The sequence below is a fragment of the Xenopus laevis genome, chromosome 9_10L (assembly GCF_017654675.1).
Source record: "Xenopus laevis strain J_2021 chromosome 9_10L, Xenopus_laevis_v10.1, whole genome shotgun sequence".
In the NCBI taxonomy this organism is placed as follows: domain Eukaryota; kingdom Metazoa; phylum Chordata; class Amphibia; order Anura; family Pipidae; genus Xenopus; species Xenopus laevis.
Window position 1 is genome coordinate 128768839 of NC_054387.1, and position 144179 is coordinate 128913017.

General features: G+C 40.7%; 4 protein-coding genes across 15 annotated transcripts in view; 2 read left to right on the forward strand and 2 right to left on the reverse strand.

The window, feature by feature from the left end:
• The window catches only part of LOC121398308, a 216732-nt gene extending 174014 nt beyond the window's left edge, over positions 1-42718 (forward strand). For 6 of the 12 annotated variants that reach the window (XM_041577389.1, XM_041577392.1, XM_041577390.1 and 3 more), the window contains 14 exons: positions 27937-28005; positions 29743-29835; positions 31258-31326; positions 32297-32359; positions 32751-32843; positions 34083-34184; positions 34596-34869; positions 35412-35603; positions 38262-38290; positions 39066-39140; positions 40351-40422; positions 41014-41103; positions 42150-42227; positions 42448-42717. In XM_041577389.1, the coding sequence (XP_041433323.1) occupies positions 27937-28005; positions 29743-29835; positions 31258-31326; positions 32297-32359; positions 32751-32843; positions 34083-34184; positions 34596-34869; positions 35412-35603; positions 38262-38290; positions 39066-39140; positions 40351-40422; positions 41014-41103; positions 42150-42227; positions 42448-42471 (1323 nt within the window). In that variant the 3' untranslated portion in view covers positions 42472-42717. Of the gene's footprint in view, positions 1-27936; positions 28006-29742; positions 29836-31257; positions 31327-32296; positions 32360-32750; positions 32844-34082; positions 34185-34595; positions 34870-35411; positions 35604-35929; positions 36197-38261; positions 38291-39065; positions 39141-40350; positions 40423-41013; positions 41104-42149; positions 42228-42447 lie in introns of those variants that run through there. The other 6 variants (XM_041577398.1, XM_041577397.1, XM_041577391.1 and 3 more) reach the window with 5 other exon arrangements.
• A 2183-nt stretch (positions 42719-44901) lies between these two features.
• Positions 44902-99184, forward strand: LOC121398310. Its single transcript, XM_041577404.1, has 18 exons — positions 44902-45317; positions 45868-46144; positions 48763-48954; positions 49037-49059; positions 51461-51544; positions 51728-51805; positions 52120-52206; positions 53409-53492; positions 58766-58849; positions 64583-64666; positions 67614-67679; positions 68937-69020; positions 84766-84849; positions 87733-87798; positions 96954-97037; positions 97221-97298; positions 97608-97696; positions 98887-99184. Exons 2-18 carry the CDS (start codon positions 45874-45876, stop codon positions 98927-98929), a joined length of 1581 nt encoding a protein of 526 aa, XP_041433338.1. The 5' UTR covers positions 44902-45317; positions 45868-45873; the 3' UTR covers positions 98930-99184.
• A 2161-nt stretch (positions 99185-101345) lies between these two features.
• Positions 101346-106410, reverse strand: LOC121398159. Its single transcript, XM_041576890.1, has 4 exons — positions 106066-106410; positions 104322-104448; positions 103397-103470; positions 101346-101781 (listed from the first exon to the last, which is right to left on the reverse strand). The coding sequence occupies exons 1-4, from the start codon at positions 106394-106396 to the stop codon at positions 101411-101413; spliced, it is 903 nt and encodes a 300-aa protein (XP_041432824.1). The 5' UTR covers positions 106397-106410; the 3' UTR covers positions 101346-101410.
• An 8231-nt stretch (positions 106411-114641) lies between these two features.
• Positions 114642-120651, reverse strand: LOC121398002. Its single transcript, XM_041576326.1, has 4 exons — positions 120321-120651; positions 118849-118975; positions 117613-117686; positions 114642-115740 (listed from the first exon to the last, which is right to left on the reverse strand). Exons 1-4 carry the CDS (start codon positions 120649-120651, stop codon positions 115328-115330), a joined length of 945 nt encoding a protein of 314 aa, XP_041432260.1. The 3' UTR covers positions 114642-115327.
• Between the last annotated feature and the right edge of the window lie 23528 nt (positions 120652-144179).

Here is a 144179-nt window from a genome sequence, read left to right on the forward strand (position 1 = left end):
GAATAAATTCCCGAATTTGCCGCGATAAAAGTTTCATCGAAGTCGGCAACAATTTAGACACCGGTGACAAGTAATGGACGCCCATTGACTTTAATGGGCGTCGCCGTCAACTTTGAATTGTCGCAGGCGTCAAAATCAGTTTTGCAAAACTCATGGCGAAGCAAAATGGGACAAATTAGCCCATCACTAGTCAGAATGAAGGATGAACAGGAAAGAGACTTGGGAGAAAGGTAAAGCAATAGGAAATAATATTATATAGTGAATAAAGTACCCCCTATTGTAAAATATAAGGATATTTTAAGTCATCGAGGAGTTTCATGACCATATAAAAGTACGAGGCCGAAAGCCGAGTGCTTTTATAAAGGTCATGGAACTATGAGGTTACTTCTAATATCCTCATATTTTCCAACAAGGGCTACTTTATGGGGCAGATTAATCAAAGGTTGAGGTGAAGTTTCGAAGTGAAAAACTTCGAATTTCAAGCTATTTCTTGTGTACTTCGACTAGGGAATAATCATACTTAGATTCAAAGTGGAAAGAAAAACTTCGAAATTCGAAGGTCGAATTTTTTTGAAGTACTGTCTGTTTAAAACTTCGACTTCGACCATTCGCAACCTAAAAGCTGCAAAGTGCTGTTTTAGCCTATGGGGGACCTCCTAGAACCTGTATGGAGACAATTGGGGGAGTTTGGGAGATCGAAGGTCGAAGTAAAAAAAAAATTAGTATCAAAGTACGATCATACGATTGAAAGTAGGCCGAATTCGGCTCACTTCGACCCCCAAAAATTGGTCTTTTTGAATTTGAAGTTCGAAGTTTTTTTAACTATATATACAGTATATATATATATATATATATATATATATATATATATATATATAATATCAAAAATATATATATAAAGCTGGAAATGGAGATCGCACTCACAGGTCTTAGAAGTATTTCACGACACGACAGCCTTTCTTTCTTTGAGAAAAGCTGTCGTGTCAGCCGAAACGTCAGCGATTGTCCACTGAATAAAGACATTTAAACACTTCTAAGACCTGTGAGTGCGATCTCCATTTCCAGCTTTATATTCAAACTTCAACTAGGACTGCACCCAGGCATAATTGATGACATTTTCGTGAGTGCCGGTTTTTCCCTTCACTATATATATATATATATATATATATATATATATATATATATATAGAGGAAACAGACCATGCAGTCACAGAGGGGCCCAGACTGTGGGGTCTCCTTCCTCTATAGCTAATATAAAAACACCCTCCTGCCCAGCCACTATCTTACTTGCGGTGAGGAAGTGGGGCACAAGATGGCTGGGAGTGGGCGGGATTGGGCGGAGCAGATGCAGGATGGGAAGTGGGCGGGAGGATGGGGATCAGAGTGCACCTGGCCCCCCTGAAGATTTTTTTGGAGGGGGCCGGTGCACTCTAGTTATGCCACTGAAAGAAGATCAAAACATTGGTTCACGATAGGGTTATTAATGTAAAAGCTCATTATCCTCATTATCATTTACAATGCCTTTAATGCAATAGACATAGTGTATGCTTTGTGAATTTATGGTCTGTAGATACTTAAGAGAATGGACTGTGCATTTGATCAGAGGGCTACACTAAAGGTGGCCATACACTATAAGATCTAGGAGGTCACCTAATGAGCAGATCTTTTCCCAATATGCCCACTTAAGGTGGACAATATTGGCTTTATTCACAAGGGCCAAGCAATCAGAGTACAATGCTGGGAATGCAAGCCGTCGGAAAGAAGGACACATCAACGAGCCAATATGGTCCCAAATTTGAGGGAAAATTCAAACCTGCCCAATCGATAGCTGTCCTATTTTCAGACAGATATTTGTTGTGTGGTTCTCTTGGAGGTCCCCATACATGGTGTAAGGAGCACGAATCTGCAGATTAAATCTGCCTGTATATGGTCACTCTAACATGTGATACTGCACCTTCATTGCTCCCTTTACTAGTTCCCTGTTTACACTGTAAATCTTGAATTCCCAGAATGTACTTGCTGAGGTCAAAACACCTTTATGTTGGTCTTTTTTCAACCCAACTTAACTATGTAACTATTAAAATCTACAAAAAGTATATATATATATATATATATATATATATAGACACATACAAGAGTCCTCTGCACTCAACCCATTATCAATATATTTAAGACAGAGACATTTTGTGCATACTGCTACTAAAAAATGCCTTACCCTTTAAACAAAACAGGGATTGTTTGTCCATATATTGCAATATATTTAAGCTGAACAACTACGTCAAAGTCATCCCATATCTGGCCAGTCCTACGCTTAATTTTCATCTGATTCATTAAGAATTCTATTGCTTCATTATACATTTTACAAAGGGACTAGGTTTTACCTGCAACTTACTAGCTGCTTTCAAAGTAAACCTCCATACTTGGCTGCCCTTTTATTAGACACCAGTGGGATCACCTGACTATAGTTGGGAAGGGTGGGAGCTACAACATAGAGCTGGTCACTGCTCTTGTATAACTATAACAAACAAGGGAAAGTTGTGCTCACCACTATTTTTTAAAAACATTAGGTGGGGGTGCAATGAGGCTGTGACCACAAAATACATATAGACACATACAAGAGTCCTCTGCACTCAACCCATTCTCAATATATTTAAGACAGCGACATTTTGTGCTACTGCTACTAAAAAATGCCTTACCCTTTAAACAAAACAGGGATTGTTTGTCCATATATTGCAATATATTTAAGCTGGCCAACTACGTCAAAGTCATCCCATATCTGGCCAGTCCTACGCTTAATTTTCATCTGATTCATTAAGAATTCTATTGCTTCATTATACATTTTACAGCTATAGTCAGGTGATCCCACTGGTGTCTAATAAAAGGGCAGCCAAGTATGGAGGTTTACTTTGAAAGCAGCTAGTAAGTTGCAGGTAAAACCTAGTCCCTTTGTAAAATGTATAATGAAGCAATAGAATTCTTAATGAATCAGATGAAAATTAAGCGTAGGACTGGCCAGATATGGGATGACTTTGACGTAGTTGGCCAGCTTAAATATATTGCAATATATGGACAAACAATCCCTGTTTTGTTTAAAGGGTAAGGCATTTTTTAGTAGCAGTATGCACAAAATGTCGCTGTCTTAAATATATTGAGAATGGGTTGAGTGCAGAGGACTCTTGTATGTGTCTATATGTATTTTGTGGTCACAGCCTCATTGCACCCCCGCCTAATGTTTTTAAAAAATAGTGGTGAGCACAACTTTCCCTTGTTTGATATATATATATATATATATATATATAAAAGTTGAAAGTAGCGACACTCACAGGTTTTGTAGAAGGTTTGAAAACAAAAGTGTTGTTTATTGAAGCTCAACGTTTCGATCCCCCACAGGGATCTTCGTCAGGAGAACACAAACAAACGTTTGTTTGTGTTCTCCTGACGAAGATCCCTGTGGGGGATCGAAACGTTGAGCTTCAATAAACAACACTTTTGTTTTCAAACCTTCTACAAAACCTGTGAGTGTCGCTACTTTCAACTTCTGCATCTACTTAATGTTCAGCTGGCACCCAGGTACATGAACGTGGAAACGGTGTGCACCTTCAGACGACATATATATATATACATGCATGCAATGGGGTTCATTTGGAGGGGGTGAACTTGATGGACTTTTTTCAACCCAATTAACTATGTAATTGTGTAACCTTGGAATGCCCTGGGCCCCAGGAACACCCTTGTTTATGATGCCCTATCTGTGTTGGCACCAAGAGTATTGAAATCACCCTTTCTGCTTATTATAAAACCTATTGATGGTCTTGATGACCAGAAATATAAAAATACATGAGACATGGAGAGGCTTTTGGCTTCAAATAGACAACTTGGACAAAAAAAAAAAACTTGGACAACTACAGTTTCAAGATTACAGGTTGGCACAGGGTCAACCTTGTTGCAGACTGTGGCTCTCCAATATGTTGTGTAGAAGAGCCTTCCAGCATCTGAGGAACTTGTTCATCATTTAGTCATTAACTGACCACTGTAACTCTCTGTCCTGTCATTCTGGCAGGGAAAGACAAGGTGATGGTAATTGCTGATGACCCAGTTGACAGCAGTCATAATGCAAAGAACAGAATTCTTCATAGTCAACCAACCATCAAACTCAAAGCCCAGGATCTATTCCTGTTCAGCAGGGAGGACAAGACTAATAACAACATATTGATAAGCAAAATGGCACCCATAAAAGAAATAATTACTGCAGGTAAGTACTGAGTATATTTTATAATCAATTACAGAATTACACGTTATAAATGTAAAATAATAACTGTCTATTTCTTCCACAGCTTCCCACAAGAGTATAAACATGGTGGGTATCTATCTATTGACCTTAGGACCAATTTTCTGGTAAAAGTAAAGCTTTTAGAGCCCACATGGGCACTCAGCAGTGACTGGTAAGGTACCTGTTATCCAGAATGCTCGGGACCTGGGGTTTTCCACAATGGGGTTATGTAATTAAAGGCACTAAGTTTGCCCTGGAGCAGTAACCCATAGTAAGCAATCTGCAAGTAGAATTTACTGGTCACCTGTTTGCTAAGGGTTACTGCTCCTGGGCAAACTTAGTGCCTTTTATAACATATGGTGGTTAGTATACTAAAAAAATCATTTGAACATTAATTAAACCCAATAGGATTGTTTTGCCTCCAATAAGGATTAATCTGGTCTTAGTTGGGATCAAGTACAAGGTACTGTTTTATTATCACAGAGAAAATGGAAATGGAGACTATGGGAGATGGCCTTTCCGTAATTCAGAGCTTTCTGGATAACGGGTTTTGGGATAACAGATCCCATACCTGTATTTGGTATTGTCGTCCCTACATTGGTCAATTGCCCCCCCCCCCAGTCTCTGTTAGGGCCCTGGGTTGGAATCATGTGTATAATATACTGGTATCTATATATATGACCAGCCCCACATGACCTATGTAGGGGGTTTATAAGATGGCTATGGGTGGGGATAAGACATATTGGGCCAAATTCACAAAAAAAAGTGAGAAAAAGGTTTATCATGTGAAAACTCATGGTCGAGATTCAAATCTCACTGTTTTTTACGTAACTCTATTGAAGTCTATGGAAAAGAAACTGGAAGTGAATTTGGAGAAAAGTATTTTTCTCCTCGAATTGAGTCCCGTCCATGAGTTTTCACGTGATAAAACAGGAGATAACTTTTTCTTTCTGCTGTGTTATGCAATAAAGGCCCAGATTCAATTCAGTGAGAAAGAATTGTGTCATGGTTTATCAGGTGAAAAGTCATTGACAAAATTTAATTAGAGGAAAATAAACTTTTCTCCAAATTCAGTTCCAGTTTTTTTTCCCCATAGACTTCAATAGAGTTTTCAAGTGATAAACCCTGAGAAGTTTTTCTGAGATGAATTGCCTCTCAAATTGAATCTCATCCATGACTTTTCATGTGATAAACCTTTTTCTTATTGAATTGAATCTGATTCAAAGTGTGAAATGTTTGCTAGTCACCTATAGGATCTAGTCAACTGGTAGCATTTACTGGGCCAATGTTTGAAAACAAACATCTCAGGGGTTACTAGACTTGGGTTTACTTGTTACTATACAGAATATCCATTAGAGATGTATGATTGACTGTCAGTTCTTTCTTCTTCATATCTAATCAGTGGGATGAGGAGAAAGACTCACCTGATAAAGAGAAGGACTTGAAACCCAGAAAGGTAACATCCTACCATTACAGATCAACTGCCGGCTTGATGACATCAATCAGACAGATATTTTTCATTTGCATTTCTATATTTTCACCAATATATTTCCTCTTTAATAATGTTGCATTCAAACTGGCTCCTAGACAGTGTAAATGAACCACAGCCTTTTCTTGAGTGGTGCTTTACTCACCTGCTTTACTGTAGGTCCAAAATGTTCTACATACCACCCACACAGAAGACCACAGAGGTCCCATAGTTAACTATCCAACGTTAACTCATGGAAGAGATTCAATTTGAGATGCAAATCAATTCAGAAACACTTATCTCACTGTGTATCAGGAGAAAACGCTATTGAAGTCTATGGGAGAAAAAACTGGAACTGAAGTTGGAGAAAAGTTTTTTCTCCTCAAATTGAATCTCCTCCATGACTTGATCACATGATAAACCATGAGATAATTTGTTCTCACTGCACTCTTGTCCATGAATCTGATGTAATGTTTTTTTCCATAGTCCAGGATTTTGTTGGCAACTGGAAGTCTTACATTAATTACAGTTATGGTATCCGTTATCCAGAAACCCGTTATCCAGAAAGCTCCAAATTACAGGAAGGCCGTCACCCTTAGACTCCATTTTATCCAAATAATCAAAATTTTTAAAAATTATTTCCTTTTTCTCTGTAATAACAGTAGCTTGTACTTGATCCCAACTATTATATAATTAATCCTTATTGGACGAACTACCAGCCTATTGGGTTTATTTAATGTTTACATCATCTTCTAGTTGACTTAAAGTATGGAGATCCAAATTATAGAAGATCCATTATTCGGAAAACCCCAGGTTCTAAACATTCTGGATAACATGTCCCATACCTATGCCATATCCTACTCTTCTAATTTAACATTGAGGTGTGTCCAATTTATATTTCCTGCACAGAACTTTTTGATATATATATACATATTGATAGACTGTAGCTGTTAAAAAAACTGCCATTAGGAAACATTACACAAATGGACATTTTAGAAGAATACAATGATATTGCGGAAAAAAGGTCATTAATTGGGGCATACTATTTGAGAATAATTTTTGTGAATCTGAACTGCCCCGTTAATTTTCATCTGGAGATGAAAATGAACATAAAGGTGCATTTCGATTGGCTTTGTCTATTGTAATTATTTTTCCTGGAAACTGAGTGAACAATTTACTCTCTCTTAGAACTCCACCTTGGTGTCTCTCATATGCTATGCGGCTAACCTGGTCACCTTGAGATGTGCCTGCTCTGATCCAACTTTTAAGAACGTAAGTACTACTGGTTTTAAGCCAAAGTATAGAATACTGTATTTTTTGGGTAATGCTGTTATTAATAAGAAATCATTTTTATGCTATTTATATACAGAGCAAAAATTTTTAAATGATAAGTAAACCTTAAAAATAAGTGAATATAAAGTTAACGAGGGGATATTCTAAGCACTTTTGCAATGTATATTTATTATTTTTTTTTTTAGATTCCAAGATATTAAGGGATACATGTGCTGTTAATATGAATGAATTTTGTTCCAACAGCACCCCCTGCTGGTCATTTTCCCACCAGTCTGACCACCAGGTAGTCAAGGAAGTTGTCAGGAGAAAGAAAGAGGCTGCTCTGATGTTCTTATGATTAGGAAAGATGTGAGAAAGGTTTCTAATTTTTTTCCTAAGCAGAAGAACATCAGAGCAGCCTTTTTCTTTCTCCTGACAACTTCCTTGACTACTTGGTGGTCAGACTGGTGGGAAAATGACCAGCAGGTGGCGCTGTTGTGACAAAATTCATTCATATTAACAGTACATGTATCCCTTAATATCTTGGAAGAAACAAAAAACAAAATAAATAATGAACGTACATTGCAAAAGTGCTTAGAATAGTACCCTCACTCATTTTACATTCACTTATTTTTTTACTTAATAAGTAATAATAAGTTTTTACTTAACCTTTAAGATAAATCCTAATATCTTTATATGTTTCACAAGGGGCGAAATTGCCATTATTAACCAATACTATTCTTGTTTTTCTAAAACATGAATACAGTTCTTTGCAAAGAATTAAAGCTGGTCATACTTTTAAGATCATCTTGTTGGTAAGGTTCCCATATCGTATCAATTGAAACACATCACTGCACCTCGCATTTCCCTAACTCTTCCCAAAAGTCAGAGTTGAATGGTGCCCTCTTGCCCCGCATAATCTTCTATATAATATAGATATTAACCACACTGAGCATTAGAAGTTCAAGCCAGATCTAGAGCAGTTACAAAGGCACATGCTCAGTGTTGGTGATTGCTTGGAGGAGAAGATTATGTGGTGTAAGATGGCTGTTATAAATGATACATTCAAAGAAAGAAATTCCCAATGCAGGGCCAATGAATTTTAATCTCATCAGTAGTACATGGGGTCTGGGTGCACATGCCCCAGACCTACAGCTCAAGGTGAAGGTATCCAACTAAACAGAAAACGTCAGGCTTGTAAAAGAAAGGAGAACTTTATTTCAGGTCACAAAGTAAATGAATACATAGCCTTATGCGTTTCGTGCACATGGGCACTTAATCATAGCACCTTCTGTTTTCTGTTTGGGTGTAAGATGGCACCTGCCAATCAAATGTTCTAATGTTTTCAAACAGGTAGGGGAAACAGGCCAGTATGGGGGGGGGTGCAGTACTGTTGTTGAGAAAGTGGCAGTGAGGGCTCCTGGGATACTAATTTAGGGGAATGACTTTAATGGCCTGGAAGATAAAAAGTGATTTACATATGCAGATTTGCACATTTTTTGTGCTTTGCCACATCTCTTATAATGGGATTATAAAAGTCAATTTAGCAGAGAAGCAAAGGAAGTTGAGGTTGTGGTTGAGCCTGGAAAGAACAACTTGTATAAGACCTAAATTTCTAGCAGAGCAGATAAATATTTTCACAAAATCAAAATACTTATCCATTCTCCTCTTAATATTTCCATTTGACACAAAAACCATGGTGGAAGTTTAGAAAATGGTATTACAGTAAATAGTGAACTTTACTTGAAAAAAACCTATGGACATGGTGGGAGCAGAGGTCCCTATTTAAGGCAGGATAGAATATAACTAAAACATTCTCTTCTTTGTTTTTGGAACAGCTTTCTCTTCTCTTTGCTTGCACAACAATCTCCCCGTGGATCAGACGGTATATGCGCGTGCCAGATGTAAGTAGCTACAGCACATGTATTGTATTTAATGATGAACATCTTGATAGTCTTCCTTGCTGGGATCACAAACACCCTCATGTTCTGAGACATCCAGCCCCCCCATTGAACTATAAAGCTTGTTGGACAAGGGACAGATTTAATAGCTGCTGGTGACAGGGACATCCCTGGAGTTGCTCTCAAGTTCTACTTACATGGTTTCAGGCACTATAGAGCATTGTACTGTGACAATAGTATGTCTTTAAACATTTAAAGTGCTTCCCCCCCTTTCTTCTACAATTGTAATGAGATTTCCAGTGAACTGTACATTGAGTAAAGATATTAAGTGGGTTTAAATTTATGCCTAGTTCTTGGGCATCCTGAATGATTCTAGGTGTTTACCTGTAACCCCAGGCTTGGGTTCCTTTTCTTCAAAATATGCAGCAGCCTGGGAGCTTCTTCCAGTCTTTCATGCACCCCTATTGAGAGTGGGTCAGCACATGCTCAGTAAAGAACTTTTCCTGAGATTCCCTACTGTGCATGTGCCCTCCTAGATCTGGCGCTGGGGACACCTGAGAGAAGGGAAGGAGATGCCTACATGGCACTCAAGAACAAGTTCTCATGGCAAATGTGGTACAGGTTGTATTCTAGAAACCTGTTATCCAGAAAGTTCAATATTATAGGATGGCCATATCCCATTGACTCCTTTTTAATCAAATACCTTGTACTTGACCCAAACTAAGATATAATTAATATTAAAATCCACTATTTTGGAATCGACCGAACCCCCGAATCCTTCACGAAAGATTCGGCCGAATACTAAACCAAATCCTAATTTGCATATGCAAATTAGGGGTGAGCAGGGGAAAAAAATTCACTTCCTGGTTTTGTAACAAAAAGTCATGTGATTTCCCTCCCCATCCCTAATTTGCATATGCAAATTAGGATTCGGATTTGGTTCGACTGCTGAAAAAGCCCGAATCCTGGTTGAATCCCGAACCGAATCCTGGATTCGCTGCATCCCTATAATTAATCCTTACGGGAGGTAAAACAAGATAATTGGGTTCATTCAATGTTTAAACTATTTTTTAGTATGGAAATGATTTAAAGCATGGAAATCACGGAAAAATTCCTTATCAGGAAAACCCCTGGTCCCGAGCATTTTGGATAACAGAAAAGGATTGCCAGCTCAGGGAAGCAGGCATATGACTAGAATGATGAGTGACCTTGATGGTTTTAGGCATTGTGGGAAATACATATAATTATATATATATTGTCTCATACCTTAGTGATGTACCAGGCGGTGGTGTAACTAGATGTTCCTGGACCCCACAGCAAAATAATGTTAGGGTCCCCAATATATCCAGAGGTTGTCCTGTTTTACCAGTATGAAATTTTTCAATAATGAGGGTCTCATAAGTCTCATGGGCCCCCCCTGCAGCCGCAGGGTCTGCTTCCTCTGTAGTTACACCCTGGTACCTTGGAAAGTTGGGCACTGGTACTGACACAAACTCTCTCTTTTAGAGCTCTGTCTCTTTGTCCCTTGTAACATACGGAACTACAATAATCTGTGTGGGAAATGCACTGTGCAGACCCAGCCTATGGAACGTGAGTATAAAGAAATATATGTGTGTGCTATATGTATGGGAACCAATCAGTAGCCATTTTCAGTGTCACCTTTCACAGTAACTGAAATATCAGCAGAAAAGACAGTAATTCCACCATATTGTAGTGAATGTTTGATGTCAGACAATGACACTGATGAACTTGTCTTCTCTATGTTCTTCACAGTGGGCTCTTGCCTTTCCCTGGGTTGCAGCTTCCCTGGGACTTGTGAGAAATACATTCTATTTACCCTACATACCTGCTGTAAGTATTTATATTCTATCTAAGGGGCGTATGATGCCATAGAAAACCATATCAAGCTTCAGTAACCACTGGGATTTTCATACGTTCATGTATCTGCAAATATTCTGTATCCCTTTATGTGTAGGCATGTAAGACTTTAAGATGTAAGGTGCCTAAATTCTGATTATGATTTCATTGTAGTGTCGTTTATTTTATTTTAGGGAGATATTTGCAGACAATGCAAATCTTTAGCCTTTTATAGAAATGGATTCCTGAACATCTGCCTCTTGTTACTATTTTCTCTTCCTGAAACATTTCCTTTCTTTCTATTCCAGGGCCTGCGACTGAGTGAAACTTATATGGTGCCGGCTGGGGTAGTGACAATACTTTCTATCTCCCAGCCTGGTTGGCCTCACGTATTATCGTAATTATTCACATTCCATAAATATATTTTATTTCATGTTTAAAGGGGTGGTTTACATTTAAGTAAAATTTTAGTATGTTATGGAATGGCCAATGCTAAGCAACTTTTCATTTGGCCTTCATTAATTATTTTTTATAGTTTTTTAATTATTTGCCTTCTTCTTCTGACTTGTCACTAGACCCCATCTAAAAACAAATGCTCTGTAAGGCTAAAATGTATTGTTATTGCTACTTTTTAGTATTCATCTTTCTATTCAGGCCTCTCCTATTCGTATTCCAGTGTCTTAGTCATTGCATGGTTGCTAGGGCTCATGAATGTAGCACTCTACTATGCATTGCATTCTGTGCCCAGTGATGTACAACCTTGTACTAAAACTCTGGTGCAAAGAGCCAAGAGCAGCACGTTCGTGTGCTATAGAGTCCTATACGTAATGCCTGCTCAAGCTATGTCCAAGAGAATGTCCAAGTGCTAATAAACAGAAATGGTCCATCTGCCCTCTATGGAATCCACAAGGCAACATATATAGAAGTAAAAGCAATATGATTAAGTGCCTATTGGGCATGAAACGCATAGGGCCTAGGGAGATGTGTATTTTTTTACGTTATTAATTAATATTACTTTTACTTCTATATTTTTGGCCCCGTGGATTCCCTACAGTGCCGGGTTACCCATTTATGTTTATTTGTATAATATTGGTTTCCCACTACCTGAGCTGATGATTTGGGGATGATGCACCTGGACCACTGATTCCACTTACTGAGTTATCTACTCCGGTTAGATATTCTGTTGCTGCTTTTCCTTCTAAATTTCCGAAGTGCTACCCAACCATAAGGTTGCCACATGTCCATTTTTGGGGGGACTGTCCAAAACTGCATGTCCAGTTTTCCAAAAGAGGAAATCCAGAGAGGACTCCCTTTGATTGATGTGACAATCTTGGAATCACTGATCCCACATCATAGTCCCTCCTCCAACATAACTAGTCCTGCACCAGCATCACTAGTCCTGCACCAACATCACTAGTCTTGACCATGATGTCACTCCTCTCCCACCGTCTGGAGAACCAGTAAAGGAAAGGTGGCAACCCTACCCACTCACAGTTTCCCTGTACAGTAGTATGGGCTCTATCAACCCATGGAGAAGATTTATGCCTAGAACAGAGCATCCTTGCTCCCAATATAATAAATCGTTTCTGTTTTTATTTTCTTTATCAGATCATATTGCAACTCCATATTGCAGAAGCATAAGGGGAGATAAACCAAAATGAATATATTGGCCATGTCAAGTGAAAGGACGCCATTGTGGGCTTTTATAATAAAGATGATAAACATGTTTATTTGAGTGATTAGAAAATTCTGCAATGTCCCAAAGTGGAGGACGATGGACTTTCCAGATGTTTCCATTTATGGCAATAACATAATAAAAGAAATGCAGATGTAGACTTCTGGAGTTATTTTTGACTTGCCTTAATTATGAACTTAATGGAAATAAATCAACAACTGATTTGATAAATGGAGTGCGCACATTCTTGGGGTCAATGTGGGTAGCAATTCTGCTGTGGCAATGCTCTCTGCTTTGGAAATGGTTTTCAAATTTGCTCCTTATTCAGTAAAGGGGAATGTAAAGGCATGTATTAATGCAAGCATCGTTTGAAGCATCTGGATGTTACAGATTTGGGTGCTTTTTGTCATTTAATTTGTACTTACATTTGTAAATGAACCCTATGGTGCCTTTTGTTACTGGGGACACACCTACATACTGTAACTGAGACCCCTTATCTTGTGTTTTACTAGACAACAGTAAGATGTCCCAAGGTAGAATAACATCTCTGCCTATGTAAGAATACAGTACAGCCAGTGGAATCCACAGTAGCAGCAGCGCCTCCTCTGGCCCCTTACGATAATGCAGTTTCCTGTTTTTAGTCTATTTTAGTTTTCCCTCTGTCATTACTGCCTATGGCAAAGTGGAAAATGTTGTTGTTGTTTCTCAATGAAAACAGAAATGTAAAGGACAAAAATATGCAAACTGCTTATCGTAATGTCAATTTGCAAGATAACTCAAAAAAAGGAATATGTGGGGCTTTCATTTTGTGAAGCCTTGACAGTAGTGATGTGCGGGTCAGGGTTTTCCTGAACCGCACCCGACCCTAACCCGCCCTGCTCCAGCCCACGCCCGCCCGCACTTCCGGGGGTCACAATAAGGACGTCACAAAAGGGGCGGGGCGAGCAGATGCGAGACTATAAAACCGGGAAAGACGGACGTCGGCATTTGAAGGTGGCGGGGAGAGCAGGAGAAGGGCTCAATCCGCACCTGCCCACCACCCACGAGGAGCAGTGCGCGGTCGACTGGAACCCGCCTGACCCGCGGGTAAACCCGTGGGTACCGCGGGCATCGGGTCGGCCCGCACATCACTACTTGACAGTATTTTAATAGAATCGCTAGGCCAGAGTTTCAGCAAAAAACTTCACCAGTCCAGGGAAGTTTGAGTCACAGCATCCCAGACTAAACAATAGACCAGCCCAGGGAACAACCCTAACTTGGCCAGTCTTTCCTTCATAGCTAAGATTTCCCATACCTTTTACCAGCTTAGTTGTCCTTCTCTGTACCCTCTCTAATTCAATAATATCCTGTTTGAGCGCTGGAAGTACAAACAATCAGAAAGAAGCCACCATCTGATAACTACAAGGACAAGGAAAGCCTGCCCACATTTACATTAAGAACATTACTAACACAAATCTTTTTATTGTTTTAAAGGGATATTGTCATGGGAAAAATTTATTTTTCAAAACACATCAGTTAATAGCGCTGTTCCAGGAGTATTCTGCACTGAAATCCATTTCTCAAAAGAGCAAACAGATTTTTTTATATTTAATTTTGAAATCTGACCTATTGTCAGTTTCCCAGCTGCCCCCAGTCATGTGACCTGTGCTCTGATAAACTTCAGTCACTCTTTACTGCTGTACTGCAAGTTGGAGTGATAGCCTCCCCCCCAGCAGCCCATCAACAGAACAATTGGAAAGTAACCAGATAGCAGCTCCCTAACACAAGAAAACAGCTGCCTGGTAGATCTAAGAACAGCACTCAATAGTAAAATCCAGGTCCCACTGAGACACATTCAGTTACATTGAGTAGGAGAAAAAACAGCCTGCCAGAAAGTAATTCCATCCTTAAAGGAGAAGGAAATTTTAAAACTAAGTAAGCCTTATCAGCAAGGTCCATCAAAATATACCAGTAAACCCCCAAAGTAGTGCTGCTCTGAGTCCCCTATAAAAAAAACCCACAGCATTTCTTTCCTTCTATTGTGTATACATGGGCTTCTGTATCAGACTTCCTGTCTTCAGCTTAAACCTCATTGCCCTGGGCAAGAGCATGCTCAGTTTGCTCCTCTTCCCCCCTCCCTCCCTTCTCTGCTGTAATCTGAGCCCAGAGCAGGGAGAGACTCAGGCAGGAAGTGATGTCACACATGTTAAAGGACCAGTAACATCAAATTTTTTTTCTCAAAAATTCGTTAGTACACAACGAAAAAATAACACCAACACAAATTAAAATTTAAAATAACAAAGCCTTTATTAAGAAATAACTTACAGAAACTCCACTTCCTGTCCTCTGCAGAAACGGCGAAAGGGCGACCATTCTTCCTGCAGCGCTCGATTTGTCCTCCCTGGTTAGCTCCAACATTCTACTGACAGCGTGTGAAGCGAGGTGAAGCGAGTTGAAGCTGCGGATCAAGACCCTGCGGGACCAACACATGAAGCCCTTGCTGCTGTAGGAGTGCGGGAAACCAACTGGTGCAGGCAGCCTAAGATGCAGGCAGTTTCCTGGGAGCAAGCGGTTCTCCCTCCACAGGCAGCTGAGGCTCGGTATCTCCACAGCTCAGTGCGAGGCAAAGGACAGGGGAAGACTTACGGCCAGTCTGGAGCTGCCTCAGTGCAGCGAGACGCCATCCAATTTTAGATGTGCGGGTGGTTCTGCAAGAAATAATCGGCTGTCACGGTTTGCTTGTCCTCTATTTAGCGCCGCTTCCCACTTGACGAAATTTGTCCCAGCAGTGTCGGACAGGAGGGAGGTGCGGGACTGAGCTGCATGTGCCCTCCTCAACGGAGTCCGAATCACTCACTACTCATCAATGAGAGCCGCGCTCCTCCGGCCCTAAGGGTTATGCCTGCTGCAACACGTGACTGGATAGTAGCGCTCCTCCATGCCCGGCTCTCCCTTACTCTGGACTGAAGAGCTGAAGCCGGATAGAACTGCAAGTCCTGTGCGGGGTCCTCTTTTGGCTCCTTCTGCCCGGCTCCCTCTTGGCAGGTGAGTACATACGGACACACAGGCTAATAATGACCAGTGGGCTAAATAGAGGACAAGCAAACCGCGACAGCCGATTATTTCTTGCAGAACCACTCGCACATCTAAAATTGGATGGCGTCTCGCTGCACTGCTGCATTGAGGCAGCTCCAGACTGGCCGTAAGTCTTCCCCTGTCCTTTGCCTCGCACTGAGCTGTGGAGATACCGAGCCTCAGCTGCCTGTGGAGGGAGAACCGCTTGCTCCCAGGAAACTGCCTGCATCTTAGGCTGCCTGCACCAGTTGGTTTCCCGCACTCCTACAGCAGCAAGGGCTTCATGTGTTGGTCCCGCAGGGTCTTGATCCGCAGCTTCAACTCGCTTCACCTCGCTTCACACGCTGTCAGTAGAATGTTGGAGCTAACCAGGGAGGACAAATCGAGTGCTGAAGGAAGAATGGTCGCCCTTTCGCCGTTTCTGCAGAGGACAGGAAGTGGAGTTTCTGTAAGTTATTTCTTAATAAAGGCTTTGTTATTTTAAATTTTAATTTGTGTTGGTGTTATTTTTTCGATGTGTACTAACGAATTTTTGAGAAAAAAAAATTGATGTTACTGGTCCTTTAATGCACTCCTTTGTGATTTCTCTTTCAGGAGGAAAAGAAAAATGTAATAATCATTAAACTGTGTGTATATCTCATAGTGCCACCCAGTGCCTGACAAATTAAAGGGGAACATTCGGGTAAAAAAAATGCACTTATCATTTAGGGGATGTTTAATAAAATGTTTATATATATTTTTTATTAACATGTTCCCCACTTTATTATCTATCCATGGTCTGCTTTTTGAGCTGACTTCTGCTACATTGCATTTACAAATAACTTTAAATCAGTATAATGCCTACTTTAATGTATATATAATAGAAAGTGGCTTGTATCTGAAATTTCTTTTAGATATCTTTTGTGCTTTAGGCCTAAATTAATCCCATAGTAATCAGTGAGCGTCATATCATTAACCACCTTGCACTCACATAGAGTCATACTCACCTGTTTTGTTATTGTTGGAGATAGAATGGGCCATGCAGATGTTCTACTCTGGTGGGCACTCATTGACTCACTTACGCCCCTCTCTCAGAGTGTTACATCTCAGTGCCACCCCTGGAAGTGGGGGATAGAGAGAGGGAGAAAGGGAAGGAGAGGAACTGGGATGTTTGGATGAATAATTCAGCCCCAGGACCAGTAACACCAGTTGCAGCATTATGGGGGAATGGCCAACTGATCCCCAAGGGAAAGCCAATACCTGCAATTAACTACTAGCTCCTCTGTCAAATGAACTACAGGTATAGGATCCCTTATCTGGAAACCAGATATCCAGAAAGCTCCGAATTACGGAATGGCTGTCTCCCATAGACTCCATTTTATCCAAATAGTCCAAATTTTTAAAAATGATTTTCTTTTTCGCCGTAATTATAAAATAGTACCTTGTACTTGATCCCAACTAAGATACAATTAATCCTTATTGGAAGCACAACCAGCTTATTGGGTTTATTTAATGTTTAAATTAATTTCCAGTAGACTTAAGGCATGAAGACCGAAATTACAGAAAGATCTGTTATCTGGAAAACCCCAGATCCCGAGCATTCTGGATAACAGGTCCCATACCTGTACTACTCTGGTATTATTTAGGGTACTATGACACATCTAAATCTCAATCTATTCTCTATATAACACATATATATTAGCTTGTATTCCTCTTTATATATAATAGGGGATTTTTAATATTGTATAAGAAGCAGAATAACATGATATGTTCTTCTCTTGATATTACACTGCACTGTTCCACTCTCTCTGCCTTTCTATAGCCTACCGTCCCTCAGTCTCTTACCTCTCGCTGTATGTTCAGTTACGTTCGCTACACTCATTATCTCCAGAGAGACGTCTGCTGAGGCCTTATTTACAGTATGATAATACATTGCAGGATCTCTGCGTTTGCTCCTCCAGAATTTAAGTAGAAGTCTATCTTAACCACATATAATTAGTTAGGGTAATCACCTCAAGGAACTCGTGTTCTGAGGTGGAGCAACCCTGCCTTGAAACCAGACTCTTAATTCGGAGTGGACATACAGTTTGGTTGTACAGTGTATGGGGTAAACCTCACTGGTGAAAAATCCCTCAATACATCAGGTCTTCCAAGCAACCAATGTACCGCAGGATGCATAGCGACCAACTATAATTTCATTGGCCAACAAAATAGTCAAAAACACAGATATCTGCAGTCTGGGCCATCATTTGAGAGGTCAAAGTGGTCCCTGGATATACCAACCTTTGTCCATGTTCAGTCCAAAAACTAAACAGGAATGATGCACACTCTAATGTGAAAATTATTGTATTCCTTTTGGAGATATTTCTCACCTGGTTAGAACAGAGATAAAAGCAGCCTTATGCTTAGTGAGATGAAGTCCACTAAAACAATTCTGTTACCTTCTGGATGTCAGAGACATGGTCCTTCCTTTCCTGCCCCTTTGCAAAGAGGGGGATGATGAGTTTATGGGGCTGCTGGCTACTATACAGCTCCTTGAGAACTCTGTTCTGAGGCCTCCTACTACAGGTTCTGGACCTGCATCTTTTCTCCTCAAAATGGAGCTTGAAAAATATGACGACTCCACCTGCATGTCTATTATTACAATAAAGCTATTAACTGGAGATGCAGCAGGGCTACCATAGGAACCTGGTGTCCTAGCCCCAGGAATCTCTACCTCTTGCCTAAGGTTCCATCCTCTTTTTGTCTCCCTCTGATAACTGGATTACTAACCAAGATGTGTGTTTTTACTAGCACATTGGGGTGAATCACATCAGTCTGGAATCAAAACAACTTCACAAAATGTGCATCATTGTGTGAATGATTAATTATTGAAATTATTAACTGGTCAGAATCAGTTCTTCATAAAGCCTTTTGGGGCAATAAAACAACCTGGACTTCACTGATCGACAATTCTAGATTCTTGTGAATCATGGCAGTAAGATGTAGTGATGTTTCTTGGGCGATTTATATTTAAGTCTACGTAGAGGTGCATTTTTGGGCTACTAAAAAACTGCAGCATCCCATGTAGCCCCTCTGTCCTCTTGTGCTATTATAAGTGCTGTAGAATATTTTTGAATTAATAAGTGTAGCCCTCAAATTCTGCCTCTTTCTAGTAGGTGCCCCCAAGACTGGGTGTCACTGGCAAGGAGGCCACTGGAGGCTGGCAAGTGGTTGGCAAGATGGCATATACATTCCTTTGACATGGTTGGCAAGATGGGGATGTAAGCAGAATGACTAGTAACCTCATATGCATTCTATCAAGTGATGTTGGGCATGAAGGCCACTTCAGGGGAGATGGAGACTGTTGGGTATTGAACACTAATGGGTTGTACTTGCATCTTTGTACTATATCACTAATGAAGGGGGCGTAAGGCCCCTAAAAACGTTTGATTTTTTGTACTCCACACAAATAAATGATTGGAGGTACTTTGGGTACACCGAGTGCATCTTCTATCTTCTCCAAAACTGGGGCTCCAGGACTCCTCTTCCTCTCTTCTTCTGACTGCTGCTAACTGCCATTGTAACTCAGCCCTTCCCCTATCTTTTGATTGGCCGGTGTTCTACAATGCAGAACGCTGCTGACTCTTCTGCATAGCCAGCATTTGCCAAACCATTTTTAATACTGCCTCACATAATTATGCCATGAACTGCCCATTTAAGTCCTCACCCACTTCAACTATGTTCACCTCTCAGTCTCCACCCCAATCTGTCCAAACCTCGCCCACATGTCCTCACCATCCCTCCCACATGAAATCGCCACCCACCGAGCAGCAAAAGTTGGCAACTCTAAATACTTGTTCTTGATACTATATGTCCCATAAGCCATCTCCCATTGAGCTACATGGTCTACCCTATCTACATATCACCAAAAATTGCTGTCACTTATCCTTAAAGGAGAAGTAAAGGTTAAAAGTAAGTAAGCTTTATCAGAAAGGCCTATATAAATACACCAGTAAACCCTCAAAGTAATGCTGCTCTGAGTCCTTTGTCAAAACAAACACAGCATTTGTACACATGGGCTTCTGTATCAGACTTCCTGTTTTCAGCTTAAACCTCCAGGGCTAGGGCTTGAGCATGCTCAGTTTGTTCCTCTCCGCCTCCCTCCTCCCTTCCCTGCTGTAATCTGAGCTCAGAGCTGTAAGTGAGCAGGGAGAGACTCAGCCAGGAAGTGATGTCACACCAAGTTTAAATGGCAGCTTCTATCCTAAACAAACAGAGACAGTGTCTAGAGCTGTTTACGCAGGTATGGTAAAGCATTCTGCAGAATGTGGCTAATCTATTGTGGCTAATCCGTTGGCAATAAACTGGCTTGGACCTTTCCTTCTCCTTTAAATGTCAAATCTGTCATCTGTTTCATCTACTTACAAAGAAAATGCTGGACAAACGTGAGTGATGATCATACACTGATATATTTAATGGTAAATGAAGCATTTTTTCCCAATCAACAAGGCAATTGGATCATAATTCAACAAAAGTATTGATGTATCAATTCTACAGGTTAAGGGGTCTTTATTGATGAGCAGAGAGCAAACTGGTTTCATAAAGGAGAAATACTCAGCCTTCTATGGGGCCTGGGATTTCTAGCTAGAGGTCAATAGGTCTCAGTAAGCTCTTCCAAAATCTTCTTATTTCCTCCTGCTTGGTCAAACGGAACCATCCCCTTCTTTATATACCATCATCTATTACAGCTAAATAATCTACTGCTAAGAAGCTGGACAGTGAACCTCTGGGGGAACAGCCATATCTGAGGCTGAATATACAATGCAACTGACCAAAGAGAAGAGAAGAAGAAAGACTGGAAAGAGGAGACTTGCGCCCTCTAGAGGCACCTGTAGGAATTGATTAGATGTTCTACAGGCTGGTGTCTAATTGCACAGATCTATGTTACAGCAGTGAATCTCTTCACTTTCATAGAGGAAGACGTCCCGCCTGGTGCATCTGCCAAACGTGGTGCAACCCTTGGTGATGTCTGTTTTAGGAGGAAAAAGAAAAATGGGTTTAACGTAAGTATAAGAACCAGCAAGAAAGGGGTTACAATGGTGCAATTAATAAGGTGATTGGGTTCTCTATTTCAGTCTGTTGCTCCTGTGTCAGAAGACTATGCAGATTTCAGCCTCTCTTTGAGCTTTTGCACTTACAGTGCCACCCAGTGGATGTCTTATAAATTAAAAGGGATCAGAGTAATACAATTGCACTTATCACTTTAATATTAAATAATATTTACATATAGGTTTTATTAAAGGGCTAGTAAACCCTGCTACACTGCACAACCAAACTTTACTCAGTTGTTGTTGGACTACAAATCCCAGAATAATGTAATATATAATGAAGGTTGAGGCATGCCGAGAGCTGTAGTGAAGCAACATCAGGGTTATATTCTTAAAGCAAAATTGCACAATAAAACTTATCCCAAAATCTCCACAGCCAGCGACCGATTTAAAATGCAAAAAATCCTCCAATGAGAATCCCAGCTGATCTGTATCAATCTGGCTCCATGTTCTTTGTTCCTGCAACTGGAGTTGGAAGCTTTAAGCCCAGTTTCCCAGCACTGAACAAGTCTGTCTTTTATCCCCATGTCTGATTCCAGTGTCATATAATGAAGAATAAAATGATATAATAATTATCTCTATATGTAAGATAACAGCAAGATGTCTGACATAGTGCTGGGAATCAGCGTTCTCATTGGTCACTTCTTTTGCATTTATAATGAAGTTTTTGATCAGTAGAATTTTCACTGTTGAATTTTCTTGCATCTATAAATACTTTTTTCTGCAACATCTATAGAAAACTAAGGGGAGCTTTTCCTTTAAAATTTCTCCCCACTTTTTTTGTCTATCCCTGATCTGCTTATGAACTGGTTTCTGCTACATAGCTTTAGGAGACAAATCCTGTTTTAAAAAACTGCACAAAGTTCTCCTTTAACCTCACAAATCAACCCACACCACCTCCCACAGAGTTGCAAGCCAACAGCCTAAACATGGACAAGGCTACTGTGGAATTTGAGCTGCTGCTATTTAACTCTACAGGAAGCAACAGAAGTCTTTCACCTCCCCAAAAAATTCTAAAGGGTAAAATGTGTGAAATCCACCCTATGTGCCTAAGAATTAAAGAATGTTGCACATGGAATTTCATTGTATTTTCCATATGCCTGAGTGTGATCTCATGAATCACCTTGTACTCACATAAAGTCATACTCACCTGTTCTGTTATTGTTGGAGATAGAATGGGTCATGCAGATCTTCTGCCCTGGTGGACACTCAGTGACCTCCTTACGCCCCTCTATCAGAGTGTTACATTTCAATGCCATCCCTAGGAGTGGGGATAGATAGAGAGGAAAATAAGAGGGAGAGAGTTGGGAAGAAAGAGAAAGAGAGGAACTGGGATATTTGGATGGAGAATTCCTCACCCCAGTCTGCAAACAGTCCCAGGACCAGTAACACCAGTGGAAGCATCATGCAAGAACGGCCAACTGATCCCCAATGGAAAACCGATAGCTGCAATCAGTAACAGGTAGAGATTAACTACTCGATCCTCTTTCTAATGATCTCCCACTCTATATATTACACATGCAATAGTTTGATATTACACTGTACTGTTCCACTCTCCCTGCCTTTCTATAGCCCACCGTCCCTCAGTCTCTTACCTCTCGCTGTATGTTTAGATACGTTCCCTACACTCGTTATCTCTAGAGAGTCATCTGCTGAGCCCTTATTTACAATATGGTAATACACAGCAGGATGTAACCAGGAGCTTCTGTGAGTCTCTCTGTGTTTTCTGGAATTCCAACATTAAAGGGGAAGTCTATCTAAACTATATATAGTTTGTGAATAATCAGTAATAGACTGCGCAAGGAACTTGAGTTTTGGAGTTGAGCAGCCCTGCCTTAAAACAGGACACTTCATTCTTATTGGAGATTATTTAGCACAGGGGTCCCCAAACTTTTTTACCCATGAGCAACATTCAGAGCTGGGAGCACAAAAACATTAAAAATGTTGCTGGTAGGTGCAAAATAAGGGCTGTGATTGGCCATTCAGTAGCCCCTATGAGGACTGGCAGCCTACAGGAGGCTTTGTTTGGCAGTGCATCTGGTTTTTATGCAACCAAAACTTTCCTCCAAGCCTGGAATTCAAAAATAAGCACCTGCTTTGAGGCTTCTGAAAGCAACATCCAAGGGTTGGGGAGCAACATGTTGCTCTCTGATTTAGCAGTTTGGTTGTACAGTGTGTGGGTTACTCATCACAGGCCAAATAAAATCCATCAATGCACCAGATCTTAATCCAGTCAATCATTGTAGCATTTGTGTATTCTGCATTGCATGGCTGCCAAACTGTAATTGCATTCGTCAGTGAAATAACCAAGAAAACCCCCCAGATATCTGCAATCTATGTCACCATTTCATAGAAAAGAAAAAGGTCCCTGTATATACCAAGGTTTTTCCTTCCTTAGTCCAAAAACTTTACTGGCAAAATAGAAATGTTGTGCATTGTAATGTGTGGATCAGTATAAAGGTATGTGACCTGTTAACCAGAATGTTTGGGAGCTGGGGTTTTCAGACTATGAATCTTTCCATAATTTGATTCTCCCGACCTTACATCTACTAAAAAGTAATTTAAATCAATTTAACCCAAAGGAATTGCACAAATTACTTGTACCAATATTTTGGTTTCAGAATCTACAAAGCTTTTCTATAATATGGCTTTTTAGCAAGGGATTGAATACAGGATTATGGAAGAAAGAACATAGTACAAGTTGATCCAACCCCTTCTTGAAGCTTATAGTATGTATGTATGTATGGCATACCTTGTTATCCAATGGACTCTCCTCCATTCTATGAGGGAGGTATGTTTTTATATATATACTGTATATGCTAATCCTGTGTTATAATTACTATATGTATATCGTGTTTATTCACTGTACTCTGGGTTTCCTGGTACTAATCACTCACATTGCAGGAAGGTGCAGGGAGTGCCAGTCCTTTGTTCTACTCTCTCTTTCTCTCCGCTCAGTATTGTATATACTATTCAAGTTCATTCTGAGTACCAGCAGCACATGTACTAATAGCCCACTCTATGATCCTATAAAAGTTACAGCCCGAGGTTTATATTTATATATTCATTTACTAAACACTCAACTATGTAGCTTACAAAATGCTGTTGGAAGTTGAAACCCTTCTTTATTTAATATCTTTTTAGTGGCTGATACGTGTATATATAATGCAGCTGTCTCCAGCAATTGCATGTTCTCTTGCCCCACCCTAATGTACTAAAATAATTCACTTCCACTTTCATTCTGACTCGCTGCCATTCTAAGCCTTGTACTTTATACTGATATTCAGCTCACAGCCGAGGGGGATGAGAAGTGCGAGCAGAAAGTAACAGGGAAGAAGAAGAAGAAGAGAAGTAGAAGAGACGACAGATACAGAGAGAGAAGTGTAAGTAAGAGGGGTAAATGTAGTAGCTGTGCAATGACAGGCCAGGAGCGCAGAGCAGGACACTGAGAGGGGTCTTACTGAGGGGAAGGTCTAAGTGGCCCGGATCTCCTGAGCTTATATGACTAAGGGCAAGATTGCAGTTTGTGCAGTGAGGTGGGATTGGTCAGATAGGGGAGTGTTTGTACATTATCAGCTTCATGGCTCACACTGGCAGAATTGTTAGTAAATCCACCAGACAGAAGATCTCCCTGCAATCATGCGTAACCCTATCTTGTCCCACAATGCACTTGTCTAGCTCAGGCTGGTGGAACATGGGCCACACTGGACTCTTCTTCCCAGCTGGGTCCTCTATAAGTATAAGTGAGAGGGAGCTGTGCAACTACAACTCTCTGCTGCAGCGAGGAAGCAAACAGGATGCCAGAGGTTCTCGAACATATAACAAAAGGTTTATAACACAACAGGGTTACACTTAGGGTTGCCACCAGTATTTTCAAGGCCCAGGTCAAAACTTCCTGCCCAGTTCCCCATAATTGACAGATCGATTGACCAATCGCTGATTGCAGCATCACTGCCATGCTCCTATATGTCACAGCCTCGCCCCCTGCCTGGTCTCCATTGGGGAAAAGATGGCAACTCTAGTTACACTCATATTTCAGAGGCATGTTGTCAATATTAGGGATGCACTGAATCCAGGGGTCGGTTTGGGATTCGGCCAGGATTCTGCCTTTTTCAGCAGGATTCAGCCAAATCCTTAAGCCCGGCCGAACCGAATATGAATTCTAATTTACATATACAAATTAGGGGTGTGTAGGGAAAATCACGTGACTTTTTGTCACAAAACAAGGAAGTAAAAATGTTTTCCCCTTCCCAACCAAAATTTCCATATGCAAATTAGGATTCGGTATTCAGCCGAATCTTTCTGGAAGGATTTGGGTTTTCGGCCTCCTGCTCTCTCCTCCTCTCCCTTCTATCACTCAAACTCCCTCCCCGTGCCTTCCTAAGTTTCATGTGCACACTCGTGAACGCCCCATCTGGCCCTAGGTTAAAGGGCAACTAGAATTTTAAAAGGGGTTTTGCACCTTTGAATTAACTTTTATTGTGATGTAGAGAGTGATATTCTGAGACAATTTGCAATTGGTTTTCATTTTTTATCATTGGTGGAGTTATTTAGCTTTTTATTCGTCAGTTCTGCAGTTTGCAATTCCAGCCGTCTGGTTGCTAGGGTCCACACTACTCTACCAACCATGCATTGATTTGAATAAGAGATTGGAATATGAATAGGAGAGGCCTGAATAGAAAGATGAGTAATAAAAAGTAGCAATAACAATACATTTGTAGCCTTACAGAGCATTTGTTTTTTAGATGGGGTCAGTGACCCCCATTAGAAAGCTGGAAACAGTCAGAAGAAGAAGGAAAACAATTCAATAGTTATAAAAAAAATAACGAAAACCAATTAAAAAGCTTTCTGTTGAAAGTCCTCATTTCGCCTATCTGGCTTCCTCACAGTGGATAAACTAACCCAAACTCGAATTCTAAAAAAAAAAAAAGTTTACTCAAATTAGAAAAACTCCTAACATTACACTAATTCTAATTTTGATAAATTAACCATCAGCAAAGAGCCGACAGCAGTGTCGGACTGGCCCACCGGGATACCAGGAAAAGTCCCGGTGGGCCAAAGAGTCAGTGGCCCTCACTGCTAGACATTTGGCCTATTTCATGGCTATTCCCAAATGCTATGAGAAAAAAGAGGCTAAATAGATGGGATAATAGATTATAGTATGTAAAAGAAAGAGATTAGGAGAATAGAGGTTGAGTGATAAGAGGAAAAATAATAGTACTAATAGTGGACCCCTGGTCTAAGATTAATTAGTGGGCCCCTAGTCAAAGGTTTTTGGGTGGGCCCATGGTGTCCCAGTCCAACACTGGCCGACAGTTTCAGAGGAAGCCAATGAAGCAGCTGACCCATCCGACCACCATTGCAGCTGCCCTGAACATAAGCAGCTGACATTAAAGCTCCTCTACCAGTGTCATACGGGGTCTCTTAGGGCCCCACCAGAGAACCCCACACTCTGAGCCGACTCTTTAGATATAGCTTGAGGCAAGTGATATTTGTTTATCAGGTCCATGTTGGAAATAAGGATGGGCAAGTGGGAACAGTCCTAGGCTTGGTCTACTGGGGGATATTCTGGTAGATCAGTCTGACCTTGTTTTACACCATTTCTTGGGCTCCCCCTTACCAAGTCTCCTCTCCTCCCCTTGGGGTCATTTGTATTTTTTATGAGGCCACAAGTGGTTGCCATGCTTAATTTAAGATTCTTCTTCATTCAGAGACTGACTACTCAATAGACAATGAACCGAATTGAAGGCAGAAGAAACCAGGATGTTACAGGTATTTATTACTTGGTACTGAGGGTAAGTGTCCCCTGTCACTACCACTAGCTTGAGCAAGAAAGGTTGTGCCCAACAGTGTTGCACTCTGCACCTTGTTCTAAATGTTTAATCTGGGCCCAGAGCATAGTCATTGGTCTAGATGCAAGTCCTCTGTGCTTAGACATTTTATCTTCTCCCCACTGAGATGTTTCAAGGCAACAGTAGCACTGTGAAATGAAGAGGAACTTTTAGGGCATTATCAACTTTGTCACACTGTGGGAGATCACCTCTCTACAGATGACCAAGAAAAATGTGGATCATAGCATGGAATGCATTCTTATAGCTTGAAAGGTATTTTTGGATGCTTTGAGGCATTCTTCCATGGGTGACAAAGTTCTACTTGAGAAGACTTGAAAATGACAATTCCTATTTCTTTGGGTTTTTTTTGCAGGACATGCTGGAGGACAACCAGTGCTTGAAGTAAGTGTTTTCTACAGAAAACAAATCTGATTCCTTTAAATCAGTCCTTGACATCTGTTAAATGTCCACTTCTTATGCAGGAATCAAGAGTAATGTAAATAAACACACTCAGCTATATGAGTAGCAATGGCCTAAAGATGGTCACTAGAGAGGTCGGAGAACCGGAGAACTAAGGATGGAATAGTGTTAACTTATGTTATTACTTATAGACCATGGTCCCAATGTTAATTACTTCTGCTGCACATACAGTGGAGGCTCAAGGACAATGGTAACCTCACTTTGTAAAATATAGATTAAGAGGCAGATTTATTAAGGTTTGAATGCGAATTGAAATTTTTTTTTGGTTAAAACTCAACAAATGTTAATTTGAAATCACCAACTCGAATTTGAATGTGAGATTTATCACACCTCAACCCTGGAAACAGTTCTAATTTTGGATATTTGTTACCTAACACCTGACGAGTCCATTTTAGGGATGCACTGAATCCAGGATTTGGTTCGGGATTCGGCCAGGATTCGGCCTTTTTCAGCAGGATTCGGATTCGGCCGAATCCTTCTGCCCGGGCCGAACCGAATCTGAATCCTAATTTGCATATGCAAATTAGGGTCGGAGAGGTAAAAAATGTATTCCCCTTCCCACCACTAATTTGCATATGCAAATTAGGATTTGGATTCGGTATCCGGCTGAATCCTTCATGAAGGATTCGGGGGTTCGGCCGAATCCAAAATAGTGGATTCGGTGCATCCCTAGTCCATTTACAAGTCAAACCGATTTGATTACAATTTTCGGGTCATTCGTATCCAATAGAATATTAGACATTTGAGTTTTTTCATACATAACCTCCCATTCGAGTTGTGAGTACATTCAAATTTATTAGAGTTAAATTTTTTTTTATATAACTTCGAAATTCGACCTTTGATAAATTTGCCCCTACGTGAGATGTCCTCCCTTGATTGCGCATTTATTGTTAGAGGCTGCTGATGGTATCTCTTTGGGGTTCACAGCTCTTGCTGGATTACATCATCCTTTTAGTGTTTTATTATATAGTGGACGATGCAGAATGCTCAGTATTTGCGAATAGAACAAAACTAATCTATGTAATACAATGTCTTCTGCGTTGTTGTTTCCTACTTTAGCTTCTTGCTGGCGTCTTGGTTTTGTCCTGGTACCTCTTCCTGCTCCCTGATAAATCAGTTTTCTTTTCTGTAAGTAAATATATAACATGCAAACCCACTGAAATATAACTATATTTTATTATTACATAATGCTTTTAAATCTTTATTTAAAGGACAAGTAAACCATGATAATAAGTGAATGTATAATTAACGAGGGTGTTATTCTAGGAACTTTTGCAATGCATATTATTATTATTTTTTTTTTAGATTCCAAGATATTAAGGGATACATGTACTGTAACATAAATTAATTTAGTTACAACAGCGCCACCTGCTGGTCATTTTCCAATCATTCTGACCACCAAGTAGTCAAGGAAGTTGTCAGGAGAAAGAAAGAGGCTTCTCTGATTTTCTTCTGGTTTAAAAAAAAGTTAGAAACCTTTCTCAAATCTTTCCTAAGCAGAAGAAATTAAAAGCAGCCTCTTTCTTTCTCCTGACAACTTCCTTGGCTACTTGGTGTTCAGACTTGACGGAATATGAACAGCAGCGATGGTGGCGCTGTTGTAACAAAATTCATTCATATTAATAGTACATTTATCCTTTAATATCTTGGAATAAAAACATAATAAATAATGAATGTAAATTACAAAAGTTCTTAGAATATCGCCCTAATTCATTTTATATTCACTTATTTTCGAGGTTTACTTATCCTTTAACATAAAAGCTGCAAGCTAGAAAATGGCTGATACCATTTTGCAGAATGTGAAAAATGTCTCAACAGACAATTATGGGTGCAAAATGTTAATCTGATGATTGTATATTGAGCACAAGTAGGTCAATGGCACATGGAACATACAGGATTCCTTGATACATTAATAGGTATGTTGAGTACATTGCTGCGAGGCATACCATTATTAGGTGCAAGTATTTGATGAAAAGTGTTTTCATATGTTTACTAGGCCGAGACCGATTTACATATTCAAAACACATACATTTCTTTCTTTCATGGGTGCTTGGGTGTCCTAAACAACTGAGAAGTAGCACAACATTGGAATCGCCTGCTGAAGGTGCTGATTTATATCTCATGTTTTGCAGATGGGTTTGATTATCACAACTATTGCTGTAGGATTAGTGATGGGCGAATTTATTCGCCAGGCGCAAATTCGCGGCGAATTTGCGCGATTCACGCCCAGCGAATAAATTCGCAAAACGCACGTGAAAATTCGCGGTAAAAATTCACCGGCGTCAAAAAAAATTTTCCCGAAAAACGGACGCCGGCGTCAAAAACGGGCGCCGGCGTCAAAAACGAGACGCCGGCGCCGTTTTGCGAATTTTTCGCCGTTTCGCGAAATTCGCGGATTTTCCGGCGAAGCGAAACGGCGCAAATTCGCCCATCACTATATAGGATTTTTACTCATCATCTTCGCAAACAATTCTGTGAGTTTTCCCTTGCGTTTTTTTTGGGTCTATTATTATTAGTGCCGTGCATTTCCCTTAATCCCATTCCCACAGAGGAAGTTTTACATTATAAATATGATGATGTGTGTTCTGTATGGGCACAAGTTATATATGCCAAGTTCTTGCAGTTGCTATGGAAATATCCCCATACTACCACCCTTATAAATTAATAAATAGAACAGCTACATCTCTATATTTGCACCATACTAGGCAGAGACATTTGACCAGAAGTCTCTTTTAGTAGAACAAACCTAAGGGTTTTTGGCTTATCTCTACAAAGTGAGATTGTGAAACCAACTGTTGAAGGAGACAATGATATCACCAAAGACAAAAACTGTTAGAATAATAACCATATATACTGTTCTTTCAGCATTCCATGCTGGTGATGCTCATATGCGTTGTAGTGACCTACCTGGAAATGAATATCATTCTTTGGATGGAAGTTGCATCATATTACGCTACTGTAAGTACAGTATGTCCTTGTCTACACTCCTAGCTCATGAAAATTATCCTTAGCTTAGAAAATATTGCTGTGTGAGGAGTACTTTTGGAATATTCGACATGTATTATTTATAGTCAGTGATTGTCGAAGCTGAGGGTGAATACAAGTTCATGAAGGTGCAGGAAGAACCCAAAGGCTGCCTGGGAAATATTCTAAGTAGAGCTGATTAACTAATTGTGTTAGGGGTGTTGAGTCTCATGGAGAAGGAGAAAGAAGGAGGTTGAGCATATTTCTCTACAAGGGGCTTTGAAAAAAAGAGAGCAAACTCAGGATGCTTATGCTAAAATACTTCTCTTAATATTCAGTAGATGGTGGGATCTAAATATATTTTACTGTGGAGACTTCTCATTACCCTACTGCATGAAAATTGAATTAAATTCATCTTTTTAAGGTCCACACAATTACTAATTTTGCCACAAATGAGAAAAATGACTAGCATGACAGTTGTAATTCTTCCTAATCATCCTCAACAACTAAAAACAGCTTATTACCCACCTAATATTATATTAGATAGACCGCTACTGTGAAATTTGGTCAGTTTGGGGATGGGGCAGTTTTGAAAATGTTATCTGCCAATGCACCATATATGCCAGTATATGAGCAGATCAGTCACATACTGTTTAAGGTCTGGGTTTATATGGCCACTCTATAGAAAGATGAGAAATGAGACGTATACATGGACACTTTAGGCCATGGCCATGATATGGTCAACGACACGTGGTGATAAGAGAAGGGCATAATCTCCTCAATGTTCCACCATCTTTTTGGTAAACCTCACCCCTTTGGTGGTCTGAAATTTGGGATTATCCTGCCTAAATTGGACTAAAACCTCACGAAAACCTCCTCCTCCTCACGAATAGCCGTGTTGATTATTGCCAAAATATTCAACTCCAGTGCACGTGTCTCTCATGAAGTCAACTATCCTGACACGGTACAGTGAAATATATTATGGTCTAGTATTACATGATAAAAGGCCTAGAATACCTTAATTTTTCATGTGGGTTTGCCCAAGGGTAATATATGTTTACTTTTTTTTTATTTTGCCCAAGCTACTGTGAGTTAGAGTTACTAGCATAGCTTGCAGTTTTAACCTTGCCTAATCAGCCATTGTCTTACCAGAAGGCTGAGCACAAGCTTCTTATCATCTCTCACAGGGCTCCTGTTGTGTTTATACTAAAAGCCAGAGAAATCTTGGTAGGATGTAGTTAGGGGGCAGACAACTGTTAGAGGCTCTGGATGGTATCTCTTTGGGGTTCACAGCTCTTGCTGGATTACATCATCCTTTATTATATAGTGGACGATGCAGAATGCTCAGTATTTGCGAATAGAACAAAACTAATCTATGTAATACAATGTCTTCTGCGTTGTTGTTTCCTACTTTAGCTTCTTGCTGGCGTCTTGGTTTTGTCCTGGTACCTCTTCCTGCTCCCTGATAAATCAGTTTTCTTTTCTGTAAGTAAATATATAACATGCAAACCCACTGAAATATAACTATATTTTATTATTACATATTACTTTTTAATCTTTATTTAAAGTAAATGAGGGTGTTATTCTAGGAACTTTTGCAATGTATATTATTATTTTTTTTTTTTTTAGATTCCAAGATATTAAGGGATACATGTACTGTAACATAAATTAATTTTGTTACTACAGCGCCACCTGCTGGTCATTTTCCGACCATTCTGACCACCAAGTAGTCAAGGAAGTTGTCAGGAGAAAGAAAGAGGCTGCTCTGATTTTCTTCTGGTTTAAAAAAAAGTTAGAAACCTTTCTCAAATCTTTCCTAAGCAGAAGAACTTAAAAGCAGCCTCTTTCTTTCTCCTGACAACTTCCTTGGCTACTTGGTGGTCAGACTGGACGGAATATGACCAGCAGCGATGGTGGCGCTGTTGTAACAAATTCATTCATATTAACAGCACATGTATCCTTTAATATCTTGGAATAAAAACATAATAAATAATGAATGTAAATTACAAAAGTTCTTAGAATATCGCCCTAATTCATTTTATATTCACTTATTTTCGAGGTTTACTTATCCTTTAACATAAAAGCTGCAAGCTAGAAAATGGCTGATACCATTTTGCAGAATGTGAAAAATGTCTCAACAGACAATTATGGGTGCAAAATGTTAATCTGATGATTGTATATTGAGCACAAGTAGGTCAATGGCACATGGAACATACAGGATTCCTTGATACATTAATAGGTATGTTGAGTACATTGGTGCTAGACATACCATTATTAGTTGCAAGTATTTGATGAAAAGTGTTTTCATATGTTTACTAGGCCGAGACCGAGTTACATATTGAAAACACATACATTTCTTTCTTTCATGGGTGCTTGGGTGTCCTAAACAACTGAGAAGTAGCACAACATTGGAATCGCCTGCTGAAGGTGCTGATTTATGTCTCATGTTTTGCAGATGGGTTTGATAATCACAACTATTGCTGTAGGATCTTTACTCATCATCTTCGCAAGCAAATCTGTGAGTTTTCCCTTGCGTTTTTTTTGGGTCTATTATTATTAGTGCCGTGCATTTCCCTTAATCCCATTCCCACAGAGGAAGTTTTACATTATAAATATGATGTTGTGTGTTCTGTATGGGCACAAGTTATATATGCCAAGTTCTTGCAGTTGCTATGGAAATATCCCCATACTACCACCCTTATAAATTAATAAATAGAACAGCTACATCTCTTAATTTGCACCATACTAGGCAGAGACATTTGACCAGAAGTCTCTTTTAGTAGAACAAACCCCATGGTTTTTGGCTTATCTCTACAAAGTGAGATTGTGAAACCAACTGTTGAAGGAGACAATGATATCACCAAAGACAAAAACTGTTAGAATAATAACCATATATACTGCTCTTTCAGCATTCCATGCTGGTGAAGCTCATATGCGTTGTAGTGACCTACCTGGAAATGAATATCATTCTTTGGATGGAAGTTGCATCATATTACGCTACTGTAAGTACAGTATGTCCTTGTCTACACTCCTAGCTCATGAAAATTATCCTTAGCTTAGAAAATATTGCTGTGTGAGGAGTATTTTTGGAATATTCGACATGTACTATTTACAGTCAGTGATGGTCGAAGCTGAGGGTGAATACAAGTTCATGAAGGAGCAGGAAGAACCCTAAAGGCTGCCTGGGAAATATTCTAAGTGGAGCTGATTAACTAATTGTGTTAGGGGTGTTGAGTCTCATGGAGAAGGAGAAAGAAGGAGGTTGAGCATATTTCTCTACAAGGGGCTTTGAAAAAAAGAAAGCAAACTCAGGATGCTTATGCTAAAATACAACTTCTCTCAATATTCAGTAGATGGTGGGATCTAAATATATTTTCCTGTGGAGACTTCTCATTACCCTACTGCATGAAAATTGAATTAAATTCATCTTTTTAAGGTCCACACAATTACTAATTTTGCCACAAATGAGAAAAATGACTAGCATGACAGTTACATTTCTACATGATCATCCTCAACAAAGAAAAACAGCTTATAACCCACCTAATATTATATTAGATAGACCACTACTGTGACATTTGGTCAATTTGGTGATGGGGCAGCTCTGAAAATGTTATCTGCCAATGCACCATATATGCCAGTATATGAGCAGATCAGTCACATACTGTTTAAGATCTGGATTTTTATGGCCACTCTATGGAAAGATGAGAAATGAGACGTATACATGGCCATGATATGCTCAACCACACGTGGTGACTATAAGAGAAGGGCATAATCTCCTCAATGTTCCACCATCTTTTTGGTAAACCTCACTCCTTTGGTGGTCTGAAATTTGGGATTATCCTGCCTAAATTGGACTAAAACCTCACGAAAACCTCCTCTAAACCAGAAATTTGTTTAACCAATAACTTAATGAAAACCTGTATGTATAATATTATCAAATAAAACACCTAGGGCCCAATTGTGTAAGCAACATCCATATGTCCAACCTTTTAGGTTTGCCAACAGACATTTGACATTCCATGTGCCTCATGTGGAGTACATAGTCCATAATAGACACGCAAACAATATTCTTTTTTAAAATATGAATTTGTTATGTTTAAAAACACTATTATTATTATTTAAATATGGAAAAATCCCCACTTGCTACAGAAATGAAGTGTTGTGTGCTTGCCTATAGCTTCTGTATGACACAATAAACTGTGCGATATCCTGTTTAACATTTGTTTTTCTTTTATACAAAGATTCTTCTTACATTTCTATCCAGTGGAACAGCCGTGTTGATTATTGCCAAAAGATTCAACTCCAGTGCACGTGTCTCTCATGAAGTCAACTATCCTGACACGGTACAGTGAAATATATTATGGTCTAGTATTACATGATAAAAGGCCTAGAATACCTTCATTTTTCATGTGGGTTTGCCCAAGGGTAATATATGTTTACTTTTTTTTATTTTGCCCAAGCTGCTGTGAGTTAGAGTTACTAGCATAGCTTGCAGTTTTAACCTTGCCTAATCAGCCATTGTCTTACCAGAAGGCTGAGCACAAGCTTCTTATCATCTCTCACAGGGCTCCTGTTGTGTTTATACTAAAAGCCAGAGAAATCTTGGTAGGATGTAGTTAGGGGGCAGACAACTGTCCAGGGCTGTAAATGGGACTCTGCATGGGACTTTTTGGAAGTACTTCTTATCTTACATGTACTGTCATTAAATCTACTGATGATGTGAATGATCATTGTGTATCTGTATTTCATGGCAGAGTCCGAGGTCTAGCAAAAAAGCAACAATTGGAATATTTTCCAGATCCAGCCCTGAGGAATACAACTGGCTTATAAGTTACCTGATAAAGTCCACAGGTCACACTGTCTTACCTTTTGTCATCACCAATACTAACAGCTTTAAATTCAGAGAAGAGGTGTATCGATGCAATTATGCCATATTGTATCACTCCATGAGAACAGGAAGGATCAATATCACTGATGTGACGGATTCTTTGTATGATAACGAGCTGGAATATCTATCATCTGAACTAGGTACCTAGAGTTGCCTCCATCATGCATCACACATAGCATTTCAAAGATTTCAAAATTATCTTCATGCCCAACTTAAAGGGGATGTAGGTCCAAAACTCGTCCCCGGAATACTGTTAAAGATCATGCTGAGCCATTAGGGTTCATTAAAGCTTGCTCCATTGTATACTGAAGCATAGATCTGTCATCCTTTATAAATCTGGCCATGCATGAGTTGATATAAACTGTCAACTTTAGAGTCCTTCTGGATTGACTTGGAAACCTGTTGGGTGATTTATGGAGACTTCCTGGTAACCTGCTCACCAGGTATCTATCAGGCGGGTTAGAAAATGGTGTCAGAAGAGGACTGCATCTACCTGTTGATGGAGTCCTCTTCTGGTTTATCTCCATAGGCCTCCAAAATGATCTGATTGATGGCCAAATGGAGTAAAAAATGGATTTGTTGATTAGATGACCCCCTTTCGTCTATTATGGAGCCTTGAATTTGTTTATGATCACAGTATAATGAAAATTTCTCTATTCCTATATTTGTGTTTATTTTACAGGCATAGACAAGGTTGCAGTAGTTGTTGATGATCTAGATGACAGGAGCTCCACTGCTCGAAACAGAATCCTAAAGAGTCAGCCTAAGATAGCAAATCTGGCCTGGAATATCTTCCTTATAGACAAAGAAACAAAGCAGAATAACAGTATTATGAGGAACTTGATGAATCCCATCAAAGAAAAGTTCATGACAGGTACAGTCATTTTAGTACATACAGTATCTTGGCACATTCATGTTTTTTTATTTTCTTTCATTAAAATTCTCTCAGTGTTTTCTATAACTCTTTATAATTCAGGGAAAATTAGAAAGCATGGGACTGCCTAGTGCTGTGTCTAGTTTAGGAAACCCTATAACCATAAGAGTAGGTCAACTGCATCAAATGGACTTTACAAATAAGTGAAGGGGAGAATAAGGGGTTGACATTTTAACTGCATGGGGCTTCTATCTTTGCAAAGGTGTCAACGGTTCTATTAATTCACAAATTTAAAATATAATACCCTGTACATCTCTTCTTTTTAGAGGCTTGTGATAATTTCATCAGAAGACTGTAACAAGAAGAGGTACTTCAATGTAAACTTGAAAAATGTTCCTTCTCGCCTTTGACCCAGTGCATATAAACCCAGCGTGGCTTCACTCCAGCAAGTGATGAGCAGCAGTTTTATTCCTACTCTGCACCCCGTCTCCCCTCCTCTATCCATGGCATATATTGGGCTTAATACTCCTCCGCATGGCTGTTTCTACAAATACTGCATCTTTAATAAAGCTGTATAAATTAGCAAAACTTAATTTTTGATTCATTTCATTTGTTTGTTTGTTTTTTTTTGTCGTTTCTGAGTTGTGGTGATGTTAATATATTCCCTAAAAAGTTAGGCTGCACTGTCATACATTTTGTACATGTCATCATTATGTACATCGTCATACATGACGATCTTGTGATGCTACCATACTGTAGCCAGTGTGCCAATACTAACAGCTGAACTAAACATTCCATGGCATCAGGGCCCCCATGCCATGGCAAAGATGATTCAAGGAAAAACATGTATTGAAAGTGGCAATCAGGGCTTCTCTGGGACCACCACCAGCCTCAAGAGCTGTTATCCCTGTTGTTTCCCTCTAGCCGTTACCTTTTATTGACACTGCTCCTTCCTATTCTTGATAATGTTTCACCTTCATCTGACACATTACGGAGCCACTGGCTGACCAAGAGAACAAATGGGGCCAACACCCAGCTTTAGTCAAATCTACTTAAAGGACCAGTTACATCAATTTTTTTTATTGAACGGAAAAAAAAACACAAGGACAAAACTTTTAAATCGCTAAGTCTTTATTAAGAAATAACTTACCGAAACTCCGCTTGCGCTCCTCTTCAGAAAAGGTGATGTGGTGATCCATCGTGCGGCGCTCAATTTCTTCTCCCTGCCTTCCTTATAGGAGATAGCCAGGGAGGAGAAATCGATCACAGCATGATGGATCGTCGCTGTGTCGCGAAAGCGGAGTTTCGGTATTTTATTTCTTAATAAAGACTTAGCTATTTAAAAGTTTCATTTGCCTTTGTGGGGTTTTTTTCCATTCTATACTAACGAATTTTATTTTATGTTACTGATCCTTTAATGGCTTTAAGTAATATGGTCAGATGTACAGAAAACGACCTGTATGGGATACTGACATTATTTCATATTCCTCTAGTTAAAGGGATTCTGTCATGATTTGTATGGGGTCCTTTTTATTTTTAAATGACACTGTTTACACAGCAAATAATTCACTCTACCATATAAAATTACATTTCTGAACCAACAAGTATACAGTGTATTTTTTTAGTTGTAATATTGGTGTGTAGGCGCATCTCAGTTCATTCTGTCTGGTCATGTGCTTTCAGAAAGAGCGAGTGCTGCACTATGGAACTGCTTTCTGACAGGCAATTGTTTCTTCTACTCACTGTAACTGAATGGGGTCGCAGTGGGACCTGGATTTTACTATTGAGTGCTGTTTCTATATCTACCAGGCAGCTATCTGGTTACCTTCCCATTGTTCTGATGATGGACTGCTGTCGGGGGAGGGTAATATCACTCATTTACAGCAGCAAAGAGTGACTGAAGTTTATCAGAGCACAAGTCACATGACTGGGGGCAGCTGGAAAACTGCCAATAGCCCCATGTCAGATTTCAAAATTGAATATAAAAAAATCAGTTTGCTCTTTTGAAAAATGGATTTCAGTTCAGAAGTCTGCTGGAGCAGCTCTATTAACTGATGTGTTTTGAAAAAAAACATTTTTCCCATGTCAGTATCCCTTTAACCTTACTCTGTAGTTACCCAAGTTTAAAGAATATAGGCGGCTTTAAACAGAAGCAATTCCAAGGCTTGCCTTATTAAGATCAGTGTTGCAGAGGATATCCAGCAAGCTGTGCAGACTCAGTTAGTTTATACATTAATCTATTGTGTATTCTCATTGGCTGGATTATCAGGGTAGGTTTAGGCTTGAAGATGATTTTAGACTTGGGCCCTACCACCAGACCAAATGGTTATAAGAATCATTTTTTGCTGTTCAGGACTAGAAAGTGACCAAAATGCACAATAATAACGACTCTACATGATTTGTGTATAATTATTGCAATTTGCACAAAAGGTAATGAAACAAAACAATAAACTAGACCGGTCTGGAGTAACAAGTTGGTTGCACCTTTTATTTATCATATTATTACTATACTGTATATGTTCATCTAACCTTTCCAACCTTTGGGATTGCTTACCATAAGGCAAGCTTTTTGTTTTTTGTCTTTTGGAACCATCAGGAAATCAGCCGTTGTATAATAAAGATAAGTTTCTTAAAAAATGTCTTCTGTTTTTGTTCTAGAGGGCAGTGGCCACTCCCTGGGAAGTGCTGTAAGTAATCTACTCGTTCCTTCAAATGCAATGGCAGAATATCATTTAATAACACAAACCAGGTCTCATTTAGTATTAGGAGAACCAGCGCTAGGTGCAGAAAAGGAAGCAAAATGATTGGTTAAAACTTCATTCTTTCACCTCGTGCTAATACAGTATATCCAAGGGGTCTGTAATGTACTGTAATGCTGTAATAAACAGGGAGCTGGAAGGCTCAAAATGACATAAATAATCCATAAATTATTATATATATATATAATTATTTATGGATTATTTAGATTAAGATATTTTATATATATATATATATATTTATATATATATATATATATATATATATATATATATATATATATAAAATATCTTAATCTAAATATTTGTATAATATTATAATACATTTATTAATATATTTCATTTAGAAATGAAAGTAATGCATTGGAATCTAAAAAAACTTAAGGGCCATTAATGATGTCGCTGAAAAAAATTCAGATTTATGAAGTTATTATGTTAAAATTCCAAAATCCAAAATCATCTGCATCTGGGATTAACAAACTGTCTGGGAGTTAGTGCTCGGGGCTGTGGCTCAAGCAGTCCAACAACTGTGATGATGTGACACATTCATTGACTTGATGAACTGATTAATGTTGATTGTTAACCCTCTCCTGACTGTCATGAAAGTGTTGACTAATGGAAAAAAAACAATGAAATGCTGCAAATCGGTGGATCATGAAGTGACCTTGAATAATCATTTTTTTCTTGTTTTTTTTTAATCCTTTAGATTGTTCCATTTTGCTTCCTTGTTTTATGGTTTGCTGCCATTATCTTTGTCAGAAGTCCTGATGATTTTTATAATGTATGTATTCACTTTCAATTAAGACCTACTGTATGTAAGCTATTTAATTTTCAACAATTAAAGGGGAACTAAAACCCAACAAAGAATTTAGCTAGAATACTGGATTTATTTATTAGCCCCCCCCCTCCACCACAACATATCCCTTTTATGAGAACCCTGACTAACGATTTAATTATCCCATTCATATCCCATTCCATTCTACAATAAAGCAATATATTGTATAGATGGAGGAAGGTCAACTGATACATCTGGCACAATTAGCCACACCCTTTTTCCCAGATGAAATGTTGTGCCATAATGTAAGACCAGTAAGGTCTATTCTATGGGGCAAATTTACTTAAGGGCAAGTGACTAAAGCAGGCAAAAATTCTCCAGCGTGACATCATTTCGGTACTTCACTGATTTACTAACAGGCACTGGCGTAACATCGCTAGCGATGGAGATAGACTCTAGTGCTTCTTCGCTCCCTAACGCCTGGCGAATTTTCGCTCTGGCGAATGGACATAACTGCGCAAATTCAATAAGATGCAGATTTCTACCTCTTGCGCCAGACTTGCCTTCATCACCTCAGACCAGGCGAAGTGCAATAGAGTAGATAGGAGTTCCTCAAAAATAGTTTACAATTTTTCTAAGTCCCAAAAAAACACTAGCGTCTTTTCCTTTTTCAGGGTGATAGGCTGCAAAAGATTGTACATTTTTTTGGGGTAACCAGGCTTCCCCTTAACATATGGCACATAAACTATACAGTGGCTTCATGTGTAGGGCAATATAACAACTTTATTTTATTTTATTAAGGATTCCCGGTAGTGTAAAGTATTTGCTGCAACATATACATCCATTCAAATTTAACTTCCAACTGTATGCAAATTAGGCAACGCTAGTGCAACTTCGCTTCGATTGTCGCTGTAACGCTAGCGGAACTTCGTCATCGTTCAGCTCCCTGGGGGCAACTTCGGATTTTAGTAAATTAGCGTTGACCTGGTGAATCCACGACTGGCGAAGTGTTGCGATGTGAGCGAAGCCGTCGCTGGCGAATTTTCGGAGATTAGTAAATTTGCCCCTAGGTTTTTGGGCAATTTAATGTCCTTCTTAGATTCCCAACATGGTGATGTGTATAACTTGACAGATGTAGAATCAAGATGTAGTATATATGGACTATAAGTGCTGATTTAATGGAATATCAAGTGAAATGAAATGTTTCTTTCTGCAGATCATTCTTATAGTGATAACCAACTTGAAGGTGTCCTTTATGATTTACAGAGCTGCATTTTCAGGCAGTGATGTAAGTATTTCTACTTTATGGAAAGCATGTAGGAAGAAAGAATTAAAGAGATCATTTATTTTGGGGATAGATTTTGCAGTGACGGGTACAGCACAATAGGGCTTTGTATTACCACTACATATATTCTGTGAACCAATACGAGTTACTCCCTGCTAATTCCATAGAACAGACCCAGATCCATAGAAGACTTGTCAGGAATTGGTCTTGAACTGGTCCTTGCCTCATGGGATTTTCAAAACCTCCTGATCCAAGAGCAGATACATTATGGGCCCATGGAGATGTGTAATTTTTAACTTTTAACTCCTGATCCAAGAGCAGCCACATTGTTTGGGACAGTCAACAGTTTTTGCCCTATTTAAGCTTCAGTAAGATGCTTACTTGTTTTAGAATGGTTGCTAATATTGACTATTATATGTTCTGCTTAATCCTAGATGCATTCTGTTTAAATTAGAAAGAATTTGCTCCTATTAAACTTTAGTTACATATGAAAACGCTTACATATGAAAAAGCAGCTTCAGTTTGCTCTTGTGTTATGCGCTTAGCCTGGTTTGAATTTCCATTAATTAAATAGAACTGAAATTTCTATTACAGAGCCTTGCTTGCCCACTCCTGCCATTAGTATCTGCAGTACTTCTGGTTGAAGGCATTGTTATGATTTGGGGAGTTTGGTCAGTACAGATGGTAAGTATAAATAATGTTATTTGGCTCTTCAGCAGATACTTTATTAGATCAGTAGGTCTGGCTTCCTTAAGGGACCTGCCAAAAGCATTTACTTGTGGCTATAGCTTGAAGGTCAAATAATGAAAGATTTGGCGTAAATTCTTAATTTCTATCTTCGATACTAGTAGAATCCCTGTGTGAAAGACTTCTAGGTTCAGATTTAGGGTGAATTCTTATTTTCTTTCTTAGATACATATGGACTCCCTGCTTGAATGACTTTTAGATTGAGATTTCGGATTAACGCTTAGTTCCTCTCCTAGATTATCATGGTTATTAGATTATCTTCTAGGTTAAGATTTGGGGGACTGCGTATTTGCTCTCCTAGGTAGCCATGGAATTCTTTCTCAGAGAACTTCTAGGATGAGATTTGGGTGGAATTCTTATTTGCTCTTCTAGGTGCTCATGAAATCCCTGCTTGAAGAACTTCTAGGTGGTGATTTTGGTTGAATTACTATTTGTTCTTCTAGGTATCCATGAAATCCCTGCTTGAAGAACTTCTAGGTTGTGATTTTGGTTGAATTACTATTTGTTCTTCTAGGTATCCATGAAATCCCTGCTTGAAGAACTTCTAGGTTGAGATTTTGGTTGAATTATTATTTGCTCTTCTAGGTATCCATGAAATCCCTGCTTGAAGAACTGCTAGGTTGAGATTTGGGTTGAATTCTTAATTGCTCTTAATTATATGTGTGAGTGAAATCCCTGCTTGAAGAACTTCTAGGTTGAAAGTGAGGGTTAGATGCTTATATGCTCATCTAAATACTCATGGAATCCATGAAGGACTTTTTTGCTGTCCTTGACATTTTAAAACAATAGCAGGATGAATTCTACAATTTTTTTGTTACATCTATAAGCTTGGTAATGGGGAGGTGTCTCTGACCAAATGATGGAGAACAAAAGATCTAAAAACTCGTTTAGACTCATTTCAAGTCTAAAAAGCAAAAAGACTTAAAACTCCTTTATTAGAATGTATGCTTACATGAGTGTCCTCTCCTTTTTTCTTTTTTTAGGTTCCCTACACAGTGATTGCTCTTGGGATGGATCTTTTGGTCATTATGTTATTTAATAAGGGGCCCCAGATTTTCAGTGTAAGTTGATATAATCCTCTTTAATGATATACTTATTTGATTAAAACTATATTTGAAAAGTTTGTTACATAGAGGCCCTATTCATAAACTCTCTTATGGTAGAGTAACTGCTTTGATGCACTTATGCCTCTTTCCAATGGTATTAATGTTTATTTATAATGTTTCACCCATCAACTAACTAGTGCTCTGACTTACAGTAATTCTGACTATTACATTTCAGGGTCATCCAAGAAAATGCCTATGATACTTGGAAACTGATCTTCATGCAACTAAGGCTTATAGAGTCCTGTGCTGGAATTAGGTTGCACATAAAACATCTCCAACCTCCTGTACCCTGGTATATAACTCTTCAGTTGCACTCTGGATATGGTACAGATACCCACCTTACCTACATTCCTTATCTACCAGCCCCAGATTCCACCAGCTGCTCCCAGTATATTACAGACAGATTACACATCCACACAGGAATGGGCAGTGCAAAGCCTTATCCTTTAATAAAATTATATTGTTTGTAGTCATTGTGTTTTGCTTTCTATATCCAATTGTTTATGACTTCAGATGATTATGGACCATAGGGGCATATTTGTCAACGGTCAAATTTTAGAGGTATATCATCTTATTTAGACCTCAAATGAACTTACAACTCAAATGGTTTCTTATTAAAGAAAACATTTGAATGTAAAAAACTGGTGTTAGTGAAGTCAGGACGCAAAACTGATCGAGTTTTGCCACAGAAAAAAATTTGAAATGATTGAGTTTTCGAATGAAAACCACTGAAAAAACTTGAACATCAAGGCTACAAACATCTTCAAACATGACTTTGACAGGTTTGAGATGGAGTATTTTTGGATTCAAGCTATTTCCAGCTTCGAGTTTTTATTCAAAAATCCAAACAATTCTATTTTTTTTTTAACTCACAAAAGTGAATATGTACTGAAAAAATACAAATTTTTCACGGAAAATACGATTCAAAATTTGATTAGGGCAGAGACACCCACTGGCTAGAATCTAAATTGGCGGTGGGATGGCACTCGGATCACTGCGTTTTCCGAAGTCGCCCAAAGTTTCCTCCATTCCTAGTGCCATCCCCTGGCAATTTAGATTCTAGCCGGTGGGAAGGCTTTTTGGGGAGATTAGTCGTCCAAAGAAGAGACTAAATGTTCCCAAATCTTAGCGTGTGCCCTTACCCTTATAGTCTATTCTATAAGTGCTCTAGGGAGCTCACTATTAGTTACATGGTCCAGCAATATTCCCTCCCTCTAACACAGAGATTGACACAATTTCATGTTACAGCTTTTTGTTGTGCTGATGCACAATCTTTAAACCAGTACAGCAGGAAAAATCGAATTTCCCCTTTAATAAATGCCTAGTACAACACAAGTCTGATCAGCAATTATTAAAATCCCCACGTGCTCTCAATATAGAACAGATGAGGAAGGAAGAAAGGCAGCCCAGACAGAGGCCTGTACGTGAGTGATTAGATACAGAAGTGCAGCGATTAGAGAGAATGTGGCTTATTCATTTCCTCCCCCTCCCATCCACATGGTAAAGTCCCTTTCACTTTCATTCTGACTCAGCGAAGGGCTGATCTAAAGACAGAGGAGGGGGAGGAATGTGCTTACAGGCAGGGGGACTGAAGACAAATACAAAGGTTAAAGGTAAATAGGCACATGGGTAATGGGAAATCAACGAATAAAAGGGGAAAGTGACATATGAATAAAGAAAGAACAGTGGGTTAAAGTGTGGGAATGATACAGACTGTCAGTGAGAGAGCAGAGGATTACAGAGTATGAACATTACGGACTCATCATGCTCAACAAAGCTTGCAATCTAACAGTTAAAGACTAAAGGTGGCCACACAGATGTAAGATGCCGATATCGGTCTGATTCGTGACGTCAGCTTATCTGCCTGGGTATGGGGATCGGGTTTGATTTTCCCTTGAAATCAAGGACCACGTTGGCTAGTTGATGTGATCCTTGTCCTGTCAGCACCCATTGCCATTGTTATAATCCAGTCGTTTGGCCAAACAATAGGATTAGCCCAATATCGCCTTTGGTGGGCATATCGGGGGAAAGATCCGCTCTCTTGGCAACCTTGGCAAAAGATTGGTTCTTCTAGTGTATGGTCAGAATAGGAAAGATCATACAGTAACTTACAAACCATGAAAAAATGATGAAGCCCAATCCAAAAGCTGCAAGAAATGAAATAAATCTGAATAATAATTCTCCGTGAAATCAAATACCAAATCTGCCCTAAAAAGACTAAATCCCATCCTCAAGTTGCAGCACATGAAAAAAGTTGCCCAGTGTTTTTTAGTGACGTGATAGTTAGTGATGGGTGAATTTATTCGTGAGTCATGGATTGGCGATGAATTTCATCGCAATTGCCGTGAAAATTCACAGTGGGAAAATTCACTGCGACAAAAAAAAAATCGCCACTCGTCGAAATTGTCGCGCTTCAAAAATAATTATGACGCCCATTGAGAATTTTTCGTTGTTTCGCTAATTTTTTTTGAAGTTTTGCAAATTTTTTCACCGAAACGGGACAGATTAGCCTATCACTAGTGATAGTAAAGGTTCAGATTCTGTCAGGCTCTTCTGTAAAATACAAATAAAGAATAATAATGTAAAGGCGCATTGATTGTGCGTCACTGTTATAACGCGAGAGTGATGGATTCATTGTAACAATATCCCAAAATAAGAGAATTAAGCAGGTGTCACAGAACCTCAGCTGTAGCAAAGCACATATAGGCAGAAATGATAGGAATGTGTTTATTTCAACAAACTGGATGTTTAAGCAGAATGAAACTGTATTTTCTATGGGGAGAGATGATGGAATGGGACAGGGAGTGAGCACCCATAGCCGTGACTGCAGGCTGATTACTGGGTGTCACTAACAACTAGCACTGATAGGAAGAGAGATCTCGCATGAGACCTGCCCCCCCTCCTCCTGTCTATCAGCTACGCTCCAACCACTCCTTTACTTTCACTTTCACTGCGCAAAGGCCTGAGAGAGGGACAAGAAGAACGAGTGAAGTCGCTGGGGATAAAGAAGACGTACAAAAGCAATAGGAAAAGCTCAGCTAGAAGGTAAGAGGAGAGGGGAGAAGTATGAAAGTGTTGGGAATTTAATGCAGGGGGAAGAACAGAGAGAGAGAGAAAAGTGGCGTGACTTTGCCTTTAGTACTGCACACAAATACACTATGAGATCCAGGCACTGATCACTACAGTGTGTCACTATATGGTTTATATACAGTCGTGCACTAATCACTTATCTTAGGGCAATATACTATCAAGGGTGCAATGGGTGCAAAGAGACAGCACAGGGACAATACAAAGGAACTCAAACACTAAGAATATGACAGTTTCTGATCCGCACCTTCATTTTTGTCCTCAGCTCTGTAACTGCCCTTGGACTGTATATTATTGCTATTATTTATTGATAAAGCACCAACATGTTCCGCAGCACTTTGTCACTATGTCACTGCCCTTTCTGTTCCCAGTGAAGTTCGCTCCATCCCTCTGTGTTTAAAACCATCCCAGATCACTTATAAAGAATAAAGCTGGTGCCAGTAGAAATGGGGGGTAAGAACAGGATAAATAATCATTAACACAATGACTCAAGCGCTTATCTCTCCAGGTAAAAATGTCGTCGAGCAAACAGACAGCGGTGGGGATATTCTCCAGGTGTGGGGAAGATGAATACCTTTGGCTTGTCAACGCTCTGCGGGATTATACCAACGTCTGCCCCCAGCCCTTTGTCATTACCAACTCCAACGCCTCCGCTTTTAGGGAATCCGTCCGTACTAACAACTTTGCCATTTTGTATCACTCCATGAACAGAGGGAGGCTCAATATCACCGACGTGACTGATTCTCTGTATGACGATGAGCTGCAAGTTCTATCCAGCATTCTCGGTAAGGGGTAAAGTTTCCAACAACACCAAAAATCTAGTTATATAAATGGGCCGCACATAACCAGTCACAGTTTTTTCTCTGCCTGCCGTAGATACAGTAGCTCAAAGCCGCCTGCTGGTTGGTTGCGATGAATATTGCATTAGTAACCAATCGGTAGTTTGAAGGTCAGAATTAGTGATGGGTGAATTTATTCGCCCGGCGGGAATTTGTGGCAAATGTCCATGTTGGATCACCAACGAATAAATTTGCAAATTTGCCGCCATAAAAGTCTCATCGAAGTCGGTGACAATTTAGACGCCGGTGACAAGTATTGGACGCCCATTGACTTTAATGGGCGCTGCCGTCAACTGTAACAGGTGTCAAAATCAGCTTTTCGGGAATTTTACGGCAGTTTCGTGAAATTCGTGGCAAAGCAAAATGGGACAAATTAGCCCATCACTAGTCAGAATGAAGGATGAACAGGAGAGGGACTTGGGAGAAAGGTAAAGCAATAGGAAATAATATTATATAGTGAATAAAGTACCCCCAATTGTAAAATATAAGGATATTATAAGTCAACGAGGAGTTCCATGACCATATAAAAACACGAGGCCGAAAGCCGAGTGCTTTTATAAAGGTCATGGAACTATGAGGTTACTTCTAATATAGTCATATTTTCCAACAAGGGCTACTTTATGGGGCAGATTTATCAAAGGTTGAGATGAAGTTTCGAAGTGAAAAACTTCGAATTTCAAGCTATTTCTTGTGTACTTCGACTAGGGAATAATCATACTTAGATTCAAAGTGGAAAGAAAAACTTCGAAATTCGAAGGTCGAATTTTTTTGAAGTACTGTCGGTTTAAAACTTCGACTTCGACCATTCGCAACCTAAAAGAGAGAGAGAGAGAGAGAGAGAGAGAGAGAGAGAGAGAGAGAGAGAGAGGAAGCAGAACATGCAGTCACAGAGGGGCCCAGACTGTGGGGTCTCCTTCCTCTATAGCTAATATAAAAACACCCTCCTGCCCAGCCACTATCTTACTTGCGGTGAGGAAGTGGGGCACAAGATGGCTGGGAGTGGGCGGGATTGGGCGGAGCAGATGCAGGATGGGAAGTGGGCGGGAGGATGGGGATCAGAGTGCACCTGGCCCCTCTGAAGATTTTTTTGGAGGGGGCCGGTGCACTCTAGTTATGTCACTGAAAGAAGATCAAAACATTGGTTCACGATAGGGTTATTAATGTAAAAGCTCATTATCCTCATTATCATTTACAATGCCTTTAATGCAATAGACATATGCTTTGTGAATTTATGGTCTGTAGATATGTAGAATGGACTGTGCATTTGATCAGAGGGCTACACTAAAGGTGGCCATACACTATAAGATCTGGGAGGTCACCTAATGAGCAGATCTTTTCCCAATATGCCCACTTAAGGTGGACAATATTGGCTTTATTCACAAGGGCCAAGCAATCAGAGTACAATGCTGGGAATGCAAGCCGTCGGAAAGAAGGCCACATCAACGAGCCAATATGGTCCCAAATTTGAGGGAAAATTCAAACCTGCCCAATCGATAGCTGTCCTATTTTCAGACAGATATTTGTTGTGTGGTTCTCTTGGAGGTCCCCATACATGGTGTAAGGAGCACGAATCTGCAGATTAAATCTGCCTGTATATGGTCACTCTAACATGTGATACTGCACCTTCATTGCTCCCTTTACTAGTTCCCTGTTTACACTGTAAATCTTGAATTCCCAGAATGTACTTGCTGAGGTCAAAACACCTTTATGTTGGTCTTTTTTCAACCCAACTTAACTATGTAACTATTAAAATCTACAAAAAGTATATATATATATATATATATATATATATATATATATATAGAAGTTGAAAGTAGCGACACTCACAGGTTTTGTAGAAGGTTTGAAAACAAAAGTGTTGTTTATTGAAGCTCAACGTTTCGATCCCCCACAGGGATCTTCGTCAGGAGAACACAAACAAACGTTTGTTTGTGTTCTCCTGACGAAGATCCCTGTGGGGGATCGAAACGTTGAGCTTCAATAAACAATACTTTTGTTTTCAAACCTTCTACAAAACCTGTGAGTGTCGCTACTTTCAACTTCTGCATCTACTTAATGTTCAGCTGGCACCCAGGTACATGAACGTGGAAACGGTGTGCACCTTCAGACGACATATATATATATATATACATGCAATGGGGTTCATTTGGAGGGGGTGAACTTGATGGACTTTTTTCAACCCAATTAACTATGTAATTGTGTAACCTTGGAATGCCCTGGGCCCCAGGAACACCCATGGTTATGATGCCCTATCTGTGTTGGCACCAAGAGTATTGAAATCACCCTTTCTGCTTATTATAAAACCTATTGATGGTCTTGATGACCAGAAATATAAAAATACATGAGACATGGAGAGGCTTTTGGCTTCAAATAGACAACTTGAACAAAAAAAAAAAACTTGGACAACTACAGTTTCAAGATTACAGGTTGCCACAGGGTCAACCTTGTTGCAGACTGTGGCTCTCCAATATGTTGTGTAGAAGAGCCTTCCAGCATCTGAGGAACTTGTTCATCATTTAGTCATTAACTGACCACTGTAACTCTCTGTCCTGTCATTCTGGCAGGGAAAGACAAAGTGATGGTAATTGCTGATGACATAGATGACAGCAGTCATAATGCAAAGAACAGAATTCTTCATAGTCAACCAACCATCAAACTCAAAGCCCAGGATCTATTCCTGTTCAGCAGGGAGGACAAGACTAATTACAACATATTGATAAGCAAAATGGCACCCATAAAAGAAATAATTACTGCAGGTAAGTACCGAGTATATTTTATAATCAATTACAGAATTACACGTTATAAATGTAAAATAATAACTGTTTATTTCTTCCACAGCTTCCCACAAGAGTATAAACATGGTGAGTATCTATCTATTGACCTTAGGACCAATATTCTGGTAAAAGTAAAGCTTTTAGAGCCCACATGGGCACTCAGCAGAGACTGGTAAGGGACCTGTTATCCAGAATGCTCGGGACCTGGGGTTTTCCACAATTGGGTTATGTAATTAAAGGCACTAAGTTTGCCCTGGAGCAGTAACCCATAGTAACCAATCTGCAAGTAGAATTTACTGGTCACCTGTTTGCTAAGGGTTACTGCTCCTGGGCAAACTTAGTGCCTTTTATAACATATGGTGGTTAGTATACTAAAAAAAATCATTTGAACATTAATTAAACCCAAAAGGATTGTTTTGCCTCCAATAAGGATTAATCTGGTCTTAGTTGGGATCAAGTACAAGGTACTGTTTTATTATCACAGAGAAAATGGAAATGGAGACTATGGGAGATGGCCTTTCCGTAATTCAGAGCTTTCTGGATAACAGGTTTTGGGATAACAGATCCCATACCTGTATTTGGTATTGTCATCCCTACATTGGTCAATTGCCCCCCCTCCCCAGTCTCTGCTAGGGCCCTGGGTTGGAATCATGTGCATAATATACTGGTATCTATATATATGACCAGCCCCACATGACCTATGTAGGGGGTTTATAAGATGGCTATGGGTGGGGATAAGACATATTGGGCCAAATTCACAAAAAAAGTGAGAAAAAGGTTTATCATGTGAAAACTCATGGTCGAGATTCAAATCTCACTGTTTTTTACGTAACTCTATTGAAGTCTATGGAAAAGAAATTGGAAGTGGATTTGGAGAAAAGTATTTTTCTCCTCAAATTGAGTCTCGTCCATGAGTTTTCACGTGATAAAACAGGAGATAACCGGATTCTAGCCGGTGGGAAGGCTTTTTGGGGAGATTAGTCGTCCAAAGAAGAGACTAAATGTTCCCAAATCTTAGCGTGTGCCCTTACCCTTATAGTGTATTCTATAAGTGCTCTAGGGAGCTCACTATTAGTTACATGGTCCAGCAATATTCCCTCCCTCTAACACAGAGATTGACACGATTTCATGTTACAGCTTTTTGTTGTGCTGATGCACAATCTTTAAACCAGTACAGAAGGAAAAATCGAATTTCCCCTTTAATAAATGCCTAGTACAACACAAGCTACACATTCATACTTTCTAGGGGCCACAAGTCTGATCAGCAATTATTAAAATCCCCACGTGCTCTCAATATAGAACAGATGAGGAAGGAAGAAAGGCAGCCCAGACAGAGGCCTGTACGTGAGTGATTAGATACAGAAGTGCAGAGATTATAGAGAATGTGGCTTATTCATTTCCTCCCCCTCCCATCCACATGGTAAAGTCCCTTTCACTTTCATTCTGACTCAGCGAAGGGCTGAACTAAAGACAGAGGAGGGGGAGGAATGTGCTTACAGGCAGGGGGGACTGAAGACAAATACAAAGGTTAAAGGTAAATAGACACATGGGTAATGGGAAATCAACGAATAAAAGGGGAAAGTGACATATGAATAAAGAAAGAACAGTGGGTTAAAGTGTGGGAATGATACAGACTGTCAGTGAGAGAGCAGAGGATTACAGAGTATGAACATTACGGACTCATCATGCTCAACAAAGCTTGCAATCTAACAGTTAAAGACTAAAGGTGGCCACACAGATGTAAGATGCCGATATCGGTCTGATTCGTGACGTCAGCTTATCTGCCTGGGTATGGGGATCGGGTTTGATTTTCCCTTGAAATCAAGGACCACGTTGGCTATTTGATGTGATCCTTGTCCTGTCAGCACCCATTGTCATTGTTATAATCCAGTCGTTTGGCCAAACAATAGGATTAGCCCAATATCGCCTTTGGTGGGCATATCGGGGAAAGATCCGCTCTCTTGGCAACCTTGGCAAAAGATTGGTTCTTCTAGTGTATGGTCAGAATAGGAAAGATCATACAGTAACTTACAAACCATGAAAAAATGATGAAGCCCAATCCAAAAGCTGCAAGAAATGAAATAAATCTGAATAATAATTCTGAGATTCCCCCTGGTCCCGAGCATTTTGGATAACAGAAAAGGATTGCCAGCTCAGGGAAGCAGGCATGTGACTAGAATGATGAGTGACCTTGATGGTTTTAGGCATTGTGGGAAATACATATTATTATATATATATTGTCTCATACCTTAGTGATGTACCAGGCGGTGGTGTAACTAGATGTTCCTGGACCCCACAGCAAAATAATGTTAGGGTCCCCAATATATCCAGAGGTTGTCCTGTTTTACCAGTATGAAATTTTTCAATAATGAGGGTCTCATAAGTCTCATGGGCCCCCCCTGCAGCCGCAGGGTCTGCTTCCTCTGTAGTTACACCCTGGTACCTTGGAAAGTTGGGCACTGGTACTGACACAAACCTTCTCTTTTAGAGCTCTGTCTCTTTGTCCCTTGTAACATACGGAACTACAATAATCTGTGTGGGAAATGCACTGTGCAGACCCAGCGTATGGAACGTGAGTATAAAGAAATATATGTGTGTGCTATATGTATGGGAACCAATCAGTAGCCATTTTCAGTGTCACCTTTCACAGTAACTGAAATATCAGCAGAAAAGACAGTAATTCCACCATATTGTAGTGAATGTTTGATGTCAGACAATGACACTGATGAACTTGTCTTCTCTATGTTCTTCACAGTGGGCTCTTGCCTTTCCCTGGGTTGCAGCTTCCCTGGGACTTGTGAGAAATACATCCTATATACCCTATATACCTGCTGTAAGTATTTATATTCTATCTAAGGGGTGTATGATGCCATAGAAAACCATATCAAGCTTCAGTAACCACTGGGATTTTCATACGTTCATGTATCTGCAAATATTCTGTATCCCTTTATGTGTAGGCATGTAAGACTTTAAGATGTAAGGTGCCTAAATTCTGATTATGATTTCATTGTAGTGTCGTTTATTTTATTTTAAGGAGATATTTGCAGACAATGCAAATCTTTAGCCTTTTATAGAAATGGATTCCTGAACATCTGCCTCTTGTTACTATTTTCTCTTCCTGAAACATTTCCTTTCTTTCTATTCCAGGGCCTGCGACTGAGTGAAATTTATGTGGTGCCGGCTGGGGTTGTGACAATACTTTCTATCTTCCAGCCTGATTGGCCTCACATTATTGTAATTATTCACATTTCATAAATGTATTGTATTTATTGTTGAAAGGGGTGGTTTATTTTTAAATTCAATTTTAGTGTGTTATGGAATGACCAATTATAAGCAACTTTTCATTTGGCCTCCGTTATTTATTTTTTATAGTTTTTGAAATATTAGCTTTCTTCTTCTGATGCTTTCCAGCTTTCAAAATGGGGTCATTGACCCCATCTAAAAACAAATGCTCTGTAAGACTACAAATGTATTGTTATTGTTACTTTTTATTACTCATATTTCTATTCAGGCCTCTCCTATTCATATTCCAGTCTCTTAGTCATTGCATGGTTGCTAGGGCTCATGAATGTAGCGCTGTACCATGTGTTTTCCTTCTATGCCCAGTGATGTACAACCTTGTACTAAAACTCTGCTGCAAAGAGTCAAGAGCAGCACGTTTGTGTGTTACATTGTAGATTGGAAGGGTGACTTGGTCGCATTCCATTCTAATTTGTAACAGTTTTGTTTCTAATTACTTTATAGTTTGTTGCTAACTTGGGGTCAAATGTTATAGATAACACATTCTGTTCTACATATCAGTTTGCAAAATATATAGAAATAAAATAAATATGACTAAGTGCCTATTGCGCACGAAACACGTTTTTTTAACTTTATTACTAAATATTACTTTTACTTCTATAGTGTTGGCCCTGTGGATTCCCTACAGTGCCAGGTGGCCTATTTCTGTTTATTTGCATAATGTTGGTTTCCCACTACTAGAGCTGAGGGTTTGGGGCTGGTGCACCTGAACCACTGATTCCACTTGCTGAATTATCTACTCTGGTTCTCTGTTGCACCATTTCCTTCTCAATGTCCAAGTGCTACCCAACCATAAGGTTGCCACCTGTCCAATTTTGGAGGGACTGTCCGAAACTGCATGTCCAATTTTCCAAATAAGGAAATCCGGACAGGACTCCCTTTGATTGATGTGACAATCACTGATCCCGTGTCATAGTTCCACCTCTAACATCACTTAGTCCTGCACCAACATCACTAGTCTCACCCATGATGTCACCCCCCTTCCACTGTCTGGAGTACTACATTTTGTGAAGGTGAACTGACCCTTTAATTTTCATCTGGGGATGAAAATGAACATAAAGGTGCATTTCTATTGGCTTATTCTATTGTAATTATTTTTCTTGGAAACTGATAGCAAACAATTTACTCTCTCTTAGATCTCTCATATCCTGTCTCTCATATCCTATGTGCCTAACCTGGTCACCTTGGGATGTGCATGCTCTGACCCAAGTGTTAAGAAAGTAAGTACTACTGGTTTTAAGACAATGTATAGAATACTGCATTTTTGGATTATGTAGGCCTGCTGTTATTAATAAGAAGACACTATAAAGTTCTGCTATTTATATACAGAGCAAAAAAATGTAAAGGATAAGTCAACCTTAAAAATAAGTGAATATAAAATTAATGAGGGGACTATTCTAAGCACTCTTGCAATGTATGTTTTTTTAATTTATTTTTTTAGATTCCAAGATATTAAAGAATACATGTACTTTTAATATAAATAAGATTTGTTACAACAGCGCCACCTGCTGGTCAGTTTCCCACCATTCTGACCACCAAGTAGTCAAGGAAGTTGTCAGGAGAAAGAAAGAGGCTGCTTTGATGTTCTTCTGCTTAGGAAAGATTTGAGAAAGTTTTCTAATTTTTTCCTAAGCAAAAGAACATCAGAGCAGCCTTTCTTCTGACAACTTCCTTGACTTTCAGGCCACAAAGTAAATTAATACTTTTCGTAAATTAGTACACTTTTGTACACTTGGGCACTTAATCATAGAGCCTGCCTATTTCTGTTTGGGTGCAAGATGGCTCCTGCAAATCAAATGTTCTACTGTTTTGAAACAGGTAGGGGAAACAGGTCTGTATGGGGGGATGCAGTCATTTTGTTGAGAAAGTGGTAGCAAGGCATCTCCTGGGATACTTACTTGAATTACTTAATTACCGGAAGTTTTTTTGGCCTACATAGTGGAGGGCAGGTAATTGAGCATAGGGCAGGGAGCATAGGGCAGGCAGAGTATGGTACACACAGGGAGCATAGGGCAGGCAGAGTATGGCACACACAGGGAGCATAGGGAAGGAAAAGAATGGCACACACGGAGCATGGGGAAGGCAGCATATGTCACACACAGGGAATATAGGGCAGGCAGAGTATGACACACACAGGGAGCATAGGGAAGTCCGAGAATGGAACACACAGGGAGCATAGGGCAGGCAGAGTATGACACACACAGGGAATATAGGGCAGGCAGAGTATGACACACACAGGGAGCATGGGGAAGGCAGAGCATGGCACACACAGTGAGCATGTGGAAGGCAGAGTAGGGCACACACAGGGACCATGAGGAAGGCAGAGTAGGGCACACAGAGGGAGCATATGGCAGGCTGAACAGAGCAGGAGACAGGTAAACCTATCAGGACCACTCTAAAATGTGTGACATAAAGTGACACAGTGCTGGTGCCCTTCCAGCAGTTGTGAGCAGTTTCAGTCTGGGTCTCAGGTGTGAACAGTACAGGCTTTAGGGGTATGAATAATAGAGGTGTTACAAGTGTGAATAATACAGGGGGGGTTACATGTGTGAACAATACAGGGGATTACAGTATGAATTTGAGGTGTAAACAATGCAGGGACCAGTTCATCTCAGTACTGATACCTTTTATGTCAAGGATTAGGTAGGGGGCGCTGTGGAGACTGAAGGGAAAGGGCGAGTCCTTGAGGCAGGAGCTGTATGTGCCTAGGGAACACTTGAAGGGAATGCAGGAACAGGTTGATGAGGGTGAAGAGTCAGTCTGGATCAGGTGCAGAACGGGACGGAGAGGGCGAAGATCAGGACTGGACTAGGCAGGAAGAAGAGGGCGACGACTCAACAGGAACAGACTGGATGGGACAGGACGGTGCGGGCGTAGATCAGATCAAACTGGGGATAGAGTGCAGAGGGAGACTGGAGCAAGATATAGCAAGAGGAGGACTGGAGCAAGATATAGCAAGAGGAGGACTGGAGCAAGATATAGCAAGAGGAGGACTGGAGCAAGATATAGCAAGAGGAGGACTGGAGCAAGATGAGGACTGGAGCAAGATATAGCAAGAGGAGGACTGGAGCAAGATATAGCAAGAGGAGGACTGGAGCAAGATATAGCAAGAGGAGGACTGGAGCAAGATATAGCAAGAGGAGGACTGGAGCAAGATATAGCAAGAGGAGGACTGGAGCAAGATATAGCAAGAGGAGGGGTACAAGGTACAAGGCAGGGTCAGATCAAGGTCAAGGCTGGGAAGGTACAAGATAAGGTAAAGCAAGACAAGGACAGGCAGACAAGGCAAGGCAAGGCAAGGCGGAATAACAAGGGAAAAGGGGCAAGAGCTAGAACTACCTAGTTAGGGGCGCTGCCGCAGTACTAGGAAAACCATACAATGCTCTGGCAAGGAGTGGTCTGAGTGCTGCCCTTAAATACGGAAGAGTCAGCCCTGATTGGCTGATTAAGCTAGGCAGCAGCTGGGTTGGGGCTGTAGATGCCAAACAGGCTGCAGCTGAGCTGGGGCTGGAGAGGCCAATCAGGCGGCAGCTGGGCTGGGACTGCAGAGGCCAGGTTACACATAGCGAGCAACCCTACAGGCTGCTCACCTGGCCAAATGGTTAAGGTATCGAGCCAGAAACCCAAAGGTCCCTGGCTTGAATCCCAGCAATACCTGACATTTTAAAGTTTACACATGGTAAGAAGACACAACAGGCAGACTTTCTGGTGGGGGGACACACAAGGGGGGTCCTGTGGCACCAGTTGGACAGCCCTTGCCTGTAAAATAAAAAGTGCTTTACATATGCAGATTTGCACAGTTTTTGTGCTTTGCCATATCTTTTATAATGGGATTATAAAAGTAGATTTAGCAGAGTAACAAAGGAAGTTGAGGAACAATACTTATCGATTCTTAAAGGACAAGGAAAGTTAAACTAAAGGAGTAGCTAGAAATGTTATACATGTTATATGTTATATGTTTTTGGCTTCTGTACCAGCCCCAGGCAGCCCTTTAGCGGTAAATATCTGTGTCTCCAAAGATGCCCCAGTAGCTCCCCATCTTCTTTTCTGTTGATTCACTGCACATGCTCTGTGCTGCTGTCACTTACTGATCTTAGGGACCCACTCACAATATACAGTACATATAGAATAGAAATGTCACAATATAAGGCTGATTAGTAATTAATACAGATAATTACTACATGGCAGCGCAGAAACCAGTGCAATTAGCATCAGAATTTAATAATCAGCCCTGTAGCATCAGTTTATATTACAGGGGAAGCTCATTTTCTGCTGGATAATTAGTGATGAGCCCTAAACTTAGCTTCTCAACAGCCAATCAGAGCCCACTGAGCATGTGAGTGTCACAGACACTTTCCAAGATGGTGACCCCCTGTGACAAGTTTGAAGTCCTGGATCATTGCTGCTATTGACAAACTGAAACTTTAGGCTGATGCAATAAATTCACTATATAAAACATGGCATTTTTAGCCATATTCATTTTTACTGTTTAGTTCTCCTTTAATATTCTCATTTGACACAAAAACTATGGTGGAGCTTTAGAAAAAGATATTAAATAGTGACCTTTTACTGCAAAAAACTATGGTCATGGTGGGAGCAGAGGCCCCTATTTAAGGCAGGATAGAATATAAATATAACAAGTTCATTTTTGTTTTTGGAACAGCTTTCTCTTCTCTTTGCTTGTACAATGGTCTCCCTGTGGCTCAGACGATATATGCGAGTGCCAGCTGGAAGTAGCTACAGCACATGTTTTGTATTTAATGATGAACATATTGAGAACCTTCCTTGCTGGGATCACAAACACCCTCATGTTCTGAGACATCCAGCCCCCCCCCCCATTGAACTATAAAGCTTGTTGGACAAGGGACAGATTTAATAGTTAGGACCTCTCTGGAGCTGCTCTCAAGTTCTACTTACATTGTTTCAGGCAAAATGGAGCATTGTACTGAGACAATGATATACCATTAAACATTTAAAGGGCTTTCCCACTATTCTTCTACAATGAGCTTTCCAGTGAACTGTACATTGAGTAAATATATTAAGTGGGTTTAAAGTTATGCCAAGTTCTTGGGCACCCTAAATGATTCTAGGTGTTTATCTGTAAACCAGGGATCCCCAACCTTTTGAACCCGTGAGCAACATTCAGAAGTAAAAGGAGTTGGGGAGCAACACAAGCATGAAAAATGATCTTGGGGTGCTAAATAAGTGCTCTGATTGGCCATTTAGTAGCTCATATGTGGAATGTCAAACTACATTGAAGCTTTATTTGGCAGTGCACCTGGTTGTTATACAACCAAAACTTGCCTCCAAGCCTGGAATTCAAAAATAAGCTCCTGCTTTGAGGCCACTGGGAGCAACATCCAAGGGGTTGAAGAGCAACATGTTGCTCACGAGCTAATGGTTGGGGATCACTGCTGTAAACCCAGGCTTGGGTTCCTTTTCTTCAAAATATGCAGCACAGTCTGAACTTCTTCCAGTCTTTCATGCACCCCCATTGGGATTGGGCCAGTACATGCTCAGTAAAGAACTTTTCCTGAGATTCCCTACTGTGCATGTTCCCTCCTAGATCTGGCGCTGGGGACAACTGGGAGAAGGGAAGGAGATGGCTACATGGCACTCAGGAACAACTTCTCCTGGCTAATGTGGTACAGGTTGTTATCTAGAAAGCTCCATATTATTATTTTTAAATGATTTCCTTTTTCTCTGTAATAATAAAACATTAGTTTGTACTTGATCCCAAATAAGATATAATTAATCCTCATTGAAGGCAAAACAAGATATTAGGGTTTATTCAACGTTTACATTATTTTTTAGTATGGAAATTATTTAAAGCATGGAAATCCAAATTATGTAAAAATTCCTTATCCGGAAAACCCCTGGTCCCGAGCATTTTGGATAACAGCAAGAGTCAGTGATCACTGGGATTTTAATAAATTCATGTGTCTGCAAATAAGCAGACTGGAAGCCTTAAATTAAATATAATTTCCCACCCTTTCTTCTAATTTAACATTGAGGTGTGTCCAGTTTATAGTTCATGCACAGAACTTTTTGACATATATATACATATTGAGATAATATATATAAAAAGTTTAATATATGATATATTTTTTTCAACTTTTCAAGGCAATCTCAGATTCCTTCTTCTGTTTGACAATAGAGCAAATCCTTCTTTTGTAATGGCCGCTCTCTTATAGATGTACTTAAAGCTCTGGGAGTGTGCTCAGAAAGGTTGATCCTGATAAACAATGTACCAACTCATGTATCAGACTCTAGTTGTTAAAAAAGCTGACATTAGGAAATATTACACAAATGGACATTTTAGAAAAATACAAAGATATTGGGGAAAAAAGTCATTAATTGATTCATACTATTTGAGAATAAGTTTTGTGAAGGTGAACTGATGAAAATGAACATAAAGGTGCATTTCTATTGGCTTATTCTATTGTTATTATTTTTCCTGGAATCTGATAGTGAACGATTTACTCTCCCTTAGATCTCCACCTTGGTGTCTCTCATATCCTATGCAATTAAACTGGTCACCTTGGGATGTGCCTGCTCTGACCCAACCATTAAGAACGTAAGTACTAGTGGTTTTAAGCCAATGTATAGAATACTGTATTTTTGGGTTATGTAGGCCTGCTTTTAAAAAGAAGTCGCTATAAAGTTCTGCTATTTATATACCGAGCAAAAAAATTTCAAGGATAAGTAAACCTTAAAAATAAGTGAATACAAAATCAACGAGGGGGCTATTCTAAGCACTTTTGCAATGTACATTTATTTATTTTTTTATATCCCAAGATATTAAAGGATACATGTAGTGTAAATGATACATGATAGATGAATAAAATCTCTTAAAACATCGCCACCTTCCGGTCATTTTCCCACCAGTCAGACCAACAAGTAGTCAAGGAAGTTGTCAGGAGAAAGAAAGAGGCTGCTCTGATGTTCTTCTGCTTAGGAAAGATTTGAGAAAGTTTTCTAATTTTTCCTAAGCAGAAGAACATCAGAGCAGCCTTTCTCTTGACAACCTCCTTAACTTTCAGGCCACAAAGTAAATTAATACATAGCCTTACACTTTCGTACACTTGGGCACTTAATCATAGAGCCTGCCTATTTTTGTTTGGGTGTAAGATGGCTCCTGCAAATCAAATGTTCTACTGTTTTGAAAAAGGTAGGGGAAACAGGTCTGTATGGGGGGATGCAGTCATTTTGTTGAGAAAGTGGTAGCCAGGCATCTCCATAGGGCAGACAGAGTATAACCACACAGGGAGCATAGGGCAGGCAGAGTATGGCACACACAGGGAGCATTGGGAAAAACAGAGTATGGCACACACAGGGAGCATAAGGCAGGGAAAGTATGGCACACACGGAGCATGGGGAAGGCAGCATATGACACACACAGGGAGCATAGGGAGGGCATAGTATGGCACTCACAGGGAGTATTGTTCAGGCATAGTATGGCACACATAGGTAGCATGGGGGAAAGCAGAGTATGGCGCACACAGGGAGCATGGGGAAGGCAACATATGGCAAACACAGGGAGCATAGGGAAGTCCGAGCATGGAACACACGGGGAGCATAGGACAGGCAGAGTGTGACACACACAGGGAGCATAGGGCAGGTAGAGTATGGTACACACAGGGAGCATAGGGAAGACAGAGTATGACACACACAGGGAGCATAGGGCAGGCAGAGTAGGGCACAGACAGGGAGCATAGTGCAGACAGAGTATGGCACACACAGGGAGCATAGGGCAGCCAGAGTATGGCACACACAGGGAGCATAGGGCAGGCAGAGTATGGCACACACAGGGAGCATATGGCAGGCAGAGTATGGTACACACAGGGAGCATAGGGCAGGCAGAGTATGACACACACAGGGAATATAGGGCAGGCAGAGTATGACACACACAGGGAGCATGGGGAAGGCAGAGCATGGCACACACAGTGAGCATGTGGAAGGCAGAGTAGGGCACACACAGGGACCATGAGGAAGGCAGAGTAGGGCACACAGAGGGAGCATATGGCAGGCTGAACAGAGCAGGAGACAGGTAAACCTATCAGGACCACTCTAAAATGTGTGACATAAAGTGACACAGTGCTGGTGCCCTTCCAGCAGTTGTGAGCAGTTTCAGTCTGGGTCTCAGGTGTGAACAGTACAGGCTTTAGGGGTATGAATAATAGAGGTGTTACAAGTGTGAATAATACAGGGGGGTTACATGTGTGAACAATACAGGGGATTACAGTATGAATTTGAGGTGTAAACAATGCAGGGACCAGTTCATCTCAGTACTGATACCTTTTATGTCAAGGATTAGGTAGGGGGCGCTGTGGAGACTGAAGGGAAAGGGCGAGTCCTTGAGGCAGGAGCTGTATGTGCCTAGGGAACACTTGAAGGGAATGCAGGAACAGGTTGATGAGGGTGAAGAGTCAGTCTGGATCAGGTGCAGAACGGGACGGAGAGGGCGAAGATCAGGACTGGACTAGGCAGGAAGAAGAGGGCGACGACTCAACAGGAACAGACTGGATGGGACAGGACGGTGCGGGCGTAGATCAGATCAAACTGGGGATAGAGTGCAGAGGGAGACTGGAGCAAGATATAGCAAGAGGAGGACTGGAGCAAGATATAGCAAGAGGAGGACTGGAGCAAGATATAGCAAGAGGAGGACTGGAGCAAGATATAGCAAGAGGAGGACTGGAGCAAGATATAGCAAGAGGAGGACTGGAGCAAGATATAGCAAGAGGAGGACTGGAGCAAGATATAGCAAGAGGAGGACTGGAGCAAGATATAGCAAGAGGAGGACTGGAGCAAGATATAGCAAGAGGAGGACTGGAGCAAGATATAGCAAGAGGAGGACTGGAGCAAGATATAGCAAGAGGAGGACTGGAGCAAGATATAGCAAGAGGAGGACTGGAGCAAGATATAGCAAGAGGAGGACTGGAGCAAGATATAGCAAGAGGAGGACTGGAGCAAGATATAGCAAGAGGAGGACTGGAGCAAGATATAGCAAGAGGAGGGGTACAAGGTACAAGGCAGGGTCAGATCAAGGTCAAGGCTGGGAAGGTACAAGATAAGGTAAAGCAAGACAAGGACAGGCAGACAAGGCAAGGCAAGGCGGAATAACAAGGGAAAAGGGGCAAGAGCTAGAACTACCTAGTTAGGGGCGCTGCCGCAGTACTAGGAAAACCATACAATGCTCTGGCAAGGAGTGGTCTGAGTGCTGCCCTTAAATACGGAAGAGTCAGCCCTGATTGGCTGATTAAGCTAGGCAGCAGCTGGGTTGGGGCTGTAGATGCCAAACAGGCTGCAGCTGAGCTGGGGCTGGAGAGGCCAATCAGGCGGCAGCTGGGCTGGGACTGCAGAGGCCAGGTTACACATAGCGAGCAACCCTACAGGCTGCTCACCTGGCCAAATGGTTAAGGTATCGAGCCAGAAACCCAAAGGTCCCTGGCTTGAATCCCAGCAATACCTGACATTTTAAAGTTTACACATGGTAAGAAGACACAACAGGCAGACTTTCTGGTGGGGGGACACACAAGGGGGGTCCTGTGGCACCAGTTGGACAGCCCTTGCCTGTAAAATAAAAAGTGCTTTACATATGCAGATTTGCACAGTTTTTGTGCTTTGCCATATCTTTTATAATGGGATTATAAAAGTAGATTTAGCAGAGTAACAAAGGAAGTTGAGGAACAATACTTATCGATTCTTAAAGGACAAGGAAAGTTAAACTAAAGGAGTAGCTAGAAATGTTATACATGTTATATGTTATATGTTTTTGGCTTCTGTACCAGCCCCAGGCAGCCCTTTAGCGGTAAATATCTGTGTCTCCAAAGATGCCCCAGTAGCTCCCCATCTTCTTTTCTGCTGATTCACTGCACATGCTCTGTGCTGCTGTCACTTACTGATCTTAGGGACCCACTCACAATATACAGTACATATAGAATAGAAATGTCACAATATAAGGCTGATTAGTAATTAATACAGATAATTACTACATGGCAGCGCAGAAACCAGTGCAATTAGCATCAGAATTTAATAATCAGCCCTGTAGCATCAGTTTATATTACAGGGGAAGCTCATTTTCTGCTGGATAATTAGTGACGAGCCCTAAACTTAGCTTCTCAACAGCCAATCAGAGCCCACTGAGCATGTGAGTGTCACAGACACTTTCCAAGATGGTGACCCCCTGTGACAAGTTTGAAGTCCTGGATCATTGCTGCTATTGACAAACTGAAACTTTAGGCTGATGCAATAAATTCACTATATAAAACATGGCATTTTTAGCCATATTCATTTTTACTGTTTAGTTCTCCTTTAATATTCTCATTTGACACAAAAACTATGGTGGAGCTTTAGAAAAAGATATTAAATAGTGACCTTTTACTGCAAAAAACTATGGTCATGGTGGGAGCAGAGGCCCCTATTTAAGGCAGGATAGAATATAAATATAACAAGTTCATTTTTGTTTTTGGAACAGCTTTCTCTTCTCTTTGCTTGTACAATGGTCTCCCTGTGGCTCAGACGATATATGCGAGTGCCAGCTGGAAGTAGCTACAGCACATGTTTTGTATTTAATGATGAACATATTGAGAACCTTCCTTGCTGGGATCACAAACACCCTCATGTTCTGAGACATCCAGCCCCCCCCCCCCCCATTGAACTATAAAGCTTGTTGGACAAGGGACAGATTTAATAGTTAGGACCTCTCTGGAGCTGCTCTCAAGTTCTACTTACATTGTTTCAGGCAAAATGGAGCATTGTACTGAGACAATGATATACCATTAAACATTTAAAGGGCTTTCCCACTATTCTTCTACAATGAGCTTTCCAGTGAACTGTACATTGAGTAAATATATTAAGTGGGTTTAAAGTTATGCCAAGTTCTTGGGCACCCTAAATGATTCTAGGTGTTTATCTGTAAACCAGGGATCCCCAACCTTTTGAACCCGTGAGCAACATTCAGAAGTAAAAGGAGTTGGGGAGCAACACAAGCATGAAAAATGATCTTGGGGTGCTAAATAAGTGCTCTGATTGGCCATTTAGTAGCTCATATGTGGAATGTCAAACTACATTGAAGCTTTATTTGGCAGTGCACCTGGTTGTTATACAACCAAAACTTGCCTCCAAGCCTGGAATTCAAAAATAAGCTCCTGCTTTGAGGCCACTGGGAGCAACATCCAAGGGGTTGAAGAGCAACATGTTGCTCACGAGCTAATGGTTGGGGATCACTGCTGTAAACCCAGGCTTGGGTTCCTTTTCTTCAAAATATGCAGCACAGTCTGAACTTCTTCCAGTCTTTCATGCACCCCCATTGGGATTGGGCCAGTACATGCTCAGTAAAGAACTTTTCCTGAGATTCCCTACTGTGCATGTTCCCTCCTAGATCTGGCGCTGGGGACAACTGGGAGAAGGGAAGGAGATGGCTACATGGCACTCAGGAACAACTTCTCCTGGCTAATGTGGTACAGGTTGTTATCTAGAAAGCTCCATATTATTATTTTTAAATGATTTCCTTTTTCTCTGTAATAATAAAACATTAGTTTGTACTTGATCCCAAATAAGATATAATTAATCCTCATTGAAGGCAAAACAAGATATTAGGGTTTATTCAACGTTTACATTATTTTTTAGTATGGAAATTATTTAAAGCATGGAAATCCAAATTATGTAAAAATTCCTTATCCGGAAAACCCCTGGTCCCGAGCATTTTGGATAACAGCAAGAGTCAGTGATCACTGGGATTTTAATAAATTCATGTGTCTGCAAATAAGCAGACTGGAAGCCTTAAATTAAATATAATTTCCCACCCTTTCTTCTAATTTAACATTGAGGTGTGTCCAGTTTATAGTTCATGCACAGAACTTTTTGACATATATATACATATTGAGATAATATATATAAAAAGTTTAATATATGATATATTTTTTTCAACTTTTCAAGGCAATCTCAGATTCCTTCTTCTGTTTGACAATAGAGCAAATCCTTCTTTTGTAATGGCCGCTCTCTTATAGATGTACTTAAAGCTCTGGGAGTGTGCTCAGAAAGGTTGATCCTGATAAACAATGTACCAACTCATGTATCAGACTCTAGTTGTTAAAAAAGCTGACATTAGGAAATATTACACAAATGGACATTTTAGAAAAATACAAAGATATTGGGGAAAAAAGTCATTAATTGATTCATACTATTTGAGAATAAGTTTTGTGAAGGTGAACTGATGAAAATGAACATAAAGGTGCATTTCTATTGGCTTATTCTATTGTTATTATTTTTCCTGGAATCTGATAGTGAACGATTTACTCTCCCTTAGATCTCCACCTTGGTGTCTCTCATATCCTATGCAATTAAACTGGTCACCTTGGGATGTGCCTGCTCTGACCCAACCATTAAGAACGTAAGTACTAGTGGTTTTAAGCCAATGTATAGAATACTGTATTTTTGGGTTATGTAGGCCTGCTTTTAAAAAGAAGTCGCTATAAAGTTCTGCTATTTATATACCGAGCAAAAAAATTTCAAGGATAAGTAAACCTTAAAAATAAGTGAATACAAAATCAACGAGGGGGCTATTCTAAGCACTTTTGCAATGTACATTTATTTATTTTTTTATATCCCAAGATATTAAAGGATACATGTAGTGTAAATGATACATGATAGATGAATAAAATCTCTTAAAACATCGCCACCTTCCGGTCATTTTCCCACCAGTCAGACCAACAAGTAGTCAAGGAAGTTGTCAGGAGAAAGAAAGAGGCTGCTCTGATGTTCTTCTGCTTAGGAAAGATTTGAGAAAGTTTTCTAATTTTTCCTAAGCAGAAGAACATCAGAGCAGCCTTTCTCTTGACAACCTCCTTAACTTTCAGGCCACAAAGTAAATTAATACATAGCCTTACACTTTCGTACACTTGGGCACTTAATCATAGAGCCTGCCTATTTTTGTTTGGGTGTAAGATGGCTCCTGCAAATCAAATGTTCTACTGTTTTGAAAAAGGTAGGGGAAACAGGTCTGTATGGGGGGATGCAGTCATTTTGTTGAGAAAGTGGTAGCCAGGCATCTCCATAGGGCAGACAGAGTATAACCACACAGGGAGCATAGGGCAGGCAGAGTATGGCACACACAGGGAGCATTGGGAAAAACAGAGTATGGCACACACAGGGAGCATAAGGCAGGGAAAGTATGGCACACACGGAGCATGGGGAAGGCAGCATATGACACACACAGGGAGCATAGGGAGGGCATAGTATGGCACTCACAGGGAGTATTGTTCAGGCATAGTATGGCACACATAGGTAGTATGGGGGAAAGCAGAGTATGGCGCACACAGGGAGCATGGGGAAGGCAACATATGGCAAACACAGGGAGCATAGGGAAGTCCGAGCATGGAACACACAGGGAGCATAGGACAGGCAGAGTGTGACACACACAGGGAGCATAGGGCAGGTAGAGTATGGTACACACAGGGAGCATAGGGCAGGCAGAGTATGACACACACAGGGAGCATAGGGCAGGCAGAGTAGGGCACAGACAGGGAGCATAGTGCAGACAGAGTATGGCACACACAGGGAGCATAGGGCAGCCAGAGTATGGCACACACAGGGAGCATAGGGCAGGCAGAGTATGGCACACACAGGGAGCATATGGCAGGCAGAGTATGGTACACACAGGGAGCATAGGGCAGGCAGAGTATGACACAAAACAAACAGAATCACTGGCACACGTGGCAATTCAAGTGCCGGGTTACCCCGTGCTCTTTATTGCACGTCCGCACAATAAAGAGCACGGGGTAACCCGGCACTTGAATTGCCACGTGTGCCAGTGATTCTGTTTGTTTTGTACGTATTCCTGGGGGTTGCCGTGCCCTCTACACTGTGCACCGGGCTCAAACTGCCAAACTGTAAGGAGAGTGTGCGCTGCTTCATCCGAGTTCCTGCAGAGTATGACACACACAGGGAATATAGGGCAGGCAGAGTATGATACACACAGGGAGCATGGGGAAGGCAGAGCATGGCACACACAGGGACCATGAGGAAGGCAGAGTAGGGCACACAGAGGGAGCATATGGCAGGCTGAACAGAGCAGGAGACAGGTAAACCTATCAGGACCACTCTAAGATGTGTGACATAAAGTGACACAGTGCTGGTGCCCTTCCAGCAGTTGTGAGCAGTTTCAGTCTGGGTCTCAGGTGTGAACAGTACAGGGCTTTAGGGGTGTGAACAATAGAGGTGTTACAGTGTGAATAATACAGGGGGGGTTACATGTGTGAACAATACAGGGGATTACAGTATGAATTTGAGGTGTAAACAATGCAGGGACCAGTTAATCTCAGTTCTGATACCTTTTAAAGTTTGCACATGGTAAGAAGACACAACAGGCAGACTTTCTGGTGGGGGGACACACAAGGGGGGTCCTGTGGCACCAGTTGGACAGCCCTTGCCTGTAAAATAAAAAGTGCTTTACATATGCAGATTTGCACAGTTTTTGTGCTTTGAAATATCTTTTATAATGGGATTATAAAAGTAGATTTAGCAGAGTAACAAAGGAATTTGAGGAACAATACTTATCGATTCTCCTCTTAAAGGACAAGGAAAGTTAAACTAAAGGAGTAGCTAGAAATGTTGTACATTATGTTTTTGGCTACTGTATCAGCCCCAGGCAACCACAGCCCTTTAGCAGTAAAGATCTGTGTCTCCAAAGATGCCCCAGTAGCTCCCCATCTTCTTTTCTGCTGATTCACTGCACAACATGCTCTGTGCTGCTGTCACTTACTGAGCTTAGGGAGCCACTCACAATATACAGTACACATAGAATAGAAATGTCACAATATAAGGCTGATTAGTAATTAATACACATAATTACTACATGGCAGCACAGAAACCAGTGCAATTAGCATCAGAATTTAATAATCAGCAAACCTGTAGCATCATCTTATATGACAGACCAACCGCACTTCTGCTTGATTATTTGTGACGACCCCTAAGCTTAGCTTCTCAACAGCCAATCAGAGCCCACTGAGCATGTGAGTGTCACAGACACTTTCCAAGATGGTGACCCCCTGTGGAAAGTTTGAAGTCCTGAATCATTGCAGCTATTGACAAGCTGAAACTTTAGGCTGGTTCAATAAATTCACTATATAAAACCTGGCATTTTTAGCCATATTCATTTTTAGGGTTTAGTTCTCCTTTAATATTTTCATTTGACACAAAAACTATGGTGGAGCTTTAGAAAAAGATATTAAATAGTGACCTTTTACTGCAAAAAACTATGGTCATGGTGGGAGCAGAGGTCCCTATTTAAGGCAGGATAGAATATAAATATAACATGCTCTTCTTTGTTTTTGGAACAGCTTTCTCTTCTCTTTGCTTGCACAATGGTCTCCCTGTGGCTCAGACGGTGTATGCGAGTGCCAGATGTAAGTAACTACAGCACATGCATTGTATTTAATGATGAACATATTGAGAACCTTCCTTGCAGGGATCACAAACACCCTCATGTTCTGAGACATCTACTCACCCAATTGAACTATAAAGCTTGTTGGACAAGGGACAGATTTAATAGTTGGGACCTCTCTGGAGCTGCTCTCAAGTTCTACTTACATTGTTTCAGGCAAAATGGAGCATTGTACTGTGACAATGATATACCATTAAACATTTAAAGGGCTTTCCCTCTATTCTTCTACAATTGGAAAGAACTTTTCCTGAGATTCCCTACTGTGCATGTTCCCTCCTAGATCTGGTGCTGGGTAAGTCTGAGAGAAGCGAAGGAGATGGCTACATGGCATTTAGGAACAACTTCTCCTGGCTAATGTGGTACAGGTTGTTATCTAGAAACCTCCATATTATTATTTTTAAATGATTTCCTTTTTCTCTGTAATAATAAAACATTAGTTTGTACTTGATCTCAAATAAGATATAATTAATCCTTATTGAAGTCAAAACAAGATATTTGGGTTTATTCAACGTTTACATTATTTTTTAGTATGGAAATTATTTAAAGCATGGAAATCCAAATTATGTAAAAAATCCCTTATCCGGAAAACCCCTGGTCCCGAGCATTTTGGATAACAGCAAGAGTCAGTGATCACTGGGATTTTCATAAGTTCATGTGTCTGCAAATAAGCAGACTGGAAGCCTTAAATTAAGTATAATATCCCAGACTTCTAATTTAACATTGAGGTGTGTCCAGTTTATAGTTCATGCACAGAACTTTTTGACATATATATACATATTGAGATAATATATATAAAAAGTTTAATATATGATATTTATTTTCAACTTTTCAAGGCAATCTCAGATTCCTTCTTCTGTTTGACAATAGAGCAACTCCTTCTTATGTAATGGCCGCTCTCTTATAGATGTACTTAAAGCTCTTGGAGCATGCTCAGAAAGGTTGATCCTGATAAACAATGTACCAACTCATGTATCAGACTCTAGTTGTTAAAAAAGCTGACATTAGGAAATATTACACAAATTTTAGAAAAATACAAAGATATTGGGGGAAAAAGTCATTAATTGATTCATACTATTTGAGAATAAGTTTTGTGAAGGTGAACTGCCCCTTTACTTTTCATCTGGAGATGAAAATTAACATAAAAGTGCATTTCTATTGGCTTATTCTATTGTAATTATTTTTCTTGGAAACTGATAGTGAACAATTTACTCTCTCTTAGATCTCTCATATCCTGTCTCTCATATCCTATGTGCCTAACCTGGTCACCTTGGGATGTGCATGCTCTGACCCAAGTGTTAAGAACGTAAGTACTACTGGTTTTAAGCCAATGTATAGAATACTGTATTTTTTGGGTTATGTAGGCCTGCTGTTATTAATAAGAAGTCACTATAAAGTTCTGCTATTTATATACAGAGCAAAAAAATTAAAAAGATAAGTAAACCTTAAAAATAAGTTAATACACAATCAACGAGGGGGCTATTCTAAGCACTTTTGCACATTGTACATTTATTATTTATTTATTTTAGATCCCAAGATATTAAAGGATACATGAACTGTAAATGATACATGATACATAAACAAAAGGATACATAAACATAAATTAAATTGGTTACAACATCACCACCTGCTGGTCATTTTCCAACCAGAAAGAGGCTGCTCTGATGTTCTTCTGCTTAGGAAAGATTTGAGAAAGGTTTCTATTTTTTTCCTAAGCAGAAGAACATCAGAGCAGCCTCTTTCTTTCTCCTGACAACTTCCTTGACTACTTGGTGGTCAGACTGGTGGGAAAATGACCAGCAGGTGGCGACATTGTAACACAATTTATTTATGTTAACAGTATATGTATCCCTTAATATCTTGGAATAACAACAAAATAAATAATGAATGTACATTAAAAAGTGCTTAGAATAGCCCCCCCCCCATTAATTTTACATTCACTTATTTTTAAGGTTTACTTAACCTTTACGGTGACTCCTAATATCCTTATATGTTTCATAAAGGGACAAATTGCCATTATTAACCAATAATATTCTTGTTTTTTAAAACATAAATACAGTTCCTTGCAAAAAATTAAAGCTGACCATACTTTTAAGATCCCCTTGTTGGTAAGGTTCCCAAATTGTATCAATTGAAACACATCACTGCACCTCGCAATTTCCCTAACTTTTCCCAAAAGTCAGAGTAGTACAGCAGAGTTGAATGGTGCCCTCTTGCCCCGCATAATCTTCTCCTCCAAGCTATTAACCACACTGAGCATGAGCAGTTTAAACTAGATCTAGAGCAGTTACAAAGGCACATGCTCGGTGTTGGTGATTGCTCGGGGAGAAGATTAGGTGGTGTAAGATGGCTGTTATAAATGATACATTCAAAGAAAGAAATTCCAAATGCATTTAACAGGGCAACGGGTACAGACCCTTAAAAACAACGTTGTACACTGCACGCTGAATACTTAACATACTCACGAGGGGTGGCTATACTGAGGAAAAATGATTAGTCCCAATATTGAGAAAGTAATGTCGGACAGATATGGTAGATTTCTTATTCTGAAGGTAACAATTCAGACATATACCATGATTCTTGTTAATGTTTACTCTCCCCACCCCCCGGGGACCTAAGGCTCCTGCAGACTACCCTTAATAAAATAGCGACACAGGGTAATTACCAAACCTATTGGCTGGGAAATTTCAATTCAGTCCCTGATCCGGCGGTGGAGCCTTGGAAGACCAAAGAGATGTTTGGAGATGGTTCCATCCATCTGAGAAACAATACTCATGCTATACAACATCCACCTCTGCTCTGTCCCAAATAGATTTAGTGCTGGCCTCTCCCTCTGCTTTAAAGAAGGTGACCTCTGTCTCCTTTACCCAGAGAATTTGTTCTGATCATACCCCCTCTCCTATTGGATTTGCAATTGGGAGGAGGCATTGGGACAAGACAGTGGAAATTACCCCCAAAATGGATTGCCCATGAATTAGTTAGAGATACAGCTAGGGCACAATACTGGGAATACTGGAAAATTAATCAGGACACTGCCTCGGAACAGGTAGTTTGGGACACAAGTAAGGCCTGCATTTCCCTAGTAAAAGGGGCCAGAAACAGGCAGGATGCAGAGTTGGAATGCCTTACGAGGAAGCTACCACAAGCTGAAACAGCAATTGCTGACAATCAAGCAGAACCATCGAGTCTTGCCTTAGCGCGGCCCAGAGGGCTGTTAATCAAGCTTACACATATAAATATTCCCAGTGGGAACTTCGGAGAGCTGCCTCCTGGTACAACAAAGGGGATACATGTGGCAAACTCCTTGCTATCCTTACTAAAGACCCTAGACAAATTACCTCTATTTCCATGTTTTGCTCTCAAGTGGGTCAGGAGATCTGTGCACAGGACCAGATTCTCTCAGAATTTGTCAAATTCTACTCTGGCCTTTACAGCTTCAAGGTACAGTGTTCCGTAGACTCTTTAGACCAGTACCTGAATGTAATCCGAATTTCTAAACTCACTTATGAAGATGCTGAACCTCTAAATTGTTACATTACGGCTGACAATATTTCGGACATCACAGTCACATTCCCCAATGGGAGATCCCCCACAAGCACATAAAGACCTAGTGGTGCCCAGACTCTGTTCATTGTTAAATGCTATAACCCAGGGAGCACTTCTCCCAGATAGCACCAAACTTGTTACCATTACTCTAATTCTTAAAACAGGCAAACCACATGATAGATGTGAATCTTACAGGCCTATTTCACTCCTGAACTCGGACATCAAGGTACTGGCTAAAGTTCTGGCGAATAGGCTTAAAAAAGTAATTGAGGGGGCGCAGCTTGACACGGAGCCGCGTGGCAGCATAGTGGGAGAGTTCCATCTGCGCTGACCTGTGCCAGCTCTTTACAGCATCGGGGAAAATGGGGAAAACACACAGAGCAAAGCCGGAGAAAGACAAATCTCCTGGGCGAAGATCTCAGGCAGCCTCAGGCGATATAGCGCCGCTTTTCTTTAAAAAAAACCCCGGAGCGTCTGGAATCCAAGATGGCGCCCATGCGAGACGCTTCTGAGGAGGAGGAAGCTGCTTCATACAAAGAGCAGTCGGAAATGGACAGCGAAGCAGAGGAGGAATTAGGCTTAAGGGATTACATTGCCAACCTCTCTTCTAAAGCAGATATTAAAGAGATGCTGCAACAGGTAACCTCTACAATAAAGGAGGAAATCCAGGACATTAAAAAAGATATGATTTCCCTGGCTGCACGCACAGAGGATGTAGAATCCAATCTAACCAAGTGCACATCTAACCAGAAAACGATTTACAAACACATTCAACAGCAAGATACTATTATACAAGAACTACAGAGACAGCTGGAGGACCAAGAAAATAGGAGCAGGAGGAGCAACATCAGAGTCAGAGGGGTCCCTGAAGTGGTGCAAGCAGAAGATATCCACTCAGCACTGAAACATATTTTTAATAGCATATTAAAGAGAGACCCCGAGACAGAAATCCAGATTGATAGGGCTCTTAGTGTCCAGAAACCTAAAGCGGCTCCTTTGAACGCTCCAAGAGACATCCTATGCTGTCTACATAATTTTTCTCTAAAGGAGGAAATCATGTTGAAGTCAAGAGAGACTACCAACCTATCGTATGAGGATAATATCATTAAACTCTTCCAAGACATGTCAAGAACTACCCTATTTAAATGTAAGATGCTAAATCTCTCACTGAAAATATTCCCTATAGGTGGGGATACCCTTTTTCCCTATCTGCTACCAAGGATGGCAACTCTGCAGTAATACGCACGCCAATGGACACTGAGACTTTCATGACAAAACTTCGTCTGCCTAAAATCGACCTCCCAGGATGGATCCCAGAGCACGGCAAAATATCAGATTTGTCTTTCGATCTTCAAGGGGAATGGTCACAGAACTACACTCCTAAAAGAACACCAAGACCATCAAGAAGACTAGAGAAAACTTGAGACTTACTTAGCTTCACCTATGTTTCTTCAAATTTCCCAGAGACATCTTCTTTGTTTCACGAGAACAAAAGACCTCCATGACCGTCTGAACTTATATCCTGGGTCATTGGTGAAGTATATATAATGTCAAATATTTTCGCTGTTCTGATTCTTTGTTCTGTTTTTCGTTTCTAATTAACATGAGAGACTTTTAACTATTTTAAACGCTTTTACATAGTTACATAGTTACATAGTTAAATTGGGTTGAAAAAAGACAAAGTCCATCAAGTTCAACCCCTCCAAATGAAAACCCAGCATCCATACATACACCCCTCTCTACTTTTAATTAAATTCTATATACACACATACCTATACTAACTATAGAGTTTAGTATCACAATAGCCTTTGATATTATGTCTGTCCAAAAAATCATCCAAACCATTCTTAAAGGCATTAACTGAATCAGCATCACAACATCACCCGGCAGTGCATTCCCCAACCTCACTGTCCTGACTGTGATGAACCCCCTACGTTGCTTCAAATGAAAGTTCTTTTCTTCTAGTCTAAAGGGGAGGCCTCTGGTACGGTGATCCACTTTATCGGTAAAAAGGTCCCCTGCCATTTGTCTATAATGTCCTCTAATGTACTTGTAAAGTGTAATCATGTCCCCTCACAAGCGCCTTTTTTCCAGAGAAAACAACCCCAACCTTCACAGTCTACCCTCATAATTTAAGTCTTCCGTCCCTCTAACCAATTTAGTTGCACTTAGTCTCTGCACTCTCTCCAGCTCATTTATATCCCTCTTAAGGACTGGAGTCCAAAACTGCCCCCATACTCCAGATGAGGCCTCACCAGGGACCTATAAAGAGGCATAATTATCTTTTCATCCCTTGAGTTAATGCCCTTTTTTATGCAAGACAGAACTTTATTTGCTTTAGTAGCCACAGAATGACACTGCCCAGAATTAGACAACGTGTTATCTACAAAGACCCCTAGATCCTTCTCCTTTAAGGAAACTCCCAACACACTGCCATTTAGTGTTTAACTTGCATTTATATTATTTTTGCCAAAGTGCATAACCTTGCATTTATCAACATTGAACCTCATTTTCCAGTTTTCTGCCCAGTTTTCCAGTTTAGACAAATCACTGTGCAAAGTGGCAGCATCCTGCATGGAACCTATAGTTCTGCACAATTTAGTATCATCTGCAAAAATAGAAACAGTACTTTCAATGGCCACCTCCAGGTCATTAATAAACAAGTTGAAAAGCAAGGGACCTAGTACAGAGCCCTGCGGTACTTCACTAACAACACTGGTCCAATTAGAAAATGTTCCATTTACTACCACTCTTTGTAGTCTATCTTTTAGCCAGTTCTCTATCCAGGTACAAATACTATGATCCAGGCCAACATTCCTTAATTTAACCAGTAACATTTTGTGTGGCACTGTATCAAATGCTTTAGCAAAATCTAAGTAAATCACATCCACTGCCATCCCATAATCGAGGTCTCTACTTACATTCTCATAAAAAGAAATTAAGTTACCGTAGTCTGGCAAGATCTATTACGCATAAAACCATGCTGGCACAAACTCATAGTATTATGATTTGCTATGAAGTCCAGTATCTTATCCTTTATTAACCCTTCGAAAAGCTTTCCTACCACTGATGTCAGACTAACTGGCCTATAGTTTTGAGGCTGAGAACAGGATCCTTTTTTGAATAGAGGCACCACATTAGCAATTCGCCAGTCTCTCGGCACTATGCCAGATCTCAATGATTCTTGAAAAATTAAGTAAAGAGGTTTGGCAATCACAGAGCTAAGCTCGCTAATTACCCTGGGATGAATACCATCTGGCCCTGGACCTTTGTTAATCTTAACATGTTAATTTTATATTTACTCGCCTTAATATACAATTTTTTCTCAATTTTTTCTATTGAAAGGTATTTAAAAGCTTGATATACAGTAGTGGTTCTCTCACAAGTTATTTAGTTGTTATCTGTTGTTCCGATTTTTGCTTTGTTCGTTTCTTCTTCATGGCCAAATAGTGGCCCTCATACCTTTCCCCACATTCTCCCTTATCTAGAAATCAACTTTTTCAGCTTGGCTGGACCTGGTCAGTTAACCGTGGGTCATACTACACAACTACTTGGACTATCTTTACTCCTAGCCAACCACTAACCCCCAAAGAACATGGTGTTATACACCTTAGCCGCTATTACACCCCCCCCAGCTAAGGGCTTCGGCCCCAGTAAGTCTACCGCGGCATTTGCTCTCTCCCACAATCCTCCTTTACATTACGGGTGTGTTGATTGCACATTGTTTTCTTCCCCTGTTTCTATCCCACATCTTGCAAGCTGACAATGAGTTTGAGCGTTTTTGTTCCATATGGAAAAGATTTCAGTTTTTAGACCATGGCTGATGCAAATAATATAGAATATACAGTTCTTTATTTTAATGTGAATGGGATCAATGAACCTGTGAAAAGAGCCCAAATTTTCCATGTATGCAAAACATATAAGGCCAAAATAGTTATGTTTCAGGAGACGCATTTTAAAGAAAACCACCTACCTGCTTTGTACCTTAAATCTTACCCCCACATATTTATATATGAGTAACAATCCTGTTAAGAAATCCCTAGGGGTCTTAACATTAATCCATAAGGATTTACCTTTTCAACTTTTAGACACATTAGCGGACAAAGAACGGTGGTTTATTATAATAAAAGGAAGACTAGCTGATCAGGTGTGCACAATAGCTAATGTATATGTTCCTAATACAGGACAGGTAAACTACATCAAACACTTTCTGAAAGTATTGGACAACTTTAAGGAAGGTATTTTGATACTAGGTGGAGACTTTAATCTTACGCTTAACCCCTTGTCTGATACATCATCCAAGAAGAGTAGCATCTCTTTTAAGGGTTTGAAAGAAGTTAAACAAGTACTCACGGAGTTGCAGTTGGTGGATGTGTGGAAAGTTCTAAACCCTACAAAAAAAGACTTCACGCATTTTTCTAAAGTTCATTCTGTTTATTCTAGGATTGACTATGTCTTTGTTTCACAATCTTGGCTCCATTTATTTACAATAGCTGCAATAGGAACTTCTATTTTATCGGATCATTGCCCAGTAATTACATTGTTTCTTCTCCCAAACAGATTGAAAGCCGTTTTTAATTGGCGGCTTAATGAAACTGTTACACAGATGATAGACGTCAACAAATTCAATCCTGGTTATCACAAACAGTTCAAATAAATAACACCCCGCACACATCACCAGCGACACTTTGGGAAACCCTTAAATGTGTCTTGAGAGGAAAATTATTGGCCATTAAAAAAGAAAGAGAGAAACAGATAAAGGAATTATTACAGGACATAGCAGCATTAGAACAAACTCATAAAAGGATACTTGCCCAAAAAACCTTAACCAATTTAGAGAGTAAGACGCTGCAACTAAAGGCTATATTAGACCAGAAGGTTCAAAAAGCCTATATGAGGGTTAAACAAAAAAATTACGAACTAAATGATAAATGTACTAAACATTTTGCTAATTCACTTAAAAAACTACAACCCCACACACACATTATAACTATTAAGGATAACGATAAGACTCACTATAATACAAAAGGAATTGCTAATGCTTTTCAGGATTATTATCAGTCCCTCTATAAACTCAAGACACCTTCACCTCAGACTGATCAGACTGCTAGTATAGAGAAATTTATAGATGAGGCAGGTCTTCCTCAAATTTCCCTAGAACAAGCTCAACTATTAGAGGATCCCTTCACTTACAATGAAATAGAAGAATGCATAGACTCCCTTCCTTCAAGGAAAAGCCCTGGACCTGACAGCTATACCGCATTGTTCTGTAAAGCATTTAAAAAAGATATCATCCCCCTTCTCCTTCGATACTATAATTTTATCACTAGAGACAAATGATTTTCACCCCCAAGCTCAAGAAGCTTATATCACCATAATTCCAAAACCGGGAAAAGATCCCCAACTATGCACTAGCTATAGACCCATATCTCTGATCAATTTGGATATGAAAATATATGCCAAGATAATAAGCAATAGCCTAAAAACATACTTACCCCTCTTGATTCATTCAGATCAAGCTGGTTTTGTTCCTAAATGAGAAGGGAAAGACAAAACATTTAAAGTTATGTCGTTAATTTGATATGCACAAATGAAAAACATACCTTCACTGATACTTACCACAGATGCGGAGAAAGCATTTGACAGGGTCTCATGGCTTTTCCTTGACAAGACTTTAGCCGGATTTGGTTTGGGCCCTATTATTAGACAAAGAATTATAACACTCTACAAAAAACCCACAGCAAGAATTAGAGTGAATGACATATTGTCCCCAACTCTCCGAATCGTCAATGGAACGAGGCAAGGCTGCCCGCTTTCACCAATTCTCTTTATATTAGTTATGGAAACATTACTGTCACAAATCAGAAATAACCCCAATATTTCAGGAATTGTAGCTGCAGGTAAAGAATACAAGTGCATTGCATTTGCAGATGATCTACTAATGTGCATTACCAAACCCATCACATCTCTTCCTAACATAGTTTCGCTGATGAAAACCTTTGGGGACCTGTCCAATTTTAAGGTTAATTATACTAAATCTGAAATTTTAAACATAAATATTCCAGAGTATCAAGCCAAAGTAATTAAACAGAATTTCTCATTTAAATGGGCTCAACCATTCCTTACATATTTGGGCATTAAAATTAGAGCTGATCTGGACAAATCCTATCAAGACAATTATATTCCATTATTACTTTCCCTCCAAAAAATGGTAGAAAATTGGAATAAGTTACATCTGTCTTGGTTCGGGTAAATACAATCTATAAAAATGATATTAATTCCAAAATTACTTTACCATTTCCAAGTCATGCCTGTCTGGGTTCCTCATTCCTTTTTCACCTCAGTTAAATCACTAATATTGAGATTCATTTGGAATGGGAAAAATCCGAAACATCATTTACTAATCATTTACTAATTTTACCCAAAAGAAAAGCAGGTCTGGGTTTACCAGATACTTACCTTTACTACTTGGCAGTACACCTGGCTCGCATCCTCTCTTGGGCCTCTGACAAGGTAAAGAAAGACTGGTGTGTCTTAGAACAGAGTCTATTTGATGACCCTATCATAAATAATCTGTGGATGGAAAGTGGAAATCTACCTAGGGAAATAAGCCAACACCCATTGGTTGGGGCGACTTTGAAAACATGGTATAAAAACAAGGAATCATATAAGCTAACCAGCCCTCCTTATGTACTTCAACCTTTATTGTTTAACCCAAACTTTCCCCCTAGTTTAGAGAAAGGTGCTTTCACCAGGTGGGGGAAATTGGGAAACAGAGACACAAACTTCATTAAAAATAATTAAATGATCCCTTTAGCTGAAATCCAAAAACGTTGGGGGCAACACCCATGTGATTTATGGGGTTATAACCAACTTCATTCCCACATCCAATCTAGAATATGTAACGACTGGCAGAGACCTGAAACCTCATGGGAATTACTATTATCTACACATTCAGTTACTGACAAACTGCTTTCTAAGTTCTATAAACTCTTATTAGAGGCAAAACCCCTATGTAACATAACTTTTTGTAAGACGTGGGAAATTGAACTGCAGATAACTTTACCAGGGTATCTGTGGGAAAAAATCTTCAAGAATATTCATAAAACCTCAAGAGCTTCCAGAACTAATGAATCAATTTATAAATTAATCACTAGGTGGCATTGCACTCCTGCTAGATTGAAAAGAATGTATCCTAACAGCTCAAACAAGTGTTGGAGGTGTAATCAGGCTGAAGGAACCAATATCCACATATGGTTTTCATGCCCCATTTTGGTTAAATTTTGGAGTGATATATCAGAAGCTATAAACAAGATAACACAACTTAATATCATGATACAAGACCACCCTGTTGTTATGCTGAATATCTTACCAGGTACTAATGATATGATAACTCATCCTCTTACGCTTCACCTTTTACAAGCAGCGAAAGCTCTAATTCCTAAGAAATGGAAATCAGTCAATCCTCCCACATACAAAGACTGGTTAACTAATATGGAAGAAATTAGAAAACTAGAGGAAATATCACATTTGATGAATAATGACAGTGCCAGTTACTGGACAATTTGGTCTCCCTGGTTAGATTTCCTCAGAAATAATTGTTAGAGTAATTATTTTATTATTCATTATCAAGAAGAATAGTTTATGTAATAAGTATTCATGTGTAGCCCCACTCACAATATAGACTTGTTGCTGTAATCTATTGATTTTTTTTTGTATAAAACGATATCACTTTTTTAATTAAGCTATGACTCATTGTCGGACTTGCTGATTTAAATGTTAGGAATGTGTAAATGTTTATTACAAATATTCCTTTCTTTCACAACCCTCTCCTTTCTTTTCTGTACCCCTTCCTTGTTAAAATTATAAATAAAGAATTTGAAATAAAAAAAAAAGTAATTGAGCACTTAATACACCCTGATCAGACCGGATTTATGCCCAGCAGAACCACTGATATAAATATTAGGTGACTCTTTGCAAACATTTCGGCTAACCATAGTGTCACGGGGAAAGGGTGGTGGTATCATTAGCCACGGAGAAAGCCTTTGACACTGTGGAGTGGCCCTAACTCTGGACCTTCTACAGCGATACAGGCTGGGTGATCAATATATCCAATGAGTGAAAGCATTATATGACTCTCCGAAAGCTAGACTACTGGTAATTACAGAACTGTCTTAGGAATTTCCTCTGGCTAAGGGAACCAGACAGATATGCCCCCTGTCCCCATTTTTATTCGCCCTAGCTATAGAACCACTGGCCATCCAAATACGTAATAACCCATGAATTGAGGGACTCAGACTGGAGGAAAAAATTTCGCTATATGCAGATGACATGCTGGTATATCCAGCCAATGCCAAGGTTTCTCAATCTGAGCTCCTTGCTGTGGTCAAGAAAATTTGGGAACTTTTCAGGCCTCCGGGTCAACTGGGCAAAATCTGTAGTTTTTCCCATTGACCCTGGAAATGCTAGGGGCCCACAACATGGACCCCAAATGCAGTGGTGTCCTCCTTTATCTATTTAGGTATTGTAATTCATAGGGATCCCAGGCAATATTCTGAATTGAATCTAGCTCCAATATTACGTTCTTTTAAAATGAAAATACAACACTGGTCAAGTCTGCCACTAACCATTCCTGGTCGAATAAATATCATTTCTACCCTATAATTCTTATATGCTTTCATAATGCACCGTGTATACTCCCCAAAGTATGGTTCAAACAACTAGATGCCTGTGTTAGAGGGTTCATCTGAGCGGGTGAGCATCCCAGAATCAGCATGCAGATGCTCCAATCACCGGTCAAAAAAGGAAAACTGGCCCGTCCCAACTTTACTATTATGCCAGTCTACTGGTGTATGCCTGATGGTGGCTTAACTGTATCACAAAAGAATTCTCAGCGTTGCTTATTGGGATTCAAAAAATATTTTCTCTCCCTGCGAGTCCTGTGGTATACTTTTTATTTATTATTTATTGTACATTAATTTATTTATTTGATTTTTAAAATACGCTTAATACCGGTTTGGGCTCACCCTTAAGGTTTGTTGGTCCCGGTGCGCAAAGCCCCAGACCCCTCGTAAAATCACCCGATTCAGCTTCCCAAATATGTAAGGATATAATGTCTTACCCGGACCCAGGTGCAGCTGCCCTGAGTCCGTCGCTAAGGGAAACGCAATACTGCACACACCAAAATCCTGGACAGCGCACTCTTCGGATCACTCAAGGAATCGCCTGGTCATCAATTCATTGGTAAAAAACTTGATTTTTATTAAATATTCAACATATTAACAAGCTGTATAACCCTGCGCCATGAGGTCTAGACATAAATTGGCCCAAGACTTTCCATTCTTTGATGAAGAATCCTGGAAAGACATTGTAGGACAAATACCAGAAACCAAATATACCAAGGGAACTCAGACTTGTGTTTAAAATGTAATGCTGATTGTGGAACTTATATGCATGTATTTTGTGAGTGCCCTAAAATTCAGCAATACTGGACTGCAATGCTTACATTTACTAATACCTCTCTGGGACTCCCAGCTATTCGGACACCAGCATTCTGTCTACTGGGCCATCTAGAGGAACTAAGTCTTCCATCTGGTGACAGGTTGTGTTTACAGCAGCTCTTATATTATGCTAAGAAAGCTATTTTGCTCACATGGAAAGCCCTGGAACCTCCTACCCTAACATTCTGGATAAAAATTATTAACGACAGTCTTCCGAGCAACAAACTAACATATATGATGCGTGGATTCCCAGAAAAGTTCAAGAAAATTTGGGACAGGTGGGGTGTAACTTGGGGACAATGAAAGTTGCTAACCGGGTTTTGTACTGTAAGATACAAGCACATGTATAAAGGGAATGCCCACCCTCCTATCTTCTTTCCTTCTTCCTCTTTCTTTCTTTCTTTCTTACTTCATATTATGTTCAAAAACCAATAAAGATAATCTTTCAAAAGAAAGAAATTCCCAATGTGGGGCCAATGAATTTGTGATCTCACCAGTAGTACATGGGGTCTGGGTGCACATGCCCCAGACCTACAGCTCAAGGTGAAAGTACCCAACCAAACAGAAAATGTCAGGCACTCACAGATTCTACAAACAGGCTTGTAAAAGAAAGAAACAGGTCTGTAGGGGGGGGGGTGCAGTTATGTTGTTGAGAAAGTGGCAGCGAGGCATCTCCTGGGATAATAACTTTGGTTGCGATTGACTTTCCTTGTCCTTTAATGGCCTAGAAGATATAAAGTGCTTTATATTTGCAGATTTGCACAGTTTTTGTGCTTTGCCACATCTCTTATAACAAGATTGTAAAAGTAAACTTAGCAGAGTAGCAAAGGAAGTTGAGGTTGAGTTGAGCCTGGAAAGAACAACTTGTATAAAACCAAAATTTCTAGCAGAGTGGGTAAATATTTTTAGAAAATCAAAATACTTATTGTTTTACACTTAATATTTCCATTTGACACAAAAACCATAGTGGCTTTAGAAAATGGTATTAAATAGTGACCTTTTACTGCAAAAAACTATGGACATGGTGGGAGCAGATGTCCCTATTTAAGGCAGGATAGAATATAAATATAACATGCTCTTCTTTGTTTTTGGAACAGCTTTCTCTTCTCTTTGCTTGCACAATAGGGATGTAGCGAACGGCGGAAAAAATGTTCGCGAACATATTCGCGAACTTGCGACAAAACATGCGAATAGTTCGCGAACGTCGCGAACCCCATAGACTTCAATGGGAAGGCGAATTTTAAAAGCTAGAAAAGACATTTCTGGCCAGAAAAATGATTTTAAAGTTGTTTAAAGGGTGCAACGACCTGGACAGTGGCATGCCAGAGGGGGATCAAGGGCAAAAATGTATCTGAAAAATCCATTGTTGACACAGCGCTGCGTTTTGTGCTGTAAAGGGCAGAAATCACACTACGTCACTCAGGTGATGTTTCTGGACACGGAATGTGAAAAAGCTCACACAGCTAGGTGGCACTTGGTTAAAGACTGGGCAAATAATGCCTGCAAGGTCAACGTATACACTACAGCCGTTGGATACGGAATATATTATTGCTGCTTGAAAAACGTCACTCGGGTGGTGTTTCTGGAGACGGTATTATTATTGATATTTAGACAGCTAAGTGGCAGTTGTTTGAAGAACAGATGCAGATGAGAGATCAGCAGCAGGACAGCTGCCCACAGCAGCTACATACAGAGCACTGCAGTAGAAGGTAGATTACTAGCCAGCAAAGCTACCTAACCTAAAATGTCCCTCAAATCCCTGCAGAGTTCTGTCCCTACAATACAGAGCAGTATCAAGTAGATTACTAGCCAGCAAAGTTACTATCAACTGTCCCTCAAATCACTCAACAGCTCTCTCCCTACACTAGCTCTTCCAAGCACACACAGGCAGAATGAAAAAACGCTGCAGGGCTTCAGTTTATATATGGAAGGGGAGTGGTCCAGGGGGTGTGGGGGTGGTCCAGGAGGGAGAGCTTCCTGATTGGCTGCCATGTATCTGCTGGTCTGGGGTGAGAGGGCAAAAATAAGCGCCAGCTAAGGCGAACCCAAATTGGCGAACGTCGCGCGACGTTCGCGAACATTCGCCGAACGCGAATAGTCGATGTTCGCGCGAATTAGTTCGCGGGCGAACAGTCCGCGACATCCCTATTGCACAATGGTCTCCCTGTGTCTCAGATGGTATATACGAGTGCCAGATGTAAGTAGCTATAGCACATGTTTTGTATTTAATGATCATCTTGATAGTCTTCCTTGCAGGGATCTCAAACACCCTCATGTCCTGTGTAGTAATGGGCGAATCTCTCCCGTTTTGCTTTGCCAAAAAATTTGCGAATTTTGCTGGAAATTCGGAAATTTTTTGCAAAAGGTCGAAACTGCAAAATATCACAAAAAATAAATAAAATTAAAAAAATGTGAAATTCGAACAGTTTCACGAAAAAATAATGAAATTCGAACAGTTTCACACAAAATCGGAAATTGACGCTAGCGAATTTTCGCGGGAGATTCGCGAATTTAATCACCGGCGGCGAAACACGGAAATTCGCCAAGAATTTGTGCTAGTCGAATTTATTCGCCCATAACTAGTTCTGAGACATCTAGCCCCCCCATTGAACTATAAAGCTTGTTGGACAAGGGACAGATTTAATAGTTGGGACCTCTCTGGAGCTGCTCTCAAGTTCTACTTACATTGTTTCAGGCAAAATGGAGCGTTTACTGTGACAATGATATACCATTAAACATTTAAAGGGCTTTTCCACCATTCTTCTACAATTGGAATGAGCTTTCCAGTGAACTGTACATTGAGTAAATATATTAAGTGGGTTTAAAATTATGCCAAGTTCTTGAGCACCCTGAATGATTCTAGGTGTTTACCTGTAACCCCAGGCTTGGGTTCCTTTTCTTCAAAATATGCAGCACAGTCTGAACTTCTTCCAGTCTTTCAGGCGCCCCCATTGGGATTGGGCCAGCACATGCTCAGTAAAGATATTCCCTACTGTACATGTTCCCTCCTAGAACTGGTACTGGGGACAACTGAGAGAAGGAAAGGAGATGCCTACATGGCACTCAGGGACAACTTCTCCTGACTAATGTGGAACAGGAAACCCATTATCCAGAAAGTTCCATATTATAGGATGGCCATCTCCCATAGACCCTGTTCTAATCAAATACTTAATATTTTTTTTAATGATTTCCTTTTTCTCTGTAATAATAAAAAAAGTACATTGTATTTGATCCCAACTAAGATATAATTAATCCTTATTGAAGTGAAAACAAGATAGTTGGGTTTATTCAATGTTTACATTATGTTTTAGTATGGAAATTATTTAAAGCATGGAAATCCATATCAAATTATGGAAAAAACCCTGGTCCCGAGCATTTTGGATAACAGCAAGAGTCAGTGATCACTGGGATTTTCATAAGTTCATGTGTCTGCAAATAAGCAGACTGGAAGCCTTAAATTAAATATAATATTCCACACTTTCTTCTAATTGAACATTGAGGTGTGTCCAGTTTATATTTCATGCACAGAATTTTTTAACATATATATACATATTGAGATATATATAAAAAAGTTTATTATATGATATCATATTTTTTCAGCTTTTCAAGGCAATTTCAGATTCCTTCTTCTGTTTCACAATAGAGCAACTCTTTCTTTTGTAATGGCCGCTCTCTTATAGATGTACTTAAAGCTCTGGGAGTGTGCTCAGAAGGGTTGATCCTGATAAACAATGTACCAACTCATGTATCAGACTCTAGTTGTTAAAAAAGCTGACATTAGGAAATATTACACAAATGAACATTTTAGAAAAATATAACAATATTGGGAGGAAAAAAGTAATTAATTGATTCATACTATTTGAGAATAAGTTTTGTGAAGGTGAACTGCCCCTTTACTTTTCATCTGGAGATAAAAATTAACATAAAAGTGCATTTCTATTGGCTTATTCTATTGTAATTATTTTTCTTGGAAACTGATAGTGAACAATTTACTCTCTCTCTTAGATCTCTCATATCCTGTCTCTCATATCCTATGCGGCTAACCTGGTCACCTTGGGATGGGCATGCTCTGACCCAAGTGTTAAGAACGTAAGTACTAGTGGTTTTAATGTTTTTTTTTTTTTTTTTTAGATTCCAAGATATTAAAGAATACATGAACTGTTAACATTAATGATATTTTTTTACAACAGTGCCCCCTGCTGGTCAGTTTCAGGAGAAAGAGGCTGCTCTGATGTTCTTCCGCTTAGGAAAGATTTGAGGAAGGTTTCTCATCAGAGCAGCCTCTTTCTTTCTCCTTACAACTTCCTTGACTACTTGGTGGTCAGACTGGTTGGAAAATGACCAGCAGGTGGAGCTATTGTATTCCCAAATCGTATCAATTGAAACACATTGCTGCACCTCGAAATTTCCCCAAAACTGTTCCCAAAAGTCAGAGTAGTTTAGCAAAGTTGAATGATGCCCTCTTGCCCCGCATAATCTTCTCCTCCAAGATATTAACCACACTGATTATGAGCAATTCAAGCCAGATCTAGAGCAGTTGCAAAGGCACATGCTCAGTGTTGGTGATTGCTCAGAGGAGATTATTAGGTGGTGTAAGATGGCTGTTATAAATGATACATTCAAAGAAAGAAATTCCCAATGCAGGGTCAATGAATTTGTAATCTCACCAGTAGTATGTGGGGTCTGGGTGCACATGCCCCAGACCTACAGCTCAAGGTGAAGATATTCAACCAAACAGAAAACATCAGGCACTCACAGATTAGACAAACAGGCTTGTAAAACAAAGGAGAACTTTATTTCAGGCCACAAAGTAAATTTATACATAGCATTTCACGTTTCATGCACTTGGGCACTTAATCTTAGTGCCTGCTGTTTTGTATTTGGGTATAAGATGGCACCTACCAATCAAATGTTTTGCTAGGACACTAAGTTTCCTTCTACTTTAATTTTTCGTTGGGGTACAACTTATACAGTCGTGACGGTTTGCACCTCAATGGAAGGGGGTCGGCGGTGCTAGGGGAAAGAATGGCTAAGAGGTTGGAGGAGTGTTTAAACTAGGCAAGAGGGGGGGGTGAGATAAAGAATTTTGGGGAAGCTAGGGTAGACGGGGCAGTGGGGTTAGTAAGGGGTCATGAGGGAGGAGTGAGGGGGGCATACAGTTTACCAGCTAAGGAGGTCCCTCTGTTACAAGGAAAACAGAATAATTCTAACTTAACGTATAATTCTCCACTAAGTAATGCAAATTTCAAAAGTAAAAGTAGTAACCTCTGCTGTCTGCTGCAAATGCACGGAGTTTGTCAGGTAAAATGGGAGACCTAGAATTAATTGCTCTAAAAATTATGATATAATTGGTATCACTGAGACCTGGTGGGATGAAACATGTGACTGGATTGTGAATTTAAATGGTTACACCCTTTTTAGGAGGGACAGAGGGATTAAAAAGGGCGGAGGAGTGTGTTTGTATGTAAAGCCTGAATTAAAGCCATGCGCTAAAGAAATAACAATAGCTGACACTGGTGAGGGTGTAGAATCCCTCTGGGTAGAGATTTTGACTGGGCAAAAGGTAACAAAAAGAATTATCATTGGTGTATGTTATAAACCACCTGGTATAAGTGTCGAGTATGAAGCCCAGCTACTCTTGCAGATACAAGCGGCTTCACAGCTGGGTCAAGTTGTTGCTATGGGTGACTTCAATTATCCAGACATTGACTGAGGTAATGGGGTTGCTAAGACAGAAAACTGGGCAGCAAACTGGAAAATGAGGTTCAATGTTGATAAATGCAGGTTATGCACTTTGGCAAAAATAATATAAATGCAAGTTATACACTAAATGGCAGTGTGTTGGGAGTTTCCTTAAATGAGAAGGATCTAGGGGTCTTTGTAGATAACAAGTTGTCTAATTCTGGGCAGTGTCATTCTGTGGCTACTAAAGCAAATAAAGTTCTGTCTTGCATAAAAAAGGGCATTAACTCAAGGGATGAAAACATAATTCTGCCTCTTTATAGGTCCCTGGTGAGGCCTCATCTGGAGTATGGGGGCAGTTTTGGACTCCAGTCCTTAAGAGGGATATAAATGAGCTGGAGAGAGTGCAGAGACTAAGTGCAACTAAACTGGTTAGAGGGAGGGAAGAGTTAAATTATGAGGGGAGACAAGGTTGGGGTTGTTTTCTCTGGAAAAAAGGCGCTTGCGAGGGGACATGATTACACTTTACAAGTACATTAGAGGACATTATAGACAAATAGCAGGGGACCTTTTTACCCATAAAGTGGATCACCGTACCAGAGGCCTCCCCTTTAGACTAGAAGAAAAGAACTTTCATTTGAAGCAACGTAGGGGGTTCATCACAGTCAGGACAGTGAGGTTGTGGAATGCACTGCCGGGTGATGTTGTGATGCTGATTCAGTTAATGACTATAAGAATGGCTTGGATGATATATTTGGACAGACATAATATCAAAGGCTATTGTGATACTAAACTCTATAGTTAGTGTAGGTATTAGTATATAGAATTTAATTAAAAGTAGGGAGGGGTGTGTGTATGGGGCTGGGTTTTCATTTGGAGGGGTTGAACTTGATGGACTTTGTCTTTTTTCAACTCAATTGAACAAAGTCCTTTATATTTGCAGATTTGCATAATTTTTGTTCTTTGCCACATCTCATAAAATGAGATTCTAAAAGTCAACTTAGCAGAGTAGCAAAGGAAGTTGAGGTTGAGTTGAGCCTGGAAAGAACAAGACTTGTATAAGACCTAAACTTCAAACAGAGTGGGTAAATATTTTCATAAAATCAAAATACTTATCCATTCTCCTTTTAATATCTCCATTTGATACAAAAACCACGGTCAAAGTTTAGAAAATGGTATTAAATAATGATCTTTAAATGCAAAAAACTATGGACTTGGTGGGAGCAGAGGCCCCTAATTAAGGCAGGATAGAATATAAATATAACATGCTCTTCTTTGTTTTTGGAACAGCTTTCTCTTCTCTTTGCTTGCACAGGGGTCTCCCTGGGGCTCAGACGGTATATGCGAGTGCCAGATGTAAGTAACTACAGCACATGTATTGTATTTAATGATGAACACTTGAGAACCTTCCTTGCAAGGATCACAAACAGTTATGTTTTGGGTAGCCAAGGATGAGTAGAGTATAAAAGTGCTTTATTAGCAGACTCTTGCAGCCATTTCACAACAGTAACTTTCACTTTTAAGCTGTGCAGGAAGTATAAGTCTGGTCACAGTGACATCTACAGGCATTTGTATAAACACCACATATTCCCCCCTATAGTAGGGAAGCATTTGGACAACTATAATAAACAGCAACATTAAACAGTATGCATTTAAAACAACATTACCCATTCTTCACATAACAAAGTCCTTGGTCCATGCAGGTAGTTAACTGATTCTATCAGTACGCCTTATAGGTTCACTTTCTTCAGGCATATTGCAGTTGACATCAGGAGTAGGAAAATGTCCTTCATCAAATGGAGCTTCTCCAAAGTCATATCTAACAGGAGCAAGATGACTTGCATTCCATATGCATCCATCAGACAGTTCATATGTGTATGGTCCTTGCTGGTGTCTCACTTCAAGTGGTGTAGTAAATTTAGATTGTTCTTGTTTCAGTATTCCTGGTTTCTTAATTCTGACTGAAGATCCAGGCTGAAAGTGTACTTCTCTGGCACCACGTTTTCTGTCAGTATAAGCCTTGCATTTGGCTTGGTGATGTTTCACAATGTCAGCAGTAGATGATTTTGTAGGCACAGTGTTTTGTGGAAGTTTGATGTCTGCAATGTAATAATTCAGCAGGAGATGATTGGGTTGTTGCATTGCTCTGTAGTTATGTAGGAACTCTGTTGTAAATACTTTCCAAGATTTCCCAGTAAGATTTGCTTTCTGTAGTGCTTCTTTCTGACTTCTGTTGAATCGCTTGATTTCTCCATTTGCTTGTGGGTAATACACTGAAGATTTCCTATGCACAATATTCCTCTCTCTCAGAAAGGATTCAAACTCATATGAGACAAACTGGTCCGTTGTCCGATATTAACTCCTTTGGATTACCTTCTCTGCTGAAGACAGTAGACAGAAATGTTATTACTGTAGCTGATGTTATATGAGAAACAAATGCAATTTCAGGCCATTGACTGTAATAGTCTATCAAGGTTATAGCAAATCTGCAGTCTATAGAAACATCTGCAAAAGGACCGACAATATCAATAGCAAGTTTTTCCCATACTGAATCAGGAAATGGTACTGGTTTTACATCTGGTCTCAACTTAACTTTGTGTACAAAGTTCTTTGCACAGCCCAGTGAAGTGTTGCTTTGTGGTGAAATTTTAGACACTGGCTGTGTGACAGGCACTGGTGCTGTAGTAATGAGACCATCAACTAATTGTAGGTTTAATGCAGCAAAGAGATCCCTTCCAAGTATAGCAGTACCCTTATTCACAATGTAAAAGTCACATTTTGCAGTATTTGATTCAAATTGTACAGTCACTGGCAAGCAACCAAGCACAGGGATTGGATCCTTTAAGTAACTGACCAGTTTCAGGAAAGGTGGAACAAGCGGATCTTTTGCAAAGTATTTCAAGAAAATCTCCTTTGGTAGTATAGAAACAGCTGAACCTGTATCAAGCATCAGGTTAATGGAGTGTCCCTTGTCAGCAGAAGCAGTACTGACACTGACAGTGCATATAAACTTGTCTGGAATAAATGTACCAGCTTTATCCACACTTAATACTGTGACACTTGTAGTAGTGACTTTATGAACATCTTTAGCAGAACTACGGCAGATCTTAGCAAAATGTCCTACTTTTGTGCATTTGCGGCACTGTGCAGCTTTTGCAGGACATGTATCATGATTTGCAGTGTGTTGTGTTGAACCACAGCAGAAGCAGTATTTTTTATTTGTATTTGCTGTATGGTTTTGCAGTGAATCCCTTTCCTTAGCACTGTATTTTGCCTGTGACTGTGCATTATTAGGCCACAGTGTTGAATTCACAATCTGTACATTCCCAGCAGTTCCCTGACTGAGAGTTACAGCCCCTGCTACTGCTGTTTCAATTTGGTTAACAACTGTAATAGCCTTTGCAAGGGTTAAATCCTGCTCTAGGAGCAGTCTCTCTCTAATGCGAGGTGAGTTTGTTTTTTCCACTATTTGATCTCTTAGCATTTCATCTGTTAGATTCCCAAAGTCACAGGTAACAACCAGCTCTCTCAAAGCTGCTTCAAATTGTTCTGTGGATTCGCCATTACGCTGTCCACATTTGCGGAATTTATATCTTTCAACAACCATATTCACTCTTGGCATGAAAAAGTTCTTTATAGCAGTAAGAGCAGTTTCATAAGTCTCATCAGGTAATGTATAGAATATATGCTGTCCCTCTGCTTCCAGGCAGTGAATAAGTAAAGCACGCTTTCTAGTAGCAGACATCTCCCCTTGGTCAGCAGCAATAATGAAATTTTCAAACATACGGATCCAAGCAGTAAAAGGTATGGTAGGCTCACCAGGGTTTGGAAGAAAAGCTGCAGGCTGCTGCATAGGTAGAAAATCCATCTCGTTGCCAATTGTTATGTTTTGGGTAGCCGAGGATGAGTAGTTTAAAAGAGCTTTATTAGCAGACTCTTGCAGCCATTTCACAACATTAACTTTCACTTTTAAGCTGTGCAGGAAGTATAAGTCTAAGCATAGTGACATCTACAGGCATTTGTATAAACACCACACAAACACCCTCATGTTCTGGGACATCTAGCTCCAACATTGAACCAAAAAGCTTGTTGGTCAAGGGACAGATTTAATAGTTGGGACATCTCTGGAGCTGCTTCTACTTACATTGTTTCAGGCAAAATGGAGCATTGTATTGTGACAATGATATGCCATTAACATTTGAGGAGTATTTTATACTTACCATAAAATCCTTTTCTAGTAGGCCAGAACTGTCAGTGCAGATGTATGGGTTATGTGTAGGTTCACCTCTGGAGGCAGGACAGAAGAATTGGTCTCTTGGCCCCACCCTGTGGTTATATAGGCTGGCTCCACCTCTGTTTCCCAGTTCTGTTATAAAGCTTAGACACTGCTAGGCCTTTGTGTGCTGGGGAATGGGAAACTAAAAGTGAGTCTGATCTACGAAAAGCAACCGTCCATTTTTCGTTTATTTTAAGCGCCCTGACAACATCCAACTATTGTAACTGTCTTTCCTTATTAGTCGGATTTGGACAGAAGGATGGAAGAACAATTTCCTGATTGATATGGAAACTCGATACTATTTTTGGTAGAAAACCAGGTACTGTCCGAAGGACAACCTTGTCATTGTGGATCACAAGCCATGGTTCTTTATGTGACAATGCTGCCATTTCAGATACTCTCTTTGCTGATACTCTCTTTGCAATAAGAAAAGCAACTTTTAAGGTCAACCATTTCAGGTCACAGTTATGGAGTGGTTCGAATGGTGCCTTTTGGAGTGCTGACAGTACTCAGTACTAATGTTAAGTCCCAAGGAGGCATTGGGTCCTGAAAGGGGCGTCAGATCCTCAGAGCTTCTTGTAGAAATTGTTGGATATCTGGTTGTTCCTCCCATTTGAAGTGCAATAATACTGATAAAGCAGACAGTTGAGATTTTAGTGTACTAGGTGATAATCCTTTTTCGAATCCTGCGAATAAAAAGTCAGACATGACCTGTGGCATACTGTCTTCCCAGGACAGTTGTCTGTCGTCGCACCAGTCTAGGAAGGTTCGCCAGATGCTGTGGTACACCTTTGCCGTAGATGCCTTCCTTGCCTGGAGAAGAATGTTTATCACTGGTAGAGAAAAACCTCTGTTGGACCACAATTGAGTCTCAAATGCCATGCCGTTAAATGGAACATGGACAAGTTGTGTCGGATTGGACCTTGTAGCAGAAGATCTGGTCGTAGAGGTAGTTTCCATGGTCTGGCAATGGACATGCTCACCAGGTCTGTGTACCAGAGTCTGTTGGGCCAGTCTGGTGCAATAAGTATTGTGGTTACTTTTTCCTGATTTATTTTGGCTACCACTCTGGGTAATATCACCAGTGGGGGGAAGGCATACACTTTCTGGAAATTCCAGGGAATTACTAAAGCGTCTATGAAGGCTGCCCCTGGTCTCTGGTCCTGGAGCAGTAGCATGAAAGTTTGAAATTGTGTCTGGATGCCAAGATGTCTATATCTGGTATCCCCACATGTTTATTAATTTGTGAAAGATCTCAGGATGGAGACTCCATTCACCTTGGTCGATTGTTTGCCTGCTGAGGAAGTCTGCTTCCCAATTGATTACTCTGGGTATAAACACAGCTGATATGGTTGGTACGTATTGTTCGGCCCAAGACATAACCTTCGCTACAACCCGCATCGCTAGTTTGTTGTGGGTTCCTCCCTGTTTGTTGACGTAGAACACTGCTGTGGCATTGTCTGATTGAATTCTGACTGGTTTTGCTCGAAGTAGGTTCGATCAACCTTGAAGAGCTAGCACTATAGCCCGCAGTTTAGCACATTTTTGGTAAACGGGCCTCTTGTGGGGACCATTTGCCTTGTAGTGTATGAGACTGGCATACCGCTCCCCATCTGAAGGTACTGGCGTCGGTCATCACTACAATCCAAGTTACAAGAGCCCAACTTCTGCTGGCATTTAGGTTTTCTTGGACCATCCACCAAAGGAGACTGTTCCTTGTCTGGGTGAGAAATGGGATGGTTTGCTGAAGATCCTGATGATCTTTGTTCCAGTACTTCAGAAAAAATCGCTGTAGAGGTCTCAAATGAAACCTGGCGTACTGAATGGCTTCTAGTCACACAACCATGAACCCAAGAAGTTGTAGGCAGTCGGCTGCCGTAAATGTGGATTTTCTGAGAAGACTTGTTGTGCAGTTGATTATGTTTTCTACTTTGGTTTTGTTAACTGTACTGTCCGACACCTGGAGTCGAACTGCAGCCTCAGAAATTGTATTTGTTGGGAAGGTAGTAGTGTGCTTTTCTGGTGGTTGATTAACCACCCATGTTGTTTCAGGACTTGTAAAGTTATTGTTTCTATGGTTGCTTGACATAGTGATTGTGCTTTGAGCAGTAGCTCGTCTAAGTACGGTAACACATGGACTCCCATTGTCCTCAAGTGAGCTACCATTGGTGCTAGTACCTTTGTGAATACTCGTGGTGCCGTGCAAAGCCCGAAGGGTAGGGCCACAAATTGGAAGTGTTGATCTCCGAATGCGAACCGGAGGAAGGTTTGTGATTTTGGATGCATGAGAACATGAATGTCATGAAGCATTCGGGTTCCATGAAGGCTATTGTTGACCTGATCGACTCCATCTTGAATTTGTAGTTTAAAATGAATTTGTTTAGTTGTTTTAGGTTGAGGACAGGGCAGTAAGTCCCTTATGTCTTTGTTACCAGAAAAAGGTTGGAGTAGAACCCTTTGAATTTTTGATTTTCTGGTACTGGGGTGATGACACCTGCTTTTTCCAGTAGTTGGAGAATCTGGATAAGCGACCCCCTACCCTGGATGCTGGGTTCTTTTGTGGTTGGTCAGGCTGAGGTTGGTTTTGTGGGAGGTTTCCCACTGTTGCGTAGTGCATCTAGCATTTTGGTCTGGATTGGTGGTACGAAAGGTAGATGTAACAGTAACTTACCCTGGTGGTCTAGCGGGGACGCCCGCTGCGCTCTCGGCGGGGATGCCCACCACGCCGGTCTTCCCCTTGATGCACCGTTCTGTTAAGGGCGCGCGCGGTGCACCTCTGTTCCTTTTAAAGGTGCGCTGACGCATAACGTCAGCGCGCAATGGCGCTAGGCCTTATGGGTATTTAAAGGGCCATTACACTTTTTTCTTTGCCCTCGATAGGATTAGTTTCCTGGTGGTTCCTGAGCCTTGTACTAGTACCTGTTTGCCTGAATTCTGTTTTGAACTTCTGTGTTTTGACCCGGCCTGGCTTTTGACTTCTCTGACCTCCGTAACCTGACTCTTGCCTGAAATCGACTCCGATTCCGTCTGTCCTTCCTGATTGACTTCCTGGTTTGACTCCTGCCTGTTGTTTGATTCCGATTCTACCTCATCCCATCTGATTGATTACCCGGTTTTGACCCTTGCCTGCCTGACGATCCTGCTATCTACCTACCTCGATCCTGCCTGTCTGACGAATTCGCCTATCTTGCTTGTACCGTGACCTTTGGCCTTACGAGGCCCAAAGGCGGTCACACTACTGGTGAAGCATGAGCCGAGACCAGGGTGCCTGGTGTTTGTTCTGGTGTTGGGTGCCGACCGTGACAGTAGATGATGTAATGGAATGAAAATTATGATTTGGTGTTGACCATGTTTGCCTAGTGGTCGGCCTGTGTGGTTGGTCCACCCATGCCTTTTTTCCTGGTGGAAGGAACGTACTTTTCCCTCCTGTGACCTCTGATAATTTGTTTGAGATCTGGTCCAAACAACAATTCCCCTGCATAGCGTAGGCTCAAAAGTTGTTTTTTTTTAAGCTGTATCTCCTGACCAGTGTCACAGACATAGTGCTCTTCTAGCTACTACTACATCGGCTGTAGATTTTGCGGCTAGACGGACAACTTCTAATGCTGTATCAGCTAAGAAGGAAATGGCAGTGTTAAGCCAATTTATATCCTTGGCCAGTTCCTAAACAGAAGCTGGTGTATCGTGAGTCATCTCCTGTGCCCAGTGTTTGGCTGTGCGGGCTAAGCCTGCCGCTGCTGGATGCAGTATTGCTGCTGCTTGAGTGTATGCTCACTTCAAGGAGGACTCTAATTTCCTGTCCATAGGATCCTTGACGGCTGCCTCTTCAGTTGGAAGGGTAATTTGTTTTGAGTGTCTAGAGATGGCTGAATCTACTCAAGGTGGTTTATCCCATACTTTGCGCTGTTCTTCGGGTACTGGGTAAGTATCATAAAAACGTTTTGTTAGGGTATATAGCCTATCTGGTTGTCCCCATTCTGTGTCAATGGTCTTGGTGATGGAATTAACATAGGGAATGTCAGTGTTTTCTTTTGATGGACACCCAACACCTTATCTTCTTTGGATATTGCAACAGTCTCATCTTTGATCTCTAAAGTTTCCATCATCTCCCTTAGTAGTTTTCTGGCAAATATCTGGTTTGGCAAAAGTGGTTTGTTCAGAATCTGATTCGCTATGGGTGTCAGAATCTATTTGTTCAGAAGCCTGTATTTCAGAGTCATGAAATGAAACTGCATCAATATTAGGCAAAGGTTCTACCTCGCTATCAGAAGTCAGATGGGGGACCCTGTGCCTTACGCTTGGTGGGCTATTGATGTGGAGTGGAAGGGTTTTTATCCACTCTAAAAAATCTCTGACCTGTGGTGGAAGTTGTGGTGTGGCTATTTGCTCTGCTCTATTGGCCCTCTCAGGGGTAAAATTGCCCTCCTGAGGTTGAATTCTCATTACAATGTACTTGTACACTGCTTTAGTTAGTGTCTACTGTAATCTCCTGAGGAGATAGAATTGGTGGCTCAATAGGTTAACAATCAGAGCAATACGTTGATTCAGATTTTCTGAGAGAGTGTTAACACTCTGCATTTTGCCCCCTTTTCAGATTTCTTAGTTGACCTCTTTATTGATTTGGCCACCTGAATGCCCTCTCTCAGATCTCGTAATAAGTCTGATCTTTCCATTGTCTGTATAACTGCAGTTAAAAGTAATTTCAGTATTGTCATCTGGAATGTAATCCGAGCAATATGCACCATCTGTTATATCCAAAAAAAACGGTGTAGTTTCTTTTTCTGCGGAGCTGTGCTGATTTATATGCTAGCAGTCTAAAGACGCGATCCGGAATAAGGAAAATGGCAGCCCGCACGGTTGCATCTCGTTATTCGCGGCAAAAGGAGAAGCGTGCCAAACATTAAGCTGTGCCCTTTCCAAAATGGCACGGTCTGCTTGCCTGCATGCAGGACATTGCGCTCGGAAAGGCCCAGGTAGCGGTTGGTGCTCAGTGTGGTCAGGCATTGCACTGACACAGGTTAGTAGGTAGCTCAGTATACCTATAAGTTTGTGCGCTGGTGGGATCAGCAATATATACTTATCTGAAGCCACATTCCTGATATATAATGTCAGATATATTGGTAGCATTGCATTCCTATCTGTGTGGCTGTGAGTTTTATCCACCTGCAGGGCATTTAGGTAGCACTGCACACCTTGCCCAAATCCCCAGTCTTGGGACAGTAACTGTCAAGGCCAGGGTGCAGGATTCCTCTATTCCACTTGCTACAAACTGCCAGCAAGGAGGGAATAGTATAATAGCATTGAGAGACAGCTCTGCATGCCTCCTTTGTAGAAGTCTGTAATAAAAATAAAATAATAAACTAGGAGTGGGATTTCTGTCCTTCACCTCCGAGGCAGGACAAAAGAACTGGGAAACAGAGGTGGAGCCTGCCTATATAACCACAGGGAGGGGCCAAGAGACCAATTTTTCTGTCCAGTCTACACATCACACATATGTCTGCACTGACAGGAGGGCCGACTAGAGAAAAGGGCTTTGCCATCTTTCTTCTACAATTGTAATGAGCTTTTCAGTGAACTTTACATTGAGTGAGTTTAAAGGTATGCCAAGTTCTTGGGCACCCTGAAGGATTTGGCCGAATCCGAATCCTGCTGAAAAAGGCTGAATCCTGGCCGAATCCTGAACCGAATCCTGGATTCAGTTCATCCCTATAATTAATCCTTACTGGAGGTAAAACAAGATAATTGGGTTTATTCAATGTTTACATTATTTTTTAGTATAGAAATTATTTAAAGCATGGAAATCCAAGTTACGAAAAAATCCTTATCAGGAAAACCCCTGGTCCCGAGCATTTTGGATAACAGAACAGGTTTGTCAGCTCAGGGAAGCAGGCATGTGACTAGAATGATGAGTGGCCTTGATGGTTTCAGGAATTGTGTGAAATACATATAATTATATATATAATTATATATATATTGTCTCATACCTTAGTGATGTACCAGGCAGTGGTGTAACTAGATGTTCCTGGGCCCCACAGCAAATTAATGTTAGGGTCCCAAATATATCCAGAGGTTTCCTGTTTTACCAGTATGAAATCGCTCAATAATGAGGGTCTCATAAGGCCCCTATACCTCATGGGCCCCCCCCCCTGCAGCCACAGGGTCTGCTTCCTCTGTAGTTACACCCCGGTACCTTGGAAAGTTGGGCACTGGTACTGACACAAACTCTCTCTTTTAGAGCTCTGTCTCTTTGTCCCTTGTAACATACGGAACTACAATAATCTGTGTGGGAAATGCACTGAGCAGACCCAGCGTATGGAACGTGAGTATAAAGAAATATATGTGTGTGCTATATGTATGGGAACCAATCAGTAGCCATTTTCAGTGTCACCTTTCACAGTAATTGAAATATCAGCAGAAAAGACAGTAATTCCACCATATTGTAGTGAATGTTTGATGTCAGACAATGACACTGATGAACTTGTCTTCTCTATGTTCTTCACAGTGGGCTCTTGCCTTTCCCTGGGTTGCAGCTTCCCTGGGACTTGTGAGAAATACATTCTATATACCCTACATACCTGCTGTAAGTATTTATATTCTATCTAAGGGGCGTATGATGCCATAGAAAACCATATCAAGCTTCAGTAACCACTGGGATTTTCATACGTTCATGTATCTGAAAATATTCTGTATCCCTTTATGTGTAGGCATGGAAGACTTTAAGATGTAAGGTGCCTAAATTCTCATTATGATTTCATTGTAGTGTCGTTTATTTTAGGGAGATATTTGCAGACAATGCAAATCTTTAGCCTTTTATAGAAATGGATTCCTGAACATCTGCCTCTTGTTACTATTTTCTCTTCCTGAAACATTTCCTTTCTTTCTATTCCAGGGCCTGCGACTGAGTGAAACTTATATGGTGCCGGCTGGGGTAGTGACAATACTTTCTATCTCCCAGCCTGATTGGCCTCACGTATTATCGTAATTATTCACATTTCATAAATATATTTTATTTTATGTTTAAAGGGGTGGTTTACATTTAAGTAAAATTTTAGTATGTTATGGAATGGCCAATGCTAAGCAACTTTTCATTTGGCCTTCATTATTTATTTTTTATGTATTTATTTTTCATTTATTTGCCTTCTTCTTCTGATTTGTCACTGACCCCATCTAAAAACAAATGCTCTGTAAAGCTAAAATGTATTGCTTTGTTACTTTTTATTATTCATCTTTCTATTCAGGCCTCTCCTATTCGTATTCCAGTGTCTTAGTCATTGCATGGTTGCTAGGGCTCATGAATGTAGCACTCTACTATGCATTGCATTCTGTGCCCAGTGATGTACAACCTTGTACTAAAACTCTGGTGCAAAGAGCCAAGAGCAGCACATTTGAGTCCTATACGTAATGCCTGCTCAAGCTATGGGGTGTTCCAGGTAATGTCCAAGTGCTAATAAACAGAAATGGTCCATCTGGTCCTCTATGGAATCCACAAGGCAACATATATAGAAGTAAAAGCAATATGATTAAGTGCCTATTGGGCATGAAACGCATAGGGCCTATGAAGATGTGTATTTTTTTTTATTATTAATTAATATTACTTTTACTTCTATATTTTTGGCCCCGTGGATTCCCTACAGTGCCGGGTTACCCATTTCTGTTTATTTGCATAATATTGGTTTCCCACTACCTGAGCTGATGATTTGGGGATGATGCACCTGGACCACTGATTCCACTTACTGAGTTATCTACTCCAGTTAGATATTCTGTTGCTGCTTTTCCTTCTCAATTTCCGAAGTGCTAACCAACCATAAGGTTGCCACATGTCCATTTTTGGGGGGACTGTCCAAAACTGCATGTCCAGTTTTCCAAAAGAGGAAATCCAGAGAGGACTCCCTTTGATTGATGTGACAATCTTGGAATCACTGATCTTACATCATAGTCCCACCTCCAACATCACTAGTCCTGCACCAACATCACTAGTTTTGACCATGATGTCAACCCTCTCCCATCGTCTGGAATACCAGTTAAGGAAAGGTGGCAACCCTACCCACTCACAGTTTCCCTGTACAGTAGTATGGGCTCTATCAACCCATGGAGAAGATTTATGCCTAGAACGGAGCATCCTTGCACCCAATTTAATAAATGGTTTCTGTTTCTATTTTCTTTCTCAGATCATATTGCACCTCCATATTGCAGAAGCATAAGGGGAGATAAACCAAAATGAATATATTGGCCATGTCAAGTGAAAGGACGCCATTGTGGGCTTTTATAATAAAGATGATAAACATGTTTATTTGAGTGATTAGAAAATTCTGCAATGTCCCAAAGTGGAGGACAATGGACTTTTCAGATGTTTCCATTTATGGCAATAACATAATAAAAGAAATGCAGATGTAGACTTCTAGAGTTATTTTTGACTTGCCTTAGTTATGAACTTAATGGAAATAAATCAACAACTGATTTGATAAATGGAGTGCGCACATTCTTGGGGTCAATGTGGGCAACAATTCTGCTGTGGCAATGCTCTCTGCTTTGGAAATGGTTTTCAAATTTGCTCCTTATTCAGTAAAGGGGAATGTAAAGGCATGTATTAATGCAAGCACCATTTGAAGTGTCTGGATGTTACAGATTTGGGTGCTTTTTGTCATTTAATTTGTATTACATTTGTAAATGAACCCTATGGTGCCTTTTGTTACTGGGGACACACCTACATACTGTAAATGAGACCCCTTATCTTATGTTTTACTAGACAACAGTAAGATGTCCCAATGTAGAATAACATCTCTGCCTATGTAAGAATACAGTACAGCCAGTGGAATCCACAGTAGCAGCAGCGCCTCCTCTGGTCCCTTACGATAATGCAGTTTCCTGTTTTCAGTCTATTTTAGCTTTCCCTCTGTCATTACTGCCTACGGCAAAGTGGAAAACAGAAATGTAAAGGACAAAAATATGCAAACTGCTTATAGTAATGTCAATTTGCAAGATAACTCAAAAAAGGAATATGTGGGGTTTTCATTTTGTGAAGCCTTGACAACAGTGATGTGTGGGTCAGGGTTTTCCTGACCCGCACCCGAACCTAACCCGCCCTGCTCCAGCCCACGCCCGCCCGCACCCGCACTTCCGGACATCACAAAAGGGGCGGGTCGAGCAGATGCAAGACTATAAAACCCGAAGTCGGACGCCGGCATTTGAAGGTGGCGGGGAGAGTAGGAGAAGGGCTCAATCCACACCTGCCCGCCACCCACGAGGAGCAGTGCACGGTCGACTGGAACCCGCCCGACCCACGGGTACCGCGGGCATCGGGTCGGCTCCTCACATCACTACTTGACAGTATTTTAATAGAATCGTTAGGCCAGAGTTTCAGCAAAAAACTTCCAGTCCAGGGAAGTTTGAGTCACAGCATCCCAGACTAAACAATAGACCAGCCCAGGGAACAACCCTAACTTGACCAGTCATTACTCATAGCTAAGATTTTCCATACCTTTTATCAGCTTAGTTGTCCTTCTCTGCACCCTCTCTAATTCAATAATATCCTGTTTGAGCGCTGGAAGTACAAACTATCAGAAAGAAGCCACCATCTGATAACTACAAGGACAAGGAAAGCCTGCCCACCTTTACATTAAGAACATTACTAACACAAATCTTTTATTGTTTTAAAGGGATATTGTCATGGGAAAAATAGATTTTTCAAAACACATCAGTTAATAGCGCTGTTCCAGGAGTATTCTGCACTGAAATCCATTTCTCAAAAGAGCAAACAGATTTTTTTATATTTAATTTTGAAATCTGACATGGGGCTAGACATATTGTCAGTTTCCCAGCTGCCCCCAGTCATGTGACTTGTACTCTGATAAACTTCAGTCACTCTTTACTGCTGTACTGCAAGTTGGAGTGATAGCCTTCCCCCCCCCCAGCAGCCCATCAACAGAACAATAGGAAAGTAACCAGATAGCAGCTCCCTAACACAAGATAACAGCTGCCTGGTAGATCTAAGAACAGCACTCTAAGAACAGTAAAATCCAGGTCCCACTGAGACACATTCAGTTACATTGAGTAAGAGAAACAACAGCCTACCAGAAAGTAATTCCATCCTAAAGTGCTGGCTCTTTCTGAAAGCATATGACCAGAGAAAGTGACCTGAGATGCACCTACACACCAATATTACAACTAAAAAAATACACTTGCTGGTTCAGGAATGAAATTTAAACGGTAGAGTGAATTATTTGCAGTGTAAACAGTGTCATTTACAAATATGAACTACATTATAAAAATCATAACAGAATCTTTAAGGAAAGTATAAAAGCGATTGGGGTTGTTTTCTTGATGCTCAACCCCCTGCGATCCAAGTCATCGATTTTCTTATGCGCACCCACGCTACTCTTCTTGGCCATGGCAGTATTAAATGAAGATCTGGAAGAACTTGGTATCGCAGGTATTACAGAAAACCATTACAGATTCTTTTACACTTTCCTTGACCTTTACAATAAAACTATGGCCTCATACCTACAGCCCTATTTGTTCTATGCCCTAGTTCAAAACAAGTGAAGGAGACAAAGGAGAAGATATACAGAAGGATGTACTTACAAGTAACAGTGGAGAAAGGCTTGGTGGACAACTTAGAGAATGATTTAATTTTAAACTGCATATAATGTACCAGTGATGTAAAGTGACACACTCCAGTGGAACATTTTAGTATCACTTATAAATCACATTAAGCAATCCAGTTGAGTTGACCCTCATATATCCTTGCCTATCTAGCCTTCTCCTATCCTTCTCCTTTCTCTCCTTCATGTCTCTGTCATGCAGGAATTTAATCAAAAACTTTTTCCTCTCAATCCTCTCTCTCCTTGGGTTCTTTGGATATCTCATTTGGAACTTGACATCTTCCAATGTACAGTAGAGAAACTTTAACAGCTCTTTGTGCCTCTCCTTTGTTTTGTGGTGATCTCTTTTTGTGTAATTCTCCAGCTTTATTATTTGTTCCACTCCCATCAGTTTGAAGTCATTTTCTGCTTTTGTGTAGTCACCAGACATTTTATGGGTAAGGACCACAATGGGGTAAACCCCTGTAAGAAAGAAGATCCATAATGAGGAAATATTTTCAGAGCAATAAAAAAAAATACATTAGGTCAGTGATCCCTAACCATTGGCTAAAGTGCAACATATTTCTCACCAGTGGTCCCAGTGGTCTTTATTTTTGAATTCTTGTCTTGGAGGCAACTTTTTGCTGCATACAAAAGATGTACTGCCAAACAGAGAATTCTGTAGGCTGCCAGTCCACATAGGGGCTACCAAATAGCCAATCACAGCCCTTACATGGACTTTTTTCATGCTGGTGTTGCTTCCCAACTTTTTTACATTTGAATGTGGCTCATGGGTAAAAATGTTTGGGAATCCATGCATTCGGTCATACGCCCTGAACTTTGGGGATATACAATATACTAGAATGGCCCAATCTGAAAGCCTATTTAGGATGTGATAGGAAAGCCCAATCAAAATTAGGATTAGATTCATGTTGAAAATTTACTTACAACCTTAGATATTGTCAAAATTATGGAAAGATACATGATAGTGTAGTGTTATGATATCTGTAGCCTTGTCATAGGCCAATGATACTGACAATTTAGGCGGGCTAAATTTCCTTAAAAAGAAACAACTGCTATAAAAATGAAAGCCTTCTACATGTAACTGCCCGTAAAGAATTTCACCTTCCTCTTGTATATCTTATTATGAATTTAGTGTGGTGGCTCCTAGGCATTTAAATCAAACCAAATCAAAGAGCTGGGCTTGACACTGAACTACACTTTGGCAAGTATGGGTTATTGTGATGCATGTACAGTATATGCTTTAAAGCAAGAAAACATGTTAGTTATTAAACATGAGAATTCCAGACAGTAGGAGGCCCATTTATTAAAAATCTAATTCCTACATTTTTTTTCACAAATTGTTAAAAAAATTGTTGTTTTAAAAAGCTCTAAAAATGTTCGAGATTTAAGTGTAAAAACTATTAATATGAAACTTCACCAGATAAAAGTTGTTGAGGTCCTTTAGAAGTCAGTGGGAGCTGCGATGATTCTATTAGATCGGTTTTAATCAATTCAGGCTTTTTTTTGCTAGGAATTGTATGAAAAACTAAAATTTTTAGAAGATTTCAAGGTATTCGTAGTTATTAGCAAATCGTTCAACGAAATTTTCCCTTCTTACTTTTTTTATTCAGATATTTAATAAATGTCATGACATTTGTTTGTGAATTTAGTTGTGTTTTCATAGACCTCTAAAACCACTAAAAACCGACTTTTGATAAATAGGCCCCCAAGTGCCCAGCTAACTATTCTATCTCAAAGATCAGACTTTGATATTTGTTTATGGTATACCTTGCTAAACTGCAAAAATACATAAAGTATAGCTGGTAGAAGATGAAGCCTTATGGCAGGTCCTTGATGCCTAACTCAACACTCTTAACCTTTGTAGATCAGATACCCAGCTATGTGAGTTCCCACTCAAGACCTCATCGTCCCATTTATGGAACATGATGAACGTTTAACATCAGTGCCAGAAGAAATATTCTTATTATATCACTTAATAGATTTTGAAAGAGGATTTATACTAAACATTGTTTTTATCACTAATGGATTAGACATTGGGTACAAGTGTTATACTATTAAGCTGATGAAATTGCACCTGTCATGAGTCGGCAGTTTTCAATGAACTCCTTTGTTTCTCTCTTCTCCCCATCGTTAAGTCCTTTTTTTACACTGAAGACAAAGATAATATATTACGATGAATAGTTCAAAGCCGCAGTCAAAAATTCATCAACATCTTCTCACCCTGTTGTTATGTACTCATGGCGCCATGTTATAAAAAAACTGCTAAACCAATAAAGAGATACATTACAAAAAGAAAATCATCAGCATCCTGTAAATTAATAATTAATTGAACTTTTAATGGCAAAGCTTAAATATATCAGGATTCTTATTACAACAATGTTTTGTATATCTGTAACGTTATTGTGAGTTAAGGTTTGAACAACTATTGGACTAGGATGCTTTATAGCTTTCTGAGTGAACTGATTGATGAGAAGATTTAACTGAACTCCAGGGAAAGTCAAACATTTTTGTCCAATTTGATCAAATTTGATGAACACAAGGCAATGTGTATGACCAGAATTGGGCTTCACATTGTGAAAAGATGCCACAGGACCTGCTCCCAGTTGAAATGTGCTGGTGGGTTCCAGCAGGCATCCAAAATCTATCTCTGCCTTCCTATATCTGACTTTCTGGTAAGTCTATGGTCAATTGGTTGCCTCACAATTAGTTGGTCATCCCATGACACCTCTAACTTATCACTTAATAGCCATCCTGGTGTCAGACACAATATTTTAAAGAGATTCTCTTCTGTTTTTACCTGTTCTTTACATTCATTTTTTATTGTCCATGGCTATACTATTTTTGTTACTTTTTTACCTCGATTTTTACATTTTCCTTCCATGGTTTCAAGTGCTTAAAGCTGTCGTAATTGGAAATTATATAAGAGATGTATCTATTATATTTGGCATGTTGCTTTGAATCATAGCTATTGCAGTATGTAAAGGGGTGATTTATCTTACCTGTAAACAAAAATTGGAACTGTTAGGTCTGTGAAATTTGGGTCCATTTCTGAGTCCTCCAGTCTAGAAATCATTGTCTCAAAGTCATTGGTCCACTCTACCTTCTCATTAAGTGGGACGAAATTTCCTAGAAATAAAGGAGGATTTCATTTGTAGACAATATTTAGGAGCTGCTCATATACTATGAATTAGAAATTAAATGAAAAGGGATATTAATTTTATTTAATATAAAAGGTATCCTGTATGGAGACATCAGCATCATAGTTCAATAAACATTCTGTTAAGTTCTTCCATGTCACTCTTCCTCAGGTAATTTTGTCTCAAAGGCCAATATCAATGGCTATTTATCTAGTTGTGGGACTATCTATTAGGAATAAGTGCTGGTTTGTAAAGAGCCTATGTGCTGAGTGATACTCCTCTTACAAGAACTGTAAAGTATTCCCATCTAGTACTTAGATCTCCATTAACACATTACATTAGCCTCCAGCCAAGATCTCCAGATGGCCTCAAATGATATACGAGCTTCTGTTTGGATAGGGAATCATTTATTAGCTTTTTCCAAAAGTTAAGCACAGGTGGCCCTGTGGATTTCCAGTTGAGCAATATTGCCTTTTTGGCATAATAAAAGAGTTGCAAGTAACAAAATCTAACAGGGGGCCTCAGCTGTAGAGTTTCCATGATACCCTGGAGAAATAGGCTGGGTGATGTATATTAGTGACAGCTAGAACCATAATTAAGCACTTCTCGCCAAAATCTCTGTATCACTGGTCATTCCCAGAGACATGGAAAAAGGTACCCACAGTGTTAAGGCACTTGGGACACTGGACAGAAACCCCAGAGTATATCCTAGATAGCTTTTGTGGGGTGAGGTATACTCTGTTAAGGAATTTAGTCTGCATGTATCATTCTCTATCCTCACACCATTGCTGTTGAGGCTTGTTTAATTGGGTGGTATCCACCTGCAATAATATAATATACATTTAGGTTAGGACTTTGGCCAAATATGGCCGGTGGAGGTAAAGCTCCAAAGTAGTATAAGTGACCACTTTTGGCCTATGGGGGAATTGGGACTAGTAGGTGTGTTTCAGCTGCAGGTATCTGAACAGAATATTAGTTAGGAGTTGGTATTCAGCTTCAGACTCAGGAGTACATTGAATTGTTTACACTCCCTATCAGCTGAAATATCTCCCAGTGGGGGCGGCTGCCCATCTAGAAATCTCAGACACTGAGTCACCCATATGGGGGTCCACGTAGACCAGCTGACTGTGTATTTAACATGTTACTGAAGGCTCATAAGAAAGTTTCACACCCAAAAAAATGATACAAATTTGTTTCTTTTTGAAACTTGAGGTACACTCTGAAACAATAAGCAATGGCACCATAAGCTGGTGTTCTTCTGGAACACAGCTTGTCTAGACACTAGTCCAAATACAGCCAAAGTTAATGAGCACTCTACAAGGTCTATGATATATAATTTGCCTTGATTTTAGCAAAGATAACAAGCATAGGCTCATAAAATATATAGATCAATACGATAATGAAAATCTTTGAGATCTGTACACCACCACCACCAAGAACTGTCAGGTGTGATGGACATTTGTATTTTTTTGGGATTCATTTTTATATAACCATGTTCCTTCTTACACTATTTGGGTCTAGGCACTCTTAGTAAAGATTCTGTGTACATACACCGTATATGCGTATTTGCTCTGTTAGAATTAGATTTGCACTAATTGCTACTTACCCAATTGTGCATAAATTTCTCCGGTCTCAAACGCATTGAACCTGGAATAACCTCTGTTATCCACAATAGTGATGGTCCGGGTGAGTCTATAGGCTTTCCTGTTTACAGTGACCCCACCATGGGACCTTGATGTTTTTGCACGTGCCTTGTAGTCTCCATCACCTAATACATACTTGCAGGAGTTGATGAGGGAGGACTTGCCATGACCCATAAACCCAAACAACTGTAGAAGAACTCGATTATAGCCTTGGCTTCCAAGAGCACATCTATCAAGGCTGAATCGGAGAATATAGTCCTTCACATGATCTTCTGGTCTTTCATACTCAGCCATCTCCTTTGTGCCTGTTTGTGAATGCCAGGGTAAAATGGCAGCACCAGGAATCAAAAGTGAAAGTAGAGTTTTTGAAGAATGTTTCACACCCAAATATCTCTGCAGTGTGAGTGTTTCTTTTATTTACTCTACATATTATCTGGTATTTTATTAGCAGAGTCCGGGAATGCCCCACCCTATCCTTTGTATGTTTGTCAGAAAGTTCTACTTAGCTGAAAATGAATAAAAATCTGTTTGTTATTTAACAGGTGTTCTGTTGCATAAATATTTTGTTAATCAAGGGCTAAAGTACGCTGGGATCTGCAGTCCATTAACATCAGGACTGGATTCTTAAAGCTGCAGTGTTTAATGAAACTATACACTGAATTCAATTGTCAAGGGTCCATTTGTTGTAACAGAATTGAAAAATTAGACTTTATTACTATGTGTACACACATGACTTCTTCTTCTTCTAGAGGCATTAACAACATATTACTTGCACCATCACTATTTTAAAGACCAGGAGCCACTGATCATAGGGTTTGGAATAAAGATCAAGGAGAAAACATAAACTAAGATTGAGACAAAACTGATGTTTACAAACTGAAATAAGCTTTATTGCAAACACAGGTATAGACAGGGCCGCTCCGGCCATGAGGCAAGGTGAGAATCTTGCCTCAGGCGGCACGGAGCGGCCAGTTACCAAGGGCGGCAAAAAGCCGCCTCTGGTAACTTTAAGAGCCGAATTTCCGTTTTTTAAAACGGAAATTCGGCTCTTCTAGCGCAGCGAGCGCAATAGCGCTCACTGCCCTAGCGATGCGGCCCCTCCTCCACCCGCTCCGACGCTGGTAGTTAGAAGAGCGGAGCAGGAGGAGGGGCGGCATTGGGGCTGCTGCCTCAGGCGGCAGCAGCCCCTGAAACGTGCCTGGGTATAGAACAAGGCTGGTAGGCAGCATAAATAAAGAAAAATAGTTGTCTTGAGAAATTACAACACAACAATAACAACAATATATTCATTCATGGCCATGGAAATGTAATCTGGCTTCTAATGGTCTTCTGCATAGAGATATGAGGCTGGAGATCCAGTAGAGAAGATTGAACCCAAGGGTAACATAGTGACATAGTAAGTTAGAAAAAAGACACACATCCATCAAGTTCAACCTTTTAACTTTTTTTAACCTGCCTAACTGCCAGTTGATCCAGAGGAAAGCAAAAAAAAACCAACTGAAGACTCTCCAATTTGCTTCAGAGGGGGGAAAAATTCCAAGATGGCAATGGGACCAGTCCCTGGATCAACTTGTACTATGAGCTATCTCCCATATCCCTGTATTCCCTCACTTGCTAAACACCATCCAACCCCTTCTTATACCTATCTAATGTATCAGCCTGTACCACTGATTCAGGGAGACAATTCCATATCTTCACAGCTCTCACTGTAAAAAACCCCTTCCCAATATTTAGGCGGAACCTCTTTTCTTTTAATCGGAATGGGTGACCTTGTGTCAGCTGGATAGGTAGACAGAAATACTCCACAATATCAGGAAGGATAGAAAAGAACCCCCACTTGATCAGTTGGACTAAAGAACTCTGAAATCCAGAGGATCTATATTACCATAAACCATAAAATTAGGACGGAACCCCTTCACACAGATTTATACCCTACCAATATAATCAATAGTATTGTGCCAATTGATTAGGTGCTACCCCACTGCAAACAATTCATTTAGAAATCGGTGATCAAGTGGGGTAGCACCTAATCAATTGGCACAATACTATTGATTATATTGGTAGGGTATAAATCTGTGTGAAGGGGTTCCGTCTGAATTTATGGTTTATGGTAATATAGATCCTTTGGATTTCAGAGTTCTTTATAATTAACTTATTGCACTGCACTTTATAACTTACTGCACAGCACTTTATAACATATTACTAAGTGATATATTCAACTTTACACACTAATTAGTGGTGTTTATTGAAGTGCTTACAACTTAACTGACATTTAATAAGTGTGTTAAAATTACATTGTGACTGCCTTAGTCCAACTGATCAAGTGGGGGTTCTTTTCTATCCTTCCTGAGATTGTGAAATTTTGAATACTGACTGCAGTCAGACCTCTGCTTGAATCAGAAGGATAAAAACAAAGGGACAGAGGGGTGATTTGTGTTTTTCTAGACAGAAATACTGTAATTTTATTTGATTTGTACTTTTTTCAAGATAAAAAATGGTTCTGAAAATGTACTTTAGGGCCATTCCAAATATTTTGTCCCTAAAGAGGGTGTATTCCCATATTCCAAAATAAACTAAGTAACAGCAATTATAAAGTAGGGGTTCACCTGTAAGTTGACTTTTAGCATGTTATAGAATGGATAATTCTAAGCAACTTTTCAGATTGTCTTCATTATTTATATATAGTCTATTTATTTATTGTTTTTTAATGATTCGCCTTCTTCTTCTAACTCTTTCCAGCTTTCAAATGGGGATCACTGACACTATCTAAAAAACAAATGCTCTGTAAGGCTACAAATGAATTGCTACTTTTGATTACCTTTATTAATATATTGCAACGTGTAATTATTCATAGTTCTATTTAGACCCTCTCCTATTCATATTCCAGTCTCTAGTGTTTCTGATCTGTTCCTGACCTTGTCTAGTCTGATGCCTGTATTGACCCTAGCCTGTATACTTACTACTCTCTTAGATCCTGCTTTTTACTGCAATATCATCTCTTGAATCTGTACTGCTTCTCCTGATTGGTATTGACCCGGCCTGTCCCTTGACCACGCTCCTTGTTCTCTTTTCCAGTTACAACATTCGGTTCCCTTGTCTGCCCAGAACTCTTTCCCTGGTCCTCTCACATAAAGACCTGATGGCACCCGAGTAGCGGAGGGCTCCTCCCGAAGCGAAAGGAGGTTGTTATAGGCGGAAAAGTGAGCTGTGACTGGGACCTTGCCACTAGTTCTGGGTTTGAGACTCCTTTCATAACAATGAAGTTTTATGGAAGGTAAGTGGATGACCTATTATTAGTTTGGCATGGCACTTAGGATAGTTCTGAGAATTTAAATAATAATAATTATAATATACAGTTCACATACAGTTTTGAAGTGGAAACTGATGGTTTTTGGATTTGTTATTGTCATGTAAGAGAAGTTCTGTCTTGACTATAACTTTTTGGAAGGATACAGCTGGTAATACCATGCAAAGAGCAGACTCGTGCCATCCTAGACACCACATGTTTAGAGGTAGTCCCTCTGGTCAGTTCCAGCGTCTCAGGTGCATATGTAGCACAGATGCGGAGCTTATATTGATTGGCATGATCGCCATATGGAATGAGGGTACTTGATGGTGGATTTACGTAATGCATTTTTGAGAGCATATAGATTAAATATCAAAGATCTCTTATCTAGCAATCTGTGTACCTGTAAGGAGGGCATTCCTTAGGCTAATCGACAATCTGATACCCCTATGTTTATTGCCTGTTAAAGTAAACAGTATGAGCAAATTAAGAGAATCATAAATACCTTTGTAGGGGAGAAGAGAAATCCTTCCCCTGCTTTTCTGTCTGTGACATCATTCAGCCCAGTAACAGGCTGGAGAGCGACCTGATTGGCTGGAGACCGCAGTGCATCCTGGGAGGAGAGGGTGTGCCCGACTGTGAAGCTGTGTGTGTAGGCCCTGCTGGATCTGTGAGGTGTGCAGGAGTGCAGAAAGAGGCTGTCTGACCCTGCCACGCTGCTAAAGCTTCAGAGGAGGAAAGTGCCATTGGTGAGAGTGATTCTGGAGAAGAGTTATTTGTGATTCCAATGTGATCTGCCTCTGAGAGAAAGCGCTGAGTAAATCCCTTGAAGAGAGGATTTGCCACAGGAAGACAGGCCTTGTGTAATTTTGCCTGCTACGTGGGAAGCTGCTATTTTCCAAGGGAAAAGGTACTCTGGGGAAAGGTAGCGCTACCAGGGGAATAAGAGCTCTGGGGAAAGGGACATTGCAATTTGAACTGTGTGCTTTTAACCCTTCCAGACAAGTGGGACTGTGATACTATACGAACTGTGTTTGAACAGATAGTTAAAACCTAATAGGGATTTAGGTGGTGTCCCTTATATTCCCATACAGGCGTGACTTGTGTATTAGTTACTACTTTACAGTTTATATAAAGTTAAATATTGTTATCCGCAAAGTGTGTGTGGTTATTATTTCCTAGGGGATTCCTCTGAGGTAAGTTCCTCAGTGCTCCCTAGGTGGAGGCACTGCGCTGTGATTCCTAGTTCCCAGTACTTTTCGACTTGCAAAAGGGACTCAGGGCCCCTGAATTGCCAAGGAAGCTATTATTTAAAGGGACAGTAACCAAAATAGCGTTACATTGGAGGCACTGCTGAGATGTCGACTGGGAAGCTGGGGATGTTTGATGAAAATATGTCTGCCTTTGAAACTCCACAAAGTGTTCGCCAATGGTGTACTGCATTGGGACTTAACCCCCGAAAGGTTGCCGCTGTTGGGCCCATGGTGCCCAGAGTGAAGGAAGAATTTATTTATCAAGTTCTGGTAAATCACGGCGGGATTCTGCCGGGGTCCTGTTGAATGTTCTTATAGACAGCCCCAGAGAGATAGATCGTGACCGTGTTCCCCCTGATATTGATGCTGAAAGTGAAGGGCCCTGGAAGATTGTTCTGCCTGATATGTCTGATGACGCAGATGAGTTAACTTCCCAGGGTGATGCCCTTACTACCCAGTATGCAGTGAAGGCACCGGAGAGTGTGCAGCTGAACAAGACGTTGTTTGATTCGCCAGCTGAAAAGAGTCACATAAAGAGATGTCCATCCTGTGAGAGCGTGGTCTCCAAGGGGAGTCGCCATAGTTCTGGTGGCCGGCTGGATACCCCAGAGATTGTGAGCGCGCTGGGACAACTTACTGACCAACTGACACAGCTGGCCTGGAATGGTAATTTTAAGAGACTTAAAGTGTTTTCCGGGACAGATCCTGTACCTACTGGTGAAGAGTCCTTTGAGAGCTGGAGAGACTCCACTGTTGTGTCCGTGAGAGATTGGACTGGCCCCGAGATGACTATGAGAAGGAAAATCCTTGAGAGTCTCCGTAGTCCTGCCGTGGATGTTGTTAAATCCTATATGGTTGGCCACCCTGATGCTACTTCAGGTGATCTGATTGAAGTTCTGGAGGTGACGTTCGGCCCTGTAGAGAGTGCTACAGAGATGCTTCATCGCTTCCACTCTACCTTTCAGAAAGAGAAGGAAGAATTGTCTGTTTATCTTGTGCGGCTAGAACAAGGCCTGAGACTGCTAGTGAGCCGTGGTGCAATTACAGACAGTGAAATGGATCCTCTGAGAATTCGCCAATTGAAGAGAGGGACCCTGAATAGTGACCCTGTTGCCATGACAATTAGAGCACACTACCAGGATAAGCTACCCCCTGGGTACATTGCTCTGATGGAGAGAGTGCGGCGAGAAGAGGCGGATGCCTATGTGAGGGTCAGACGAAGTCCCACTTCAGGGCATACAGAGAAATCCACTGCTGATGCTAAACTGTTGGAGGAAAACAAGAAGCTTCGCAAAGAGTTGGAGGAGTTAAAAGCTCAACTGTCTGAGAGAGCCAGACCACCCCCAGCTGAGGCTAAGAAAGTTCCTAAGTGTTACCGGTGTGGCAAGCTTGGCCACATCCAGCCAAACTGTCTAGTTCCTGATGAAGGTGAAACCCAATCTGCACTGTGTAAAGTACGCCGTAGGCGTAGAAGATTCCATGGGAGATGTTACAAGTGCCAAGTGATGGGTCATCAGGCCCGAAGTTGTAAGACTTACAAAAATTCCAACATACAGAAGTCTTATTATGAGCCTTCTGTCTGTGAGAGTGACTCCCCTGAAGAGGATAGGGTGTTGAGTCGAGAGAAGACTACTGTGGAGAACCCTATTGGCATGAAGGTGGCCCCTGAAACCTTTGATACCCCCGATAGATCTAAAGTACTGGGTCTGGGTAAGCGCAGGTCTCCAGGTAAGGCCAATGTTAGGGTCCCAGGTAACAATAGTGATAAAGACATTTTTGACTGTTTTGCTGTCCAGGCATGCCAGGGCATACGGCAAGCGAGGACGTTGCCGATTTGTCCAAGGGGAGCATGTAGGGGAGAAGAGAAATCCTTCCCCTGCTTTTCTGTCTGTGACATCATTCAGCCCAGTAACAGGCTGGAGAGCGACCTGATTGGCTGGAGACCGCAGTGCATCCTGGGAGGAGAGGGTGTGCCCGACTGTGAAGCTGTGTGTGTAGGCCCTGCTGGATCTGTGAGGTGTGCAGGAGTGCAGAAAGAGGCTGTCTGACCCTGCCACGCTGCTAAAGCTTCAGAGGAGGAAAGTGCCATTGGTGAGAGTGATTCTGGAGAAGAGTTATTTGTGATTCCAATGTGATCTGCCTCTGAGAGAAAGCGCTGAGTAAATCCCTTGAAGAGAGGATTTGCCACAGGAAGACAGGCCTTGTGTAATTTTGCCTGCTACGTGGGAAGCTGCTATTTTCCAAGGGAAAAGGTACTCTGGGGAAAGGTAGCGCTACCAGGGGAATAAGAGCTCTGGGGAAAGGGACATTGCAATTTGAACTGTGTGCTTTTAACCCTTCCAGACAAGTGGGACTGTGATACTATAAGAACTGTGTTTGAACAGATAGTTAAAACCTAATAGGGATTTAGGTGGTGTCCCTTATATTCCCATACAGGCGTGACTTGTGTATTAGTTACTACTTTACAGTTTATATAAAGTTAAATATTGTTATCCGCAAAGTGTGTGTTTATTATTTCCTAGGGGATTCCTCTGAGGTAAGTTCCTCAGTGCTCCCTAGGTGGAGGCACTGCGCTGTGATTCCTAGTTCCCAGTACTTTTCGACTTGCAAAAGGGACTCAGGGCCCCTGAATTGCCAAGGAAGCTATTATTTAAAGGGACAGTAACCAAAATAGCGTTACACCTTTTTGCCTGTATTATTTGGGGATGAGAAGTTGAGAGAGGTGGTTGTAGGTACGTGGCACGTGGAGTGTGGCTGAACACGGTGGGGAACTATAAATGCGGTGTGTCATGCACATATACAGTATACGAGTATCGAGGGATTTATTTTGTACTGTTACAGGGAAAACCTACAGTATCCCTAATATATCAATTCAACTACACATGTTAGAACTCGAGTTGTTTTTTAACCCGAAGATGTCAGTTTTGACCAACTCGAATTTTTCGTGGAAAAAACAACTCGAACTTTAAAAAATATGCCCCTAAATGTCTAAGTGAGAGTATTTTTATATGTAGATTTTTAACAAACCTGTTGGCTTACATACCTCCCAACTGTCCCTTTTTCGGAGGGACAGTCCCTCTTTTGACAGCTCAACCCGCAGTCCCTCATTTGTACTGGAAAGTCCCTCTTTTCGCTGCACTGAACAGCCAGAAAAAGAAACAACGTTTCTAACTTAATTGGCTTTTAGCAGAGAGCCCAGAACAGCTAACAGGTGTAAATAAGATACTTTGTAACAATTTGTAACAATTTTGAGACACAAAAACACAGTTTAGATAAGGAGAAATATTTTCAAACTTTCATAACCTGCCAAATTTTGTAAAACAAACATGGTAATTAGGGGGTGTGGCCACAGAAAGGGGTGTGGTCAAACAATTTGCTGTGCGGAAAAACATTTTTTGTCCCTCTTTTTACTTACAAAATGTTGGGAGGTATGGGCTTATATAAATTGTCAGAAATGCTTTGCTAAGAGTAAAAATAGTCGTGATCAACATCTATCCTAGTGAGCTTTGGACTGACCTGCCTTTTCCACTTTATTTTCTATCCCCAGACTGCTCAGATTATTTGAGGGATTCGTTTTCAGGTTTGGGTACACAAATATTTAAAGTTTTTGTTTCCTGCATTCGGACTTTATATTTGCATTAAAATAAAATATGATGTATGGTCCATAAGGCACCTCTGTGGGACCTGGGTGTGTTTGAGGTAGTGTGATTAGGATTTCCATTCCAAAGAAGGTGCCAAAGCATAAAGCTCCTTTTTTGTTATCATTTTGTTATAATTTCTAACAAATACTCATAAAACATTAGAGGAGCCTTCTGTGACCACAACACATTTTTTTATCTGGAATTGAAGGTATATGATGAAAAGGGTAAGAAGATGGTAGATAATTAGATTACCAATACTGTGCCCCGGGATAATGGATTTCTGCTTATCTGTAAGACAAACTGGTCATAACAAAGGTATGAAGAACGGTTGTTTAATTATTTTTAATTACAGGTGAGTTAGTAGGTGTAAAAGCAAAAATAACATTCTGTTAACTGAGAACATATACTTTTATTGAATTAAAGGAAAAACAACTACAGAAAAAAACCCCATTTCTATAGTAATTAAAAGATAAAGTCTAGACAAAGATTTTAACAATCTAAAGCCTTTACAAACTATGCATTGTTCAGGATACATATCTGCTCCCAGTGGTGCAACTACAGTTACAAAAGAAGTTTGTCAATAATTGATTGGCATAGCAACTGAGTTTGTAAGAAGCAATGTTTTCCTTTTCTCAAAGTCTTTAAAAATGCATAAATCCATTAACAATGATTTACTAATCAAATGATAAGAGAACCAAATGGGCACTTCGTGCCTAGCAATCAATGGCAAAGGCCAGGGTTTGATATGATATCTTTGTGCCATGAGACTGTCCAGAATAACAGCCATGGTGCTAAATTGATCAGAATGCCAGTATTCATCTAAGAAGCCGGCAATAAAACTAGAGATGCACAGAATCTATTTCTATTTTAGTATTCAGCCAATTCTAAATCTGAAGACTTATCTACATTTGCATAACATATATACAGATTAGGCTATGGAAGGGTCAAAAAATGCAGTGCTTTTTTTTTTTTGGCAAAAAAAAAAAAGAATGGCTTCCTTGTTCATGTGACCAAAAGTAATGTGATTTGAATGGATCACATTTGGCTAGTCAGAATCTGAATCTTCCTGAAATAAGGTTGACATTTGTTGTGCCAATAAGCTCTTATATAGCCCTAAAGGATATATTGGCTTTGGAATATTTCTTAACCTTGACCCACGCATTTGCTCCTCTTTTTGCTTCATCTGTCTGTGATGCAGAAAGTTATGCAGAAATTTCTTGCGCTCTATTCTCTCTTTTCTTGCATTCCTTTTATATTTCATTTGGAAGTTGACATCTTCCAGAACGTTGTAGAGAAAGTTTAGGATCTCCTTGTGGCGCCCTTGTGTTCTGCCATGATCCTCCCTTGTGTAGTTTTCTATCTTAATCACCTTCTCTACTCCCATCAGTTGGAACTCCTTCTCAGCCCGAATGAAGTCTCCACAGGTTTTGTGGGTCAGAACCACAACTGGATAAACTCCTGTTGAAAATAGTACAGTTTATTATTAATGCCTAGCTCTTTCCTTCATCTTAACAAACAATAAGCCTTTATTGCAATAGGGTCCAATTTGCATATTGTTTAAAAAATTTAGCATTTGGTAATCTGTCCAAAGCTAAACCAATGCCCTCACATAAAATTAAAATAATCAAAGCATTTGTATCACTGAATAAAAACATGATGGTACAAGAAGCATAAAAGAAAACTCCAAAATGTTATATTAATAAGTAAAACTACATACATATAAATGAAAATAAATATAAATAAATATAATAAGTAATGCACCCTACTTATTTAAGAACAATAATTCGTTAGAAAATGTACTCAAAAATTAATTAAAGTGCTAGTGCCGTTATAATAACATTGACTTTTCCTGAGTATTTTGAAATGAAAAAAATTGAAAAAGCGAATCAATTCAATTCCTCTGTGAGTTAATAATACTCCCTAAATTCATCCATAGATAGACAAACAATTCATTATTTAAATAAAGTGCGGTGCAATAATTTAAAGTGTTAAACCTATAAAATTGATTGGCTAATTAAAAAGTAGTTTAAAATGACCAAATATGGTAGTGGGTTAAAAAAATCTGTAGTCACAATCCATAAAAATAGGTAATAGAAATAGGAAAAAATAGATGGTGGAGTTGTCCCGTAATCTAGCTGCCTGATTTTTTTCTAGAGCCTGGGACACCCAAGTCTGCCTTTGTTCAATAAATGAGATTTCTAGTTCTTACAGCAAATGCCTACACAACAACCTTCCCTGTGACAGGAGTCTACCAGTTATGGGTAGCCCCATTACAGACTTATATTGACATATTGAGTTATTGAGTTTTCTTGAGTTAAACCCTAAGATACATTTTGTCTCGAGAAATTGAATCTGGTTCAAAGTCTGCAAAGTCAACTCTACCCTTGACTCCAGTCTGTTCTACCCTTGACTCAACATCACAAGTGGGTGAGATAGAACTCTCTTATAAGGCTCGCTTGCAAATCTGGTGCTGAATAGCTTAATTTCCATTTTATATAGTAACATGATCTGCTGTTGCAGACTTTCTTTATACTTCCCAACTACTTCTTCTCAGGCTAATAGTACTGTATAAATACATTAAAACCAGAGAAAATCATACTTGCAAGACTTCAAAGTATTTTGTATAAAACATATTATAAAAGAAAACTTTGTAGAAAGAAAGTTTTTTCTCCAGTGAGCATCCCACCCAATCCAGTTAAATCTAGTGCCATATTCTTCGTTCCTGCAACTGGAGCTGGAAGAATTAAACACTTTTTTTGTAACATGGAACAATGGAAGAAACATCTGATGTTTGATTAATTATTCAAAAGCACTATTGGTGACTCTTCTGCGCTCTAATTAAGTTTGTAGAACCTAATTTAGATGAGCTAGCCTGTGAGGGAAGGACAGTATTATTGAGGGGTTAGATTACTATAATGTAGAATAAATCATATGTCATTGTGTAATTGTCCCCCAAATCGAATAACCCCTAGTAAGAAAGAAGCCCTTGTGCTTTTTCAGAGGTAAGTAGCTTGGAACAGGCCCCCTGTAGTGTCCCTCAGATATTACTTCTACAAACAAGGGAAAGTTGTGCTCACCACTATTTTTTAAAACCATTAGGCGGGGGTGCAATGAGGGTGTGACCACAAAATACATATAGTCAACTACAAGAGGTCCTCGGCACTCAACCCATTATCAATATATTTAAGACAGAGACATTTTGTGCTACTGCTACTAAAAAATGCCTTACCCTTTAAACAACACAGGGATTGTTTGTCCATATATTGCAATATATTTAAGCTGGCCAACTACGTCAAAGATATTACTTCTGACTGTGCTTTTGAAACCCACCTGTCATTTTCCGGCAGTTATCGATGAACTCTTTTACCTCTTTCTTCTCCCCTTCAGCAAGTCCCTTTTTAACACTGCAAAAACAGATGCAATAAAAATTGACAAACTTTTTGAGGTGGTACATAAGGCTGACTAGGCCCAAACTGGCCAAGGGTTGAGAAGGAACTTGAAGGCCCAATCCACCTCATTAGTTGACATCAGAGATGATGTGAGCAGGGCACACTCCAAAAACACTATCCCACCAACAATGAGATTAGATTTCTGGAGCCCACACTCAACATACAAAGTATGCTGAAACTTGGCAATTACTACCTGCACCCTAAGTGGAGGGTCATTATTATCCCAAACTCCACAAATGTCAGGCTGTTGGCTAGGTGACTAAGTTGCACCCTTCATTCTAAAAGTGCTGTGTATGAGGTACTGTCACGAGCGGCACCCTAAATCCAGAACCCAAGCTAAGCACCCTGGTCTCGGCTCTCACTTCTGCCTATAACCGATTCCTTTCACAGCCCTTGGCTGATTGGATGTCGCCAGATCTTATTTGAGTGAGGAGCAAAGCTAAAGGTTCTGGACAAGCAAAGGGGCACGATCGTCTCACCAGGATACTGAATGGAGGAACGCCACTTGGAACAGGCAGGCCGGGCCATCACAAGCAGAGAATAGTCAGACAGGCCAGAATCAGGATTGGAGAGCGTAGAATAGTCAGCGGACAGGCAAAGGGTCAGGATAGGAGCGATCAGAGTAGTCACAGGCAAGCAAGGGTCAATATAGTAATAACAGGCAGGATTCACTAAGAATAAAACACCCAGGAACCAACTAATAGAACCTAACTGGCAATGTGTAAATTACAAAAGCCCCTTTAAATACCTTTGAATTCCGGGCAGTTGCGTGATGACATCATCACGCCGGCGCATAAACCCAGAAGCGCGCGCACCACAGAGGAACTGGCACTGAAGGAGAAAGGACGCATGCGGCGGGGTCCCCACATGCCAGAGAGCGGACCACTAGACCACCAGGGTGAGTCCTTACAGGTACTAGGTGCTAAGTAGATCTGAATACATAGCAGGGGCATTGCGTTATTGTATTGGCCTTGTGTCTTAGGAGCAACGGTCGTCTCAAAGTCATTCGAAAACAGCTGGGACTGTTTATGTACATTCTGCTTTTATTAGGAGATAATTACTTGTCAGGAGAGACAAATGTGGTTTTGTGAAGCCAATCAAGACAAGCAATGCTTACCTGTAAACAAACACTGGAATAGTAAAATCTGTGAAATTAGGATCCATTTCTGAGTCCTCCAGTCTGTCTATCATCTCTTTATAGTTATTTGTCCATTCAACTCTCTGATTCACTGGAATAAAGTTACCTACACAAAGAGAACAATATTATACATAGACATGCTGTAAATAATTCAGAAGAAACTCCGACAACTAACACGTCATGTACAGGGAAATAAAAGGGATAATGCACCCCCTACTGTAAATGATAAGGATATTAGAAGTCACTGAGGGGTTGTTCTGTGACCATATAAAGGCACAAGGCTGCAGGCTGAGTTATACAGGGAACTCTGAGTATCACTCATGTATTATAAGGGATAATGTACCCCCTACTGTAAATGATAAGGATATTAGAAGTCACTGAGGGGTTGTTCTGTGACCATATAAAGGAACAAGGCTGCAGGCTGAGTTATACAGGGAACTCTGAGTATCACTCATGTATTATAAGGGATAATGTACCCCCTACTGTAAATGATAAGGATATTAGAAGTCACTGAGGGGTTGTTCTGTGACCATATAAAGGCACAAGGCTGCAGGCTGAGTTATATAGGGAACTCTGAGTATCACTCATGTATTATAAGGGATAATGTACCCCCTACTGTAAATGATAAGGATATTAGAAGTCACTGAGGGGTTGTTCTGTGACCATATAAAGACACAAGGCTGCAGCCTGAGTTATACAGGGAACTCTGAGTATCACTCATGTATTAGAAGGGATAATGTACCCCCTACTGTAAATGATAAGGATATTAGAAGTCACTGAGGGGTTGTTCTGTGACCATATAAAGACACAAGGCTGCAGGCTGAGTTATACAGGGAACTCTGAGTATCACTCATGTATTATAAGGGATAATGTACCCCCTACTGTAAATGATAAGGATATTAGAAGTCACTGAGGGGTTGTTCTGTGACCATATAAAGGCACAAGGCTGCAGGCTGAGTTATACAGGGAACTCTTGAGTATCACTCATGTATTAGAAGGGATAATGTACCCCCTACTGTAAATGATAAGGATATTAGAAGTCACTGAGGGGTTGTTCTGTGACCATATAAAGACACGAGGCTGCAGGCTGAGTTATACAGGGAACTCTGAGTATCACTCATGTATTATAAGTAGTGATGGGTGACTTTGCGCCGTTTCGCTTCGCCGGAAAATTCGCCAATTTCGCTCGAAATTCGCGAAACGGCAAAAAATTTGCGAAACGCTGGCGGCGAATCGCGCAAATTCGCTGCGAATTTGCACCTGGCGAATAAATTCGCCCATCACTAATTATAAGGGATAATGTACCCCCTACTGTAAATGATAAGGATATTAAAAGTCACTGAGAGGTTCTGTGACCATGTATTAACCTATTTTAAGTTTAAGTAAAATAGATAAAAAAAATAAAGTTCTCTTCAGTTCCACCCAGTGGGTTTCTATGAAGTTCCACTTACCCAGCTGTGCATAGATTTCCCCAGTCTCATACGCGTTGAATGTAGAGCACCCCCTGTTATCCACAATAGTGATGGTGTCAGTGAGTGGGTAGGCTGTTCTGTTGAAAGTGACACTAGTATGGGAAGCCAATGCATTTGCATGAATTAGATATTCTCCATCATCTAATACATACTTGCAGGAGTTGATGAGGGAGGACTTGCCATGACCCATAAACCCAAACAGCTGTAGGAGAACTCGGTTATAGCCCTGGCTCCCAAGAGCACAGTTATCAAGGCTGAAGCGCTGGATATAGTCTCTTACATGATCCGCTGTTCTCTGATATCCAGCCATCTTTGTCTGTCTGTCCAGTCCGCAGAGACAAATAAAAGTGAAAGCAGTTACTTTTCTGTACATTTTTAAAGGTGAGTCATGTAAAAAATAGCTGAAATGTTAAAGGTATCATGTTACAGCTGCTAGACAAGTTCTACTTGCTCAAGAACTTGAAGATGTAATTCTCTATGGCTGGGGCAACAAATCACCCCATTACAAGAGCACCTCCTAAAACTTGTAAATGTTCATGACCAAAGCTTTCTCAGATTATATTTTATAAAGGCATTCTGTCACGGGAAAAAAACTTTTTTCAAAGCACATCAGTTAATAGTGCTTATCCAGCAGAATTCTACATTGAAATCCATTTTTCAAAACAGCAAACAGTTTTTTTTACATTTAATTCTGGAATCTGACATGGGGTTATATATGTTGTTAGTTTCCCAGGTGCCCTCAGTCATGTGATTTGTGTTCTGATAAACTTGTCATTCTTTACTGTTGCACTGCAAGTTGTTGTGATGTCATTCCCTTCCCTTTTATCCCTAGCAGCCTATCAACAGAACAGTGGGAAGGTAACAGTTTCCTGACACAACAGAACAGCTCCCTGGTAAATATGAGAACAGAACTCAGTAGTAAAAATTAAAGTCCCAATGTGACTCCTCCAGTTGGAGAAAAAATAGCCTGTCTGAAAGCAGTTGCATCCTGAAGTTCTGATTTTTTCTGAAAGCACATAACAGTGTAGAAATATAAACTACACCATAAAAATCATGACAGAATCTCTTTAATCTCAAATGCAGCCTTTATTGCCGGGTAATGCGGAACTTGCGTAGAATGAAAGAAGACTTGACTTTACAACTTTTTACCATTTCCATAACATCAATAAATGTTATTGGCAACTCTTAGATCCAGAATACACTGACTGATTAGAAGCAGCAATAACAAAATAATTAGATTAGATTAGACTCTGAATCCAATAACTTCTTGAATACATAAATTATACAAATATAAATGTACATCTTTCAGTGGGGCAGATTTACTAACAGGCGAAAATTCGCCAGCGTCCACTTCACACTCAACGCAACACTTTGCCAGGCGAAAATTGGCTCAGACTACATTAATTCACTAAGGGGCAAATTCACTAAGATGCGAACTTCGCCGCACTTCGCCGCACTTCGCCAGGCGTAGTTTCGCCAGGGCTCCGCAAATTCACTAAAATCCGAAGTTGCACACGGGGGTAGCGTAAGGTTGCGGACTTGCGCTAGCGTTGATTCGCTATATAAAGCATAATTTGCATACGGCGCGAAATTCAAATTTCAATGGAGGAATACGTATCTGCACTACAAATGCCTAGAAAACCTTCAAATCAGCAAATAAAAATTTTATTTTGCCCTACACATGTGCCCACTGTCTAGGTAAGTTGCCATGAGTCAGGAAATGTAGGGGGGAGGAAGGGGAGCCCCAAAAAAATTTCGATCTTTTTCAGCCTATCACCCATAATGTAGAAAACACGCCAGCGTTTTTTGGGACTTAGAAAATTTTTTTTAAACAATCCCTATCTACTCTATTGCGCTTCGCCAGGTCTGAGGTGGCGAAGGAAGTCTAGCGTAAAAGGTAGCGTTCAGTACACTGCGCAAGTTAGTGAATTTGCGTAGTTTCGTCGCTAGCGAAAATTCGCCTGGTGTAAGGTTGCGAAGTAACACTAGCGAAACTACGCCAGCGTTCGTTAGTGAATTTGCGCAGTAGTGAAAATGCCAAACGCTAGCGAATTAACGCTAGCGTTCGTCGCTTCGCGGCTTAGTGAATTTGCCCCTAAGAGTTCATCATGGGTGCTGAACGCTGGCGACTTTTCTCTAGCGTTACTTCGGAAATGCGAGCAATTCAAAGCGAAGATGAGCTATCGTTTATTCTGCCTAGCACAAATTCGCTAGTGGTCTTGCGCTCAGGTTAATTTGCATATGGCGGGAAATTTAAAGTTGTATGGACGTCTTTTTGTTATATGTTGCAGAAAATACTTAACATTTCCACTGTTAATTACACAAGTCCAGGGAACGTTAATAAAGACAATAGAGTTATTATAATGCCCTACACATGAGCCCACTGTATAGATTAATGTAGGGGGGAACCCGGTTACACAAAAACATTTTTTAGGACTTTTACAGGCTATCACTCACTCTGAAAAAAGGAAAAGACGCATCGTTTTTTGAACTTAGATGCATTTTTTACTTACAGAATATGTTGTAAGTAACAGAAGAATGAGGAAGATCTATGCGCTCCAGTGCACTTCACCTGGTCTCAGCTGGCAATTGACGCTAGCGTTAGCTATTTCGCCCTTTAGTAAATCTGCCCCAATGTTGGGGGCTTTTCTCTAATCCAGCACAAAAATATAGCTTTTCCAAGTGACTGCCATTACTAACAAGCAGAAATCCAGAATTTCAACTGGAAAGTTAGAATAACAAATATTATTTACCAAATGAAACAAGTCTTTCATATCTAGTAATGCAAATTGCGGACTCAATGTAATATCTAAGTCAATTGAGTCTTTAATAAAACGCTCAATTTTCTCCCACAATATTATTTTAACTGACTAAATACGGTGGAATTACCAGATTTCTGGGACAAAGACTACAATAACCACATAGTCACAGAAGACCTTAGAATGTTGCTTATATAGGAATGGGACCTGTTATCCAGAATGCTCTGGCTGGCCTGGAGTTTTCCGGATAACGAATCTTTACGCAATTTGGATCTCCATATCTTAATTCTACTAGAAAATCATGTAAACATTAAATCCATCCAATAAGGATTAATTCTATCTTAGTTGGGATCAAGTACAAGCTACTGTTTTATTATTACACAGAAAAAGGGAAATCATTTTAAAAATTTGGATTATTTGAATAAAATGGAGCCTATGGAAGACGACCTTTCAGTAATTTGGAGCTTTCTAGTTAACTGGGTTCCGGATAATGGATCCGATACCTGTATATACATTTTTTCATTAAACAATATTGTTTTCACTTGTCTGTTTATTTGTTTTATTTACGTAGAGTTCCCAACTCATTAAAATTATATGAAATTACCACTGTTGTTAAATTTTGTTTATTTGGATAAAATCTAGTCTATGGAAGACAACCTTTCCGTAATTTGGAGCTTTCTAGATAACCGGGTTCCGGATAATGGATCCTATACCTGTATATACAGTTTGTCTATTTATTTGTTTTATTTACGTAGAGTTCCCAACTCAATAAAATTATATGAAATTACCACTGTTTTACCACTGTTTTAAATGTTTGGGCTTTTTGGGGCAAAAACGTACCTTTTTTCGAGATTTCCAATGCTGCAAAAATCCACAATCTGAAAATCCCCCATCTCAGACCTGTCGAGGTCATGTATAAGTCAATGGGAGATGCCCCTGTCCCAATTGGAAGTTATTGTGGTTTGCGCTGGGTTTAGCCAGATAATCTGAAAAATTTGGGTTTTGGTTTTTTTCCCTGATCCGATGAATTCAAGTTATTTTATTAATTAATAAGGTCAGATTGAGGATGGGAGTTTGGTTGTTTTTTTTTATTATTAAAATGAGATAAATTTGGATTTTTAATAATAACCCCCCAAGTTATAGTCAGCTATGTTCTCAATACCCATCAATTCTCACCCACCTCCTGGATATCTTGGCCCTCTACCCATAGGACTATCCAAAATTGGAGCCATCGGCAGGTGAGGCTACAGCCGTAATATCACTTTACAAGGTTTATTTCACCTTCTTTTAGATATACAGTATTTCCATAGAATAATTTAACTGACATATGTTGAATTGTTGAAGTCTTCAGATTAGTTGCATTGGTGCACAATTGAATTGAGTATGATGTGAGTAAGGAATGGACACATTGCTTTTGATTTAGTGACCATTTTTTTTGTTATTGTAAGCAAGTCGACAATTATCTACAGCGCCGATTCTAATTAATGCGCCGCCTGAGTTGGTTCCTTCAATGCCGCCCCCCCTCGCCGGCAGGAACACTATTGCGAAGAGCGAAATTGCGCTCTCTCGCAATAGTAAAGCCGAATTTCCGGGTTAAAAAACGGAAATTCGCCTCTTAAAGGTACCAGGAGTGGCTTTTTGCCGTCCTTGGATACCTCACCGGCGTTGCCGCCTGAGGCGAGTTTCTCAACTCGCCTCATTGGCGGAGCGCCCCATATTATCTAACTACGTCTTTCATTTTTATTAGATTTCTTTTTCCAGGAGTGTTACACTATAGGGTTTTTTACAACCACAGTGTAAGTTGTGGTCAAGTAAAAATGGGCACAGTTATTGAGCAGGCATTGGCACCATTCATTACAGTATCTGGGTCCCAAGCTACTCCTTGAAGTTCTCTATAGTTACACACTGTGCCAATGGATCTGTCCTATCTCATGTTCCAAATTGAGAGTAAGTGAACCTATTGACACAGGGAAGCCCTAGAGCTACTGCCACCTTCAATATTGTCGTTGGCCATAACTGACCCTTCATGTATTATAAATTCTCTGCTGCATTATGACCATAGGCAAATCTAAAAACTAACACAGCTTTATGTTATCTCTTTGTACAAATTATGAGCAAATATTCAATGTCAACAAAACTGGGTGGAAATTCAAAACCAAAAATTCATTTTCATGTCAAGGATCACATCTGTTGGTGGCAGTGTAATTTTTTTCTTAGTCTTAAAGGAGAACTAAACCCTAAAAATGAATGTGACTAAAAATGGCATATTTTATATAGTGAACTTATTGCACGAGGCTAAAGTTTCAGCTTGTCAATAGCAGCAATGATCCAGGACTTCAAACTTCTCACAAGGGGGTCACCATCTTGGAAAGTGTCTGCGACACTCAGATGCTCAGTGGGCTTTGCAGCTGTTGAGAAGCTAATCTGATTGATTGCTATGGACAACCTGAGATCTCCAGAGATATTTATCTCCATTGTTAGTAAGCATTCCCTTTGAGACCAGTCCCTTCATTGGGAGGTACTTATCCCAAGAACTACTTATTCCCCTACTAAGCAGGGAGATGACAGCCTATGAAAAAGCTAAAACAGTGCGGGACCACCATACGGGATTTACCTTGACGTGGTATGGTTACTTATCAATTTTATGATCATAACAATTACAAAACAAAACACTCCTGTGTTTGTAAACGCATGAACTTTCATAGAGACTAAAATACTAGTGAATGATTATGTGCAGTGATCAAACTCCTTTCTTTTGCACGTTTGCAGTTCATTTGGCTGAATCAGTTGCAGTTCCATTGTACTTATGTATATTACTTAGCCTTGGAGTTCTCCCACACCCCCCCCCATCTTCTTGTGTATTGTGTAGTGTTCCTTTCTCTACTCAGAGAAAGTAGGATTATTATTGGCCAATCCTTTTGCATCAGTTAGGGTACTGACTACTGGAAAAAAAGTCTTAGTGAGAAATATTACTGTAGAAATCCATCCCTGATTGATTAACTACAAGTTCCCACATCCTTGGACCCTTGATAACATGTCAGCATGCTGGGAGGTGTGGCAAAGTAATATGTGGGCAATATTATGGTGTCCCCTGTAATTAAAAGTGTTATAAACCTGGACTTAGAAGTACCATAGCTGTGTTCCCCCAATTCATGTAGTGATGCCAAATGCAGGAGATGCTGTTGGGGGATGGCATGTAGGTGTACCCACTCCCACTCCATACCTGTCTTCTAACTTGTATTGATGATGATTTTTTTCAAATGACAACTCCACTCACTTACAATCTCATTTCTCTGAGCTGTATACTGTGAGCTTACAGGGTTTTTCATAAATCACATCCATTGACTTCTACTTGAATTTCTACAAACGCAGTTGGGTGCACTGACACTATTGCAGCTGGCCACCAGGTTTGGACTGGGAATCAAAATAGGCCCTGGCATTTCACACAAATTAGAGTTTACAAACTAAAGGTTAGGGTACAATTGAGACATTATGATTTTTATAGACAAATTTGTGATTTATGATACAGCAATAATTGATTAATTAAGGTTCTTTGAATAAGCTTCTTTAAACAGATGGGTCTTTAAGGAGCGTTTGGAAGTTTGGAAAGAAGGAGAAAGTCTGACAGCTCGAGGCAGAGAGATCCAGAGAAAAGCAGAAGCCAGAGAAGTTTTGTAGATGAGAATGGGCAGAGGTGATGAGAGGAGAAGTGAGGCGAAGATCAGAAGTAGAGTGAAGGTTGTGTGAAAGAGAGTATTTGGAGATCAGAGATAAAGTATAGGGAGGGGCTTCATTATTAAGGGCCTTGAATGTGAGTGTTAGTAATTTGAATTTGATTCTAGAGGAGATTGGGAGCCAGTGAAGGGACATACATATGGGAGCAGCTGATGTTGAGCGGCGAGATAGATGAATGAGTCTAGCGGCCGCGTTTAGAACAGATTGGAGTTGTGAAAGGTGACTTGTTGGAATACCCGTGAGGAGTAAGTTGCAGTAATCAAGGCGGGAGATGATGAGAGACTGAATCAGTGTTTTAGTTGATTCTGAACTGAGATATGGTTGTATTCGGGCAATGTTGTGCAGTTGAATATGACAAGATTTTTCAAGTATTTGAATGTGTGGTGAAAAAGACAGATGTGAGTCTAAGATAACTCCTAGGCAGCATGCCTGTGTGGTGGAATGAAAGGTGGTGTTGTTTATGGTGAGTGATATCTGAGGAACAGGGGAAGATCTTGGAGGAAATATAATAAAGTTCTCTTTTTGAAAGGTTCAGTTTCAGGTGGTGCTGTGACATCCAGGAGGAGACAGCAGAGAGACAGTCTGTAACTTGGGAAAGAACAGAATTAGAAAGATCCGGGGTAGACAAGTAGAGTTGGGTGTCATCAGCATAAAGGTGATACTGAAGTCCAAATGACTGAATAAGTTTTCCTAGTGAAGTTGTATAGAGCGAGAACAGCAAAGGGCCTAGAACAGAGCCTTGAGGAACTCCAACAGAGAGAGGGAAAGTAGTAGAAGCAAAGTTACAGAAGGCAACTTTAAAGGAACGGTCAGACAGATAAAATGTAGACCATGAAAGAGCAGTGTCCCGAATGCCAGCTGAGTGTAGAATGTGTAGGAGGAGTGTGTGGTCAACTGTGTCAAAGGCTGCAGAGAGATCTAGAAGGATGAGTATGGAATAGTGACCATTAGACTTTGCCAGTAGAAGATCATTGGTTACTTTGGTGAGTGCAGTTTCAGTTGAGTGTGTTGGGCAGAAGCCAGATTGCAGGTGTCGAGAAGGGAGTTGTGAGTGAGATGCTGGATCAGGCGTTTGTAAAAAAAGCCTTTCTTGTAATTTGGATTTGAATGGAAGAAGGGAAACCAGATGATAGTTAGCAGGAGAGCTGGGATCAAGGGAAGGTTTTTTGAGGATAGGAGTGATTAGTGCTTGTTTGTATAAGGATGGAAAAGTACCAGTAGAGAGTGAAAGATTAAATAGGTGGGTAAGTGCAGAAAAAAGTGTATCAGAGATTGGATAGCGAAGGCGAGAGGGTATGGGGTCAAGGGAACAGGTTGTGGGGTTTGAGCAGGCTAGAAATTTACTAACTTCATCTAGTATTGCAGGGATGAAGGAGTGCAAAGTGGATGTGAGTGAGTCTGAGATTGTATGACCAATTGTCAATAATAATAATGGTAAATATCCCAACCCAGATCTCTCATGAAGCACTAGAAGTTAGAGGTGCATAGGCACAAATTTTTAGCTTAAAATGACAATGGTCAGGCCTTCATATTTTATGTCTCAGATCAGGTGGAGACTAGAACAGAAGCATAGAAGGGATGGGCACTTGAGCAAGTCACATACACAGTTATATAATAATGACATTTGGTTATTTTGGATAATACACAGATGCCACACTCTTTCTACCAGTGATAAGCTTAATAATTCTTGGACCAGTAAATGTATTTCTTTTTATTTGTAATATTGGTGTGTAGGTGTCATCTCAGGTCATAGTGCCTGATCCTGTGCTTTCAGAAAGAGCCAGCAGTGCACAATGAAACTGCTTTGAGATAAGCTATTGTTTCTCCTACACAGTGAAACTGGAGGAGTCATGGTTGGACTTATCACCTCTGTTGAACCTCTATGCAAATCCTTACACTGACTGCCAGTACATTCACACATTATACTTAAAAATCTCAGAAAATGCAGCCTTACGTGTGTAGGGATGTGAAAATTTAGACACCCTTACACATTACAGACAGGCACATCCCTAGTAATATGGACACCTAAGTGGGTCCTTATGGGGGCCTTGTGTTTATGTAACACCTGTAGTACTCACAGTGTACACCAGATGGCACTGTGCAGTAGCATAAAGGTCTTTTGAACCATGGGATCTGGGTCCATTGCTTTAGCCCAACCAAGCAGGCTGGAAGGGAATGGGTATATGTCCACCCTAGGCGGATTGGCCCTAGTAATTAGATAGCATACTCTTTTATAGATCACTCTAGGAGTGATAGAGAGGTTATTAATTTGAGCAGCTCAAGGCTCCGCCGAGGATATTAGAGGGATTAAGATCCCAGGGTATTACTGACCCAGAGTAGGGACTAAAGTGTTGAGACTAGGGATGATAGGAATTCCCCTAGACTGCCACTGCAAGAGATCCTGAAAACTGGGCAATACCCCTCACCAGCTGCCACACTCTCTGCTGTATATTCCCTGGCCTGCAGGGATTCAGCCTATACTGGTTCTGTGAGTATATGCTACCTTTATGCTGTCTGATTGTCAGGCCCGGATTTGTGGGAAGGCCACCTAGGCCCGGGCCTAGGGTGGCAGGATTTTAGGGGGGCGGCATGCTGCCCAACCACACCTATATTGGTTCAAAAACACTGGGGATGCGCAGGAGATACAATCTCCATGAAAATTTGCATGAATAAAGGGTAGGGGACAGGGGGGACAAACGGCAGTGGGCCTAGGGGCGCCCGCTATGTAAATCCGTCCCTGCTGATTGTTCTAAGCTCCATTGTGGATATGTGCTATGTGCTATATGCTATGTTAAATAAAGACAGTTCATTGTTTAATCGTTTAAGAACTACTGGCGCCTATCATTGTGCTATTGCACCTAATTACAATTGCACTACACCCTGCCTCCACCCCGCTGCGAGGGCTTACCCCTGAGAGAGAGGGCTTCATATGTGGTATTACCCCACACCGATAGTAGCTTAAACTGACCACAGTAAAGTCAGTTTTTTATAGCGCTACACATGTATTGTGCCTGGTGGGCAAGGTAAGGGAGGGAGGTAGGGGAGTGATAGAGGGGAGGGAAGGAGAGGAGGGAGGAGAGAGCAGCAGGGGAGCAAAACACTGGGACTAGGGGTAGGCAGAAGACTTTTTAACAGGTACCTGCCCAGCGCCCCCACATATTTGTGCCCTAGGCAGGTACCTCTTCTGTCTACCCCTAGTTCCGGCCCTGTTTGTACATATCTGACAACTTGCCTCTGAAATCTGAGTATAATCCTGTTGTGTTAAAAAACCTTTTGTTATATGTTCAAGAACCTCTAGCATCCTGTTTGCTTCCTCGCTGCAGCAGAGAGTTGTAGTTGCACAGCTCCCTCTCACTTATACTTATAGAGGACCCAGCTGGGAAGAAGAGTCCAGTGTGGCCCATGTTCCACCAGCCTGAGCTAGACAAGTGCATTGTGGGACAAGATAGGGTTACGCATGATTCTGTCTGGTGGATTTACTAACAATTCTGCCAGTGTGAGCCATGAAGCTGTTAATGTTTTAATGTTTTTTTTATTTATAGCTTTTATTTTTGCATTAACAATAACACAAAGCATACAGTGGGAAAGAAATTAAAGGGGGGGGGGAAAGGTGTGAATGGTTGGGGGAGGGGGAATTGGTGGTTGGGCCACCCGTTGGACAGTCCAGGAGACATATTATGCCAAAAGAGTTAGTCCATTTCTGTGTTGGTGTCTTGACTTGTGGTCCACGCATCCCAAATTTTAGCAAATTTTTCTGGACAACCTCTACTCATGTAGGTCAGCCTGTACATAGGAAGTGCTTCGTTAACCAATTTCTTCCACAATGGTACCGTAGGGGGGTCTCGGAGCTTAAGAGCAATAACCTTCTGTGCATAAAAGAGTAGTAAACGGAACATTTGTCGTGCAGCTTGTTGCGGAATTAAATGGTCTATATGACCTAGTAGAAAAATTTCCGGCACCAGAACCGGAGGAAAGTCCAGATAAGTTTGTAAATATATGGCTAGGTTCTTCCAGTAAGTATTGCTAACCGTACAGGACCAAAAAGCATGCATAAAGGTACCTGGTTCTAGACCACACTTATAACACAAATTATCCGGGATCAATCTCATATGAAACAAACGTACTGGGGTATAATACAACCTATGAATCATTTTATGCTGTATAAGCCTATCCCCGCTACTAATCACCGTGGAAACAAAGGTCGCTGTGATATCATCCCAATCATCCAACCCCAAAGTAGGGATATCTTGGGCCCAATTTACTATAACATTTTGCGTACGGGTTACTAGAGATGTCGCGAACTGTTCGCCGGCGAACTTGTTCGCGCGAACATCGGGTGTTCGCGCTCGCCGGAAGTTCGCGAACGTCGCGCGACGTTCGCCATTTTGGGTTCGCCATTGTTGGCGCTTTTTTTTGCCCTCTCACCCCAGACCAGCAGGTACATGGCAGCCAATCAGGAAGCTCTCCCCTGGACCACTCCCCTTCCCTATAAAAACCGAAGCCCTGCAGCGTTTTTTCACTCTGCCTGTGTGTGCTGAAGAGATAGTGTAGGGAGAGAGCTGCTGCCTGTTAGTGATTTCAGGGACAGTTGAAAGTTTGCTGGCTAGTAATCGTTTTGATACTGCTCTGTTATTGGAGGGACAGAAGTCTGCAGGGGTTTGAGGGACATTTAAGCTTAGGTAGCTTTGCTGGCTAGTAATCTACCTTCTACTGCAGTGCTCTGTATGTAGCTGCAGTGGGCAGCTGTCCTGCTTCTGATCTCATCTGCTGACTGCTGCAATAACAGTAGTCCTTGTAAGGACTGCTTTTATTTATTTTTTTGTTGTTTTACTACTACTACTACTACTACTACTATAAGAGCCCAGTGCTATTAGTCTAGCAGTGTTGGGGAGTGGGACTGGTGTGCTAATCTGCTGCTCCTAGTAGTTCAGCAGCACCAACTTTAATTTTTTTTTTTAATATTCATTTTTTTTTTATTTTACTTTTTTTTATTTTACTACCGCTGTAGTAGTGTATAAGTTGACCTTTTAGGCATTATTTGCCCTGTAGGCATTATTTGCACACTGTTTTCTTCAACCCGCCATCGAGCTGTGTGACCTTGTTCACATTCTGTCTAAATATCCATAATATTACCGTCTCCAGAAAAAACACCGGAGTCACTTTTTCAAGCAGCCATAATATATTTTACGTAATCCGTATCCACCGCTGTAGTAGTGTATACGTTGGCCTTGTAGGCATTATTTGCACACTGTTTTCTTCAACCCGCCATCGAGCTGTGTGACCTTGTTCCCATTCTGTCTAAATATCCATAATATTACCGTCTCCAGAAAAAACACCGGAGTCACTTTTTTCAAGCAGCATTCATATATTTTACGTAATCCGTATCCACCGCTGTAGTAGTGTATACGTTGGCCTTGTAGGCATTATTTGCACACTGTTTTCTTCAACCCGCCATCGAGCTGTGTGACCTTGTTCCCATTCTGTCTAAATATCCATAATATTACCGTCTCCAGAAAAAACACCGGAGTCACTTTTTTCAAGCAGCATTCATATATTTTACGTAATCCGTATCCACCGCTGTAGTAGTGTATACGTTGGCCTTGTAGGCATTATTTGCACACTGTTTTCTTCAACCCGCCATCGAGCTGTGTGACCTTGTTCCCATTCTGTCTAAATATCCATAATATTACCGTCTCCAGAAAAAACACCGGAGTCACTTTTTTCAAGCAGCATTCATATATTTTACGTAATCCGTATCCACCGCTGTAGTAGTGTATACGTTGGCCTTGTAGGCATTATTTGCACAGTGTTTTCTTCAACCCGCCATCGAGCTGTGTGAGCTTGTTCACATTTTGTCTAAATATTGATAATATTATCGTCTCTAGAAAAACCACTTGAGTTACTTTTTTTCAAGCAGCATTCATATATTTTACGTAATCCGTATCCACCGCTGTAGTAGTGTATACGTTGACCTTGTAGGCATTATTTGCACACTGTTTTCTTCAACCCGCCATCGAGCTGTGTGAGCTTGTTCACATTTTGTCTAAATATTGATAATATTATCGTCTCTAGAAAAACCACTTGAGTTACTTTTTTTCAAGCAGCATTCATATATTTTACGTAATCCGTATCCACCGCTGTAGTAGTGTATACGTTGACCTTGTAGGCATTATTTGCACACTGTTTTCTTCAACCCGCCATCGAGCTGTGTGAGCTTGTTCACATTTTGTCTAAATATTGATAATATTATCGTCTCTAGAAAAACCACTTGAGTTACTTTTTTTCAAGCAGCATTCATATATTTTACGTAATCCGTATCCACCGCTGTAGTAGTGTATACGTTGACCTTGTAGGCATTATTTGCACAGTGTTTTCTTCAACCCGCCATCGAGCTGTGTGAGCTTGTTCACATTTTGTCTAATATTGATAATATTATCGTCTCTAGAAAAACCACTTGAGTTACTTTTTTTCAAGCAGCATTCATATATTTTACGTAATCCGTATCCACCGCTGTAGTAGTGTATACGTTGACCTTGTAGGCATTATTTGCACACTGTTTTCTTCAACCCGCCATCGAGCTGTGTGAGCTTGTTCACATTTTGTCTAAATATTGATAATATTATCGTCTCTAGAAAAACCACTTGAGTTACTTTTTTTCAAGCAGCATTCATATATTTTACGTAATCCGTATCCACCGCTGTAGTAGTGTATACGTTGACCTTGTAGGCATTATTTGCACAGTGTTTTCTTCAACCCGCCATCGAGCTGTGTGACCTTGTTCACATTTTGTCTAAATATTGATAATATTATCGTCTCTAGAAAAACCACTTGAGTTACTTTTTTTCAAGCAGCATTCATATATTTTACGTAATCCGTATCCACCGCTGTAGTAGTGTATACGTTGACTTTGTAGGCATTATTTGCACAGTGTTTTCTTCAACCCGCCATCTAGCTGTGTGTATTATCGTTTCCAGAAAACCAACTGAGTTTTTGTTGTTGTTGTTGTTTTTTTAAAAATAATGCCAGGCAAAGGCAGGCCGCCACGCAGAGGCCGTGCTAGGGGCCGTGCTGCTATGCAATCCTGTGGCCCTAGCAAATTTCCCAGTTTTAAAAAGCCAATGACCCTGAACTCCCAAAATGCTGAAGAGGTAGTTGACTGGCTTACACAGCACACCCCATCCTCTACCGTTTCTAACTTTACCACAACATCCTCCTCATCCTCCACTGCTATGGCCACCCCACGTAACACTTCCTCCACCACCGGTGCCCCTTCTTCACTGGGGTCAGAGGAGTTATTTTCCAATGAGTTTCTTGAACTGAGTAATGCGCAACCATTATTGCCAGAAGAAGATGAAGGAGATGAGGACCTTACACCAGATTTAATTCTGGCAGAGAACACGATAGAGATGGACATAATGAGTGATGAGGAGGAGGTCCCCGCTGCTGCTTCCTTCTGTGATGTGTCAGAAGAAATTGATGCATCTGAGGAGAATGATGATGAGGAGATTGATGTTTTGTGGGTGCCTAGTAGAAGAGAGCAAGAGGAGGGTAGTTCAGATGGAGAGACGGAGAGTCAGAGAGGCAGTAGGAGAATAAGACTTAGAAGAAGCAGGGAGGACAGCCCGCAGGGATCAGCAGGGCAACAACATGTATCGGCACCTGTGTTCAGCCGGCCAACGCACCCGCCATTGCCGCCAATACCGCCAACTCCGCCAACTTCTACTGTTACCGCCAGATCGCACACTTCCAAAAAGTCAGCAGTGTGGGATTTTTTTAATGTGTGTGCCTCTGACAAAAGCATTGTAATTTGCAATGAGTGCAGTCAGAAACTGAGCCTTGGTAAGCCCAACAGCCACATAGGTACAACTTCTATGCGAAGGCACATGAGCGGCAAGCACAAAGCACTTTGGGAGCAACACCTCAAAGGCAACAGGCAAACTAAAAGCCACACTCCTTCTGGTCCAGCATCTTACTGCTCTACCTCTGCTCTCCTTGACCCGTCTGAACCACCCTCCACTCCGCCTTCCACCTTGACCACCTGTTCCCATTCCCAGTCATCTGCCACCAGCCAAGTTTCTGTGAAGGCCATGTTTGAGCGTAAGAAGCCAATGTCTGACTGTCACCCCCTTGCCCGGCGTCTGACAGCTGGCTTGTCTGCACTCTTAGCCCGCCAGCTTTTACCATACCAGCTGGTGGACTCTGAGGCCTTCCGCAAATTTGTAGCAATTGGGACACCGCAGTGGAAGGTACCCAGCCGCAATTTTTTTTCTAAAAAGGGAATACCACACCTGTACCAACATGTGCAGAGCCAAGTTACCGCATCTCTGTCACTTAGTGTTGGGCCAAAGGTCCATATGACTACTGACGCATGGTCCTCCAAGCATGGTCAGGGCAGGTATGTCACCTACACTGCCCACTGGGTGAACTTGGTAATGGCTGGGAAGCAGGGAATGGGTAGCTCAACAACAACAGTGGAGTTGGTGTCACCGCCACGGATTGCACGCGGTTCTGCCACCACCTCTACTCCTCCATCGCTCTCTACCTCGTCTTCTTCTTCTTCTTACTCTGCTGCTGGGTCCTCCTTCTCCTCCTCCACACCTGTGCACCCCCAGCTCCCCCTAGGCTATTCGACGTGCCAGGTACGCCGTTGTCACGCTGTCTTGGGGATGACGTGCCTGGAAAGCAAAAACCATACCGGATCTGTACTCCTGTCATCTCTGCAGTCACAGGCCGATCGGTGGCTGACCCCACACCAACTGCAGATCGGAAAAGTGGTGTGTGACAATGGAAGCAATCTGTTGGCAGCGTTGAGACTAGGCAATTTAACACATGTGCCCTGCATGGCACATGTGTTAAATTTAATAGTCCAACGTTTTGTCTCCAAGTACCCAGGATTCCAGGACGTTCTCACCCAGTCCAGAAAGGTGTCGGCCCATTTCAGACGTTCCTACACAGCCATGGCACGCCTTGCTGACATTCAGCAGCGCTACAACATGCCAGTCAGGCGTTTGATTTCTGACAGCCAGACTCGCTGGAATTCAACGCTCCTTATGTTGGAACGTCTGCTGCAACAACAAAGGGCCGTCAACGAGTACCTTTTTGAACTGGGTGGTAGGACTGGATCTGCACAGCTGGGGATTTTTTTCCCCCGTTACTGGGTGCTTATGCGCGATGCCTGCAGGCTCATGCGACCTTTTGAAGAGGTGACAAATATGGTCAGTCGCACCGAAGGCACCATCAGCGACCTAATACCCTTCGCTTTCTTCCTGGAGCGTGCCGTGCGACGAGTGACAGATGAGGCTGTAGACCAGCGTGACGAGGAGCTGGAAGCGCACGATTTCTGGTCGGAATCACCAGAACGAACCCAGGCACCTGCTGCAACGCAGGGAGAGGTGCCAGAAGTGGAGTCAGAGGAGGAAGGTGGCTTTGTGGAGGAGGAGGAGGAGGACCAACAGGAGCAGGCTTCCCAGGGGGCTAGTGGTGACCTTTTGGGGACCCCTGGTCTTGTACGTGGCTGGGGGGAGGAGACCGTGGATGATGCAGTCCTTGATAATGAGGAAGCGGAGATGGATAGCTCTGCATCCAACCTTGTGAGAATGGGGTCTTTCATGCTGTCATGCCTGTTGAAGGACCCCCGTATCAAGAGGCTTAAGGAGAAGGACCTGTACTGGGTCGCAACGCTACTAGACCCTCGGTACAAGCATAAAGTGTCAGAAATGTTACCAACATACCACAAGTCCGAAAAGATGCGGCATTTACAAACCAGCCTGCAAAACATGTTGTACAATGCTTTTAAGGGTGATGTCACTTCAGGAACTCATCAACATTCCAGGGGCAGAGGTGCCAGTAATCCTGCCACGAGTACACCTGCAAGGACAAAGCCCTTTGGCCAGTCTGTAACGTCAGACATGCAAATGTTTTTCTGTCCAAGGCAGCGCCACAACCCTTCTGGATCCACTCTCAAAGAACGCCTCGACCGGCAGGTAGCGGACTACCTGGCATTAACTGCAGATATCGACACTCTGAGGAGCGATGAACCCCTGGACTACTGGGTGCGCAGGCTTGATCTGTGGCCAGAGCTGTCACAATTTGCCATGAACCTCTTGTCTTGCCCAGCCTCAAGTGTGCTCTCAGAAAGGACCTTCAGTGCAGCAGGAGGGATTGTAACTGAGAAGAGAACTCGCCTAGGTCACAAAAGTGTCGATTACCTGACCTTTATTAAAATGAATGAGGGGTGGATCTCGGAGGGTTACTGCACGCCGGAAGACTTGTTCTGACTTCTATGCAGCTGTCCTTCTCTTCAAGCCTCATGACTCCACACACAGCTGTCCTTTAGCGTCCTCCTCCTCCCTCCGCCACCGTTACAAACTAGGGTGCAAACCCTACTGGTTTAATTTTTTCTGGCCTCTGTGCTTCAGTGGCTGCAACCAAAAAAACTGGGCAAACAATGTCTACAAGGTCAACGTATGGCAAAAAATGACTATTTTCAGCATTTATATGGCATATTTTTTCTGGCAACTGTGCTTCAGTGGCTGCGTCCAAAAAAATGCATATTTTTCTGCATTTATATGGCATAATTTTTCTGGCAACTGTGCTTCAGTGGCTGCGACCAAAAAAATGCATATTTTCTGCATTTATATGGCATAATTTTTCTGGCCTCTGTGCTTCAGTGGCTGCAACCAAAAAAATTTATATTTTCAGCATTTATATGGCATAATTTTTCTGGCCTCTGTGCTTCAGTGGCTGCAACCAAAAAAATTTATATTTTCAGCATTTATATGGCATAATTTTTCTGGCAACTGTGCTTCAGTGGCTGCGACCAAAAAAATTACTATTTTCAGCATTTATATGGCATATTTTTTCTGGCCTCTGTGCTTCAGTGGCTGCGGCCAAAAAAACTGGGCAAACAATGCCTACAAGGTCAACGACGTTGACCTTGTAGGCATTGTTTGCCCAGTTTTTTTGGCCGCAGCCACTGAAGCACAGAGGCCAGAAAAAATATGCCATATAAATGCTGAAAATAGTAATTTTTTGCCATACGTTGACTCAACGTATATGGCAAAAAATGACTATTTTCAGCATTTATATGGCATATTTTTTCTGGCAACTGTGCTTCAGTGGCTGCGACCAAAAAAATGCATATTTTCTGCATTTATATGGCATAATTTTTCTGGCCTCTGTGCTTCAGTGGCTGCAACCAAAAAAATTTATATTTTCAGCATTTATATGGCATAATTTTTCTGGCAACTGTGCTTCAGTGGCTGCGACCAAAAAAATGCATATTTTCTGCATTTATATGGCATAATTTTTCTGGCCTCTGTGCTTCAGTGGCTGCAACCAAAAAAATTTATATTTTCAGCATTTATATGGCATAATTTTTCTGGCAACTGTGCTTCAGTGGCTGCGTCCAAAAAAACTGGGCAAACAATGTCTACAAGGTCAACGTATGGCGAAAAATGACTATTTTCAGCATTTATATGGCATATTTTTTCTGGCAACTGTGCTTCAGTGGCTGCGTCCAAAAAAACTGGGCAAACAATGCCTACAAGGTCAACGTATGGCAGTTGTTTAAAGAGAACAGTAGATTACTAGCCAGCAAAGCTACCTAAGCTAAAATGTCCCTCAAATCCCTGCAGACTTCTGTCCCTCCAATACAGAGCAGTATCAAGCAGATTACTAGCCAGCAAGCTTACTATCATCTGTCCCTGAAATCACTAACAGCTCTCCCCCTACACTATCTCTTCCAAGCACACACAGGCAGATTTTTCAGATACATTTTTGCCCTTGATCCCCCTCTGGCATGCCACTGTCCAGGTCGTTGCACCCTTTAAACAACTTTAAAATCATTTTTCTGGCCAGAAATGTCTTTTCTAGATGTTAAAGTTCGCCTTCCCATTGAAGTCTATGGGGTTCGCGAACCGTTCGCGAACCGCTCGCATTTTTGCGCAAGTTCGCGAATATGTTCGCGAACTTTTTTTCCGACGTTCGCTACATCCCTACGGGTTACCTACGCAAAATGTAACAGATTATATACATTAGACAGTCGTTTCTTCTTTTCAGGTACCTTAAGCAAAGCTTCCAAGGCTGGGGTTTCCAGTAGGGGTGCATTTGAGAATTGGGCATTCAGAGCATGTCGAACCTGGAGGTATCTGTAGAACATGGTACGTGGTAACTGAAATTCTTGGGACAAGTCAGTAAATGACTTATGTGTCTGGTTGTGATACAACTGGCCCAAATATTTGATGTTATAGGTCGCCCATAATTAGGGTGTCGTCAGCATATAGAGAAATTTTCTCTTCCAATGCCTCCACTTTCCAACCAAGGATATCTGGGTCATATGAAGCTGTTAATGTACAAACACTCCCCTAGCTGACCAATCCCACCTCACTGCACAAACTGCAATCTTGCCCTTAGTCCATAATTGCCAGGTTGGCAGTTTTCCAGCCAAATTGGGCTACTGATTTAAAGCCCAGGTGGGATTTGAAAATACAAACTTGCCAAGGTACAGGTTTGGGCTACTTTTGGGGCTTTGGCTGGTTAGTACTTTAGAAACAAGCCAAAGCATTTTCACCTAATGTGCCATGCCTGCATCTCCCAATGCATGTTGGGTAATGTAGTTTGCAGAATGGCAAGTTTAATGTAAGGCTACAATACCCAGAATGCAATAGGACTGACATGTGTTGAAGGCAGGAGTTACCAGATTTTGGGCTCTGTACCCAAGTGTCTTGTCCCATTCTCACATTTTCTGGTGGCTTTCCTCAATTTCAGACAGTTTTGGGGCAAAACTCTGCTGGCCACCAAAATGTCTAGAGGTTGAGCTGTTTTACCAATATTTATTGAAATTGTATATGTATTAGGGCCTTACGGGGCCCCTAAACTGTACCTTCTGGGCCCCCCTCTGTAGTTATGTCCCTAGTGACAGGCAAATCTGTCCCATTTTGCATCATGGAAATATTTGCAACTCAGTGAAAATTTGAAAAAGGTGTATTTTCATATATATTATTCATTTATTTTTTAAACTGCAAATATTTCAATGCAAATATTGTGCTATTTTGGGCTACTTTTGAAGTGTCTGTTGATAGTTTTGGGCTGGTTTTGTAGCCAACTTTGGCTGGTTTTGAAAATTTGACCTGGAAATCCTGCCTTATAAGCTCAGGAGGCCCGTGTCACTCAGACCTTCCCCTTCACCTCAGTAAGACCTTTCTCAGTGTCCTGCTCTGCGCTCCTGGTCTGTCACTGCACAGCTTCTACGTTGATCCCTCTTAAGCTCCCCATAGACGCGACGATTCTTCTTGCCAAACGACTGATTTTAGGGAAGTCCGACCAATCCTTCGAAATTATCGTGCCGTTAGCGGGATTCGAACGATCGTGCATCTTACGATTTTTCGGCCGACATCTGTCAGGAAATTGATCGGCCAGGTCAAAAAATCTTTGTCGGTCCCAGTGCAATCTCTCTATGTTTGCAGGGCCAAGCAGGCAGCTCCCCTTTGTTTTCCTGCCAAATTGGTCTTTTTAATTGATGGTAAATTCGTACGATCGTGGTCTCGCGATCAGGATCTGATCTTTTAAAAATCTCAACATCTATGGCCAGCTTTACTTACACTTCTCTCCAGTAGCGTTCCTAGAGGAGGGCAGGCCCTAGTGCGTGATGCGCAGCCGGGACCCGTCCCCCTCCGTACGGCCGAATTTTAGTGGGGATTTCAGTGGCGTGCGGGCTGCCAGGGGGCCCTGAGGGGGTGCGGGCCCTGGCCCGCTCGCACCCCCTGCTCCCCCGGTAGTTCCGCCACTGCTTCTCTCTCTGGGGCAAATTCACTAACATTCGTAGTTTCGCCAGGCGCAACTTCGCCGCACTTCGACAGGTGTAGTTTCGCCAGCGCTCCGCAAATTCACTAAAATCCGAAGTTGCACTCAGGGGTAGCGTAAGGTTGCGAAGTTGCGCTAGTGTTGATTCGCTATATAAAGCGAAGTTACGCTAGCGAAGGCTAATTTGCATACGGCACCAAATTCAAATTTCAATGGAGGAATACGTATCAGCACTACAAATGCCAAGAAAACCTTCAAATCATCAAATAAAAATGTTTATTTTGCCCTACACATGTGCCCACTGTCTAGGTAAGTTGCCATGAGTTAGCAAATGTAGGGGGGAAGGAGGGGAGCCCCAAAAAAATGTTCAACCTTTTTCAGCCGATCACCCATAATGTAGAAAACACGCCAGCGTTTTTTGGGACTTTTTTGAAACAATCCCTATTTACTCTATTGCGCTTCGCCAGGTCTGAGGTGGCGAAGGAAGTCTAGCGTAAAAGGTAGCGTTCACTACACTGCGCAAGTTAGTGAATTTGCGTAGTTACGACGCTAGCGAAAATTCGCCTGGCATAAGGGTGCGAAGTAACACTAGCGAAACTACGCCAGCGTTCGTTAATGAATTTGCGCAGTAACGAAAATGCCAAACGCTAGCGAATTAACGCTAGAGTTCGGCGCTTCGGCGCTTAGTGAAATTGCCCCTCTGTATCTGTCGCCTCTTCTCTTCTTCTTCCTTCTTCTTCCCTGTTACTTTCTGTTTGCTCTTCTCTTTCTCATCCCCCTCGGCTGTGAGCTGAGTATCAGTATAAAGTTCAAGGCTAAGAATAGCAGCGAGTCAGAATGAAAGTGGAAGTGAATTCTCAAGCTTAGTACATTAGCCATACCTCCCAACTGTCCCATTTTCTCTGCACCGAACAGTCAGAAAAAGAAACAAAGTTTCGAACTTCATTGGCTTTTGGTAGACAGCCAAGAACAGTAGGGCCCTGGTACATAAATTTACAACCGGGGGCCCCTACCACACCCCCCCACACACACACACGTGTATTGGGCTGGAACACATTATTACTGACCTAATGTCATAGGAGCAGTTAAACAGTTCCAGTAAACCTAACACTGATCAATATGGTTGCTCATGATATACATATATACCAATTCAGAATAATAGTTCATGTATGTTCTCAATCATTTAAGTCCACAGCAACATTACTCTTATGAAAAGAATGCAGCTTTGGACAGTAAATAGTGGCCCCCGTGGATGGCACAATCTACCTATAATATGTATGAATCATGTTCCTGTTCTGGCTGCAATATACACACACACATATACTGTACTGTATATGAATAACGCTGCTGGGTTATAGGGACAGAGAAATAGAAATCAATCGGAGAAAGACAAGTACAGGGGGATCCGGAAACCTGTTATCCAGAAAGCTCTGAATGACGGAAAGTTTGCCTCCTATAGAATCCATTCTAATCAAATAATCCAACTTTTTAAAAATGATTTCCTTTTTCTCTGTAATAATAAAACAGTAGCTTGTACTTGATCCCAACTAAGATATAATTAATACTTATGGAGGGTTAATTTTATGTTTACATGATTTTCTAGTAGACTTAAGGTATGCAGGTCCAAATTACAGAAAGATCCATTATCCAGAGAATTCTGGATAACAGGTCCCATACCTGTTCTCAAAGGATCTAAGCATTAACTGCGTTAATGGCAAGGGTTAATCAGTACAGCATTAAAGGGGTCATTCACCTTTACATTAACTTTAATATGGTGCAGAGAGGGATATTCTGAAAAACTTTGCAATTGTTTTTTTCATTTTTTTATTTGCAGTTTGCGTTATTTAGCTTTTTAATCGGCAGCTCTCCAGTTTGCAATTGCAGCAGTCTGTTTGCTAGGGTCCAAATTACCCTAGCAACTATACATTGATTTGAATGAGAGACTGTGATATGAATTGCCTGAATAAAAAAAAAAGTAGCAGTAAACGTATAGCCTTACAAGGCATTGTGCAGGACGGAACGGTGGCAATTCTATGTATAAATACCACCAGAATAAATAGTGGGATGGCATAAGGGCAATTACATGTATAAATACCCCCAGAACTCAGAGAAAGATGGTACAGTGGCAACTACATGTATAAATAAATAGGAAAATGACAATGTGGATATAACATGTATAATAACCCGATTCCCATTGTGATGCGCATTTGACTGACTAAGTAAAATATTATGAGTTACAGAAACTTACAAGGGAAGCAGCAGGTCAGTAAGAAGTTAGAGTTCCTTGCTGCTGTTTTAGCTGGCAGTAGAGATTAAGGGGCAAATTGACTAAGATTCGAAGTTGCGCCAGGCGCAACTTCGCCGCACTTCGCCACACTTCGCAGGCGTAGTTTCGCCAGCGCTCCGCAAATTCACTAAAATCCGAAGTTGCGCACAGGGGTAGCGCAAGGTTGCAAAGTTGCGCTAGCGTTGATTCGCTATGTAAAGCGAAGTTGCGCTAGTGAAGTTTAATTTGCATATGGCGCCAAATTCAAATTTCAATGGAGGAATACGTATCAGCACTACAAATGCCTAGAAAACCTTCAAATCAGCAAATAAAAATTTTATTTTTCCCTACACGTGTGCCCACTGTCTAGGTAAGTTGCCATGAGTCAGGAAATGTAGGGGGGAAGGAGGGGAGCCCCAAAAAATTTTTCGATCTTTTTCAGCCTATCACCCATAATGTAGAAAACACGCCAGCGTTTTTTGGGACTTAGAAACAATTTTGACTTTTTTTGAAGCAATCCCTATCTACTCTATTGCGCTTCGCCAGGTCTGAGGTGGCGAAGGAAGTCTAGCGTAAAAGGTAGCGTTCAGTACACTGCGCGCGTTAGTGAATTTGCGTAGTTACGTCGCTAGCGAAACTTCGCCAGGCGTAAGGGTGCGAAGTAACACTAACGAAACTACGCCAGTGTTCGTTAGTGAATTTGCGCAGTAACGAAAATGACAAACGCTAGCGAAGTAACGCTAGCGTTCGGCGCTTAGTGAATTTGCCCCTAAGAGAGAGCAGAACCAATGCGGTCTTAACAAAAACTTAGAATAATTCCAAGTGTAAAAAATCTCTACTGCAATCAAATGGCACTGTGGGATTTGTAGTTTTTTAGGGAAGATTAGAAAAATAAAGAGCTAGTAAGGTAAATTTGAGACTACAGTCCCCAGTGACCTACTTTCTCCCTGAGGTGTGCAAACCAATCACAATTTACCATTTTAGTGGGGGTTGTTTTTTCCCCCCCGTTTCTCAACGATTCTGTTCAGTAAATGTAATGAATTCAGTCACATTTTCCTTAATTAATTTGTGGTAATTCTGAATCAATTTATTACCCGCATTCGTGCAGGCACAATTATTCATTTACTTCATTGTTTTTTTATAATCATGAATTTAGAATAAAATTTACACTAGCACTTTAGTCTATTAATTTAAATCCTTTAAGTAATTTATACTCGCTTAGGGCTCTTACACATGAGCGTTCCGACCTGCGCTCCCCTGCGTTCCGTTTTTTGG

What these genes read in the sequence shown, in the direction of transcription:
- LOC121398159 (XM_041576890.1), bottom strand. Translation starts at nt 106,396, where the DNA reads ATGGCTGAGTATGAAAGACCAGAAGATCATGTGAAGGACTATATTCTC. An exon ending in AGAAATTTATGCACAATTGG is followed by an intron (nt 104,449 to 106,065) that starts GTAAGTAGCAAT and finishes CTTTATTTCTAG; the next exon opens with GAAATTTCGTCCCACTTAAT. An exon ending in GTTCCAATTTTTGTTTACAG is followed by an intron (nt 103,471 to 104,321) that starts GTAAGATAAATC and finishes CTTTGTCTTCAG; the next exon opens with TGTAAAAAAAGGACTTAACG.
- LOC121398310 (XM_041577404.1), top strand. Translation starts at nt 45,874, where the DNA reads ATGTCGTCGAGCAAACAGACAGCGGTGGGGATATTCTCCAGGTGTGGG. An exon ending in GGTGTATGCGAGTGCCAGAT is followed by an intron (nt 67,680 to 68,936) that starts GTAAGTAACTAC and finishes ACTCTCTCTTAG; the next exon opens with ATCTCTCATATCCTGTCTCT. An exon ending in ATATACCCTACATACCTGCT is followed by an intron (nt 97,299 to 97,607) that starts GTAAGTATTTAT and finishes TTTCTATTCCAG; the next exon opens with GGCCTGCGACTGAGTGAAAC.
- LOC121398002 (XM_041576326.1), bottom strand. Translation starts at nt 120,651, where the DNA reads ATGGCTGGATATCAGAGAACAGCGGATCATGTAAGAGACTATATCCAG. An exon ending in ATTCCAGTGTTTGTTTACAG is followed by an intron (nt 117,687 to 118,848) that starts GTAAGCATTGCT and finishes CTGTTTTTGCAG; the next exon opens with TGTTAAAAAGGGACTTGCTG. An exon ending in TAACTGCCGGAAAATGACAG is followed by an intron (nt 115,741 to 117,612) that starts GTGGGTTTCAAA and finishes TATTTTCAACAG; the next exon opens with GAGTTTATCCAGTTGTGGTT.